The sequence below is a fragment of the Hyalella azteca genome, unplaced genomic scaffold (assembly GCF_000764305.2).
Source record: "Hyalella azteca isolate HAZT.00-mixed unplaced genomic scaffold, Hazt_2.0.2 contig8353, whole genome shotgun sequence".
Classification (NCBI taxonomy): Eukaryota; Metazoa; Arthropoda; class Malacostraca; order Amphipoda; family Hyalellidae; genus Hyalella; species Hyalella azteca.
This window is the reverse complement of record NW_025938450.1, coordinates 1-144,179: the sequence shown is the minus strand read 5'-3', so window position 1 is coordinate 144,179 and position 144,179 is coordinate 1. Positions and strand designations below refer to the sequence as shown.

The 144,179-nt window shown below is 37.7% G+C and overlaps 5 protein-coding genes across 6 annotated transcripts; 2 read left to right on the top strand and 3 right to left on the bottom strand.

The window, feature by feature from the left end:
* Positions 1-287: 287 nt before the first annotated feature.
* On the top strand, positions 288-5,050 carry LOC108682434 (39S ribosomal protein L10, mitochondrial). Its single transcript, XM_018171594.2, has 5 exons — positions 288-675; positions 1,017-1,181; positions 1,708-1,809; positions 3,716-3,904; positions 4,643-5,050. Exons 1-5 carry the CDS (start codon positions 328-330, stop codon positions 4,724-4,726), a joined length of 888 nt encoding a protein of 295 aa, XP_018027083.1. The 5' UTR covers positions 288-327; the 3' UTR covers positions 4,727-5,050.
* LOC108682433 lies at positions 4,966-42,081 on the bottom strand. Of its 2 annotated transcripts, none has more exons than XM_018171592.2 (7): positions 41,728-42,081; positions 17,000-17,055; positions 9,016-9,171; positions 8,605-8,690; positions 8,133-8,313; positions 7,667-7,744; positions 4,966-7,435 (listed from the first exon to the last, which is right to left on the bottom strand). In XM_018171592.2, exons 2-7 carry the CDS (start codon positions 17,045-17,047, stop codon positions 6,209-6,211), a joined length of 1,776 nt encoding a protein of 591 aa, XP_018027081.1. In that variant the 5' UTR covers positions 17,048-17,055; positions 41,728-42,081; the 3' UTR covers positions 4,966-6,208. The 2 variants fall into 2 exon arrangements, with proteins under 2 accessions (XP_018027081.1, XP_018027082.1); XM_018171593.2 differs by lacking the exon at positions 41,728-42,081 and adding an exon at positions 29,635-29,912.
* A 29,051-nt stretch (positions 42,082-71,132) lies between these two features.
* LOC108682432 (cubilin) lies at positions 71,133-81,674 on the top strand. The gene is made up of 13 exons (XM_018171591.2): positions 71,133-71,536; positions 72,899-72,974; positions 73,792-73,898; positions 74,622-74,718; positions 75,226-75,387; positions 76,364-76,520; positions 76,833-76,954; positions 77,293-77,407; positions 78,507-78,607; positions 79,107-79,241; positions 79,549-79,691; positions 80,341-80,473; positions 81,392-81,674. The coding sequence occupies exons 1-13, from the start codon at positions 71,462-71,464 to the stop codon at positions 81,520-81,522; spliced, it is 1,554 nt and encodes a 517-aa protein (XP_018027080.1). The 5' UTR covers positions 71,133-71,461; the 3' UTR covers positions 81,523-81,674.
* Positions 81,675-97,845: 16,171 nt separating this feature from the next.
* On the bottom strand, positions 97,846-119,037 carry LOC108682435 (ionotropic receptor 25a). Its single transcript, XM_018171595.2, has 23 exons — positions 119,005-119,037; positions 118,305-118,403; positions 114,195-114,320; positions 113,380-113,569; positions 111,519-111,661; positions 111,167-111,276; positions 109,132-109,251; positions 108,537-108,718; positions 108,115-108,229; positions 107,607-107,690; positions 107,185-107,304; positions 106,734-106,870; positions 106,318-106,408; positions 105,649-105,765; positions 105,366-105,448; positions 104,054-104,192; positions 103,561-103,675; positions 103,146-103,281; positions 102,346-102,545; positions 102,041-102,173; positions 101,557-101,684; positions 100,879-101,041; positions 97,846-98,875 (listed from the first exon to the last, which is right to left on the bottom strand). Exons 2-23 carry the CDS (start codon positions 118,384-118,386, stop codon positions 98,824-98,826), a joined length of 2,766 nt encoding a protein of 921 aa, XP_018027084.1. The 5' UTR covers positions 118,387-118,403; positions 119,005-119,037; the 3' UTR covers positions 97,846-98,823.
* Positions 119,038-123,813: 4,776 nt separating this feature from the next.
* Positions 123,814-144,079, bottom strand: LOC108682436 (ionotropic receptor 93a; the record flags this gene model as incomplete). Its single annotated transcript, XM_018171596.2, is given in 17 exon segments — positions 123,814-125,087; positions 127,528-127,596; positions 128,124-128,281; positions 129,369-129,447; positions 129,771-129,948; positions 133,888-133,986; positions 134,218-134,339; positions 134,886-135,048; positions 135,547-135,702; positions 137,023-137,116; positions 137,393-137,499; positions 140,755-140,875; positions 141,359-141,438; positions 141,931-142,005; positions 142,765-142,857; positions 143,242-143,409; positions 143,974-144,079. Coding segments are annotated over 17 exon segments (2,095 nt in total), but the record flags the coding sequence as incomplete, so codon positions are not given.
* Between the last annotated feature and the right edge of the window lie 100 nt (positions 144,080-144,179).

The following is a 144,179-nucleotide window of genomic DNA, read 5'->3' as shown; positions in this document are numbered from 1 at the left end:
AAAACAAACAGGAAGCTGTGATGGATCTCTATGTGAAGCGATTTCAAGTGACCATATATGGTAACTTGCCCGTGAAAGGATTAATACACCGTTTGATTGTATAATTTTTAAACAAAATACCTATACATAAATTATTTAAATTTTTAAATAATTTGTTATATAAATGTCAAAGGTTAGGTAAACATGACATTTACATTACATGGCAATGTTTGGTACATTGTAGTGACTAGTGTGCATTTTTGGGATTTAATCTATTAATCCATTTATTAATTATTTTTAAATTTCAGGTCTGAAAAGGTTCTACAAATTTTATAACTGGTGCTGACAATGTTGCAGTCTAAGCTTAGATTATCAAATATTTTTAGGAGCAGCAGCCTTTTGCTTGAGAGATGGTATCACTGTGCTTCATTTCAATCTACCAATGCATCATCTCTGCCAATTTTAGAAAAAGTATACAGTTTTCAAAATCAGTTTCATCTTGACCTTAATACACCTATGGTTCAGTCTGTGAGGTGGAGACGTCCACTTGGCATAAAGAGAGCAAAAATTCCTCATAAAGCAAGAGCTCTGGCTATTGAGTTAACGTATGAAAAATACAATTATCCACTAGCTGGTTTACCTGCATCGGAAACTTGTATCAATGCTGTTAAGGCCAAATATGTTAAAAAGGAGGAGGTGAGTGTAATCCTTTGCTTCAATTTTTATTGTTACAGAATGTTTAATTTTGTAGTATACTGTAACCTTCTTGAAATAATGATGTATCTATACCTAGTTTACCTATCTACTCATAGCTGAAGTTGCCACGGTCGATTTGAGTACATTTTATCAAAATTCAGGACTTCAGGTACAAATGGCAATAAATCTGCTAAATTTATTTGAAAAATTATTAGTATAAAAAATTTATTTAATTGTTGCCAACAAAGATTGACCTATAATAAATTAATGAAGTTTGTGGGTTGAAAACTGCTGTTATTTATGTTTGTTTAGTTATTGTTAGATCTTTTATCATTTTCCAGGATAATCCTTTTGAAAAAATTTTGGCTCGTGAGTTTTTGGAGGAGGTGAAAGCTGGTCAGATGTTTGTTGTGGGTCACATGCATCCGTGCACTGCTGAGGAACTTTTCGAGCAGCGAGTCTTGCTGCACAGGAATAACATGAAGTATCTCTTCCACAATGAAAATGTAAGTTATGTCTGCTGCCCAGGTACAATATAATTTGTAATTATAAATTTTAGTAATATTGATGATAAGTTTCAACAGAAACTTATTATTATATAGTTACAAGAAATATTAACTAGAAAACTGTGTTCCTCATAACTTTTTTTCTTGTGACAAAATAGATGCTAGAAATTCTATTTTTACATACTATTGATGGTAGAACAAAATGAATAATTTTAATGAACAAATTTGCAGTTACTTAAGTTCCTTGAATAATGACAACAATAATTCCTAGGAAGTATTTCACTATTCATGGCAAATTTTCCCTTTAGGATTAAAGGAATTCAAATAATTTGTCCTGCATGGATGTTTGGAATGCCTGGTTTTGTCGTTAGTGTTGATCTTAGGTACAAAAATTTTGGTCTTCCTCTTCATTTCTGATGAGTAAAAACATTTTTCAGCTGAATTCCATCAAATAGGCTTTTTCATATACTGTATTTTGTGAAGTTGAAGAAATTTTCATTGTTTAATTTCCTGTTCATTTTCTCAGATTGCTAAATTGGCCTTCACAGGAACAAAGTATGAGAGCTTGCTGCACCTGTATGTGATGTTCAGCATCAACATTGTCTGCTATGATAAAGACTTCAGCAAGGTATGTGTCAAATCATGTTGCCCATCAATCCATGTTTGTCCATCATTGATATAGATGCTGCCAACAAGCGGACAAGGTGAAATTCTTTTTCTATCTCAAGTTGGTACTTATTTCTCTGTAAGCTAAGAGTTGTATGTTGAAATAGTTTCTTCCAATTTAAAAATTATATTTCTTTCCTTTATGTTGAATATAATATTTTACACAGTTAAAATTTTATTCCTTCATTCAAGTTCATAATTATTTTCACTTTTCACAAAATATTTCGATATCATTGAAAATTTGCACTAATGACTTTGTTTAAAAAAGTTTCTCTTACTTAAAATTCTAAAATTTAGATTGCAAACTATTCTTTGGAGCAACAAATATTGCCAAAAAAATTCATTACCTAATAATCAAAATTTTAAATTCAGTATATAAGGTTTTACACTGTAAAATATGTTATTTTTGTTCCATTTAAATTACAAACCTGAGACACATAACCAGGGTTGGCAATGATTAAATCAAAATGATTAAATCATGTGATTAAATCACATGATTTTTTTTATAAAAAATCATGATTTTTCCGATTTATTTGATTTTTTTGATTTTTTCATATATTTAAAAATATTGAGTGGCAGTCTTTAATTTATATTGAGGTATTGTTATTCATGGTATAGTATAAATGTACTATGAATGACAAATTGGTATATAAACTTGTTGCCTTTAGTTTGTATTAGGTCCCAATAAATGGAATGTTTTTGGTACAGAGGCATCAAGAGTACAATACGTTGTACGTAGCTAGCAGCTTAGCTAATTCTTATAAGGCTATAAGTAGTCTTTAAAGCTATTTGACTATTTGTTATATATTGATTACAATATACAATTTAAATGTGTTAGCTAGCTTACACAGGGTGCGGCAGTTGTGCACTGTGCTATCAGCTACCTATCTGTTATGTGACTCTTCAATGTTTAGAAGATCTGCATTCCTGAAGTGTTTTTGTATATTGAAGCCAGTTAAATGGTCAATATTTAGCTCCATTACCTTGCTCCATATAAACTTTACAAAGCTAATGAATAGACTTATCAATAATTGTTTACCCAAAAATCCCTAAGTGGTAAACAAAACCTTGGCCTGTTGGCCATTATTGAAGGCAATAAGTGCCCTTTTTAGCCATCCATTATGATCCACATAGGTACTGTTATTGTCAGTAGGCTAATTTCAACATAAAAAACAACACTTCAAAAAGACAAAAAAGGTGAAAAAATTAAAAAAAATCAAAAATCAAAGATTTTTTTGATTTTTTCATGATTTTTTTGATTTATTTGATTTTTTTGATTTTTTCACCTTTTTTGTCTTCAAATCAAATCAAAAATCAATGATTTTTTTTATTTTTTCATGATTTTTTTTATTTATTTGATTTTTTTAAAAAAATAAAAAAAATCGCCAACCCTGCACATAACAGTTTCAGAAATACAAGTTGTTTATTCAAGTATCTTCATATTTGCGCAGGCCTGCAATATTTTCAACGTATTATCTTAGGAATGTGCACTGATATGCAAATGAATGTTACTATTCCAATTCTTCCATACATTTTGTGATACTGAAAAAGCTGAAGATTAGGCATAATAGATGCTTGACCATTCATATAGTGTTGAAATAACTATATATAGGTAGGAACTGTGTTCTTATAAAACTAGTTTGTTCGATCATTAACGTCAGTTTTTTTTACTTCAGAATTATATCACATTGTTGTTGCAGTTGTTGACCTGGCAGCAATGTGATAATGCATATCAATAATTAATTCTAAAATTCATCAATCCAAGAATCTAAGGCGTTGTTGACAGTTGAGCAAAGGCTGCATCCAAGTATCTGTAATCTAAGCGTCATTTCGGTGCCATTATTCTAAATTTACCTTCTACTGGGCAGTTGTTGAAGCTGGAGCGCCAACTGCCCTTTTTAACGATACTGGGAGTGGTGGTAGAGGATCGGATCCTCTCTGTGGCAGACCTGAAACGAGCCGCCGAGCTCCCGTCCCTGCCGCTTATGCATGCAACCCTGCTTCAGACCCTGACTTCTCAGCAGCAGACTCTGACCCGTCAGCTCAACGCCCAGCAGGTACAGCGCTCACTTGATTTACAGACAATCTTTGCAGCTGATTGCCATAACAATCAGCTAATTCAACAGATTGGGCCTAAATTAAAGTGATCATTTATGTCTCAAATCCTGCTTGGATGACTTGAGGAATAGGAAATATATAACCAAAGGTTATTTCTCTGTAAATTGTCAATTTCATGTTATTGGTAGCTAAAAAAGCAGGTTTTTGCAAAACTCTGTATATTCTGTATCATTTGCACTTGCATTTGCGTATATGCAACATATCATGTTGCACGTGCGAAACACTTTGATTCCTCTGAGTATGATTTAATACTGTCAATTTAATCGATGCATTTGTACGTTTTTAAATGCCGTTTCCGTCTGTCGGCAGACTGAGCTTCCGGTTATTGTATTGGGTTCTCTTGTGCAGTTTAACTTGTTCAATTTATATACTTTAGCCTAGAACGTTTCTTTTTTTTAGTTGTAAACGGACAACACGGTTGTCTTGATCATGTCTCAAACTTACGCACGCAATAATTCAGTTGTCATTGAAGTATTCATGAGGTCGTGTTGATTTTAGTTGGAGTATATTAATTTCTTGTTCGTACTTTCACTTAACTCGGCAAATGTTTTACATTAAAATATTCTGCATTTGCCTAAACATTAATTACATACATCGTTTCTCAAGTCATTGAAGGAGTGTGTTTATCCCGGATTGTGCAGAATGATTTATTCTATTAACTATGATTCCCTCCACAGACGGAGCTTGCAGGCGCACTGCAGAGATATTCAGAGATGTCTCATGCCGAAACAGCCTCATCAACTCCCCCGTCTGAGAGCTAAAAAGATTCAAAGCGCCTTGTACATTTTGTAAATAATTGAAAAATTAGTTACAAATATTCCATTAGATTTTCCAAAATTTGACGTTCCTGTTTCTCTCAGCTTGTTGACCGATAAATTATTTTCTTAGCTTGTTAACAATCGTCTTGGAATTCAGCCGGTGAAATAAGTTTTTTCTACATAGCAGAAGTTATTATCTCTTCAGCATGTCTTAGGTGTGGGAGGTCAAGGATACGAGCCCAAAAAAATGATTTTGTAATTCATTCATTTCAATAGATTTACAAATAAATACCTCTGGACTGAACGATATCTGATCTCTTATTTACACGTTAACCAGAGAGTTTTCGCCTTTCATCAACGCCAGCTGGGTGTGGTCAGTGTCGGCTTACTTATGAATGACATCTGGAAAATCTTGCGTAAATAGGACAGAAATTTCTTGTAAGTGAGAAGAGACTTTCATAATAATTCTATGCTAATCTCAATTAAGAGAATTCGATCGACTAAATTTCATATAAAGTTGTCATAAGATGAAGTTTGGTACTTTAACAAAATTTAGAAAATCCAAAAGCAACGAGCTGACGCATGTGTCGCATCAACTATACCTTCACGTTTCAGTTGGGGAAAGTTTTCATTGCCATGGAGACAGGTTCGCCACGGTTAAAAATATAACTTTTTACTAAGATTGGCCTCGAATAAAAATGCAACAGTCGTGCAACAGATATGGTAGTCACATTATATCTTAGAACTGCTAATAGAAAAGGGCTTTAACATTACGATAACAGCGGCAACAAGGTTATTCGTAGAGAACGGGCCCTCATCAATGACTTAAACCTAAGCAATAAATAGAATACAACGTTTATTAGAGAGAAGCAAGATATTAGAGGATGACATGAGGATGATTTGCAATGCCTATATTCAGGTTAGTGAGATGAGTTAATGAAAAGGAAAAGTTAGTTTCGCTTTAGTTTAGCCTTCTGCGGCTCTAGGGTCATACCTGTGGTATAGAAACATATTTAACTTTAACTGAGCTCAATATTTGTTCCTCAACGTGACATAAAAAAGCAAAGACGCTTGTAATAGTTGATTTGGTTTAGCTGCATTTGAAGGCGCTCATAGGGCCTCTGGGAGCTGTTTCTCAGCTCCTGAGTTGAGGGAAGCTTAACGACAATGACGACTCACGTTCGCAAACTTATAAACGACGGAAATAATGCTTCTTTATTACTGGTCCAAAAATAGATGCATATTCATCTCAAACGTCAAAATACAACTCTCGTAGCTATTACACTAATTCGGTTTGGGAATACTTATCTTCGGATCAATTTGCACTCTACTACATGGGCTCTATTTCCGATTCACTATTTGAATACATAGTGTAAAATCATTACAATTCATTGCGCGAGGCAGTGGACGGCTTTATTCCCATTCTCAAGAATAATTTTCTGTGAATTGAAATTAAACTTAAAGATACATCAAACGCTTACGTACTCATTTAGCTGCAGAACTTTTTACATATTCGGGAGATTCGAAACCAGGCATAAAAGCTGGTGCGGCTGCCGAGTTCTTATAGTTGAACGCACGGACCCTAGTATACAAGAAACAAGCTACTAAGCACGCGACCGTGAGCACGAGCAGCAACATGATCAGACCAGCAGCGAAGCCTGCTGTCGACATACAGATGTTGGAGGGGTCGGCGTGTAGCTCGGAGACCACTACAGTTTCGTTGGCAGAATTCAAGTTGAAGGCGACGTCGCCTGGTGCAACAACTTGGATGACGCGTTCCGTGCTCACGTCAGTCATCTCCTGAGCGGCTCGCTTGTAGATCCTTACAACGGCTGATCTTCGGTGTCTGACGTTTCCAGAATCATCAACTACAGCTTCGGTTACGACATTCTCATCGTCGTTGAAGTTAACAGATCTAGGTCGTCCAGCAAAGGAACTGTCAAGTCCTTGCCTGTTAACGCCAGGATACGCTCTGCTCGGCTGAGGAATGGCCTTGGGGTCAGGTTTGAGTTCAGTGTTGACAAGTACAGGGCGCGGTGTTTCGTCGGCAGCGGGTCCTCTGTTAGGTTCTGGCTTATGCAGGTCAAGTGCTTTGCTGCCTGGAGTCCTAGGATCAGGCAAAGCTGCAGACTGATGTTCAGAACCAGAAGCGTAGTCTCCAAAACCAGAGTCGCCACCAAAGTGTCCTCCGAACCCTCCACCACCTGATGAAAATCCGTGTCCTCCAACACCAGCTCCTGCGAATCCAGGACCACCGATGCCAGGGGCTGCGTATCCTGGTCCGGCGATACCTCCACCACACTGCGGCTCAGGACACTTGTAACGACACACTTGGATCACGCACTGGAAGTGAACATTCATCGAGTCTGGGAACTTGAAGGCCTGGAAATATGCGTACGACACTACGGAGGCAGACGAGCCAAAGTCCTTTATCTTTTGGAACCTTCCCATAATTTTAGGTCTTGTTACACAGCCGAGATCATCAACGAGTTGGATTGGTGCACGTTTTCCGTCGTGCGCCACGCAGTTGCGGACCATCATGTCGAACTTGTTCTCATCGTCCTTGATAGCGAGCACCATGGTCATGGTCTGACCGATCTTGACGATACCTGAAACTTCTGACGCCCAAGGGCCTTTGCCGACCTGGATCTGCATCCAGCATTGCAGGTTATCTCCAAGGAAGTTGGCGGTCACAGCATTCAGCATGTCAACCTGCAAGTTAGTTAACAATAAGCACTATTGATTTATTTTCAAAATTATTAGTAATTAGTAAACATTTCTTACATTAAACAAATACACTTTACTTCTGGATTAAGCGATTTATACCCAATTTAAACAAAGTTATGTTTGTCTCAACGGTGTTGTCAACATAAACTACAAAAGTTTATCGCTCGAATGATGTCCGGATCCCTAGTGTAGGTTGAGAGAGCATCTGTTACTAACCTGGAATGGCCTGAATGTGACGGATTTTTCGTAATAGTCGTACCAGGTACATCTCAGCTTGCGGGCAGCATCCCAAACCTGGAAATGAGGATTGCACTAATTTTAACTTTTTCCGTGTCATCATGGTGGAGTGGCTATGACTACCATCTTCACCATACGAGACAATGACCGTTTCCTATGAACTTGTTGTCATTGGTCCTTCTAAGACTTCTAGGTCATGATATGATATCATATAATTGATTTTTTTTGGCTTGTGCCATTAATGAATAAACACTGAAAATATTTACTTCTGATGAGAAGACGATACGAATGAAAGAGTAAAAGTTTCATCAATAAGTCAAAAGATGTAATGAAAAATAGGTTAATGTTTTTATAAAACACTTAATATACAAAAAATTCTATGAGGCCGGCAAGCCTCGTTGTCACACAAAAACACTGGAAAGTGTCGGGTTGTTCAGAGTCTCACCTCCTGGACGAGCGGATCGTACTGGATGATGACGGTGTTCTCTATGAAGGTACCAGAGGGCGTGGGCTGGCCGTAGTTGCCGTCGCTGGATGAGCTGCTCATGCCGCAGCTGTTCAGGTAGATGTCGAACTGCGCGTGCAGCGTGCCCGAGCCTGGGCGCAGGTGTACGCAGCTCGCGTCACTGCAGCGGGTAATGAAGTCAACGTTAGTTTACGCGCGGTGACACGGTGGCCACGGAAGACGAAAAATTAGAATCGAACAATTTAATTACTTCGTGTGCCAGCTCGCTGCACAAACATTTTGGTTATTGGATGACCATCTCGTCCGTTTCAAGAAATTTGTGGCTATTTAAAACAGGGCAGCGGTAGGTGAGAAAAGTTTAAACGTCCCATATTAGTTTAGCAAATAAGACTAGGAAGGAGGTTACGTCGATGGGTGTCTCTCAAAGCCGAATGCGCCATCGCAGCCTCACCTGAAGTATCCTTTACTGAAGATCATGCCGTGGAAGGGACGATCGAACTCGACTGAGACTCTCATGTAGGTCTTGTCGCATTGCACCTGCAAATAATTTCAATGTCAGTTGATAGTTCGAGTTGCATTATCTCGGCCGAAATTGATCATGTTCCCAGATAGGATATTTCACAAAAGCACATATAAAAATTTTTATTTTAAGTCATTAACATATTATTAAAACGACGTTAAAAATCACTCAATTAAGTTACTAATTCTGTGTTCGTGACTTAAAGCCAGCACAAAAACGATTGGGTTCTCATTTACCTGTCATACATTAAAAGTAAAAATATTCATCAATAAAAAATTAAGTTGAGTTCATCCAAAACGGAATCAAACGATATTTAGTAGCATGATAAAAGAATCTGTTCACCTGCAGATTAGTTATGCTTGGCATGTCAGGCTGTGCCAAAGGCCAGTTATCTGACGCGGCAGATATCAAGTTTGGTCCAAAATCCGCACCGCTCCTGTGTTCCGCAGGCAGGGAAGCGCTGTCCACGGCATGGTTGTCTTCCTCGAACTGCTGAGCCTGAGAACCAAAAGAAAATGGGTTTAAGGAGTTGAAGAGACGTACGAGTATGTACTAATGGGAATGTGCGAGCGATATCTGTTAAAATTGGTGAAGCAACAGAGAAATAAAAATCGCCTTCAAGGCATTGGTTTTTATTTTAAGGTTTCAGAGCTAATTCCATCCTAATGGGCTTCAAGTAACGTACTTGTCAGAATATACCTGTATGTAAACAAATATTCCTCTATGTGAAAGAGAGTACACTGACAACTGTCTGCTGCGTTCAAAACTAAACCACAGTGGTGAATACTACTTATATATTGTCACGTAAATGACTTACTTCAGCCTAATTTGATATAAGAAAACTAATTCCTTATTAAAAAAGACGATTATGATCGATATTATAGTAGATTATTCGATTATATTATTAGATTATTTTTGAAATGTGAAAATATTATTTTGAAATGTGAAAAGGGCACATGAATCAAATCCATACGAATATGCAGTAAACCGAAAAAAACTGCCAAGAGAAACTAAAAGGATATTAAGGCTCTTATTTAATGAGAGTGCAAGAGAAAGCCAGACGTCACATTCAGACGAGCTGCACCACTTGCATCGATGTTGTGATAAGCCTCCATCACGAGACTTAGAATATAGACTGCAATTCGCAGTGTTTTCTCTCATTGTCTTTGTCGGGGATGAAACTCGATGGGCTGGGCGAGAGTCGACGCGCTATGAACAAGCGTCTTATAGAACAAAGCTCCTCGTGTTCCATCGTATTAAAGTAGAAACTGCCGAGCTCTAAATGAAATTGTAAGTGACGAATTTCATAGTTATTATACAAATAAGCCAATTAATCAGTTCTAAAGAATTTTACCAGCTGATGAACTCAAGTTTTTAGTTGAATATCGAACGTCATACCAATGCAAAGGGCCAGTTTTGATTGCTGTGTTAGTAGCATTACGCAATAGGTAGCAGCAAAAGATAAAGAATTTCGGATTTACTGAGACTGGTTTTTGAAAAATGTTACGGGTTACACCATGCATCACTGCTGACAGTCGTCATTCAAACTTTTCTGGTTTTCAAAAATTAAAATCACAAACGGCAATTGCGATAAAAACTAACTTATTACCTTAAATGAAAACTCAACTGTTGCTTTAAAAGTGAAGGATGTTGGTGAAACCCAAATGCAACGCAAATATTCAGTTCCTTCGATAAACATGATTTCAGAAAGTCTGCGTCGCGGTTCAGATGTTTTCCTTTGTGAATAACTTTCCCACAAAGCAAAGAAAAAAGTAGTTATGGCTACGCTGCTCTCAAGAGTAATCAATTGCCTTTGGCTAAGAAGAAAGTAAGTGAAAGAATCCTCTTGGGAAAGAACGAGTCTTGGAAAGATTTCTTAAGTGCTCCGCGTTGTTCAGTTCGAGAGCAGCGCTCCTGGCTGTTTTTCTCTTGAGTTTCGATGGCCATGAAAGCCGTCGCAATTGCTCTCTTCCCGCGTGTGCTAACTAGAATAAATGATCATCATGTGTTAATCCGCAAATGGAAACTTAATACTGAGAATGATTTTATATTATGAACTTGATAACTTGATATCATAAACTTTATTTTTATACTTAAATTGTCAGCAGCTTCTATGATTTTGTTCATTACGATTAGGGGAAAAAGAATCTAGATTGTAATCAAAAACGAATCATCAAATTTTAGTTCCTCAGAAATTAACAGACCAAGTGTTGAAATTCAAAATATTTAACTATTTATTGCAGGGAAACTATTCACTACTACACTAGGAAGCTAGCTTGAGTTTCCACACCTGAAAAATTTGCGAAGTATTGACGGAAAATTGGAACATATTTTAAGCCCCTGTCCAATATATTTCAGTATATAACTTCTCCACCCCAAATATTGGTAAAAATATACACAAGGTTTATAAAGAGAGAGAGAGAGAGAGAAAGTTGCTACTTATACCAACAACTAACTTCTATAACTTATGCTTACACTAACAATAAAATTGGGCGATTTGAACTCAATGGGCTCGACATAAAAATACTAAATTACGCACGGCTCCCTATATCCTTCTAATCACCAATTCACTGCAAAAAAGACAATGAAAATCATGTTTGAATGGAATTTCAAGAGTTTCTCAAATTACTTAAATTTTCTTTAGAGCTTCAACTTTGATAAGGTGATATCGGTGAAAAACTGGCACAATACTGAAAGCACAAATAAAATTCTTATTTGAAAGATTCAAAAGAAATCGGTGTTTTTTTACTGAAGCGAGTATACAGCGTAGAAAACAGCTAAAAATGTCGATGCCAGTAATCGTGACTATAAATCGTACGTTTGTTTTGGGCGTCACGAGTGCATCCTTCTATTTCATTCTGAGGCTCCGGTTCATTATTTATTATAATACAAGTTCTTACAGAATGTCATTGGTCTTAAAATCAAGCTTATCGTAGAGAATATAATAAAAATGCACGTACGACCGTTCGTAACGGCTTTACAAGCATAAACGCACGACCGTTCGCAACGAAAGACGTTCCAAGCACCCAGGCACAGCGTGTGTTCGTGTATATAGGAGCAATGCGTGCGTAGTTTGTCCCAGGAGTGTTTAGTAGTTAAGACCATTACAAGACGAACACTTGTCATTCTAATAACGCTGACCCACATATCCCCTAGTGGCTCAGCTGGAGAGAGTGTCGGGAGAAATTCTTTAAATTAATTGTACGTCTCCTATCGGACTGGAGACGTCTCACTGTAGACTTGGAGACGTTTCCCGGATTCTAGGCGCGGATAGAAAAGTGTTCCTAATTACTATACACTTGATACCAAGTTTACTCAACAAGTTTGAAAATCGAAATGGTAAGCGTAAATTTCTCGTCATTCTCCATACCTGTAATGACACGTGAACTAATAAGAACTCAAAGGCTTTGCCGCGCTGTACAAAGACTCCACTATAATTAAGTGTTATCACTCGAAACAAACCCTTAACGGTTGGCATTCAATCCTTTAAATGAAATTTGATTGCTAATAAGGTCACTATACTTTTAGATTAACCGGTTAGAGAATCTAGTCACTTGAAATATGTTCTACATAATTTAACTTTAATTCCAATGATTTTAAACATAAGGCTTGATTTTAATGTCATCTGACTATAGATAATAATAGCGTAACTATTAAACTAAAAATTAATTAGAAACCCCATTTTGCCCTTTGCTTTTCGGAATTATTAATATAGCTTTCAAAAACTATAAATTAGTTTCATCCATTAAGTAACTTCGATGAACTGATAGCCGCGATATTTCAATTGATAGATTATTATTAAGAAGTCAAAAACTCGGGCGTTTTTAATTAATAATTCCATACTATTTCCACAAAGCAGATACGGCTCATGGTAATATTACGCAGGCAAAATTCATTATACATTTACCAAAATATTTTGAATTTTGAATAAATGACCAAAACTAAATACAGCATTTGCCGACTGGTGTACTGGCAGCAAAAGAAAGTTTAATCTGTTACATGCACAAATTGACTTGAAGAGATATTAAACTTATAAAATCATTAGGCAAGCCCAGAAGATGTGTGCACGGGTGACGTACAAGTCACGGTCGGGCGGCGCGCTGTTGTCAGTGAAAGGAGGAAGAGAATAAACGCCACCGACGCTCACCTGGCGTTCAGCACATCATCAGTCTGGAGTCTATAAAAAATATTCCTTATTTCTATCCATCCACATAAAAGAACCAGGTTACAGTCGATACGAATGCAAGAAAAATCCCAGTCCCATCGAGCATAAAACTCTGTTCTGCGAAAGCTGTGCACTGCGGGAGATTTTTCAGAACTTTGTTCGCTTGGTTGCTCCTACGATCAGTGGATTGTTTGGCGCGACTTGATCGAGCGATCACAAGATGCTCCACTTACGATAGAAACATCTCGTCTTAATTACCGACAAGCGCAACCTAAAAAGAGATACTTGTACGAAGCCTTCAGGAATAGTGATATCACTCTGGCACAGTTACGGCCATACTACGACGAATATTGCTGATGGCTTCGCAAGTTCCGAGAGATTATGCTATATTTTGATGGGATAAAATATCACGATATCACTTTTCTTATTCAATGCACTACTAGACTGGAGGTGAGCCGGTAATTCTGAATCGATGAGCCTTGCTTCAAGATTGCATTTACATGCGGAAAAAAAGGATGCATGTAGAATTTTCACCTACTGGATTACAATTTCTTAGCCGCAAGTTCTTATTTCTGGTTCTCGTGTCCTTAAAAATTACAAATTTTACCCTTGACTTCTGAGCGTTTCCCCTTAAAATTTTGTTAATATCCCGCCCGATACAAATCGTATAACGAACGTCCGCGGTTTAATAGCTCCTCTGTACAATTAATCATTGTCTGGAAACTCAATATATTACGAGTAATGAACGGCTAATTCTTGAAAATACATGGCGATTCAATAAAAAAAATCAGGGGAAAATTAAGGCAATTAATGCATTCATTATTCCAATGTTAGAGCACCGTATAATGGCTACGATGTCTGCCACTCAGATGGACAGATGATATTTTCAAGACAATAAGTCACATTTCCTCCATTATGATGTAGCAAATGTATAAACTACTACATTATCAACCCTTAGGTATTGAAAAACGGAGCGCATTAATCGGATAATTGACACAAATTACAATCAAAGATACAAAGCAAGCAATCGCGTTTCAATGCATTGCCTTGCAGCAGTGTAATTTGGATTAGAATGCATCAAAATCTTCAAGTGCTATTGTTTGAGGCAGAGATTTGGTGAGAAACATGGTGCTGAATATGAGCAACAGCTAATATCTTGTCTAAAATCTTCATCTTCGTTAAATTTGCAAGATGGCGCATAATGAAGAGGGACCCGTTAAGGCCGTTACCGAAGAGTTTGCTCGAGCAGTCACTCCGGTAGAAATGGATCATTGGTGCAACGGTGAACACCAACGGACAGTCGCGCGAATGTCAACATGTTGCAGACCAACTAATGATATTCAGAATCTTAGTTGGGAATTAGGAAGAGGAGTTACTTATGTAGGGTAATACTGTTGTATGAAGTTTTGACCACCAAGTTGTATTAGTTTATTTATAAATTCAAACCTTGAAATAAAGAAAGTCTCTTGCGTTCCTTTTGCGGGAATTCGGTTGCCACGCATTTAAATTATTTTTTTTTATCTTCTATGATATTCAACAGAATGAATTAAATCGATGCTTTATCACGTCAATATCGCTGAGCTCTGCACAAATTGAATAGAAATATAATTGTTGAATGTCATTTCTTTCCTAGGACGAAGTTTTAAAATATTCCCCCAGATTATTGTTCCATGATCTTTTCCAAACGTAATCAGAAATATCAATACAAAATGAAATTCGGATAATGTATTTTCGAACTAATTGATGATAGCGGATGAACTAATGGTGACCGCAAGATTATTGATACAGAAATCAGTAAGTGTAGAATAAAATAGGTCAGCTAACATAGAAATAGATCCTAACGACGTCCTATATTGTGTCAGCTGACGACTCCCGCCGCGTCCGAAACATTATGCATTCATTTCCTACACGACTTAGGATTCATTAGGAGACAAAAACGTGCGTCATTACAACTGAGAACAAAAATTGAAGCGTGCAGTGGAAATTACATTCAGCAACTATAGTTGCTAAGTTGCTAGACAAAAATCACCACCATGGAATGGCAGATAGCTACAGTAACACTGAGACTTTTTCATGAACTAAAAGCGAGCCAAAAATTTAATTTTTGGACAGTAAAGTAAATGATCCATTAAGTTTGATTGTTTTGATTTATAGATTAATTTAAAGCCCGAAAAACCATGGTAAAGAATAATAAGAACTTTAAAAATTTTTTATAATGGGGAAAACTTTTAAATTTTGCAAAAGAGCTTTTGAACACGAAAAATATTTCAATTATTTATCTATCTCTATTACAGAATATTCTTCCACTTTAACGAAAATATAAGTAGACTTTAAACCAAGGGAGACATACAAGCGAGTCGAAATAGAAGAGAGGCATCGCTATCAAGAAAGAAAATAATAATTATGCCAAACCGAGCCTTACAAAATCTCAAATTTCGAATCTCATCGACACCGTGTTAGCAACAGAAAGATTTAATGAATATGACAACTTTAAAATTAAGATTGTTATTATGTTGAACTACTTCTTTAATGCCAAAAAATTCAGCGTGTACAGCAAGCGATGTTGCAAGCAAGGTTGAATTATTAACATAATTTTGAAGCTACAGGGTAACTGTGGTGAGCGCGCGCTAACTGTACACGCGCCATATGCGACATGGCGGCGATATTGGCCACGGCAGATGCCGCTCCCGCGTGCGACAGCCAGCGTGACTTGCTCTTCTAGCATCAGCTTCTTGCAAGGGAATACTGCAGTTTGAGGCAATAGTGAGGAGAATTTTAACTGCAATGCCTAAGATACGTGTCCAACAAATGTGCACTGGTCCACTTACGACCTATGCCATATGTAAATCTATTAAGATGCGAGCCATTAAGTAGAAGGGCTATTCTAGCTCGATTCTCTATCGTTATTCTAACAATTAATTCCATCTTCTTATTTTTTTTATTCAACGTTATTGCTTCATTTCATATTTACTTGATTGTGTTGCTTAATATTTGTGCAGATTTCTAGTCATAAATATATCCTCGTTGGTCATGAAAATGAGAACCTCAAATAATTAGGTTAATCCTGCAAGCCGAAAAGAAACACAAGTCCGACAGCCGGCCAGCAAAGAAACAATCCTGGAGTTGCCAAATGGCAATGGTGAGACGAATGTTTAATTTGAAATTCGTCGAGCATAACAGTGGGTACGGTAGCGTTGCTAGTCGGCGTTGAAAAATAAACGCTGAAGATATAATGTGCTTTAGTTGAATAAATTGGGTTCCAGTTATTTTAGGTACGGTATGTTAAATTTACCAACAACTTTGAGTTTCAAGTTGATTCACCGGGATGGCATAAGAGAGAGAGCTTACATAATGTGTTCCATGAATATCACATATGACATGTTACGACAAAATTAGTTCATGAAATATTTTCAACAAATTTTTTACGAATGGGGTCTGGATGGGAGTTTGAAAAAACGATTTAGCGTGTTTAAGAAGTGATAAAAGAGGCGGAGAATTTTGTTTTAGCTTTCGGATAATGAAAACGAAAAGGTAAGGTGCATGATACATACTATTACTGAGATAATTTATATAGCGTGGTGTGTGAATTTCAGTTTAAAGCCAGTCAGTTACAATATTTGTACAAGGATATGGTCATTCTAAATAACGCTGGACGACAAAACCCTCGATTTTCTGTAAATTATACGCGTAAAATAATAATATTGACAAGATTAAGAGAAAATTATAATACTTTGTAACGAATGTACATTATTAAGGCACTTTCGTCACTTGAACCTGAATTCTTTCAAATTAATTGTCTCAGACTAATAAAAATCGAACTTTCAATTATCAGAAATGGATTGATTATTCAACAACCATGTGTAGGAGCTAAAGCAGCCCATTGCCTTGAGTACAACAAGAAGCCCGTTGATTACGAGCCTTGTTAACATAATACCAACCGAGTCCAGCTCAATGATATGATATTAACTCAGCATGGTCAATCAGGTAAGCTGGCATCGTCGGCCTTGTGGAATTAATCTATCATCGTCGGCATTGTGGGAAATCACTCGCGGCATTGAGGGATTAATGTTAATGGGAGACATTAGCGACAGAATAAAAATTAATACAGATATCACTATATGCCTAATGCTAGTAGTGTATGCTTTTTTTCTGTATACTCACCGATACAGCAGCCACGAACAATGCGATGAGCGCCAACTTTAGTCTCATTGTGCAATCTGGAAGAAAAAATACAGAGTCATTAATATGTAGTAATAAACGACACACAAAACAAAATTGAAATTACGAGACATTGCAAAATTAGAATCAGATTTGATAATATAGTTTATGGATGAATTAGTACTATTAAAATATTTTAGTACTGACAAAAACGCATAAATACACAAAAAGAGCATTTCAAATGAACGTAACCCTTATCTCCAACTATTCGATATTTCGTTGAAAGGAATAAGTTATTAAGTCAACTTAGAAAGTCATATAACTTCCAGTCAAGCATTCCAGGCAAAACTGAGTTAAAAATCAATAAACAAGCTCCGATCGACGGCATTTCTAAGTAAATGGAAGTAAACGAAACGAGGGGTTTTATTCATTAAATGAAGTCAATACTCTACATGAAAAGAGATAAGATAAATTTCAGGCAAACATTCTTTTACAGTGAAATATGGAAGTGTGCATGACCGCTGAAGTAACACAGGTTCATCGTTCGCGTTTACCGTGCATCTTTATCTATACTCTAGTACAGGGGTCTCCAAACTTTTTTTACCAAGGGCCAAGATCAAGCTTACTGAAACTTTCGCGGGCCGAAGATGTTCGTGGGCGGAGAGGAGGGCAGCACAAATTACGAATAAAATGCGATAGTCAAAATTTGCGCACGAATGACTATTTTATTCAGCACTTCGTCTTACAGAACAACAGTACACTATTTTTCATCGCTTATTCTTCGCATAATCTTAAATCCTTATCATTAATTGGCGTGAAAAGCACGGTTCCTAAATACAGAGGGGACATAATAATTATGGCTATAATTATTAGAGTGTAATCTTAAAAAAATATTCAACGTGAAACAGCATTAATGCGAGGCATTGTTTCTTTTCATACAAAATCCCATTGAGTTCAGGATCAAAATTACCGATCCTATCATCAAAATTGATTGTAAATGTTCGTCGGATAAGGCTGCCCTGTAGCTAGACTTGACATACTTCATATTAGCAAAGGCTTGTAGATGAACATTTTCATCGCTTGGCGGACACTCGTAAAGGTCGATCAGTTTACCTTCTATGAATCTGTCCTTCTACGCGTCATTAGCTTGCAGATCAATTACTTCCCATTGAAGTTCAGATGGCAAATCTTCAATGGAACAATCAAATGCATTTTGGAAAATTTTTAATTGCTGCAGATGCGTGACGTTCTTGGAATTGCTATTTCAGATTGCAAATAATGCTTTCTGCAAGTCTTCTTGCGAATGAAGATTGAGTTTCATAATTTGATTGAGTTTGATTTGATTGAGTCATAATGTCTCCGAGTGTTACACTCTTTCAGCTCTGCAATACTATCGTTGCATATTAACCATAATGCTATGTTGTCAACGTATCAGAATCGATAAAAAAGTAGTATGCACTCTTCTTTTCCTTGATTCACGGCATTCAGTGTCCACATTTCTCTTCTTTCCTGGTCCCGACATTATCACCTGAAACACTTCCAAACTTGGGTTCACACTGGCAAGCAGACCAGGACGATAATGTTCTCCTCAATCAAAGGGTCTTGGGTGGTTCATGGTAACATTTGTAAATATTTATCAAATTTTAGAGACACCAGTCACGCATTTTTACTGTTTTTTAGTTCATGCTTAACCAGAAATAAACGCCACGCTCGATTTTTGGACACATTATGTTGAAATACGAGATATCCTCGGCGGGCCGGATGGAACCTAGCCGAGGGCCGGATCCGGCCCGCGGGCCGTAGTTTGGAGACCCCTGCTCTAGTATCTGTCCACAACCAATGGCGCCATGCAGTCTTTCGAAAGCCTCGGCACTAGCATTCAATCAAATTTCAAATAATTCACAAATTTTCAAGGAATTGCGAGAAAAGATATATTTACGGAAGTAAGGATACTGAAATGCGTACGTGATGCATAACAATTCAATGTTATCGTGCAATGAGTTCATGGCGGGAATGGCAATTGACAAATCCGACGGAGCAAGCAATTTTGCAGTCGTGATGAGGTAGCTTTACGAACACTACAATTTAGAACTAAGTCCTACTGTCACTTAATATCTATAAAAATATAAATAGCATATATAAAATAATACCAGCGTATCTAAGTCTTGCAAGATGACCGCACATCTGCGCAATGGCACCAACAGACGTGCCCTACTGACGCCGCTGTAATAACGGTGTTGGCTGGAAAGAAAATGTGACGCGGATAAATTCAGTACGACGTATGTTGCGTCGACACTAGCTTCCAGCGATGGACCTGGTCGACAAAATGCTATTAATGGCCATTGAAGACGCTCACAAAACACACCGCTCAAACGAAAAATATTAAGGAGAACAAGAGTTAGTGCAACAATGATTATTTTGATGATTTAGAGCCACGAATTTCGTTTGAAATTAATAGTTGACCGAAATATTGTTCATGTTCTGATGCATCACGGCGACTCTATGACAAAATAATCAGTCTACCCACCGTTAACCGACGGCTTTTTATGGAAAAATATGCAAGAAAACTCAAATTTCAAATCTATGGTGTTCCATAGATCTAAAAGTCAATTTCCCATTGTCCCATTAGTACAAATGAAAAGAAATGCGAAGGCTGATGATCTTAGACTTTAGTTTTCTGGTCTGATTTAATGTGAACGAAATTCAAAATGTCAGAGAAAATGCCAAGAAATTAAATCAGTAATCACTGATTACACAGGGACGTCAGTAAATAATCAAGCCAAAATTGAATGCTGAAGCTCCCGCAAGAAGACATTCAGTTTGTCACTTACGAGTTAGAAAATCAAGCGTCAAATAAAGACGGAAATACGAACAGGAAACACCCAAAGAAAGCGGATGACAACCAAGCGATGGTGCTTCTTGTTAAAAGAGGATGAGGTAATTGTATTGTAATAATTCAAGTCTCCTTGTCACAACACGCAAATTAATGCAACAACGGAAGTGCATCAAAAGGTAAGGATGAAAAAATCGAAGCTTACTTTGATTGTGTGGTGTACGCTGAAAGGTACCGATATGAGGAAAAATAGACGGCACATATGGAAAAGTTTAAATTGAATTAAATGCAATTGCAATTTAGTTCAACAATCCCGTAACCATTAACGAATTGCGCTGCACCGATCATAGAGAAGATTTAACATGACTTTGGTCCCAAGTGAAATATAAGCAATGTATAGAATTGTAAATGCTTTACAAAAAGCATTTAGAACCCTTTTATTTCTTAGGAACAGCAAATAAAATGGAGGGATGAGCACACAGTAAATGAAGATTGATATGTAGAACGCAATAAAGTAATTCATACTGCCCGAGAGGGCGTTCCATCCGTCTCACTTGGAAACAAGGAATCACTGAGAAAGCGTGTCTGCAGAGAACAAATGTCAGAATGGCTGGAAAATAACGGTTGCGAACTGAATCGCACACTGCGCTGCGTGCGATCATGTCAGATTACGATGTGCATAACATAAGAACATTCAGCCTGCACATTCGTTGTCAGGCGCATGCCAGCTCGTGAAAAGTGCGGTGAAAGTCACGAGGCGGGAGCTACGTAGATATTAGATGGCCACCGCCCCACAGTATGCGAGTGTTTAGATAAAAACTTCGTTTCTCATGCTAGAATGATCAGCAACTCAATAAATACACTCTAGATATTCCAAGACGGAGGTCAGGGAAAGTGTGCGTTGAAGTGAAACAAATGACGATTATCATCGAGCAAAATATTCCAAATGCTCCAGTCATTTCGTGGAGTCGTGTTTTTCAGCTTAGAGAATCCACGGGGGATATGAGAAGCGTGCAAGATGATACTTCCGTTACCAGATAAAACCCTTTTTGTGGGCTGAAAGTGAAACTGTGATTCCACATGCGCAGAGGGTGATTATTTTCTTTGAACCAAGTAGCTCAGAATTTTTGCTGAGCAGCATTGCTGTTATTTTAGCGATAAAAAGTTATGAAAGAATGTTTGCTCGTCCATGAACGGAAGTTCTTCGATTGTCGTAATGTTAAAGATAGGATGCGATTAAAATGCAGCGTCACACATTGAAACGAATGAAGGAGTGCTCAGCTAATTCATATTTCTTGAAATACTGGTCACACAATTTCTCGGGAAAGCGAGTTGATTCCTCAAGGCATGTTAAGTAAAATGCAAAGTCATCATTGCAGACGAAGCGCCAAGTCTTTCAGCTTTCTCATCGTTCTTCAAATTATAATTCCTTTGAGACTCTTATTGAGTGGGCAAGCTATTTCCGAGGAAGTGGTGTAAATACAAGTATTTTTTCTTTCCATGTGCAGAATGATCAGTTCTTCTCGAAATCTACGTGAGAAAATCTCTCGCTACGTTGTAATGTAGCCGGCAATAATGCAAATTTCAATAAGAAAAATGGACGAGTAGTAAAACTTTCAATTCAATGAAAACTCGTATGGCAGGATTGTGGGGCACTGTTTCAGTTCAAGCATTTTTAGTGTAGAAGATGAAGATATTAATACTGCCTGAATAAAAATATTCTACAAAAACATTCCCTGAATGGAAGTGGAAAAACGTGTAGAAGTGTGGGGAATACTTTAGAAAATATTAGTATATATAAATTTCCCGAAAATCATTTTATGATGAGCTGCGCGCGTTTGTGAATCCTACTTCATTATAAAAACATAAAATTATTTTCCAGCTGGCCGTGGTTCATTTGGCGGCCACGGATTATCTGACAATTATCAGGAAAGTTCTATGGTTGTTTATAGCTTTTCTGTGACAAGGCTGATAGATGGCGGCTTGGTTCCATTGCTTCAGTGAGTAGCTTAGCCCGTGAAAAACTCCATATAAGGAATATGCGTGAGAGCAGCGAATGCGTGTAGCTGATGGAAAACTTCTCTATAGCAGTTATGAGAGTGAGCGCTAGGTCGTTGGTGTAGAGAAAGCAGCTTGGCATTTAATTTATACGACCCAAACTCGTGAGGCTCAAATGTCCAAAATATAGCCTGGCCTTATTGAGGATCCGTGTTTACACTAGTGACCAAGTGGAGAAAGTGCCAAGAAAACCCAAGAAAGTTTCACATCCACTCATCTCATTAAAAATATTTTGCTGGAACTTAAAGGAAGTTGAAAGAAAGCACATGACATGACGTTCATCGGCATGTGTCAATAAATCAAGTTAATTAGATTTGATTCCATGTACAACTAGCATGGAAAAGAATCATACATTTCCTCTCGATGAAAATGAAACGACAACAAAGAAATTTAACAACGCATTTGAAATGAAACGGCAACAAAGATAAATTGAAAATACCTATACTCCGTGTGAAAATCTGATAGATATGCCTTGTTTGTCAGGGGTATACTACGCTGCAGAGGAAAACTGGTCTTCCAAGAAAAGTAAAAAAAAACTTATTGTGTCACAACCGGAGCATGACAAATAACTATGAATTTTTAGAAAGTCAGCCAAAATTTTAGAAAGTAGAAGCGGTGTGTTTGTTATTTGTCATCAGGGATACGGTCTATATTCATTCAGATCAAATTCTGCAAAAGGTGTAAAATAACGTATAATAGTCCTCTAAATTCTTAAATCTTCAGCAAAAAACATCCAGTAGGTCAAGATCGGAGAGAGTCGGATACACGGAAAGTTTGCTTAGAAGACGCCAAGTTTTTACCAGTTTTCTCGGTCTAGTTATCTATTTAGGAACCAGGATAGCACGTTCTAGAAAGTGTCCGATCGCGTGCCCCCCTTGGCCAAACTGGTTAGACGTCCTTCATTTTGTCAGTTTGCAAGGCTTTCTTACGACTAGCGATGTTAAATACTTCTAATGAGAAGGAACTCGCCTATAATCGCATTCATCAATAAAAGTTGAATTATGCCAGTACGAAGACAAAATCATAAACCTTCTTTAAAAAATGGCATTAACAATGAAGTAAGTGGCTTGAGAGAAAAATTGATGTCATGCAAACCTTCGTGAAAAAATAACCCCCGAAACCGGCAATAGTTTCTTCTAATTCAAACGTTGATCAATTACAAAGTACTTCTTTTAAATACGTCATAGTCTAAATTTCATAACGGAGCAGCTACATTGACAGCGGAGAAAAACTCTACTAAAAGTAGCATTCTCAACTAAGCGTGTATATAAGGTATTATTTTGATGCTAAAAATCACTAGAGCATGGGCCTCCTCTATGAGCTATTAAACCATTGTCTCCAGTTATAATCCCAGTTATAATCATCAAGTGGCCAAAACAAACGGGTACTTAGTGAAGTTATTTACTATCTTGATCTACTTCGAGACCTCATCATTTACATGCGACCCGATTCAAGCTTATATGAAGACCTGAAAACCGCATTCCGCAAGAGCACAAATAAACGGCGGAGTCTCGGTCACGTGAAATGGCTGTTGCAATTACTTGCACGCAGGTAACTTGTCCTCGTGACCAGCACTGCATGCGATCAGTCCTAATGATGCGCGTTATACACGCCCTCAATGGCAGGCCATTACAGAGATATTTCAGCAGTGACCGCACTGTTATAGTCACCCATTCCAAAATGACGACAGCAAAATGCTGTTGACTGACGCACGCTTGTCAAGGCGCTTCTGCTTGGTCGGCGAGCGTCCAAAACTTTTGAGTTCAATGGGTCAGTAAGACAGGATGTTCCAGTGGAGGCACGTGATGACGCAATGACCCAACTCACAGTACTGCTCGATGTGCATAATCCAGCGCGCTGGTTGTGTTCATATCGCAATTGTTTCATCGTAGTTGCTGAAGCAGTCGAGTCACGTGTGTACTGCAGAACTACTCGTGCACAATCGTGCGCCTCAAGCTCGGCAAATTGTGTGTTACTGTCAAATGACCGTTCCACATTGATTTGCTCTCATTGAAAGAAGACGCTCGATGTGAAATGAGAACGTCAGCAGAGTAAGGTTATCGACTGGAAAGTTTTAGCGGAATCAGAAGATAATTACGCAATAAAAGGAGAAACAAAATAATAATCATCGGAGTAGGTGTTACTTGCTGAATGAGAAGTCATCGATTCATCAGAGAGTATTATTTATTTCACGTAATCTTAGCGTTAACGCATTTTCTTTTCAGTCTTACGATACGGATCTTGCCGACTGACACCTTAAGTAAAAGCTGCCTGTACCAACCCAATAGTTCCCGATCGGCACCAAACAAGTTCATATCGAGAGAGCGCACGGAGAACAAACAGAAAAGCAAACGCTGCAAGCATATGAATGATCCGTATACGCCTCTGAGTGGCTATAAGGAAACCATAAACAGCTGCTCTGGCTTTCACTGCTCTGATTAACTGCCTCTGGAAAGTCGCGCAATACTTACACGGACATCCTGAGTACAGAAGCCAGAAGTCTATACAATTTGTTCCCACGCAGGACAAATGCTCGCACGCAGGGCAAGATAGTCTCCAGTCACGAATGCTCAGATTCGAGATATCTATTCATCAGACAGCGATAGATACAATTATGATTGCATTCTATCGTCGAACGCCGTTCTATCTTTAAATGTTGATGATAGGTCTACTTTAAAAAAATTCTCTTGAAAGCAGATAGATACAGTATGAGAAAATGCAAGAAAAAATCATAATCAGATGAAGTACATAACCTAGTCTTGTTCGTTCTCGTCTTCACAACAAAACTGTTGGATGATTGCTCGAATTGAACCATTATTGCTGGGATAAAAGTTCATTAATATCTGTAGAATTGAGATACGGTACTGTACATTGTATATATCAAACCAAGTAAGTGAACTCTAAACTGGGTTAGAAGCATATGACAACAATAAGTTAGACACCGAGTCTTGAAATACGTCAGGAGGTTATGCCATAAATCAACGATGAACTTGCAAATTGAAACCATACTATACCATTTTTGGCGCACTCGAGATTACAATTTCAAAGGTGATGCTACTTTTTAATTACCATAAGACGTCGCTGTCACAGAAGATGAATATTGATACTAACGGGAAGTGATGATTGGCAAATAAAATTTTCAACTTGATTTACAATTGATGGGTTAGGTCGCACGTAATGGATTCGACCGAAATGCATCCGTCATCCGTCACTAAAATTAAATTCACAAGTAGGGGTTCCGGCTCAGTATTTTCATCTCCGACTGCGAAGATGAGCTTGGCCCCGAAAACTTTCTAATGACATCTTGAAACGCTCTTCTGAATTACGACGGTTTCGTTAGAGTCGCTGTCAAATTAAAGAGAAAATGATGAGCGATGGCTCATTTTAGAAAAAAATTGAGCATAACTTCTCCATGAAGTTTTATTGTTCTGGTTACCGAACGTGAAATTTTCTGGATTATAATTTACAGCCTTCGTGAGGGTAAACATATTAATTTAAAATAACGATTCGACAGAGGCTTGGAAGCATGCAGGCACATTTGTTTTAAAATTATTTGAAAAATAAAAGTACGAATTTTGGTAGAATTAAGTTGCACTTATTATTATAGATTTTGGCTCCATGTTACAACGTTTTACAATAAATAATTACTGAAAGATGCAAGTCCTTCCAATATTTAATAACCTAAAAATTTGTCTGGCCCTGACAATATAATTGGAATTTCGATGTATAAATCTTTGAATTGAGATCAACTTCTAATGATTAGCAACATCATACAACATTTCAACACAAATCCGGAAATAATGTGACATAATTTATATGGTGAAAATGAAACATTTGTGATTCAATTGTTGCACATAATGATAAGTTTCGATATTTCTGAGTGATTGGTAGCAGCTTATTTGCATGTCACTCGGAATGTGGCCATTATTAACTTACACGTGACACCGAAAGCGACCATGAATTGTTAATTATTACATAAAATTCGCATGCAACAGATTTAAAACAAAGTTTCCTCAAATAAGTTGAAATATCAGTTTGCTAGCAAATGCATTTCTTGTATGGATTCAGAGATTCATTATTCAAACATGCAAATTTCGCTCATTTCTGTCGCTCTTTTATTTCATCGTGGTGCAGACTTTCATGTTCAAGGCCCAGACAGCACTGCGATCCGCTACTATGGACGGTTCTATTGGTGGCACGCACACGCAGGGGCCTGTCACGAATATCGTTTATACACTCGCAGGAACAACACGCATCCCCTGATACCATCCTCCAGCCAGTTATTGAACGGATATGATCATAACTCTTCCCGCCGTGATGTCAACAACCTGCGATTTGAAGTGGAAATAGAAGTATGCTTGTGAGATACTATGATACATTTCGTAAATATTACGCAGTTTAATAGACTGAAATGTACAGCCGTAAAGAAATGAAAGATGTGTCAAAATTGCCGAAGGCAATTGCATGGCGCGAGCAAATGGAGTTTATGAGAGATATGAAATGGAATCAAATGCTGCGAAGACGATGGAAGATAAATTAGCTAGGAGTACAATTTATTAAGAAGTAAATTAAAGTAGTGAATTTTCCCTCTTGCTGCACATTCACTTTGAAGTAAACGCTAAATTCGATATTTTTATGGCGCTGTTGCTTAGAAAATCACCATAAATAACGGTGCAATTTTGGGTTCATTGATATAGTTTGGAACATGATATTCCACGTATGAAAAAAAAGAAACATTGTTAATTAAGTTCGTATTCGTCGTACTTTGGATAGCGGTGAACTGAATGTTTCACACTAGGCAGCTTTCTGCGGACATAAGGCAGCTTTCTGCGGTTGTTGACCTGAGTTAGGAGCATTTGAGTTCAATATGGCAGTTTGTCCAAGCGCATCGGCCCAGGCGTTCGTAATAGCAGCACATCACGACAACGTTGACCCTCATAAAGTGGGTCACATCGTACGTAGGAAACTTCGTACGAAGGAAATACGGACGCCTGAAACGCGGGTCAAGCCTTCGCTGGCCACGGACATCGCATCGTTCAAACAGTGACGTGCTACCAAGCAGTCACTCGAAACCGCGTCTTTCCCTCAGAAAATGTAGAATAACAACATTAAAAGCTCATCATTGAAGATTTTCGCGATGATCTGAAATTTGTTTACTTAAAATTTAACACGAATTCGAAGACTTGAATGACATGCTCAACGAAAACAATTTATGTTCCGGTTTTAGGTGAATTAATACCTCAATAATTGGAGATCGGAATTATGAATCACAGACTTTGGTTATTGCCATTGCCTCGGAACATTATAGAAACTATCTTCGTAGCAAAAAGAACTTAGAACTCATGATTAGTGTTATTATAACAAATTATTTCTGTATCACAATATGCGACCTTAGCTCACATGAATGAAATGAGAGTTGAAAGAACTAGTATATTATTAATCGGACACCGACATCTGCAGTTTTTTTAGTGAATCGTCATTGAGGAATTTAAGAAATATGATCAATTCAAAGAAGGTGGGAATCAATGGAACAAGGAGTTGGCACTTAGGTCTTCTGTAGCCATCTTCCACATTCGCAAGAAAGGGACTGAGTTGTCAACAGGCATAATAATCGAGCAAATAAAAAAAGCACGAGTGGAATTCAACAAATGCAGTAGGTATAAATTAATAAACGAAATTTTATGTATTGACAAATAAAAAAAAAAGAATCAGTCAAAATTATAGGTTGCATTTCATTCGTTAAAATGAAGAAGTATTGCCTGGAAAAGTACATTGGAACGAGAAAGTTAACCAGAAAAATCATGTAGGGAACCACAAGAGCACACCGCACGCGGTAACCTACTGCAACATGGCTCCTGTGGGTCAGCCCGACACTGGACAGCGAAAACAGCGGCACTGTGCAACACCTAATGTTCACCGCGTTCATCTAATTTGTTGCCTGCCATTTGGCGAGAAATTACTACTGAACTATGCTTTCTGCACGGGGTTCTCAATACTCGAGAAAATCTTAAATCCCGCTCACACACGCCCAAAATTTTGACTTTTCCGTGTAATCGGTCAACGTATCGACCTGTTGCTGAGGAAAACGACTCTCAGCAATTATTAATGGATTTTTAAGAATACATTTTTCTTTTTTTCAGACCACCTTATTTGATTGCAATGGTAGAAACAATGAAAAGCTGGAGGATGATTAGTTACACAGGTAATTGTTAAGAATCCAAAACATAGAACGTACGCAACTGTGCTCATTTGCTGAGAAACATATAGGTACTATACTGGAATTAATTTACCACCACCAAACCCACCATCATTTTAACACACTGCCATCAAGCACATTACCAAACACATTACCATCCCCTAATCGCACACAATTTATCCTCCACACACAACCATCCCGACACGCACACACAACCATCCACCACACGCCCACACAACCATCCACCGCACGCGCACACAACCATCCACCACACGCACACACAACCATCCACCACACGCACACACAACCATCCACCACACGCGCACACAACTATCCACCACACGCACACACAACCATCCTGTCTCATCGTAACTAGAACACTAATTCTGCACAGGTAGTGGCGTCTCATCGTAACTAGAACACTAATTCTGCATGGGCAGTGGCGTCTTATCGTAACTAGAACAGTAATTCTGCACGGGCAGTGCCGTATATTTAATCGTAACTATAACATTGATGCTGCACTGGCAGTGTCTTCTTCAGCGCTCGGCCCTCTCTTGGAAGTTCTCTGTTCTCGGCCCTCGCTTGGAAGTTGATGGAACACCCAGTAGAGCAGAAGAAAAAGTACGCCTGTTGGGGTATGATTCATACCCCAACGGAAGTATGATCACTCGAGAAATGGTGCATTTGCGGTGCTATTTATCTTCAATTATGTGGACTCTGTGAACTATCACATAAGTATTACAGCAACCATCTCGTCGTAACGTTATGAGGGCGAGAGGTTAGGTGTGTACGATCGTAACGATCGCTGGAGACTGGAGAGGAATGCAATGCAGCTGTTTTGGTCGTTATTAGAATGTTTGCATTGCTGTAGATAGCATATTATGCTTAAATTAATATAACTTCTATAAAACTATACCGTAAATTTCTGTAACATTCAAGTGTGATAAACAGCCGGCCGAATTCTGAAGCGTCGGCGGTTAGTCACTAACTACGTATACCGAATAATTTTCATTTAATAAGAAGTTTGATCGAGCGAGTGGAAAAGACGTAAATCACGTTAGGCGCCATAAAAATCTTGAAATTTTCTATCATCCTTTTAAACTGACCCTAATATTTTCGATCGGTTTACCTACAAACAGATCGACTAGGGTCGAGTGATATTAAGATCATAAGATGTTGGTATCACGCCCAGAGCATTCATCTTTCTTCATAGGTTGCAAACTTGCAATACGAATCAGTTTTAAATGGACAGCTTCATTGATATGTGAAAGAATCGAGTATGCTTGTTAACGCTTGTTAACTTTACGCAACGTGATTACACTCAAGTCTGAAGAAACCATCAGTATAAAAGTAGAATAATAAACTAGAGTGCTTGTGCTACGTAGGCCTACCAAATTTGTATATACGCTTCATCTATTTTGAGATAACTACACGAACGGATAGCATAATAGGTAGTAGCATTGGTCTGTGGATAGCAAAACATATAGGCAGTTTAATTTTCCTGAGAATATTTTGTGTTACGGAAGTATTAGTCGCTATAGAATGAATTACCTGATTGAGTCAATGATTTGAGTGACGGTGAATAGTTTTGGAAGTGACTCCACGATGCTGAGGAATATTCGGTTCTAATGTGAGAACTGCTATTTGCAATGAACTTGTACCAATAATTTAGCAGTGATTCCCAAAAGTTCTGTTCACCATGTTATTCCCCTAAACTTCTTCTCGCCTCTCAGTCTCACTAACTACCACGATTGCAGCACGTTCTGGGACCACGTGTACAGCCCTAATCTACCACTGAACCAACGCACACGACGGCCGGCGCAAGACTGGTCACTGGAACTGGATGGTGGATTGTTCAGTCGGATTGGCGCTGAAGCACTCCGCACTGGACGACAGGACGAGTCAAAATTTAGAAATGTCACCATCAGATGCACTTGGCGAGACCATCAATGCTTGTTAACGTACATCATGGACCACCGGAGGAGTCTGAATTATTCTATAGGGAATCGAAATAATTGTACTTTTTAATGGTTACAATTGATTTTCTGGTGAAAACCGGATTAATTATCACGTTAAGCGTTGAATCAACAGATACCGAAGGGTACTACTCTGCCCTTCTTTGTTAAAATTTATAACTAATTAACTCATTAATGTTTATACGCTTATCGTTTGTCTCGTGTTAGGAGGCAAAGTCGACTCTCGTTAGCTCTATCTTAAACACTATTGCTTTAACCTTACCGGAGTGAAGACCTCATGCTCAAACAGTATTATTACTTATGTTAACTCTTGCTTATCTGTTACTTAATTTGAGTTTGTGCGAGTGTGTTTTCATTTTATTTTGTTCCATTTAAATGCATGTTAGAACTTCTGTGTTTCGCTCGTTGAAGATCTTGCTTAACTGGCTTTACGCCAGTGCTTAGAACCCGTAGGGGTTATTGGCTCCTTGGAGCTTCGGTGTTAACCGATTATGTCACATGCCTTAGTGCTGTGAATTAACTTGCATGCTTGCATGCGCTTAACTCCTTTAAGTACGAGCGAACACTCCTATTACTGTTTTCACTATTTTCTTCCTAATAGTTCTCTACATGAGAACTCTTGTCTAGGGTTCCTCAACGGAAACAAATAGGTTTGTCATTTTGATTATTTGAAACTGTTATCATTATTCTGAATTTATATTATTCTTGAATCATACTGAAATCCATTGCAGTATAACTTTGATTCCATTAATTTTAGGCTTAAGTTGGTTTTCTGTCTTATTCAGATAAGAATCAACCCAACCTCCTCTACTTGGTCTTCAACTCAGCCGTTTCTTATTTTTGAACTGAACTTCTTGCTTATACGTTCTGTTGCCACCGGCAATATATGGTGAGAATTGGAGAGAGAGACATATTCACCTGAAACAGTGACTCATTCAATTGGAATTAATTATTATGTTCTACACTTTTAACGTTCGAACTTGTGCTTATATGTGCGTACGTATTCTACTACAGTGTACGAGTTCCTCGTCGCGCTGCGTGCTTCTCGTTTAATTCCTTCTGGCTTCGTTCTGCGAACCAATTCTCTTTGCGGAACCACAATAAAAGTTACAACGCTTTCTTTGTTCTTTGATTTCCAATTGTTCCAAAATTCAATATATTTAAGAAGTTCACATTAACCCTTTGAATGTCGATGTTCCATTTCTCCAACTCCTCAAGGTTAGGTACTGTACTGGTGTCGAATTATTCGCGAAAATGATCATTGCCTATAACAGACCTCTACTATGATCTCATAGAGTCAACATACGTTAAGCCAAAACCCGGAAAATTAAATACCGATTGAATACTTGTAGAAACGTTATCACATGGCTCAAAAATAAGCAAATTTAATATAAATTCCGCAGATAAGAAACGTAATTTTAATCGTTAGTGCAGATTACATGCATTCAATTAACTTCACTCTATTATATCAGGCCCCCAAATAAAAAATAAGCATTTTTCATATATTATCATCAATTTGCAAAATAAAATCTAGAGTTGAAATATTATCTATTCGAACGTTTTGACACCAGCCAACCTGAACAGCAAAGTCGCTCAACACGAAAATTTATTCGTTCCTCTGGCACCTATGGAGCTTTGGCACCTACAATGGACTCAAGTCCCAGTGTTGCTGACGATTATAATGTAGATCGGTCCCTTGTTTTTATTACATTGTCTACGCGACTTTCCCTTCTAGAGGCTGTCGCCTGGTAAAATTGCTGTTCGCTAATCTATGTACAGCGCTTCGCCGACACGCTCTCTGAACGCGATCTTGGCAGTGGCAGACCCACCTCATCAGGTCGTGGCATCCATATCGTCCTGCGATGCCAACGGACTAATTTCGACTCAATTTTCTATTTGACATTCAACTAGATCTTGCCTATGGGGCACGAGAGACCGCATCTTACAAACTCATGACCATTGAGGCCTGATAGAGCGTATCTGAGTAGTTTTTGAGGGACATGAGAGACCGCATCTTACAAACTCTTGACCATTGGGGCATTTTATAGACCGTATCTTGGTAGTTTTTGAAGTACATGACAGACTGTATCTTACAAACACTTGAACATTGGGGCTTGATAGACCGTATCTTAATAGTTTTTGAGAGACTTGACAGACCTCATCTTACAAGATTTTGACCGAGGTGTATGGCCGCATCTTGAAAACTCGTGATCTGATCGCGGAGCATGACAGATAATTAACATATCTACACACTTCACTGCACATTTAATAATAAACCTGAATATGTTTTGAATTCGATAGTATTAGCTTTGATGGTGCGGCCATTTATGTAGGTGTACTGAGGTAGTAGGACTAGAGAGCGTGCGAAAAAAATTGTATTGCGATCAAATATTGCTGTTTAATTTTAAGTAAATTCTACCTTACAACCTTCGGAACGTTGATTCGAATGTTGTTTAAAAGCAGAAACAGATTCAAATTTATAACGACGGGTTAATGGGCGTGATTTAAATAAAAAAAGACAAGTAACAATGAGAGGCGAAGGAATGCTGTTCTTTTTAGCGCATTTTCTCATTTATGGATAAAAATATAACTCAGTACTCACTGCAGTAAGTGACAGAGAGCGCATTTTCTCGTCGACAAAAACTTGAAATCACGGACGGACAGACAGACAGACAGACAGACGGACGGACGGACATGGCGAGCGCCGAGCACAATAGCGCCTTTTTTTCATAAATGAGAAAATGCGCTGAAAAGGCGCTATTATGCTCGTCATGTCCTTCCGTCCATGACTTCACGGACGGACGGACGGACGAGAAAATGTACTCTCTGTCACTCACTGCAGTGAGTACTGATCTAATTTTTTACATCTAACATTGCATCGATACCAAGTTCTCGCTCACGGAAAACCTCATTCAATATAGGGAAGTGCACGCCAAAATATCAAGTCATTCATTTACCAAACTTCAGTCACGATCAATAAGACTTCTAAATTATGTGCATAAATAATGTTGCAATTTCGCACATAGAACATGGCACTAACAATATGAAGTAACCCAGAAAATTTGCTGTTGGCAAAAAGCATGAAGGCGCAGAGCCCCAGTTTTGGGCGAGAAAGTGCAAGACTATAAGTCCGGTAGGTAAGCTTGAGGGTCTACTTAGTGACTCCGCGGCGTCATGCTGCCCAAGTTTTTGAACACTCAAAATCCGGGTCCGCAATTGGAAAGTTGCTGGCATTGGAAACGTTAGCGTTGAACGTTGGTTTACGTCGATTTTTTCAGATATTTTAGCAATGTAATGAAAATAAATTAGAATTTGAGTATTACGAAGCAGTTATAGACGAATTTCGCACATAGAGTTTGGTAAATTGCATTACAGGGTGAGTTTTAACCATTGTTATTTGAGTTTTACTTACCACAGCAACCCAAAGCTCATTACTTTAAATTTATTTGTTCATAATTGTGGAATAATCTAATAATAAAAACCAATTGCCGAAAAATTTGAAAAGGTTATTATAATGATGATTTCGTAATAATGAAATCAGAAGCAAAATGAAAAAACGTCAAGGATTATATTTTCATTAATGCAAATGAATTGGTGCGATCTTCTTGAAATTGAATGTTCCACAACCCAATGTAATGCAAAAGAAATTATAGACACTTCTTACAATCCAGGAAGTTTTGAGAATTATCGAAAATTTAGTTGATCAATTGAAAATTTAGTTGATCAGCAGAAAATTGTTCCCTGTAAAAATGCATACCACAAGTTTGATGTAAAGGATGCGCGGAAAAATATTTAAATCCGAGGCATGTTCAAAATAGATGGTGGCATCGTTAATTATGCATCAGAAGAAGTTAAAGTTGACACTCAGTGAGGTCATTACATATTTTACGCAATTAAGTATTTGGTCCAATAAAAAATTGCCCAGTGAAGCCCCAGTGAAAGAACGTGGTATTCCATTCGTAAAACTACATAAAAACAAACCAATATCCTCAAATCTTTGAGTACACGCCAACAATGGGCTGTACAACAATTGCAAATTTCCTCACGAATGAGCACGCACATTACATGAAAACGTTACACGACAACCGCAGTTTAGCATGAGCGAACAAATTGCTAGGCTCGTTGGTGCTACGCTACAACTTCCGACGCGGCTTAGGCTGCCGCGGTATGTGTGTCAGTTGCGAGTAATGGCCCCTGCTATGCGGGCTCAGCAAACAGCTTTAGCATTGATATTGTGCAAGCGTTCATGGATAACGATGATAATAATGGGAGAAGATATAATTTAGATAATGTGTAAACATTCATGACTAGTGATGAAAATTATAGGAATGGCTGCAGCATCGATATACTGCACAAACGTGCGTTGCTAATGAGAATTATGTGAACAGTTACGGCATTGATACTGTGCAAAGGTTCATGGCAAATGAGAGAGTATCCCCGAGATCCTGTAGTGCTGGATTTTTTCATGTGAAGTATATCAACGAATGATTTGTAAATAAAAAAATATATCCCGTTTAATGGGGGCTAAGGCGTTTCAATACGTGCGTTTGCGGTTATAAATGTACGTTACCAATATATGTAGGGAAAATTTATTGAATAAAATTCATTGTAATTATGAAAAGTTTTTTTTTTAACATAGTTTAAACAAAAATTACCTTGTTGAAGAATTTTAAACTGGAAAAAAAGTTAATGTTGATCAAAAACAATGGTGCACATGAAGCATGGATCTGTCCAAAAAACAAGAGAGATAAAAAAGTAGCAGAAGCGAACCTAAATGAACGTAGGAATGTATTTTTTTATATAGTAAAACCGTATATAGTAGAGTATAGTATATACAGTAGTACCTTATTTAATTGTATCATTCATCTTTCATCGAAATTCTTTGCGACAACTCAGGTCCGATCATCATACCGCTTCAACAAGCAATGGGGTTGAAGAAAATATATAAAATTGCAATTATTCGCTTATGAATTAGTCTTCATAGACAAACTTTGTTTTCTAGCTGCGGAATAACGACTACGATTGGCATTCATTTTTTTTTCATTACCAATCCACACATCCACACATGCGATAATTATAATAAAACATCTGTAGATTCTATCTGAAACACTTGTACTTCTTATCACAATTAGAAGTTCCGGTAAAATTAACGAGTACACATTTTTATATAGACGAGTTTGATGTTATTCAGTAATGCGGTTTGAGTTGCGTGTTATTTATTAAATTAGTGAAGATTTTCGAGTTAAGGTGGTGGCGTCGTACAAACACTGGTCGCAGTATGGCTGCAGCCGGCCTCTACGTATATAGATACCGCGGCATCCGCATATATGGGTCAGTGGCTCAGCCGACAATGCGGAACTGCTTCCACAAGCCGGCGAACGAAAAACAACTTAGCAAGTGCGAGTAAAGCTTTAGCTTACTTGCAGGCTGAGGGCGGCCACTGCATCGCTATTTCAGCCACAGACTTTCTCATCGATCAAACTTAGTGCGGGATTTCGATGCGGCAAACGCGTGGAATGGAGAAAATTGTAAATAAAGCCATTAAAGTTGAGGTAGAGCTAGATACATTAAGATAAAAGTAGTGATTTACTCCCAATCTTTGTATAAAAATAAAAATAATTTTAAATTATTTCTTGGCATCATGGTCGACGAATTTTGAGTGTCGGGATTGATGGAGTCTAAACAAACTAATATTTGTTGAGCATTTCTCCAGCTTCGACAAAGAACATGCGGACGTAGGAACATGGCATATTAATGAATGGACGTGGAGCGTGCGTGATGGATGAACATGGTGCATCAGAAATTGCAGAGATATATGATGGAATTATAAGAGAGTAATGTAGAAAAAATACACCTCAATTAACATTGTAACACGCAAAAAGTATGATACGTATTTATATAATCATTATACCAAGTGTTCACGTAGAATCCAAACTCCTAGAATATATAGTCTATAATCTGATCAGAAACAGGATATATCTTCAATAATTAGGCTACAAGCTCTCGGTTAGTGTAAGAGTTTCGAATTATTTTCCCGCTTCACCCGGGCTAAAGTCGCGAGTCAAGAAAGGTTCTCCAGCTGAAGATTTCACGCTCCTTAAATAGCACTTACTCAGCGTGCACCAGTTGATCCTCAACTTCATCAACTCTCTACCACTGCAAGTCTTGGTGAGACTAAACTCAAACGAAACCAACTGCCCAAAATTTGATGTACGAAACGAAACGCATTTACCGGTACTGCCAAGACGCGGGGGAGCTAACATGCCCGGCGGTTGCTGGGCAAGAGAAAGTTGTGGCGCGCAGGGCAAAGGCCGAAGGAGCGGAGGCGACAAGGGCGCGCGGTCAGACTGCGGGCTTGTGTTGAGAGCTTGAAAGCCGAGCGCTCCAGCAAGTTTTAGAAACTCTCCCCCGCAGAGATGAATAGAACGACGACGATGATAGAAAAAATAATGAAATGTTGAAAAAGAATGAAATATATACACATGAATATGAGAAGATGGATTCTTAATTTATAATCCTGCAAGCGCATGAATGATAAGTTAACTTTTAGGGTGAGTAAAATCAATTTCACGTATTCATTATGAATTTTCCAAAAGAAAACAGTTCACAATTTCATACTCCCACTTTGGGTTTCATACCACTAAACAGTCGTACGTTATACGCAGAATGAATCAGATTCTACGTTCATTGCAAGGTGATGAGTTTAAATGTTCAAGTATATATAGCTTTATCATCCGACGTTCATACGACAGCGGCGCATTAAGCCACATATATGTATCTTTGAATCGTTTGGCCATCAAATTATCGACTAAAAGAGACCATTATTGAATTAGTAATTCTTGCAAAAAATACAAGACGAGCAGAAAACGACTGCTAAAATTTTCAAGAAAATTTACCTGTGACGTAATGCACTCCTCTTTGAATTGATGCAGTGGCCATATAAGCACTTTCCTATTGGAATAACGGCTTTTTAATCCATAAAAAATGAGAGTGGGAATATCCATTGCTTTTTTTATGAAAATAAACAAACACGTGCACCAAATCATGACTTATAGTACGCTTGTTAAAAGTATCCAAGTGAGCGACCGAACTCGTAGCGGCCCTCAGTAAGCGTCGCTTTCATTCGGTGCATAAAAATGGGGTAAAGTTATTAGACCTATTTCAGCTCAAATTTCATAATCAGATAAAAGGAAGTTTGAGAAATCGTATTTGAAACACATACAAGTTTTATGTGCTGCGTCAAAATTTTACGCGACTATTTTTAAATTGCACAGGTAACACAACAAGATGAAAATGTATCACTATAAATGCCCAAATAACCTGTCACAATCATCTTGAAATGAAGAGAAACGAGGATATCGACGACATCAGATTCCTAGACCAAATGATAATAGTGTTGATGGCGTTCATAGACAGGGCCAGGATGGCGGAGCTATAATGCCGGGCAGGTCGCCCTGAAATTACGGGCACAAAAGATGGGGTTCGTGACAGGCATGCAGCCTTGCGTGAACCCTGCCCTCTGTAGGGAAAGTTGCGGCTGCTCCAAATAAAAGAAAAGTAAGCCTTGCGACTCCTATTGACATGGAAAAGTTTTGTTCTACAACCGGGGACCTTGTGGAAAATGAACATGACGGGAGAATGTTACCAGTAAGCCACTTACTTGTAGCATGTTACTGGTAAGCCACTTACTTACTGGTAAACCTTAATAAACGGTTTACACTAATGCGGTCTTACTGAGGGAACTGTTGATAAACATTGTAGAAACTGCATGTTTCTCGTGAATATCTTTTCTTGCGTTATTATCTTAGGCCTAGTATCTTATTATATATCATGACAGAATACGTGTGAAATTACACAGATATAATAAATATATCTATTTTGTCAATCAAAGTTTTTCCGTGAACATAAAATTTCACACAATATATTATTATGTTTTTTTATCGTTTTTGATCATTATAAGATGATTATTTAAGCGTCATATGATATTTATTTCTCATATTAAAAATGTTTGCTTACAGGGAGAATCAACAGCAACAGCAGCAGGGGTCGCAAATACAGATCCATAGAAACTATCGCCACTCAACTATCAATGCGAGCACCAACTATTAGAACAAAATAACACCATATTTTACAACAAATAGCTGTTGAAACCTCCAGCGAGACACAACACTAGCACAACATGAGCAGCAGCAGTTCTTACCGGCTATAGAGAGCGTTTCTCCTGTCGGGGAGTCGGACATTTCTTAGCAGCGCCTTTCTTACGACATTTTTTCTAGTTGCGTTGGTGGCCTCATTAAAACTAATGCGTCCATGTGATCTATTTCCTGCTGGTGAGAATTAAAAGAAGATACTCGTCTCCTGTCGGGAAAGTTTCAAATAAAATCATGAGCACCTATATTGATGTTGAATTATTTTGAGCAAACTTAATAGCAAAGTTTTACTGAACGACTTTAATATTGACTAGAAATTTTGCTTTTAACAGTGATTTAAATTTAGATTATACAATTATTGATCCAAAAAAGTACATTCTGCTAAAATAATACAGACGAATTTAATTGCCGGTAATCAGTATTTTCCAGCAATGCTTAGTTTGCAGTATGAGATCCAGGTGGAAACTTATCTACAATAAGACTTTAAAAGAAAACGCACTCCATAAATTACCTTGTTGCTACATTGAATTAGATTGATTTCAAAACCGTAACTTAGTCTCCCTCGTCGTATATTCCTTTGCACGAGTAGCCTGAAATATTTCCTCCCTCTTCTCGGCGGCAAAAGAAAGTTTCTTCTTGTCGTCATCTAAGCGTTAGTAGAACACTCATCAATTACCGCCAATTGGCCATTTTCTCCTAGTGCTGTCAATTTGTACGCATATCACAACTAACCCACGGCGCTAACAACCTATAGAGTGGTGAAGTAAACCTGAGTGTGTGTGGCGTCTGTGTCTGCAGTGTACATGACTGATGCAACTTGCAATTGACATTTGAACATAAGATTGAAGTGTAATATTTTGGCATTGATGATCCTGATTATTTTGATGCTGACGATTAATCATGTTCACACATAATTTCTAGCATAACGTAGTAAAAACACTGCTCAAGGTTTGCGGCGGCTTTGCAGCAGAATCGTGCATTTTAAATCGATTAAAATAAATAAGACTAAAGCATTGTGCATGATGAGACCTCGAAATAAATTTTATGCAGCACGACGCAACTGGAAGCCTTAATATAACCTAAATGCTTGGAAAATTGCGCAATTTTGCACAATTGGTTGGTAGTAGAAAAACTAATCAGTATGCCTGCCAAGCATCCCGGAAGCATTTGAATAAAGAATCTCATGTTGGAGGTCCTGACCAACAAACCAAACACATCGAGTTTTTGTTGACAATTTTTGAGGTTTCGAGGCCTTCAGACATGAACAAGTTTTTATTAGCGATCTTCTCGACCTGAATTACCGAGAAAAAACTGGAAGATTCCTGGAAAATTTTTTTCGATATTAATTAATTTTATTGTGTAAAGAAAACAAGGATGACTCCTAGGTAAAATTCAAAATTAAATTCAGACAAATAAAGAAAGCATACAGCCGGTGTAAAGAACCTCTATATTAATTTAGAGTGCAATTAAGCTTCCAAAATAAACATTTAAACGATAATATTAAGAAAAGGGCTATTGTATTCCTTTAACCGGGAACTATTTTTTGACCTGCTAGTTTTTCATATGAAATATGTACAATACCGCCGTCAACGACACTCGGCAGATACTGCACTCAACTCGCCTCTCTTCAATAAGAACAGCACAAGACAAGTCAGCCCTATGGTTTATTGGGTTTGATTTTCTCATAATAAGTGCGATAGTTTCGATATCGGATAGGTATGTAAATCGTTTATACGGAAGGCCGGTGACACATGTGCCACGGCAACTTAAGCGGCATTCAAGTTTCGCCATTAAAAGTAAAAAATGTATAATTTATTTCACCAAAAGTGAAATATTCTCGATGTGATTATTCATTGCAAATCATATTATTATTGTAACGAAGGATGCATATATAGTTTCTGTGCGATCACAGAATTGATGCATGCATCCTTATTTATATGTTATTGAACTAATTTATTTTTTTCGATTTTCAAACTTTTTACAAATTCTAAATCAAAATTCAGTTTTTGCAAATGACATTTTTCGACCTGCTAAAATTTTGTTATTACGTTACAAGTCCTGATTTTACGATCACAATGTTGAAAACTGAATTTCAAATATACTGAGCGTATAGTGAAATGTGGCTATCAAAAGGCCTGTCGAAGCATTCGTTTCACTGGAGCAGCTGAGCACCACCAATTGATATGACGAGCGGAACGCAGCGTTCGTCCGACCGACTTTCTACACGACAACAGACTTCTGATGACGATGAACTCCTTGGCTCCTAACAGGAACTTGAACCCACGCGTACAGGCAAACGTTAAAGTTCTCTACAGCACAAATGAAACTTTCTACAATAGGAGAGTTTTATGAAACATTTTTGCAGTTTGAAAAAGTAACGTGTTGACGCCTGTGCGAAATAACGAGAAATTCTACGGAATTTCGTTCAATAATGGAAATAAACAAATCGCTGTTCCTAGAAATTTGAGTAATGTATTATTATTTCTTTGATACATTCCATTTAAACCTAGTTAAGATTGTTTTGTGACATTAATAAGGAAAGCGAGTCTTTTTGCGGAGGTCAGGATAAAGCGTATATCTCACCTCAACAGGCAATGAATTCGTCATTTTTCCAGCCAAGCATGCAGTTTGCAAATCAACAATATTTTCAGTACGATTTTTATGATATTTCCAATACTATATTTCAGATATTATATTTTCAGTTTAGTAAATAACTTCACGCACCCTAATTAACGAAGATTATATATATTTAATTAAACGCATCGAGGTTGAAGCATTGGCCGCGCATTTTCGAATTCAGTGCGCAGGAAGCCATGGATGAGCATATGTTGTTAAATTAAAAACTATTTTATGTTCATCTTCAGCAAATGCTTGCCTTCTGGGTTAGCTGATAAAACTAGAATTAAATTTTTACCATCAAACACCTATGAAGCATGTCGAAAATATTATAGTATTACATTAGGTTTATTGTCTTACAATAAATCAGAATCAATAATTGGATTCTTCATGAAAAAGAAGATGGAAGTCACAAATTCAAATAATCAAGTCAGAAATAAAAAGTTCGAATATGTTTTTAAAAAATGTTTCACGCATAAAATTTTTTCATGACTCCTACATACGGTCATACCCCCAGTTAAGTTAAGATTTACGTGCCTGCAGCTGACTTGACATGAAAGAAAACTAAAGACTTCGTGCACTTGCTCAACTGTCTTATTTTCGATGTGACAATTAGTGATAGTTTTATTTTATGCTTCCTGCAGCGTTTCATGCGTCCATGTCAAAGTCCGCATAAAAAACTTTGACGCTATTTACTCCTATCGAGTTGGTTATTATAACTCAAATTTATGTGGCTATTTAATGGACTGGAGTCGCCTGCTTTCATATCGATGTTCGTTAATTGGAATGCGTGTAAAATCACATATCATATTTGAGCACATGAATGATCATATAAGTATATCCAAGGTGTTATTGGCTGGAAGGATTTTTAACATAAAATCACACTTAGCATTAGCTCTTACCTTGTGTTTTGTGGTGACTTCTCAAGACGTACTTCAAAGGGCACTTTCGTATGCTTCACAAAAAAAAGTATGAAAATCGGGGGCTTACAATTCCTTATCAAAATTCGTATCCCAAAGCTCACTCAGTATTCTATTCAATTGATCACAATGTCCGTTTCTGAAAACAACGGAAGAGTAATAGCCGTGATATTACTTCAGGCAAGTGCATTGGTGGGTCGCACGTGTCTCTAAACAAACATCCCCACGTTTATCTCTGTATTAGGAGCAGCAAGAATATCGCCACGTGAGGGTGAGAACTTTCTCTCTCATGCGGCCTGTGGAGGCTCCGCTTACGTACGCACTCGACCAAGTTTCGCTTCGAACTGAACGGCCGAGTCCACCGTCGAGGGTTTAATACCTCCGCCACTTTCTTAGCCAGGATGTTGCACCTTCTTGGGTGCACCGAAGGAATTCAGTCCTGAGGCGAGGATCCTCCCAGGTGAAAGGATAAAACTTCTTCTTACGGGCACGACCTTCCGGTTCATGTCACTTTCAGGTGCATTGAAAGGATCCTTCCGGATGTCAGAATTAGATAACAGCCTTTCATTGTCACCACGAGACTGATACAGAGAGATAACAAATGTTTAAACAAATGAACTATGAGAATAATGATCTAACTCCGCTCTAATACTACGTATAATGAAGAAGCGCTATTCCATGCAGTGCAAGTTTTCTACATTGAATTAGGCTGTAACCATCAATGTTGAGCAATGATATTAATTGATATTCTGAACTTCACGATTCTGCCTGCGAATCGTTCCTTCATTAAGTTAACCGGTCGCTTTCTCTGAAATTAACAAAATTTCAGGGAAAACGATTATCTGTCAGTTCCAAAAGGAACTGATATACCGTTATGTAAGTATAAACAAAAAGGAACCATTATGTAAGCAGTGGCAATATTACGCGGTGCTCAATGAAGTGGTTTTGAATTTAATAGAACGAATTCTTAATATAAAATATACGTACATAGAACACAAGATGCATGTTTAGCATCCTGAACAAACTGAAGTTATAGTGGTGTGCAGCTCTAATGAAAACCATCAGCACACTATGAATGGCTGCATGCATAGATTCATTCCTGATTTGCTATAGTGTTTCATCTTCGATATCCATCGCCTCAGCAGCCGGAGCTCTCCGGTGGGCGGCAAGGCTGCCTGCCGTACAAGGACGCGTGGCTGAGGAGGCCCCCCAGCCGGAACTGGAAGCGGCGCGCGTAACCCAAAATTTAGCAGAGGCTTGCTCCATTTCGCCGCAATGGATTCACACATCATTGGTACTGGTTAAAAGATTGAAAAACATTAATGCAGATTTCCATACTTATCATGCGGACCTGCCGAATAATTGCCATTATAAACATATCTATTTCTATTTCATCGTAGATGTATCTCTGGATCCGACTTGATGAAAAGGTTTCGTGCACAAAAAGAACTGCGTGGGAAATTCATATATTTACTACCTGAAATACTTGGATAATATCTGTCACACATGCATTACCACAGCGAAAAATTCTTCATTGCAAATAACAGCAAAACTTTGGTCTCGCGATTTAAGTACTACTATAGGAAAATTCAAGCTGGGAGCGTAAAACCCTTGTTTTATGAAAACGTTAATGTTTATTTTGTGTTCTTGATAAGATAATAATGAATTAGACCCGATATCCGGCTTTATAGATGATTCCCAAGTAAGCGGAACCTGCTTCCCAAGTAAGCGAAACCTGCATCACAGGCCATCAAAGGCCGCAAAAATTATCAATATTTTGCATATATAAAAACATTCAATTCCGCATCCAGTTATATCTCCCCACCACTAGCTCGTCCAATCTTTTTTTCTGAGCAATTGACGAGAGTAATCGAACTGTGCGATAATGCATGTGGTAAATTATAATTAGATGGATCCAGCAGCTTTTTTGTTAGAAGCCAATTCTTTCTTATCCAGTGTAGCCTGTAGCGTTAATTTTGTAGCCATTGCATTGGCCGACTGATTGAAATTGTGAATATTAGCCACAGGAAAAACACCTGGTCTCTGCATGCAAGGCTCAGTAAACGCAATGACCGTAAGCCACGAAAACCTCAAGTCCGATTGCCGGATTAGCATGCACGGCCAATGCAGGTTGTCCAATATCAGTCATTTACCTAAACTCTGGCTGAATAATTCAGTATACAAACCACGCAGAAAAGTACACAAACAGTATCCAATATCTCATTTAATAAATTATTTATAACATATTTGAAGCGACATTTTGTTAGGATATACATTGAGCGATTGGGAACGTTAAAAATTGTACTAGTACTCGTTACTTTTTTTCAAATACATAATAAGTTCTTTTCAAATGCAGAGAAAAGAGGGGCTATAGATGGGCAAAATTTAATTCGTATTTTATTTAATTTAACTTTATAATTAAAAAATCCTGTTAAGTTTTTTTTCCAATATGCATCATTCAAAAAGAAAATATTGGAATGATTGATCATCGGTAGCGAGGCCGTCCAAAAAATGTTCAGTCAGTGTAATGATGTTGCCGGAATGAAAGAGCGATGTTAAATGATGACATGTTGCGTCTGGAAATGAAAATAATAGATTATGTATTTACATATAATTTCACAGAATATGGTCATGAAAAATTCATGGTCTTTATACAGAAAAGTAATACTTGAATTAACAATGGTGCAACCATGGTGCGTATATGACTCAAATAAGTCCAGACTTGCACCATATAAATGTGATATGAATCGTAGCTACATGACGTCACAGTATCGCTATGGTAGGTCATTGGTCGCCGCTGCGAGCCATGGACGAGCGCTGCCTGACTTTCTCTCTCAGTGCCGCAGCTGCTCCTGTTGCTGCTGCTAGCACCGCGCTGACTGTGATGACACTCCCTACTGCTGCTGTGGCTGCTGCTGCTGTGACTACTGCTGCTGCTGTGGCTGCTGCTGCTGCTGTGGCTGCTGTTGTTGCTGCTGCTGCTGTGGCTGCTGCTGCTCTGGCTGCTGCTGCTGCTGTTGCTTCTGTTGCTGCTGTGGCTGCTGTAGCTGCTGCTGCTGCTGTGACTACTGCTGCTGCTGTAGCTGCTGTTGTTGCTGCTGCTGCTGTGGCTGCTGNAATTATAAAATATTCTGGTAACAATTAACGACATTGCAAGGACCACTCGTGCCAGGATGCTTCACGTCCGCATGCATTGCGCGTAAGGCAGGCAGGCTTGCATCGCTTACATCGCACCCTGTCTCTTATACACATCTAGATGTGTATAAGAGACAGGTTGTGGCCACTGCTGCTGCTGTGGCTACTGCTGTGGCTACTGCTGCTGCTGTGGCTGCTGCTGCTGTGGCTGCTGTTGTGGCTACTGCTGCTGCTGTGGCTGCTGTTGTGGCTGCTGCTGCTGTGGCTACTGCTGCGGCTACTGCTGTGGCAACTGTTTCTGCTGCAGATATTGCCTGCTTCTGCGGATTCAACATGCTGCATTTTACTGCGTGCATAGAAATGTCATTTGCGCAGCGAACTGTTGGGTGTTATTAAAAAATTATTCAATGAGGCCAGCTGATGACATCTCTCATGATCTGCTGACCACAATAAATGTTTTTGTCTGAAAACTTCTTCCTTCATGCTACAACAACTTCGATTTAAATTTGCAGCATTAGAAAATTATTGATGCCCCGTCCAGGCCCGCAAATAACCATCCCGTGTATAAGACCCAATGAATATTTTTAAAATTAGAAGTTTTTATTCTAACACCGAGAAGAAAATTACAAAATTTCTCTGTAGTTTGGACTGGAACGACATTTTACCAGTTGGTTCTCATAAGGGTAGAAGTTTAGAACTTGACCGTGTGCTCCATACACGCAACTCTCAAGTCGCCGATCGCATATCGAACAACATAAATTCGAAAATGCAGAGCAAGATGCACTTTTAACCGGGATCGAAAAGTTTTATTCAGTTTAATTTCTAAGGTTAATGACAGGGAAATTGAAGATTATCAAAACTCAGAGACGCGACTGTTCTCCAATGGTTTAACCAAAACTTTGATAATTGCGAATCGATGCTATCGAAGTGCTGATTACTTACGAGCAAAGATGAGATAAATAGCTGCACCCATTCTTTTGATCGTGAAACATAAATAGACTATTTTATGGATTTGATCGGCGATTGGCGTTCCCTGGTGTGTTTGGGAAGAAAGACAGAAGAATGGCAGTGGCTTGAATTATTTTCAACTTTACGCAATTAAGAGTTAAAGAAACGACGGAACACATGATGTGAAGAGAAATTATTTATATACGTGATTTCACGAAACAAATTTAGTACACGCATGAAATAAAATTAATAATTAAAGATTATCTTATCAAGTATGTACCACAATAACATGAGACTATTACTCTACCCGTTTACGTTTAACCTCCGTGTGAAAACCAAACCAGTTTCGCATCGAAAGTTAATGCGGTTATTTATCTACAGCGCGCTGGTGGGAGCTTTCCCGAGTTTTTACAAAACGGGTTCTTGTGCGTCCTTCTCTGCTGGTGAAAAGAGATGTTCACTTTCTCGTACGCATTATAATTAAGCATGCCACAGGTGAGCATTGGCTGCAAGTGTTGAATGCATTCGTGGCCAGGGTGCAGATGTGCAGAGTGTGCTATACTATACTGCACTTCTCGTACACTGCGTTCGTGGCCAGGGTGCAGATGTGCAGAGCGTGTTATACTGTACTGCACTTCTCGTACACTGCGTCCGTGGCCAGGGTGCAGATGTGCAGAGTGTGCTATACTATACTGCACTTCTCGTACACTGCGTTCGTGGCCAGGGTGCAGATGTGCAGAGTTATACACATCTAGATGTGTATAAGAGACAGGCACTTCTCGTACACTGCGTCCGTGGCCAGGGTGCAGATGTGCAGAGTGTGCTATACTATACTGCACTTCTCGTACACTGCGTTCGTGGCCAGGGTGCAGATGTGCAGAGCGTGCTATACTATACTGCACTTCTCGTACACTGCGTTCATGGCCAGGGTGCAGATGTGCAGAACGTGCTATACTATACTGCACTTCTCGTACACTGCGTTCGTGGCCAGGGTGCTTGAGCTGTGCGTGCGAACGCAGTGTTCCTAATTTGATTGTGTTCTATTAAATTTTATATATAATGGTTATAACGCGTTCAATTAGGAATAATTCTTCATTTACCACTCTGTTTTCAGGGTGTAAACTGTTTTTCAAAGCTGCTAATGTTAGATGGGAACCCCAACTTGCAATCGACCAAAGTCGCGACCTTGCATAGAACTTCCAGAGATGTTATATCAAGCTTTCTGATCTGGAGTAGCATTCTTCTAGAGCAAAAATTCTATTGAACATACCATTCTATCCCTGTAGGGGATGAATGCAGTAATTTACAAGTCATTTCAAATTACTAGATATGTAATAAGCGGAGGGAAAGATGCCATAGAACAATTAGATTCTACACTGAATGCACTACATAATGAAGCTTATTGACCGTTGACAATAAAATTCTAAAAATATCCAGAAGTCAATGATTAGAATCTTATTAGAGTTCGTTTTTTTTCAAGCAAAATTTGATCTAAGGCTATGATGCACTCTAATTTATTTTTCATAACATTTTATCATTTTCCTAAATCATAACACTTCCAACATTTTCGCAAGTGCATGCTCGCTGTATAGAACATGCATCAATAACTTTAAATTTCCAAAATTACCATTTACAAAAATTCTTTTGATGTTGCAGAGAAGTGATAACATTTAAAATTATTTCATGGAAGCTACTTGGTGTTCAGAGACTATCATCAAACCAAATAATTATAAAATATTCTGGTAACAATTAACGACATTGCAAGGACCACTCGTGCCAGGATGCTTCACGTCCGCATGCATTGCGCGTAAGGCAGGCAGGCTTGCATCGCTTACATCGCACCCCTGGGCTGCTCAGTGCTCACCCGCACTCAGCTTTCACCGCATCTTGCTTGCAACGCACCCTAAGACGACGGCTTGACCCACATAACCACAATAACTTACTCGGCTTCGACGCACCCATCTAAGTTTTACATGGAGGTAATTTAATATGGGTATCATTTGTATAATTTAATCGCTAATTCGAAAAGAATTTACGAGAAAGAAAATGCCGAGTAATGTTCGAAAGGGATTCAAACATTAGGACATCGCGGCTATAGAATCGCTCTACCTCTCAATTGAAAGGTCTTTCTTCGCTCAGATTATACATTTTAAACTTGAATTTATTCCTTGTGTGTTTCATCTGAATTCGATTAAACCATGTATATAATCAAGTTAAAAAGTTATTGCCTAAGTGATGTTTTTGAATTGTTCCTGAGGTTGATAAAAAGATATAGTAATTTCTCTCACTTTATTGCGACTGAAACTATGTCAAACGAGTTAAAGATTCTATTCGTGAGAATTTTTTCGACTTGCACGTAATGTTGACCCATAAGTCAAAATTGTCTTTTTCTTAGTCATAAAGATATTATTCGTGCCAAGATCTATGTTCTCTTTTATTATTCGGATTGCTCATCAGCGTACGTCAGAATGACGTAACGCAAATGAAATATCACATTTACATCAGATAAGCCAAACACCAGGGCAGGATTTATCCACATAGAAATCTGTTTCCCCATCCGCCTCATTCAGAAGTGCGCATTGACGCCAAACAGAGCGGGCACCGATGGCACAGAATAATCTTATAGGATTTCAGGTTCATTTTCTGGTGCTTCAAAATTCAGGATCATAGGAATCATTTCATATTTTTAAACGAAAACCATAATTACATAAACGACGCTTAGTGTTGTTACTCGCTCGAAATTGTGAATCGATAGATTTTACGTTTCTTCTTCTTTGATATCCAATTCAAATTTGTTCGTTCTCTGATCATAATTTTTATATTGGAAGCTTCTGAACTGATGATGGAGATGGTTCCTGAAACGTTTTCATTAAAAATGTGATAAATTTATTTGTTTATTGTTTTATTACTAATAATTAATTAATTGTGTTCAAAAGTAAATGATGAACATATACATAAATTTGAATTAAAGCATGAATGTTAATCATTTGTTTTAATAGTCAAGGTGTCAAGGCAGCAGGATTTGTAGTCAGGAGTTCAAAAGGCCAGGGCATCACTCAACGTCACTCAAATTACAATCGCCGACGTTACGTTATACAAGCCTGCTAGGCTACCTCCGATATACGTCTTCCTAGGATTTTACATTACCTACACTCTACATGACCGTCATTCTAAATGACCGTCAGGATTCTTATTTGGTCATTTCCAATGAAATAAATGAAGAAACTTGTGTTTTCTTTTTTTAAATGCAAACAGGTTAGCCAGTTACTCAAAAAATTTTTGAGTGCCCTCATCAGGATTCCCGTCATTCTTGTTGTCCATAAGCCCCTTAATAATAATAAAACTAATTAAATAAAGAACTGTCTTACATGGAACAATTTTGCGTCTTTTAAATTAAATTTATAAATACCTATTTAAATAAAATTTCAGTTTTATACAATCCTTTCTTTCACAGCTTTGCAATGACTAACTATTTTCCAAGTCGGAATAATTTTTAATTCAGGTCCAGGCAATACCCCGACACCATAAGGTTTGCTGATATGTGGCTGAACATATTTCGCAAGTGCACGGTCGCTATTGAACATGTATCAATAGTTTTTAATCTCCGAATTTACCATTTCGATTGATGTTGCAGAGAGGTGATGACATAAAAAAGTATAGGTACTTAATTACGGTGCCACATTTCTAAACACACTGATCAACAAACACAAAATCAAATTTTTATAAATCTTGATAAGATTATGTAACTTTTAGAAGTTGGATAATGTATTCGTTATCTACAGCATAGACAGTGCAAAGAAGTGTTCGAGAATTTTAGCAATCATTAGAGAATGTAAGTTATTCGAGAGGTCATCTGTGATTTTGCATTATAAAACGGCCGGATTAAAGCTCAATCCGTACTACAACAATTAAAAAATGGCTGACTATAAAGAAGCAATAATCGAAATGATTACATGGTGACTATTTAAAATAAAAAAGCCATGTTAATCTGATTAATGAACCTGCACCCTACATACCAAGTGAAACAGCCACTTAGCGGCACAAAGCGCTAACTTCGATGAACGTCGCTACTGTACGACATCAATGAAGACATGCACAACAATTTGTAATGCACAACAAGCCATGTTAAGCCATGTTAAGCCATGTTAAGCCATGTTACGCCATGTTAAGCCATGTTAAGCCATGTTAAGCCATGTTAAGCCATGTTAAGCCATGTTACGCCATGTTAAGCCATGTTAAGCCATGTTAAGCCATGTTAAGCCATGGTACATTTATTGGTACATTTATAATGTTAATAATATGGTAGTTAATATTGTACATTTATTTGGCCTCACTATCGGCTAATTGTTTGTTCTTAGTTATTTCAATTTCATAATGCATCAACAAATGATATAAAATGACAAACTTTAAAACGTGTCATGTGAACATTCATCTGAATTGTTTTAAAAATAAATCTTATTTGTGACGAATTATTCAGCTACGATGTGTTTTGTAGCGCAAGGGCGTTACAAAGCTCATAATTATGCAGCTTTCTTCCCCAATTTGCCGGCCAGAGGAGAAATCAAATGATGAGGTCATCGATATGAGCACGAGCAGCAGCAGTGGAGGAGCTTTTTTCTGTGCTTGGTGTTGGCCCACGGCACTAACCTGGTCTTTGTTCTAATTTGTGTTAGACATCTAAGACATAAATGCAAAACCACCTTTTTTCATGCTGATGATCTAGATGTTCTAGAACCGTCCACAATTATAATGAAAGTCAATAGCACCATGCATTGACCGCCTATGTAGATCATTTGTTGGCAAAAAAACAATTGAATTTGGAGATGTATTTTCAAAGTACCAAACTTGCAAGAATTAAAAATTTCCTACTAAAGAGGATATTTTTCATAAATAAAGCAAGTGCAAGGTGACAAACTCCTTCATACGTCAAGAGAGTCTCATTCGCATTCGTTGACACAGATTCCTAGCAGCCGATTGTTTTTTATTGGAGTTTTATATCAGAGGCGCCTTATGGAGAAATTATAGCTGCGGCTGCGTGAATGGCAAGCCTTGCGGTCACAAGTGGAAATTTTAAATGGAATTTCTTTCATTGTTTCAAATAAGAATCTTTGTAGCTATAAGTAGGTGCCTTTCACCATGCACTTTTTCCGCATTGTCTTCATGCTTATATAGGCTTCGAGATTGCTAATGAATGACAAGTTGAATTGGAACGAAAGACCTGCACACGGTTTGTATGCAACGCTGATCGATCAGACCACAGCATGATAATACAAGATAATTGTTATTTTTGCGAGACAAAATGATTACAAAAAATCTAGACTTGGCTCTAGTGATGCTTGTAGCAGCCCTGAAAGCAAACCCTTCCATTTTCGATTAGATCGAACTACAAAGACTTACACTTACAAATGAAGCTTTCTAGCTTAACTGGTCTTGGAAAGGATTTGAATTTATAAAATTGTACTAAGTTTACATTTCATCATAATTTTCATGAACCCATGTCATACGTTAATGATTAAAGTATTCTTTTATTTAAAATAAGTGAAATGAAATAAGTATCATCGTCTCGCCACTGCATTCTTATTATAAAATTTCTTAATAATGACAATTTTTTTATGTTCCACGTACAGCTGCTCCAGTTTTTATATAATTTGTGAGAAAATGCAAACATGGAAATTTTTCGATTATTAGGCAGGACTTGATAATGGGGCTACGCGGCAGCGCTGTAAAGCATATAATAAACCTGACAGTACGAGTACTATACGCCTAATTGAGGCTGTGTTACACTCAACTCTCGACCGTGGCAATGTGGCACACGACACGCAACTGAGTAATGTGGCACCCGACACTCAAGAGAAAAATGTGGCACACGACACTCAATCGAGCAATTGGCACAAAATAATCCTTCAAGATATTGAATAGCTAATACGAATGATTGGGAAGTAAAATCGACATTTCTTGTGACATCTTCATGTGGTTAGTGTTAAATAAAATGAATTAATTTCAAGCGGAAAATTCGAGCAGTGCCTCACAACCATGGTTTGTAGTATCAAATAAATATTTGTTCTGAACAGGAACTTTCTGCGAGTTTTGCGCCACAAGCCGATGTTAAATTTAATAAAAAAATACAACATTGATAACTTGGTAACAGTTTATTGCATGCGTATAATGCCCAACTGTTAGAATTAATTTCGAAATTTTCATTCAATTCTTATTGATTCTGTATGAATTATATCACAAAATATGGGAAGTTATTGATTTAATTGGTACATTGCGAAAATTTTTATTAAAAATACAACTAGTAACAAGTCTTATAGTTTAATGCATGATTAGGGAAAACTGAAGATCCCCTTCACTAATTGAAATGTAAAGTAAAAATTTTACACAATTCAAAATATTGGCAGCGAATAAAGAATAATGGTTGGCGGCCGGCGGCGTATAAACCGGCCAATCTTTGACATTTCTACGTATCACTATTTTTTGCAGGTATGGTTAGGTCTCATAAGTCAACTTATAGAAATTAATCGGCGACATAGTTCAATTTTAAGCGGCAGCTGACAACAAAAATGCCGCTCAGACTCTTTTGCAAAGTTTTCCCGAAGAGATCAACTCAGAGGAGATGAGGAGCATGTATTCAGCAGAGACTGCAGGGTGCAACAGAGACTGGAGGTGCAACAGAGACTGCAGGGTGCAACAGAGACTGGAGGTGCAACAGAGACTGAGGGTGCGAGACCAGCAGCGGTGGCAGTATGAGGGCTGGTCACGGCCGCGTGCAAGCGGGCCTCACGCGGAAACGCAGTTGCTGCATGCGAGTGCCGGGGAAACTTTCTATTTCTAACTAAAATCTGCGATTATCATCTATACACCATGTAAATAAAAATTATCAGGCGTTTGACACAATTGTTTTGTTTGAAGTATGATGGTGTAATTTTTCGAACATAATATTATTCTTACGTCTCTGTTTTATAATAATTCACACTATTTATACATGACATGTTTCACTTCACGTTTTTCTGTTGTAATTTCCAGCGCAATTACAAAACATGTACACGAAGGACGGAACTGGCCCACACCTGTACAACGGAACCAAATGCAGGTGGAGGGGCGGGCAAATAAATTAAATAAATATTTATTCATAAAGATAACAAACACGGGAGCTGCGGGCAAAGTCAGGTAATCAAGGGAGAAGAAGAAAAAATATAACTCAGTAATAACTGCAGTGAGTGACAGAGAGAGCATTTTCTCGTCGACGAAAACGTGAAGTCACGGACGGACAGACAGACGGACGAATGGACATGGCAAGCACAATAGCGCTTTTTTTCCATAAATGAGAAAATGCACTAAAACAGAAATTATTAATCATTTTACAAATAAATTGGCATTTCTCACAAAGTAACATCCAGTCAAGATCTCGAATACTGTCGATATTTGGTTCTCAAGTTACATACTGCACAATCAATAAATCCATGCATAGAAAATAAGTAACAAGGAAAATAATCCAAACTCAATATATACAAGATGGAACAATTTTGCCACAATTTTGGACAATAACAAGTCTATAATGAAGTAGTACTATGGGCGTACGTGCTTACGCGAAACTGGAACAAAAAAACGTACCATGTGTGAGAAGCGCTCGATGTTAGCATTAACCATAGCATTGTTAGCATTAATCATAATATTCTGCCTGATCAAGAATGTGGAACAATGCAACGATTATTTAAGAAACCACGACAATGAGCTGAAAGCAGACCGGGAATGCGTAGCGATGCTCGGAGGTAAGATCGTTCACTGATAGCGATCGTTGCCGTGCAGTTTGCTGAAACAAAAGCAGTGCATGACTAGCTTTGTTCTCTGGCTCTTTGTGTTTTACATACCCTAAAATAATTGTCATGCATGCATCAGGTGAGGGAAATAGTCAACTTAAAAGAGGAATTTGATCGAAAGCTGAATAAAATTGTACATAAATACCACATTAAATAAAATTGCTCAAATTATACAGTATCTGATTACTAAATCATTCTGTGAATGTGCCCCTCACTTAAAAAGCTGCGTGCGTCATATTAAAATATATGAGAAAGATTTAGTGCCATAATCTAGCAATTCCGGAAAAATTATAATTCCGGACAATCCCACAAATTCTACTCTCTATCAACCGATATATTAATGCTAAATGCTATTCATATCTTAAAGCCAGGTAATTGACATAAGTTACTGTCATTAGTCGAAGGGTTATCCGCACATGAAGCCACTTTTTTTAATATTCACAATACTCAGTAACACATTTGTTTAATGCGCATGCGCCAGAGGAGGAACCGGAGAAATTAGCAAGATGATATCGAAGCAACGAGGCAATAATTGCGGAACTGAAGAGCTTGAGTCACAGTCTGATTGCTTACCGGACACTCGAAGATGCGGTCGAGTTAAACCTTCTTATTTTCTAGCGGGTAATTAACGACACAGTCAAGGCTGCCGCACACGGCAACCGCCACCATCACTTCAGAGTGTCATGTGATGTGGACATGTAGGTAGGAAAATGGTGAGAAAAAAACATAAGTCCATTAAAAAGGACGAGAAAGTGCATTGCCAATAGCGAGCGCACTGGTGGGAAAAACATACAGCCAGTGCGGAAGAATCGGAAGTAAAGTAGAGAAGATCGCGGAAAAGTCGATAAAGGGGAGAGGGCTAAAGAAGAAGAAAGGCTGTGTGGAAAAAATAAAAACATGTAGCAATGGGGTAACGTGATGGATGAATTCATTTTAAAATTTGCACAAGCTATCGAATAAATAAATAAAAAATTGTCATTACATGATGTTAACAAGGTACAGTATTTGTGAAAATAATGCATAAGCCATTTGATTATTAACAAAAATTCTGATTCAATTAATCAAGTAAGTGAACGAAGATGAATCCTTGCTCTGCGAAATCGAGGCCTGTGATGCACATTGTCAACTAAACAATTCTCGCAAGTGCCCTCAGTTCTGCACGAGATTCAATTATGATAGGAATATAATACACCACCGGTGTAGTTATTAGAAGATTGCTGGACTCATCATGAGGAGAGTGTACGGAGAGTGCCGGTTACGGATCACTATATGTACGCAAGGCCACATATTGATCTGAATGCATAAACACGCGACGCAAGCGCATTGTACTCGTACGTATATACTTTCTCATGATACACTCTGCATGCGGATCCCCGGTCCAACTTCCCTCGGTTTCTCTTTCGCTTATCCGCAGAGAGCGAAACCAAAAAAGGCGTTTGAGATAAGATGAAGAAGGTATTGGGAAAGCTTTAATGAGTTTGCGTTTCACTGGTACGAGATCGAGTTGCGTAGGCAAGCGAACGTAAGAAATAGACAACGAACGAGACAAGGTCAAGCGTGCGTGCACAAATGGGATCTTATTTGAAACGAAATTTGTAATTAGTTGTTAAAAGCTTTCTAATTTTAGTTATTGGAATTGGATTAGTTCCGCAAAAAAATAATTCAACGGCGTAAAAACTTGCTACTTGTTCGGTATTTCTACCTCTCGAATTATAGATGGCGATCGCATCGGCTAATCGCTAAGACAATCTGAATTTTTTGCGTTTTTTAGTGTATGTATTTATATAATTATATAGACTGAACTATATTTCAAATATGCTTGGATTAATTTGACATTAAATTAAAAAAAGTTAAAATGTTTATACGAGTATATCATGTGGATGCTGCCGTATATGATATTTTATTATACAGTTATTAATAAATAACATACACCAGACTTGATTTTAGACATCATTTGACCGAATTTCAAAAGCGCCTTAACTCGATGCCTGCATCAAGACCCCACAACTCGCAGAGATCTCCACCATATTTCAGTTCATCCATCAGGACTTGTTTCCTTGATATTCGCTTTAAGGGAAAGCGACTGCGGCTCTCATTGTGTGGATGTCGAGGCAGGTTTTCTCTCGCTTGTTTCAATGCCAGCGCAATAAGAGAGCGATAAGAAAAGCGCAATTATTACGCACTCATTATGAGTCCATCTTCAGGGCTGAGCTGTGAGGCCAAGGCGTGCAGTGAAAGTACTCCTTGGTATTAATGAAAGTCGGAATGCAACAAAAAATAATTTATGCTTCATTTTTATTGGGCACGAGTCAATTCCATCATTTCATGTATATAACGCCTGCGTGCTACATTAATTTATATGGAGGAGTAATAATCTAAAAATGTCTACTGAATATCGACCCTGCATAATGTGCTCTTTTGAATGGTCTCGACCTGCATCGACATAGGGCTATTGGATACTATTTATTGTGAAATCAACGTGTTTAGTTCGCTCTCTTTTATTTTAAAATTTATTCCTATAAATGAGATACGGAAACTGAAGCAGAAATGCAATGAGTGATTAAACATATTGGAGGAAATTATCAATCGTAAAATAATAGTGAAAAAGAACAGAAAAATGGTTCAAAAAGTTATTGTAGAATAAACTCGTTGTCTAACGATGACGAAGCAATCAAAAAGTTATTATTATAACCCTCTCTGTGAGAGCGAATCGGACTGCCGCACACAAACGTATTATAGCGGAGCAATAATATGATTTTATTAATTCTAAACAGGTTCTTCTTCATATTTTCCTGAATCCAGATCATAATTGATACTGGAATAAGCAATTTAACTTCTGCACAATTAACATATTTTAATAGCACGTTTTTTTAATCGCTCTGCAAATAATTAAGAACAGATGACGGTCTCTGGTTCAACGCAACATTTGTGACCAATAAAAAAAATGAGACACTGGGAGACACTGGGAAAAAAAGAAGATAATGGGAGATACTGGAAAAAAGGAGACACTACTATTGACAAGCCCAACCTTTCAGCGTGGAGTGTTCAGATGGTGTGCCAATAATTACTGAATTTAATTCAGAAAAACTACGCAATTGCAGATTAAATGAAAAATAATTCATTGCTAATGTTACCGCTGGCGAAATTACCTTAAAGTTACCGCTTAACGTTACATTTGCTACCTAAACGTTACAGCTTGTCAATGTAATAATTCCTAAATATATTTTCAACCATAAAACTGGTTCTACTTAACTAGTAACACGATTATTCACAACAGCTGATTTCCTTAACAATGCGCCACAATGTTTGAAGAAAAGAGATTGAAGAAATGTTCACTTCGGGCAACCTTTTTAAGTCGAATAGAAAAAATAACGTTATGTTGATTAGGATGCATTTTCAAAGCCCATTGATAAAATTTTACAACTGTAATTGAAAATAGTTATTCCAAATAATATAACAACAATTAATGATAATTAATTAAGAAATAATAATATTTTTTATTATGATGAATTTATCGGTATTATTATTTATCATGTATCAATATTTATTATTTATGAATTAATGATAAGCTTTGCCAAATAGGTGTTTTAGAACACAACAACTCGCTTAGCTAATTTAAAATCATGACAACTTTGGCTACGTCACAGACTTGATCGTTCTACGAGACTTGATCCCAGAGCTTTTACCTTTCACACGAGGCGCCATATGTTGATCTGATCCGCTCGAAAGCTAGTTATGCTTAGAAAAAAACTAAAAAAAGGGACGGAAAGCAAAACTAAGAAAAAAGAGTGGAAAGGAAAGTTCTTTGAGCGACTCGCGCTCGTACGTGTTTCGTCGCACGCCTGCCATTGAACGCAATTTTTATGCAAATTTTCCGCTGTGAACACATCGGTCACGCACAGCATCGGAGTCCAGGGTGTGGAAATACCCAGTGAAATCCTGCGGGACCATAAGCGACCAGACAGTGTCTTGAAAACACAATATGTTGATGCATGGGGTCCAATACAATTTTCGTGAAATTCTTAATGGAAATTTACAAGTAAAAGTATTACATTTTCACTATAGTAACGCGACACAAAGGTTATCAATACGCCATCTGGTCAATGGATACGCAGTAGGCCTTACCCACAATATAATGAGCCTTAGGAAAGTCCGCTCTCGTCGAACTATAATAACAGACGAAAGCTCTAGCTAGTGATGTCTTATAATAGTAGAGAAATCAAGTAAAACAACGCAGTTTACATGCATATTGGAGTCCGAGGTGTTTCTGACAAATAATGCACGATACTATTAAAGTCGTATTAATTTTTAATAGTTACATAAACAATAAATGAAGGTGGTCGTCTCGAATCAATTTCGGTTCTAGCCGCTAGATCGAAGAAGTGACCACATCGAATCGAATCAAATCAGACCAACAACAAAAAGAAAATTTTTTGCGTTTAGCCTGAACATGATTGAAACTTTTTCCTGCCCATTTAGCCCATATATATGCGTGAAACTCATTCCTGCATGGAGCCTGTATAATTGCGTGAAACTCGCTACTGAGTGTATATAGCCTATACCTACGGGGAGTGCATCACTGTGTGTAGCCTATGCCTGCGTGACGACGGATGCAAACAAAGATAATGCATGACGTGCATCAGCGAAGGCAGCTATTTATTGCCAGCGCTACTGCAACATTGCCGTCACGCTAACCGGCCAACTGGATTTCTGCAATGCACCTGCAATAATTCTGATAGCGAGATGTTGCGTAAGTAAAATTGCCGCGCACTTTTTGCGAATACGGCTAAAGGAAATGTGCTCAATAGTGAATGATTAATGAATGAATTGTTTAATGAGGTTTGAATTGTTCATGGGTTTACCTGTATGGTGCGAGAATCTAGAAGATTAGTAATAGCAGGAAGATAATGAGTTTCATCATCATATTTTTTGTTAAGATTAATGATCAAAATTGCTCTTTGCCAAGCACTAGGGTGTTAATAACTAAGATATCAAGACACATAACTAAGAAAGACGTTTTGCTCGGGGAAACGATGAAAGTCGGGCAAATTTAATTTGTTAATATTAAATGCCAACTTGTATATATTTGAAGCTGCAAAATTTCAACAGGAAATTAAACTAGTAGAGGAACTTTTTATCTATTTTTAGAGCATAAAAACTCACCATCAAATAAAAGTTGTAGATCATTACTGAAAGTGCATCAATGTCTCCGTAATTACAAGGACGCTAGGTTGCAATGATCGTTGACACCAGATTTTACTACAGAGCGGTTCGTTGCTGCTGACCAGTATATGCATCCAGTACCTATATGCTAGGCATATACTGGATAAACATTTTTCTCGATCTAAAGTAAGTCTTTTGCCTAATGTATCAAGAAGAAATGTTTAACATGTACTGCAATGTGAATGACTGAATGGAATCTTTATAGAACGTGAGGTGTTGACACCGATTTGGTTTCTCGAAACAGAGAGCTTTGTTGGATTAAGTAAAAAAATTAGCAATAATAAGGTCCCGCGAGGAATTAAATATTTTGAATTCATTTCCTACAAAAACCATAGGTTTTAGGATCGCTTGTCTCTTTTAAGCAAATTGCAACATTGAATGCTGAGTTTGGCACTTGGATCCCTCCCTAACGAGGACAGTTTAACTCTATGTTCAGTATTTGAATCTATTCTATAATGAGACAGTGTGATGCTGCGTTCTAAACGACGTGTGATGCTGCTGCTGTCTAAACGACGCAGCAAGAATGAATGTAATCGTCCGATGTTCTAATGCAATACAATATAAAGAGAAAAAGCGAAAGTTAGAAGATAATTCTTTCACTTTCAAACTGCAGTCGATCGTTTGAGCGCCGAAATAAAGTCAAGACGCGAGAACAGAAGTGCTTGCATGGACCACAATGCAGACTGACAGTCAACTGAGGAATGCAAGCGGTCTCAACGTTGTGTTGGCGATGTGTAAATCGTTCTAATCAAGTTTAAATCACTACTTGAATTGAATTTATTATTAAAGTGCAAATTATGTACATTGAGACTTTTATTCTTAAAGGAAGGTATGCCATCCAAAGAAAGACTTTTCTTGAAGCCTTACGTAAATGGATTGCCAAGACCTCTTGAAGCAGATTGCGAAAAGGAAACATATTTTCGCGTATGCATTTATCATCCATAGTATATACATTTAATTCAAGTCAGTAAAAGATGGAATTAAATGCTGCGTTGTGAGAAGGTTTGGAGATACAGACGTGAGCGAAATGGAAGAGACGAACGCAGACACCTGACGCACGAAAGAGAAAGTAAGTCCCGGATGTGGGAGAGTGGGAGCGCCAGAGGGAGGTGAGAGGGATGGGGAGAGTGGGATCTGTGAGAGGAAGAAAGGGAGGCAGGGATGGAAGGGGGGGGGCGAAGTGAAGGTTAGAGAAGTAAAAGTGAAAGAAAAACGCGAGACAGAGACTTTGTTCTCATTGATGACAACAATGAGCGAATGTTTGAATAATAATAAATGAGTGGTCGAATAATTAATAAATGTTCATTAAACAAATATAAATTAACAATAACTTCATAACCTCGGGTTTAGGTCAGCAAATAAAAACATCGTTAGCTACTTGATAACATAGTTAAATTACTTTGTTAATAAATAATTTTTCGTTACGATCGAACGTGCGGTAACAATATAATTGGAGTAATAGAAGTGAAGAACTGCTTGGAAGCGCAGGTCATTGGCCAAGCTTAGAAGAAGAAATAAAAGAAAACACACCTAAAACTATAATTCAATATTATATCTCAACTTACCACTGAGCCCAGAGACGATTGGGAAGCACACTTAATAATATCAAACAAAACTAAAAATTAGGCTATTTTCGAATTAAATAAAGAAACTTTACCCTAAAGCGGCGAAGAAATGCTACCACGCATCGCCGGCTCGCAGCTCCGACGCGCGTGATGCACCACGTAACCGGACGCAGGGGTTACACCCAAGGAGGAGACCTTCAATGAGGCGGGATTCCCTGGTTTTGTCCCGGCAGTAATTTAAGCGGAAGAAAGTGAAGTTGGTGTACATATGTAACCCTTAACACAAAGCAGCGTCTATGTCACTGGGTTGAAGGTCGCTAATTTGAATCATTTACTTGAATATAAGTGGACTTCTACTCGCGGTCAAAATTTGTGAGTAAAGTGGACTCGATAAGCGGTCTGCAGATTAGAAGCTATATTCGCTTGTAATACTTTCTAATGCGTGTCATAAGCAATGTACTTAATGAAGCAAGTAAAACTCGCTTTCATTCCGAATAATAAGTCCATATAATAGGTTAGAGCTGGTTCACCGCCGATCATATTCATTGGTAAATCAATAAAAAATTCGGGTAATTCGCATAATAATGGTAAATTACATTGCACAATATGAAAATTGGAAAATAATTTAGTGGATTCAATTTTGCAAATGTTGGATGACTGGCATTCTGGACCTATTGAAATAATTAAAGTTTCTGCCTATTTTTACAATTAATGGAGAAAAAAAACAGCGAAAAAGCGTGTGATTAAAAACTTTAAGTGGATATGAAAATTTGATTCGAAAAAATTGGCTCCCGTTGTAGAATTCTAAGAAACACAGGCCACCGAATGAAAGAATTGCACGTAAATCAAAATTATTTTCTTTCGTGTAAATTTTAGGATGATCGGTGGCATCGAATGCATTCATAAAAAAACAATAATAATACAACTAATTGCGTGGCGTCACAAGACAATCTTATCGTTTATTTAAACCCAAGAAAACCGAAACGATCAAGAACTCTTTCAAGACATTTCAGTTTTTTCACCGTGCAATTGCCGTGAAATGATCATCGAAGCATTTAATCTTATATTTAATATTTTCATTCGAGCCAAGCTACGATTTCGTGTAAAAGGAAAATTCGATTAAGTGCGGCCTTTACTCTAAAGACTAAATTGAAGTTAAATAAAACAATTTTTCAAGTAAAAGTTCAAGTAGAATATTCTTGGGAATCTAAGCAGGAAATAAATTAAAGTGAAATGATTAGCAGACTTGGAAGAGAATATAAATTCTTAGGGGGAAATAAAGGGAAGCGACAACGAAAAAAAAGTAAGAGCATTGTGAATGAGTGAGGATAAAGCACTTATATAGTGGCTGCTAAAACGAGCCGGCATAACGTGCTAGTGATTATCTAAGGCTCATACTATTGCGTGATGAAACTTGATAACTCAGCTATCTTAAAAATCCCAGTAGTCTGACACGGCTGAGAACATCCTGGCTCAAGAATTCGCAAGGTCAGCGAGAGCAAGCATAGGGTGAGAAGATATTGAGTTTAGGAAGACACGAACGCCAAATTTATTACTGTCTTTACCTCTTCTCGTGTACACTGGAATGTTTGAGAGGCAAGCAATCTCGAGCCAAGATAAGCTGGCTTGGAGACTGGACACGATTGCCGAAATTTTAAGCCACCCATTACCGTCAATAGTGGTTTAACATATGACATGATTGGTATATATGTAATAAATAATTCTCATTAATCGTAGTCGATCTCATTCAATAATTATTACACAGTCAGTAGTTCCATATCATAGTTACCGTGCAGGTGCATGGGCGGTGTTTGCTTGTGCTTGCGTTCAATAGTGAGAGAGGCGAGGTCTGGCCTTCAGCCCGCATTCGAGTCTGCACTGATGAAACACAGTCTAGCTATTACTATTAACTCAGTCCTGTTTCAGATTGAAACACAAATATTTTTCATACAAATTTAATAAATTATATCGTTTCTAGATTGCTTTCACTGAAAATATATCCACGACCTGGATTACTCAAAATTAAATACGTTGAATTGAAAATTATTTAATTAAAGTTAAAAGTTAGATTTAATTAATAAATTTAGTTTCCACTCTATTAATAGAGTGGATTCGATTTTGAAATTAAATCGAGGTAATGACTGTAAATTTTTAAACTACGATCAAGTTAGGTCAGATTATGTTAGGCTCGGATAAATGAGGTTAGGCTACGATAGCTCCGGTTAGACTGGGTAAGTTCCAGTTTAACTAGAAGTAATACGTAATTCTGATTCATAATTTTTTCTGATTTACGGATTAGAAATCAACAAAAATTTGGCTTCTTGTCAGGTATTTCGACGACTTCAGAACGCGCATCACAGGGCGAAACTTGTGACTCTTCCCTACCACTAGCGACACGTCGCCCAAGTCCATTAAAGTACCGGTGATACTAGCACTGCAATTCAATTTTTTTTAGTTACATTCAACACATTTCATTGCGCTATTGTTGATGCTGTAGGTACTAAACATATTTGCTATTTAATACAAATAATATATTTAGTTTATAACTTACCATTTCTAACTCAATGGTTACACATACATTGATTTTATGGTGATAATTTCGAGTTGAAGAAACATCTAATAGCAGGAATATATTTTCATGTTAATAATAAAAACCAATTTTGGTATTTAATCTATATTCTTTAGGTTGTTTGGCGATAAACTTCATGAGGTCGACAGCAATTCATGAACGAAACAGTGGCAGACACCAAGCATTTTTCAATACAGCTCAGTTTCTGAAATCTCTTGAATTGGATTAAAGGCCAATAACTGACCCCCACATCCGGTAGGGGGCGCAGCAATTGACTGAGATGGCAGTGAAAGTAAGAGGCGGCCGAGGCTGCATGTAGCGTCTTGCCCGTCCCAGCGCGCACATCCGGGAGTGCACGGGCTGCTGGACCGGCGTCCGGAGAAAGGTTCTTGTGCTGACCCACATAACAAAGCCCTCACCTTGATCAAGGCAGGCTCAAACACCGGGCTGCAATACCAAATCCCTAAAAATTCATTTGTAGAAACTAAAATTCGAAGGCAGGTATACTCATCATGACAGCTTTACTTATTCCAGTAAAATGAGACTTTAGACGCACTTGTTGTCATACAACAAGTTTAATTATTAAATTATGAAATACATTTAATTACGAAATTACGTCCACGGGTTCTATATAGAAAGAAGTTATAGGGGATATAAAAATCGAGAACCAATTTATACCAATTTATACTTCATTGGTTATTTGAGCGATAACTCAAAGAATTTGCCATTGCATGGGATTTCTGGAACTAAAAGAAAGAAAAGAAATGTATAAATGAACAGTGAACCCTTAACTGGAAATTCAGGTCACGCAATTTCGCATTAGGTTCATAGTTATGATCTGTCTTTCGCAAAGTCATAAAATTGGAGCTACATTTTTTGAGCTAGCACACAAACTGAGTTAGCTAACTTGCTTCAAGAGTCGACACGATTCAACATTCAATTATTTCCTCGCCTTTTTTAAATAATCTTTAAAGAGACGCAGCAATGAAAGCTTGAAATTAATTAAGTTATACTAGTAAGAAGCTAACCGTTCTTGGGCGTATTCATTCTCGAAAGTTGTGTTTACTTCGGTTTTACAGAAATAAATTCTGTTCTAATTAACTACGTGGATGCGTTTTTGTATAAGCAGCTAATGTGTCGCAAGCTAATGAGATGCAGGCAAAAATGAGTCAGCATTGAATATCAGAATAATTACGGCAAATATCGGAAAACATCGTAGATAATCGAAGAAAAAAATGCACTTTTTAAAAAATTTGCAAAGTCTTATTTAAAATAATAAAGACAATATGAGAAAATTGTATTGTACTTACTATAATAAGTATACTTGAACCCACAAACGCATAAAGATACTCAAAATAGAAAAGTAACACATTCTAAGCAGGAATAAATTCCGCAAAATGTGTTTATAAAGAAAGCGAGATAAATTTTCAAGCTTTGCCGCCAAGACTAGCTTCATACATTAGTGGATGTGTTGTAAGAACATGGCAGAAGGAGCCATGCAGCCACGGTTACTACAACAATGCCTGTACACTGACTTCGCCATTGTCAGTTTATAAGATCATTCAGTTTCCATGCTTTTTCCATGGGCGTATTCTGGTGCGCCGACCGATAAAACGCGGGTGTATGGAAAGCGGTGCACTTGTGCAGTGATGCGGTATGCAACCAACACTGCACGTAATGAACACTAAGCTGTGTGCAGAGAGTTTCTCCCATTCATAATAAATTTAATCATCCTTGAGCGTGACATCATTAACTGCAATCTTTATCACTATCTCAGGGTTATATAATCAAGGGAAGGGGAGGCCATGTGATTTGTCGCTGTCTTACGCGATGAGCCGCTACGACGCAGGCAAGCGAGATCCAACAAGAATATCGATGGAATTCGTGAAGCTTGGTAATGTATAAATTAATTAAACTGAACAAATTAGGTAATAACGTGAAACCAACGCTAGAAGTTAAGAGCAGAGAGCGAAACTGTAAATGTTGAAAGATGAAAAAAATATACCATTTGGTCCGAAGGCAGATTTGGGAGCAGCAGGGAGAGCTTGCAGCGATCTGTGGGAGTTAACTGGGAACTGGGAACCAGAAAGTATTTATTAACACGTTTTTCTTTACTCAACTTCGCGTTTGTTTGTTTGTTTGTTGTTAACATTGACAACGAAAATTAGCCCACTTCTGATTGCTCTAGAGATCTGAAATTCGGCATGCAGGCTATTTTCGCCTAACAATTTCATATACAATCATAAAAACTAGCAATTAGAGACCTAAATTAGCTTAATTGAGTAAAGTATATATATATATATAGTACAGTGATTCCCAAAGTGGGCGATATCGCCCCCCTAGGGGCGGTGGAAAGATTTTGGGGGGCGATAAGGAAGAAGAGGTCGGTCGGGGGGCGATAGGGGGGCGATATGGGGGGCGGCTGTCCAAAGTCAATGTCAGAAGTTCGAACGTTTGTTAGACGATTTGTACACAACACGTGCAGCACATGACTCCCAGCGATGGTTTTTTCTGTTTTTTTTTAACCTAGCTCTCCTGGGTTTACGTCTCGGACAAATTAACGGCCGGACTCGAGGCCGGTCTCACGGCCAATTTTCAAATTCAATGATCAAGGAATATCTCTCAAACTAATGAACTTAACTCGATGAAACTTGGTACACGTATTCATTAGGACCTAACGGTAATGTTTTGCTCNACGGGAGCAGCAGGGAGCGTTATTGACGAGTGGGAGTAACGGGAGCAGCAGGGAGCGTTATTGACGAGTGGGAGTAACGGGAGCAGCAGGGAGCGTTATTGACGAGTGGGAGTAACGGGAGCAGCAGGGAGCGTTATTGACGAGTGGGAGTAACGGGAGCAGCAGGGAGCGTTATTGACGAGTGGGAGTAACGGGAGCAGCAGGGAGCGTTATTGACGAGTGGGAGTAACGGGAGCAGCAGGGAGCGTTATTGACGAGTGGGAGTAACGGGAGCAGCAGGGAGCGTTATTGACGAGTGGGAGTAACGGGAGCAACAGGGAGCGTTATTGACGAGTGGGAGTAACGGGAGCAACAGGGAGCGTTATTGACGAGTGGGAGTAACGGGAGCAGCAGGGAGCGCTCCCGGATACGCACCCGGAGCCTCGCTCACTTTCACTTCAGGGCGGAGACGCGCGGCGCAGGGAAGGACGGCAGACGACGAGTGCCTGTACGTCGGCATCTGGCGCTTATGCGTACATGTCTTATGCGTGTCAATCTGGTGCTTACTTATCTGATGATTCATATTTTATATGTATACTTCTGATGTATATACTTCAGATGCATACACATTTGTTCGGTGTACTTCTGTCGCGTAAACATCTGATGTGTATGTACAAGTGTAATATCTGACGCGTGTACAACTATAATATGCTAGTTACACATTCACAACTCCAAGCATTCAGTTCCACAGGCTGCGAGAACCCATTGTATATGCTGTATTCCAAGTTCTTTAGTGAGCGTTCTTTGTTTTTAAGTTTAATTCATTCTTTCTCTTATTGGTAAGTGAAATTGACACACTGTTTCACACAATTGTTGGGGCTATTAAATGCTATATTTTACCGAGTATTTCTATCCATTGGATAAGCTTCGAAAAACTAAAATAGCGTCGCAATAATTTTTTATATTCTATCGAAAAGTTGTTTTCTCGTGGATCACAAATTAAGTTATTTTTTCTCCGAAGAACTTGTTTGTCTTGACTCAGAAAAGTCTGTTTTTCAAAGAAACGCCACTATTTAGAAAAAACCGAAATCAAAATTCCACAACTCGCGCGGAATCACCGTGCAGTAAATAAAGAGTAGGAAGAAATCATGCTCATTCATTTGTTTTAGCTTTTATTTATTATTAAATTTATAAATGAAAGGGTAACCGAAGCCGGAATCACTTTTCGTGCAAGTTTCGAATAAAAATAAGTAATCGTTTGGAGGTGTCCCTTTTTGAATTAATTTAATTCAGATTCGAAAAAATATGAAAAAAATTATTTGACTTGCGCAGCAAATTTGGTGAAGCTTAGGTTCTGCTAGCTTCATATATGTGCCTTCAATTTCTATGATATATAAAAAACTTTTGAACTGAAAGATCATGAATCCCACTGATATAGACTGTGATTAAAAAAGTTACAGAATACTAATCACTAAACAGAAATAAACGATCTGTTCACACTCTAACTTTGGTGTATTAAATTGGATTCGTCAAATGATACTTTTTATCGTAGTTTTAAAGTCGAATCACAATTGAGAGTAAATAATAGTTGCTGAATCAAGGACAATTGGAGGTCAGAAATCATTCGATCCACCTTTAAAACGCTTCAAGTATGCCAATTTTATTTTCGAAGACACACTGTATTCCCAACCCATTATTTACACGAATAATTTTACTGATACTTTACATAAATTTTCCACTCCAGGCAGCCAAAAGAACCGCTGCCAGCGCACGCACGAGAATCTAACGAGTGGAACAATAAAGTAACGCTGCAGCGATGCAACTTTTGGGAAGATTTAATACCGCCATTCAGTGTTTCAGGCAACACCCGGAAGAGGTTCCAATCGCAGATCTGGAGAGAATGTGAGTGATAAAAGTAAACTGGCCTTGAGTGACGTGATGCATGGTTGCATGCTTTGTCAGCAATTAAAAAAAAATAAAAACCACAAGATTGTCGAGCAGGCTTAGAAAGTTCACAGAATTGCATTTTCGTTCGAGAAAGAAATATTTCAAGTTTAAGGAACTCGATAAACAATCACTATTTCTTTGTCTGATAATTTCTCGTCAGAATCATGCATGAGTTCTACTGCTTGTTTTTCATTTACTAACAATTATTTATTTTATGAAGTAATTATAGTGTGACATTTATGAAGTAATTAAAGAAAACTCTAGTACATGAAATAGGAAGCTAGCTAAAATATATGAATGGATGTTTTTTATGTATTACTTATATTATGACAGTAAAGAGTAAAATGTAATTATATTCTAATTACCTTTAATGTAAACGTTACGATTCAAGGTTTGCCTACAGAAAACAGAAGAGATTTCTGAAAAATTCTTTGATCCTCTCATCAAATTCTTAAACAATAAATAACCACCACATTTATTTCCCCAATAATACAATAATCACTTTCTCTACGTGGCGTTGATGATCATATCAAAGGTTAACTAAAATCAAACTTTCACTGTAGTCGCAGGTGATCAAGTCTTGAGGGAAAGGGAGAGTTGGGAGCGACAGTTCATCGCCGGCTTCAAATACTCGAGATTTCAGCGCGGAAGCGCGTTGAATTTTATGATAACCTTTGTGCTCGTAAAGGCGTCACATTCTATTCTTTGTCGTCGCCATTATGTTCAAACGGAAACATAATTTTTAAAAACACCTTAAAATAGATATTCATATCTATATAAACGGACAACTTTTTAACAACTTTTCCAACACAGTTCATTACATTGGCGTTTTTTAAATGAAAAGTATATAAAGGAAAACATAGTAATCTGTTTTCAATTTCAGTCCTAGACGTGAAGAGTTGTGAATTTATTTCTCTGATGTCTTTTCTGGCTGATATTTTTGAAGCGGAAAATTTCGTACAAAATTGGGCGAATTTTTTGGGCGAATAAAAATATGCATGCTCGTCAATATAGCAAAGCCTAACAATAAATGAATTATTTTTATTGATTCAACATGTAAAAGCTCCCAACATCATACGAGTATGAATGACAATCAGTCTTTCTACACAAACAGTGTTCTATTTAAATATTTCCCAAAAATATAATACCAGGAACAATGTGAAAAAAACTGTAATTCATTACCACACAAGACATTATATCGACAGACCAGCTTACAGCTTCTTGAGGTATCAAAGGCCATGGAGAAATCTCATCGAGCGATATCAAGAGAGTATTCGTCGTATATTAATAGTATATTAATAGAGTATTCGTCAAATTTCAACAACGGCTATAGAGAGTGAGGGATGGACGAGAAAGCCTCACGAGCGGGAGAAGAGAAGTTATAAAGAAGTTTGGTTTTTGGGAAAATCGAGGCTCTTGCCAGACTTGTGCGGAAATTAAAGAAGGACATTTAAGGCTTAATGCGATGACTGTTCGTTGAAATTTGTGCTGCAGGTGAGGATCCCGGTTAAAAATTTTTATTAACATACTCTAACAATAAATCTAAATAACAATGAATAGCATATGAAACTGAACATTAAATTGTATTGCCCTCAGAACGTGGTGAATTTAACATTATTTTAGATTAAAATCAAAAAGTTAAAATTTTGATAAGAGCTGCCCACTTAGAAACTAAAACGGAAGCTGTATAAGCGCAATAAATGGTCTGTTAAAAAAATGTCGATTTCAAACAGGTTTGCCCGAAAACAATAGACAACAATTAAATCCATTAGAAACTACTTTACTTTCCTATGCTTGACTAAGAAATATTTTGCTATAGTATTGAAGGCTCAATTGATGCTACTTCATTGGAAGGAAACAAATGCTACGTCAATAACGAGCACTGAGGTCGTTTTGATCTCGATTCTGATCGCCAATAATTGATGAGACGAACAACAAATTCTAAAGATTACGTTATACCATTTTATTCTCAGGATTTAAAATTTATCCTCATAATAATTTGAATGCATGAATATGAGAGCTGAGGTTTGCGCGAAAGAAGACCGACTCTCGGAAGTCCTTTGATTCCATATTAACTTTCCAAGTCCATTGTGAAGCTGATTGCAGATAACGCCAGTGAAAGTTTAGGTTTCCGAAATGATCGGCCATTTGATAACAACCACGCATTTGGCTGAGGGAGCGTAGCAGTTAACAGGAGCTGTATGTTTTATCGGAAGAAATTGCTCTTTCATAGATGCAGCGATCACGAACTTGGTAGGTTTTGATTTATCCGGCCAAATGCACACCGGCAAAACTGCCCGTAATTTTACTTATATATTGCAGGGTTAGAAGCAAACTCGTGGTACGTCATAATACTTACGATTTATGTGATGGTTTTTAGAAACTTCTGATCATGTGCGAGTACGAGTCATGAAGGACAAACAGGTAACTTGGGAGTTAAAGTGTTATAACCATGAGATACGACAGGATTATTCATGCAAACATGTTTGGCTTGCCCAGTGAAGGAACTTAATTTTGTGATATAGACTTTTAACATGTAAGGCTTGAAATATAGATTTTCAAATTAGGTTTTCAAGCAATAAATGTAAATTCTCGATCCCTAAGTATAAACGAGCGAATTTTTATTTCGATGACATTAAAAAAGGTTACAAAGAAGAAGTGCAATACTTTCTTGCCGTTTGAAAAACTTTATATTCTTAGAATGTTGATATTCTGCAGGTAAAAATACTGGCTGAGTGATCATAGGTACCTCATGCTCTGCTTTTTTTGCCGTGCACTGTATCAAGAAGACTCTGATTTATCGTTACATCAGCGAGAAGGACGATGCAGTCACCCGTCTCTTATACGTTCTCTTTGTAGCGAGGAGACTGCGGTAGCTGTTCAATGAGGAGTGAGCGGTGCAGCTTTGCGAAATATATTTACGACGTTCGTGATTGATTTATAATGACAAAAAGGCAGGAACAGAAAATAGGAAAAAAGAGATGTGTACCATAATGCAAAAACATACTTTGTCCGATGTATAATGAATCTATTAAGATTACGAGGCACAAGTGTTTTTGAATGAATCACTTATTTTGAAGCTTAAAGCCAAGATCGACGCATGCGGCCAAACTTTTTCTAACAAAAGATTGATGTCTCTCAGTAAAAAATCTTGATAACTTACGTTCACGGCAAGTGTAGTATATAAGTACATGCTATGCATGTAAACTCCTTCATTCCAGCACCCTCTAAGGTTTAGACCAGGCCAGGTAGCGAAGCAATTTGTTCTAAAATTAAATATGATTAGAATCAGAAGGAACATTAATTATTTATCGTTATTAATTAGAAATAGGGTTAATATAACTTGGGCATCAACAAATGAACAAACGTAAAAAGTATAAAGTTTAATTGGTTTCATGAGAGACCATAATTTAATTCATATATCCTCAAAACTTTCCGGTTTTCAATTTTTCTTCGTTATCCTAACATGAACAGGAATATGATATATTATAAGCAGAGTTTTTATATGTGACTTATCGTGTCAAAGTAATATTCAATGGGTGAGGTTTCTTGTTTACTATCACAATTATTTCATTGAAAAATTGGTTGTTGCATTGTTTAAGTTCATTTTCTTCGGATTTAAAGGTCAATATTCCAGCATGTTTGTTACCTCATGAACTTTGATTAGTTTGGACGACTTTAGAAAGTGAAGGGTTAAAAACTGAAAAGAAAACTGGCGCTGTTAGATCATACTTCTAGCGCCGCCACCTGTAGCGCACGTCATCGCTACACACCAGCGTGATCATCATCAGTCACGCCGCTCGCGTATTGCAGATCTGCAGCCTCCATTGCAGCGATGACCTACAGAAAGACATATTCTTACTTCCTGACGCACTCACTCTTTTTCTATGTCATGCGCCACACTGTTGAGGTATGTTCATGGATTAAAATTTCTCATATGTATGGCACAACTTATAGTGTTTAAGAAAAAGATTCGTTCCTTGTGTTTTCAAGCTTCATAAAGATGTTTAATGTAAACAATAAAAAAAAATTTGCGCGTCAAAATCTAAATCATGAAATTTCATGAAAATTTTTAATATAAGAACAGCATCTTCTGTCGAAAGGGCACTTCGGAGCACCTTCTTATTAGCCGAGATTTTCCCTCTCAAGCAGTCTGTCCCTGTTGCTGTTACAACAGCCAATAGCGGGATAGGACATTGAAGGCATGATAAAGCAATAAGTGTCGGAAAATTATAATTTTAAAATTGTTATATGAATTGCTTTGGATTTCATGATCCGTGAAATATAATAAAATACTCGTACTATCGGTACCTTGTCATTGAAATTGCAATAAAGTTGGAGTAGCAACAGAATTAGCTCGATTTAGAATGTTCCTGTATATATTGAAGCCGTCAATCTGAGATTTATTTAATATTATTTTATCGCAAACATTTCGTCATCAACCTGCATGGATTGAGGCACATATAAGAATAAAGAAGTAACAGCCGTCATATGATGATGTAACTGCGGGGACTTGATGCTAACTACAGTATGTGAGGACAAAGTGAAGAAAACAATGGAGAGGGAACAGCAGTTGAGGGCCATAGCTTACTTAAGAACAATGCGCGCTATAAGAGACAGAGACGCGAGAACAGATATTTTAAAACAATGTAAGTCATGACACGGCGATGAATAGCAAGTAATGCATATAAATTAATAGCGGTAAGATGTTATTAATAATTTACATTTTTGTATCGAAAGTTCCAAACAGCACAATGGGAGAAAGGACTAAATCGTCACTATAATTTGTGCAACTTTGACCAAAGGTCGTTTTTAATCTTTTCTTCAAGTTTAAAATATTGGATATCCACTAATAAATATTTCTATGCATGTTGTTGCTACATTGTTTCGTCTTTGGCAGAAATGCTCTTTAAGCAGTTACTAGACATTGTTTCTTAATTTCAAAACAGATATCAACGACCAGTATTTGAACATCTTGAAATTACCTAAACGGCCGATAATGAATCAATAGAGTTATAAATTGGGTGAAATTTGATTGAAATGAAATATATTAGTATTCTTGTTCCTTGAATTATTGTCAAGTCACTGATGAGATTTTTGGAATATTAAAAAACTTAATGGAAAGCAATCGCACAATTTAGTAGAGCCTGGCAATGAAGTGAAATTTCAGTTATATAACTGCATTCAGTGAGCAAGTTCAACAAAACTTTATTTTATAACGAAGATTTCTGAACAATATCCTAATCAAGTCTCCATTTGTTCAATATCCAAGGCTGGAGAATCCATTGGTGCTCCGAAGGACGCAGATCCGTCAAATTTAACCTCAAGTTATTCCCTGCCATACTCAGGTAACGTCAAGCTCAAAATGATCTATAATTTGAATGATTCAGAGACTCGCATTTTTTCAAATACAAATAAGTTCGATTAGCAGAAGTGAGTACAAACTAGCAAACAGAAAGCGCGACAAAAAATTACATTTGAGTCTTTCCAACAACTGAATAGCTGTGGTAAACTTATTTCTCTTAAAATCTCGGACGAAAATCTAATGTAAAATTCAGGTGTGATTAATTTAGAGGCCCAGGAACTCGTGAAATTTTCTCGTGATAAACCATAAAAGGATGTCAAAATTTCAGCAGCAATTAGCATCGATTAGCCATGTTAATTTATGTTTTGTAATGAGTTTTCTCACGTATTTTGTCCTTCAGCTAATCAAATGATTAGAAAACACAATTTCATTTAAACTTACATTCCGCATTTTTTCAACTGTATACGTTTGTGAATTTATTCTTTATGTGAATGAAGAATAGAGAATAAAGAACAAAGAATTGCCTAGCAGGAAGATTGTGATTGTTTTAAAAAATGTCAATAAGTGCGCGAATGTCTCCAGCTAGTAGACATGAGCGTGATTTTGAATGTTTAAGGGTGTGGATGAGTGCGAAAATGTTTTCATGGAATGTGAAGGAGCGCGTGCATTTTTCAATTGATATAAGCGAACAGGACTAAAGTGAGGACTGAGTGTGTAAATGTTTTCAATGAGTTTCGATGAATTGGAGAATGGATATTTTTAGAGAATGTGAGAGCACGAATGCTCCCTCGTAAACTTAGAGCGATAAGGTAAAATAATAAATAATAGCGATCTTTAGCCAGTCTCCCTCACCCCGCCAGAGTGCGGAGGCGAGCTATCAGTGGCCGAGGACTCGTCTGGGACGCTCGCCTCGCCAGGCTACCCCGAGCAGTACACGCATGGGCTGCTCTGCGTCTGGACAATCAAGGTTTATTTGTGGCAATATTCCTATATGAGTATGTACTGCATAATAGGTATTCCTATATGAGTACTAAATAATATTCCTTTTGTTTTAGTATTGAATTCGTTAATAATATTAGTACGTGAGCTGACGGAGCCTCGCACAGCAACATTATTGCCTAACAACAGGCCAGCGTCATGAAAGTTGAATGTAAGGTTGATTAATGATATTCATTTTAGGAAATAAATGTCATAACCACATAATAAAGCAACGTTTATCAATAATTTTTAAACGAACGAAATGCCAGATTTTCAATCAGGCATTTCATTAGTAAAAATTATACTCACTTGACGTTTTTTTAAAAGCATTTAAATTAATTATTTAGGGAACTAACGTTTTCACGAGCTCAAGATGAACATCGATGTCTCGAAAGAGCTTTAAATTGTGTAAATATTAAAATATTATTAAAATAACTTTACTAATTTGCTACAAAAATATCTGATAAAATTAACTTCTGTACGTTCTGCTATTATTGCGAGTATTTATTTTACAACTTTCGTTGCAACCACACGAAAAATTTCCGATCAGCAAGCTATGAAAATAAGCTATTAACTACTTGTGTATCGACTAATACGCGACTCCTGCTCAGGCTTTTCTGTTATGGAATATTCTCTAAATCCTTGAGAAAAAAACAGGCAACTTTCGAAAACTAATCAGTAGGAAAATGTTTGATTTATTACTTGATAACAGGCCCCGGCTGGCATGAGAGCGAGGATCTACATCGAAGATTTGGACCTCACAAGCACACCGACCTGCGAGCAGGACTACCTGCTCGTGGACGTGCGAGGTGATATCCAGATGGTCCCTGAACTCTGAGATTCGGACAGAATTGAACAACGTATCTAAATTAATTCTCAGCAAACACTGCCGTCTTACGAAAAAATTATGTCTTCGTCTGAGATATGATGAATTTGTTATTAATTTTTTTAACACATAATAATTTTTCATTTGTAGTAATGTTTTCATGATATTAGTTTTTTTAAACTTATGAATGACATCAGGCAGCAAACAGATAACTATTATCGACAATTTTCCCCGAGATTCTAGCCAATAATAAGAAAGTAGGATTTAATATAAAAGAACGATAGTTAACAAAATTAGGGATTATTAACAAAATGATTGATTAATAAAAAATTAATGATTTTTAACAAAATTAATCATTAAAAAACTAAAAATTTAATTAACAAACACACAGGCGATAACGTGTAATATTTTAATTACAAAGCGATTTAAATAAAAAACATGACAATCCTATTGAATTGCTGTGGTATCCATGACTAAAATTTCTCTGTAGGGAAGAACTCGAGCAGCAACGACGTTGAGCGTCTCTGTGGAGACGTAGAAGACGTGCCGAGAGAGTACGTTAGCGACGACAACGTTATGGTACTGACGCTACGAACGTCGCAGGCTGGCGAGACGTGCAGAGGCTTCAAAGTGACGTACGACGCTCAACACGGTCAGAGAATTGCATCCTCTTAAGTTGGTAGATATACCATGCAGTATTTATACGTAAATTTTTCTTTGAATTGGCAATCTTTCTTCACCTGCAAATATTCTCAAAAATCGACCGCTGAAATCATATAATTTTCAATGTATTCATGTTTATGTATTAAGCCAATACAATTCAATGCCTTTCTGAGCAAATTACCATCTCCGCTTAAATTTGTAGTTGCTTGATTTAATACTGAAATTGAACAATTTTTCAATTAAATGTTTGAATTATCATCTAACACGACGAACTTGTTTTAAACTTTTGGCTTTATAACAAATCATAGGATCTTTGACAAATATACGAGGTTAAGACGTTGATAAGTGTTCTCTAATAATATTGAATATTCAGAGAGACATCAGTTGATGCATATATTGCTACGCAGTATGGGAAATTACTGTGCATTATTTAGCTCAGATAAAAAATAATAGATGAAAAAAAATTCAGGCGATTCTTGTTTGTGGGAGAAAAAACTTTTTACTATTTATTACTCATCAAAAAGGTTCAATTTATATTTAATTAACGAGTCCATTATGCAAGTCGGATACGAATTTATAACATGGAGACATTGTGGCCAGAACTCAACTTTTATTTTGGCATTGGCTTAAACATTCCATCTTCAGTGAACTCCAATACACGGGCCTGTAAGCCAGCATCGGCAGCTAGATATCCCTTGTTTGAAATGGTCCCGTTATTAGTTACAGATGTTCTTTTATTGTATCACATTACAAAATCTCATGTCACATGACACGAATCAGTGATCCGCGAGTCGACCTGGCCCCGGTAACTCATCACATGGCCCACTATAATGATGAGTCACATGACATGAATGAACATGCGACGCGTAAGTCGACATAGGCTGGATAACTTGTCACGTGATTGACAAGTCCAACGTATCCGTAACACCCGCACCCCTGGTAACGTGTCATGTATCCCGGTGCAGTGGTGGTCGGGTGTGGGGAGTCGGTATCTCGACGTCAGTTTGTTATAGAGAGTCCTGGGTATCCAGGATACCTGGCTAATGAATCCCTGGAGTGTCATCTCACCGTCACCCACGCTTGTGACTCATCGGAACCTTCCTCTGAAGTGTGTCAGCTCAGGTAACGACACATAGTATGGTGCTCAGATATCATAAAGATATAAAAATAAAATTTTAATATAAATTCGGCACTCAGCTAGAACGCTAACTGTACACAAGGGTTATTTCGTTTCCTGGAGTACCAATGTAAACGAACTCAATCGCCTTGCATCTCGGGACAATTTTGACATGATTCGAATAGCGACAATCACGAATAATTTTAACTGAGTAGTAACTTAGTAACTATCCAAATGATGAGATGATGAGAAAACATGGTAAAAATCCGGACACAAATCGTAAAGTTTGATTAAATTCTTTACCTCCTCCTGGGAAGGTTGGACTTCGAGAGCCTGACGCTGCAGCCACCTGAGCTTGGGGAGTGCAGGCTGGACAAACTCCACGTGCAGGGGCAAAGCTTCACACCGCCTCTGTGTGGGGTCAATTCTGGACAACATCGTGAGTAACTGCCCCATTGATCCAAGCAAACTATCACTTCACTAGCTTAATTTTAAAGGGATTTCTTGACATAACTAACCCTTGATAAATTTTATAAATTTTAGGTGACAGTTTCTGAATCAATAACGCATTTAATAACCTAAGTCTGCTTAATTCTATTAAAACACTTTACTTTGCTTACATTTACGCACACATATTGCTCGAATGATTTCAACTATATTCGAAAACACAACGATACGTACGCAATGAGTTAATGACATTCCCCCGCTGTTTACTTCTAAGTTTTATTTGAATTAGTTTGAATTTAACTGTTTTCAAAGTTAGCGGGTTTCCTTCAGTTTACGTGGACGTCTCTGGCCGATCGAGCACCGAAATCCTGTTGATGACGGCGCCGCTACTGCCGCGCCCCGTGGGACGCAGGCGTGACAACATTACCGGGGCGGACATCGGAGTGTAATGCTTTATTCCCATTAAAAATTAAAATTTACAGTTGAATGCTGGGAAAAATTTACGCTCATATTAAAAAATTATTGTGTTCAGTCGTTTTTACGAAATTTCTTATATTTTTTTAATATCGAATCAATGTGCTGAACCTTTGCAATATATGATTGCCGTGCTTTATCATATTGTATAGGCTTACATATTAATGACGAAAAAGCAATTAGCTTCTAGCGTGCGTTCTTTCGCACAAATATATTTTGTAAAAAGAATAAAAGATGAATAATTCCGCAATTAATATAAAAAATACATACGATTAAATAAATCTTGCATTCAACGCTTTATATTGGCCTGGGGAAGATGAATCTTCTTTCACGAGCTGCGAGTGTAATAATATACCATTAAATGCATAATAATATTACATGGTGTCGGCGTTCAAAATTAGACTACGTGTGACCTGTCCCTAACTCAAGACATCGCAGAAGTGTTCAATTTTGGCTATTGAACACTATTGAACACTATTTGAAAGTGTTTTACCGGCCGTATAATAAATATATTTTTACTTAACAGCAGAACTAATTTAAAAATTTGAACAATACTGTTTGTTCAAGAATACAATTTTACCATCCGACATGATCGTCAAGAGCCGTTGGTTTTATAATTGAATCCCACGATACAAATCCTGATGCCCTTAAACAATTTCGACGAGAATTTTTACAGCTTGCTGCTGGTTTCGATCTCACAACTCGTAGCTCTAATTCCGTTGATCGTAACCACTCGACATCCTTGAGATGATGGTTTCAATTCTCAAGATGTACAACAGTACAAGAACATGTCTCCTAGATATTTCATAATTCCTAAACTGCCTTAATTAATGATCACGCAAATTTGCGTTGTATTTTTTGAACATATGTTAGAAGTAGTTAAATAAGCCTCCGAAATCATGTTCTGAATAAATAATAATAAAGCCTGGCAATATAGCTTATATAGCGAGAAATTTTTACAAAATGAAATAAAGAGAGTTGTTTATACAGTGTCTTATGTTTGGCATTCACCCAGTATTTTGGATACATGATCGATGTATTGTTTGTTAATGTAGGGATATTGTTTTCAGAGATCGGTGGGAGTACGAGGTTGAAAATAATCGTCAGTGGAGAATCCGAGTGGCTCAAATTCCCTGCTCGTGTGAAGCAGTTACTCCTGGAAAGCCAAGAGGTAACAAAGAAAACATGTTCATCGGTAAGAAATAAGGGGAAGCTCTTATTTTCGCTCTACCTAGTGCGTAAATGTGTAATATTAACGCGTACGAAAAATCGCACTGAATAGTGCTCAATGTTTTTGTTCGTGTTCCACCATACTGACATGCGGTTCCTGGTAGCTTACCTTTATCTGGATAAAGTTAAGTTGCCGTTAATCTTCGGTCTACGGTATGTTTTACCGCGCATGGGACGAACTATCAAAACTCGAAGCACACATAACGGATAAGTACACGTAACTGTCGATTTCTTGTTCGTGATTGGTGGATTCCGCTTGAAAAGCCGCCAGTGATTGGCTGATGAAGTAACAATTTTATTATTTTGATAGTACAAATGTGTTTGAGTTCTTCCCTACAATATTCTAATATCTCTTAACCAGATGAACCGTCTGACTGTCAGTGGTCGAAAAAATCAAATTTTCCTGATAAACGACATATTCGTGGTCTTGATCGTTGCAGCACCAGACGGATGTTCCCAATACTACACGCAAGTGACTGACGTTGTGCGCAGTTTCAACTTTGACGGGAAAAAGCGCGACCTGGAGCCATGTTGGAACGGCACTGAAGAGGAGTGTGGACGACAAGTGTGGACAGGTGATTCAGACAAGATAACTGGATGCTTCACGTTTATTTATAATATATTTATAAATTAGAGATATTATAAGTTTAGCGGAATTCTTGTGAAAATAATTAGGAATAAAATCGTTGAGCGTCATTTTGGAACTTCTTCCTAAGTAATTAGCATGCTGTGTGATTTTTTTTTTTGTATCTCATATTATTTTTCTTCAATATTGAAAGCTACTTTAGAGATAATTTGCATACTGATAATTGCTTGAGATGAAGGTATATAAGTAAGTATGAATGATGCAGTGACATGCCTTCATAAAGTTGTCATTAACAGGTCACTTGAACCACGTGCACCACACGATTTGCATCGCACGCCAGCCTGGCTACTGTGGTGTGATGTACGCGCCTACCGACGCTGATGCCTTTCTCATGACCGGACACGCCCACGCCGCCGCTGGCTTCAATCGAAAAAATCTGGTGCGTGTTGCCAGGCTTTGCATGTAGGCATATTATAGAAAAATAAATATTCACTGGCATTACTATAATTGGGAGCGCAGCCGTGCACCACCAATTTTGTGCATCAATAAGCCCTGAATCGAACGCCTTGGATCTCTCCGGACATCCACCAATCAGCCGTGAACCACTCGGCTTTGTCTTCCTCCGGCCTCGCATAGAACCTGCCGTGCACCACCAGGCCGCGGATCGAATCTGACTCCGAGCATCGTTAAATTACGTAATTTTATGTTGACCGTATCTGAGGTTAGGTTTCAGATAGCATAGTTCTGTTCCAAAATTTACCGTCCTTCGACAAGTGGCCGTCCGACCGAGGGCTGGTTCGACCCACGGCCTAAATACGGACGGCTTGAAGTGTTGAAGGCTACGTTCCGGAAGGCAGGAATCATGATGATCCATTACATCCAGGGCAGTGGTGGTCTTCGGCAGGCGACCCACTATAATGGTTGAATGTCATTATAATTGAATGAAGTGAGCTTTCAATGCGATGAGACTTCATTTTTTGTAAAGCAAGCTCTATTTTAAAGTTTCCAGGAAAGGTAAAAAGAACTAACTTATAATTATTATCATTGATTTAATATGAAGATAAAATTAAACGAGCTTTTTCCTACAGTATGGATCATCACAATGTCAAAGCGACTACGTTGTCATTCCCAAAGGCCGGACTCCCGGCGACGAAGACTCGTGTCCACATGACAGGTTTTGCGGACTGCAGTTCGGCAATCGGCTTCTAGGACCGGTAGTCAGTAAGTGCTGTCCAACAGAATATTTCCCTATACAGTCAATCAGAATCTGGATTAGTTATGCAAAATTTCAAGCTCCTGAAAATACATTATAATCTTCATATAAAAATTGAGTATTTGATTCGACTCGATTAACTATTCCGTAATCGGCAAAGTCAAAATCATTGCACATCCATGTATTATATTGATTTTGACGAAAAAAAAAAGAAAAGAACCATGTCATTATGCTAGATTTATACATATTTATGAGAATTAATGTAGTCTCGATTATTTCAATTTATGTCGCTTCAAGTGTCCCCAAAAGGTCAAATAACGTATTATTTGTGAGAAAACGATTAGATGGCGCAAGCCTTGTAACGAATCGGAGACGTTGAAATTAAAGCACTGTTGACAAAAAGCTATTAAAAAGCGTTAACCAAAGTAATTACAAATTTGGTTTTCAAACTATGAAATTAATATACCTAGCATTGCCTCTTTACAATGAGAGCCTGATAGGCGAAGTCAATTCAGCGGACATCCTGTTGTGGATTGCGTCGGCGCGGCGTCCGGCACCAGGCTGATGTATTGTGGAAGGCTTCGAAATTATGATTATTTGGCTGCCTTGAACAACATCTTGAGCAACAAATTGATTCAAACTTACTAATTGATCGCCAACACAATGCTAACAACAATTTCTTCGTCATAATACAGTATAATAACGTAATATAGTGTTGTCCGCGCTGCCATGATAATCCTGTCCGGTTCTAGCATCGCAGATTTTTCACAGCTAGCTATGGATCTTAAGCCCACAACTTGCTGCTCGTATCATATTGATCTGAATCACTGGGTCACCTTGCCAAGTATTGTCATTGTCATTGAATATAACTTAATAGCGTTTGTAAAGTTATTATTCTAGTTTTAAATAACACAAATGATTTTCAGGTTACTCGCTGCCATTTATGTTGACTGTACACACGGACGAAGACGAGTTCAGCCACAGCGTGGACACCAACAACCGAGGCTTCGAGTTGCGCTACACGCAGCTGCCTTGTGCCGGCCCTAACATGGGTTGAACATCGCCAGTATCCGTACAAACACAAACCTCCTCAACCATTATCGACCATAAATCTGTTTGGAAAAATGCATTATATCAGTACTAATTGGCTTTATATATGAATTAACTCGATATATGTCTTTGATTAACTCATGTAGTGCGCAGTACAGCATATACAACGATATCACGTCTTCATGCTTACGAACCGCATGAGTTGTTTGAAGTTATAATGTACTGGAATTCACGAGTTTCATTTTCGAATAAATTATCATTTTCTTCTATATTGGCAGTTTACGTCGTTTTATCTTTTGCCATTTGTCATTAACTCTCAGATGATCCTCACAGGAGGTTCGTCAGTTAAGCTGTAGGTTTTTTAATGCGTTTCTTTGCAATTATCTGAACAACTGTTATATTGTATTGACAAATCTTTATTCACTTCTTATTCACTTCTCTTTATTAAGAAAATAATTGATTAGGCTTGTAGGAAAAGATTCGAGAGTTTATGTTGACAAGGAACTGAAATTTTCTAGGCATATTGAAACACAAGTTACTAAATCCAATAAACTGCCAGGACTGATAAGACGCTCATACAAGTACTTATTTGCAGAAGCGATGAAGCTGTTGTTTGTCGCTGTCGTACGTACTGGCCCTAAAGTTTAGAAACGCAGTGTGTCCAGATACATGCGAAAGACAAAAATTTAGTAGAGTGTTCCAAGACGTGCAACAATGATAATTTCAGGCTTGAAGCGCAAGTCTTATGAATAGATATTAGAGATTATAAAGCTTCCAAGTATCCGTCATCGCTGTCTGCGCGGTGACCTTATTGAAGTATACAAGTTTAATCATGGTTTATACAAGGTCCTAGAATTTGTATTAAGGACCCACATTAGGGGCCGAGGTAATAAGCTAAAAAACTGGGGTGCAATTCACCCATGCGACAAAATTTTTTCTCGCTTCTAGTCACCGATTTGTGGAACATCCTCCTTGATGATATTGTTAACGCTCCGAGTATGAGCACGTTCACGAATAAGCTAGACATTGCGATGAGAAGCATATGTTCAGTCTATTAATGCCTAGCACTACACGGAACTAGTAAAAGTCCATTGATTATTTAAAACCAACTTCTGTTGACAAAATCTGGTCAAAATGCCACTTTTCAGATCTTTCAATGAGTCACGGAATGTACAAAAATCGGCGAATAACTTAGTTTAATTTAAGTGATTATATAAGATAACCAATATAATTGGTTGTTACATAATCTTAGCGCTAACATGATCTTTTCGCGTATCAAAATGCAGTTGTTCTCAGGCCGTCTGTATAGTATCCAGAAATTTAACCTGACCCGGGCTGAAAGCCGCCGATCATTTAGAGGAGACAATCTGATACGGCAAACAATAGATCGCAAAATGACGAAGGACAATACTAGCTTGCGAGGCAAACAACTTGAAGCGAATGCAACAATATATCACTTAATTTCGTGACATTAAAAATGGCGTTCGTGGAAATTACGGAAGCGGGATTTGAAGGCGCGTTGTACTTTCTTCCGTACGATATAACTTTTATGACCTTATTTCCACATTCGTCGATGCTGTGAGTAACATTCACCAACTTGGGCATCGAAACAAACGCGTCTACGTAGAACTAAAACAACCAACGAAGACTGTTTGAGCTCAACAGCGGAAGTTGATTCGTGACGATCACAGGAAAATGACTATCACAGGGCCTAGCAGGAAAAAGAGCTCTTTATAGTCATTAAATGCTCTCACGTGAACTCACTTTGTCACTAATATAGCTTCATGGCAATACTGTATTTCAATTATATTTAGGCATTATTAATATTAAATCGAGACTAATTAGATATGAAGGTAAGCATTGCTAGTCCAGGCACCCAATCATCTTTACCGTCCAGCGCTAACACTCACTGGTCAGTTCAACTGTAAAATTTGCACGCCTTTACCTGAATGAGTGAATGATTTAGGATTATCTGTTGTTTTAAAAACTAAGTAACTTTTGTACGAGTTAATTCATGATCTTTTTGGAAACCCGAGGGAAACCTGCACACGAGATATTTCGCGTGCAGGTTTCTTCAATGAAATTTTTCTCTCATAAATTGATCGATGATCTAAAATTGGTTGCTCAAGTTTGCAATGTTACTAAAAAGTCGTATACATGAGAAAAAATTTACAAATTCATAAACATGCAACGACATTAGCATATAAATTCTAGCTGATTGAAAGCGTCCATTTCGTCAGAAAATCCTTCAACGTCGCAAAATGTATATTCTTCTTTGAGGCAGCTTTCTCTCTCCATCGAATATAGCAATTATTTTTTTGCAACCTTGGCCTTGTTTCCCCCTTATCCTTAATCAGTCACATCGATAATGTAAAGAAACTCCAGGGCCAAGACTCCTCGTTGGTGCGATACAGTCAGTGTCAAGGTGTTCCAGCCGTAGGTATCTCACATTAGTTGACCTCGGTTGCTGATGCATTGTTTCATTGGGATATTAGATCGGTGCTCTTCCCTGCACCGCTTATTGTGAGGTTCCCTGCATGCAGACAACGCTTATTGTGTGACCCAAACGGAAGCACCTGTGATATCCGCTTCTGCGGGATCCTGTCTCTTCAGTGGTGTCCGCGACTTCAGACCGATTGGTGGGGATCATCCTCGCAAAAACTCATGTGACATAAATATCAAATAAAGAAACTTGACGATGCAATAAAGATTGTAGAAGATGATTTAAACAAACGGGCAACGTGAACTTCAAAAACAAAGGAACATGACCGCATAATATCAGAAAAAGAGAAAAATAAATTTATTCTCTGAATACATTACATGAAAAAATTTAATAGTGCAACGTTTGAAGATATTTTGAGACAACGTGTATTTGCAACTGCAGTCGTGCCAGTCAGCCAGTGATTGAGTTATTCTATCTTACATTGACTCGAACATTTTACTAAACCGACGTAATCTACATTCTAACCAATGTTTTACAATAGCTTAAATTCATAAATTCATCAATATTTACGAAACAAACTACTACAGAATGTATATATTTTTCGTATTTATTGCGTTGCTGTGCTCTCTCAACGCCCGCGGTTCTGGTATCACATACAAGCCTCTCGGGACCATCAAGATCGAAGTTCCTGGCGAGACTTTAATCAATCGTCTGCTTCTGCTGTCCTTGCGGGATGACAACGCAGACGCTCGTCATTCCAAGGTGACATTTTCGAAAGGTCAATCGGCAGAACTGACAGATGGAATTATAAAAAATGCATTAATCGTAGAATCAGTCAAAAGTGAGCCTACTGAAAACATCGGTATTGATGATGTTAACGAAGGACCAAAATTATTGACGACTCTGCTAAGAGATTCGAAACTACCTGAAACCACCGTTTTAGAAGTGCCTAAACATCTGCCATCATTAAGAGATGCTATGCTGCCAATAGTTAAGGAAACTATTTGGCCGATGCAATTGAACGATAATACTAGTAGAATTTCTAACGATATTCTTCTGGCCATGATGTCAAACGGCGATAGTGGGCGAAGTAATCAACTCGATAATATAAATGCCAGCGCTCTGTCCAGCAAACACAGCATCGAGTCAATCCAATCTCTTCTGAGACTTTGGAATAATTTAAAATTCTCAGCAACTGGAAGCCAAAATAATTCATTAAAGATTGATTTGAAGGCATTAATGTCTAACCTTAGTAACGCTGGAGCAATCAATCTTCTTTTGAAGAATATCGAAAATGCAGTTTCCGCAGTTCCGAGTTTTCAAAATAGTGGCACGAAGGAAAATTTCCCGATCACCACGTTGCGTCCCATAGGAATACCGCTACCGCTGCCTACAGTCAAACCTCCAGCACCTCTCCAGGCGTTAACCGAGGAAACCACAACCGGAGCAATCAATCATCTTCTGGATGATATTGAAACTGCAGTTACCACGGTTCCGAGTTTTCAAGATAGTGGCCGGAAGGAAAGTTTTCTGACCACTACGTTGCGTTCCATAGGAGTACCGCTACCACTGCCTACAGTCAAACCTCCAGCACCGCTCCAGGCGTCAACCGAGGAAACCACAACATCATCCTCAGAGGCAACTTCTAGAAATAACTCAATACCAATATTTTCCGTCGGAGTTCCTCTTCCATCTCAAATTGACTCCAAGACAAATGTCACTTCTTCAAATGGATCAATTGAATCGTCTACCAAAATTGTATCGTCCAAGCCCTCAAAAGAAATTTTGACAGACAGTATTTTCAGCGTACCACTTCCGTTGGATGAACTAGCACCTCTTCTTCAGGCAGCTTCGCCACTAGTAACTTCTATCAATCAACTTAATATCGGTGTCCCTTTACCTTTACACACTGCCACCCCCTTTCTACCAACGCCACCGACAAGCAGAGAGACATTGGGACAAACATCTATTCCAGCGCCTAGCGACACGAAAGTATCTATTGATGAAATTACTGCATCGAATCCTTCTAGAGTAACAGTATCAGGAAAGCCACGAATTACAGCAAGCTTGGTCACATCGGCTGCAAACTTTCGAAGTGCAGTGATTTCTGTAGGCGTGCCTTTGCCTACTCTAAATACAAGCCATTCTATGCACCCACTACAAGTGAATCCAAGGGAACCAACAACAGTTATTTTTTCACCTAAGGCCTTCGAGTATTCTATAATATTTCCTCCTGAAGACGAGCCTAGTCCGTTTCTATCACGAGTTTCACCTGTCACAAATTTAATAAGCAGATTTTCATCTACGCAGTCAGGTGATGACGACTCAGATGCTATGCTTTCCGAACATCTCCCTAAGTTCGCTACGGTTTTTGCGACTGATAAGTCTACTTCTAATGAGCGAGCCAGAAACATTGTACTTGATTCTGATGATGATGATTCGCATGAAAATACTGTGTTTATTGCTGATATTGTAACAGATGCGACACCACAAATAAAAATTTTGTCAGACGATTCCTCACTTGAATTTCAATCCGCGGTAAATTTGTCTGATGTATCTCCTGAAATAAAAGCAGCGATTATTGGTGGCATTAGTGACGAAATTAAGGCTTTGTCAACCGAAGACATTTTGGATGACTTGTTTCCAGACCACATCCTACACAAAAGTAAAATACTTGAAACAACTGCCAGTAAGATTTCCGAAGAAACGCTTCTAGATTCGAGTGAGGTGCTCGTGATTAAACAAATAGACAGCAGTGGGACAAACCAATCGTCGGATTCAGTAGGGTTTCATAGCTCTTTGATTTCTTCGGACAACTTTGAACAGGAAGAAAACGACAGTCATGCTAGAGCTCTGAATATCTTAACGAAGCTCATTGCAGACAAGCCACGAGATGATTTATTCAAATCCAATGGTGCAAACAATCGCCAAAATATTGAGAGCTCATTGAGGTTTTATCTCCAAAATGGTACTCTGTACCCGTTCCTTGAGAACGATAGCCTGCGATTAAGATCGCAGTTTAATGATGGTAAGTTAGGAATACCATTGCCAATATTGTCTGATGAGCCCTCATTGCCTATTAACGTCGAAGAGGGCACAATTGAAGTCGATTTAACATCGAATGCAGACTCTCGTATCCCCAACATCCCGGCTCTTCAAGAGTTTCTGGCTTGGTCAAATTCAACACAACCGAATTCATCTTTTATCTCAGAAAATTTTACAGGACTTGCGCGCAAATTCCTTAATCTGTCGGGCACCATGGTTTCTCCGGAAATTAATCAACTAGCCCGATTGTCACAAACTGCAATGGAAGCAATTATTTTTTCAAGAGAAGGTAACCGCCAATTCGTTTTCAATTTCCCGTCTACAAGAAAATGCCCTGCGGGACAGTTTCCAGGCCCGAGAAAGACATGTCGACCAATTTTTGAAATTTCGCCGAGTTCGAATGAAGTTGGAGGACGAAAACCTAATAACGCCAATCAAACGAAAGAGGCTATAAGGCATCAAACTTCAAATCAGCGAAATAATACAAATCATTCAATATCACCTCCAACATCAGACATGAACTCCGATTTGCTGAGTACAACCGTTAAGGATAAACTAGCTAGTGACGTACTAGTCCTTCAAGATGAAAAATTTAATAATGCTAGAGAAGGATTTGGAATGACTCTCTCGCAGAAGCTGACTGCATTACCAGCTGTTGGAGTGCCACTGCCGACTTTTAAAAAACAACAAGTTGCTTCATCTCAGCTTACAAGTGAACTTTTTGTACCCAACTTTGGGCCATCAATTTTGGAAACTGCTTTAAGAAGCAATCCCGCGAACAGACCTGAATTTTTTGAGCAATCCCAAGTACGTTTTAACGAAAATGGCATTCATTCGATTAGAGTCGAGCTGCCAAACGACCAAATAGAAGGCTCTCGCCGAAACATCTCTCTCACCATCGTGGAATCTAGAGACGACAGCCATGAAGATGTTTTGGAACTCACTAGCTCCGAAAGATCGAAACCGACTTTTTTACCCGTAGTAACTACAAATTCAGCCGGACAAATCCCCTCTGGTTCAATAACTGCCCAATTACGCCATGCATTTGATACTACAGTTCCAGGTAGAGTAACATCCATCGAAAATACAGCTGAATTCATAAATAAAGCTTTTGCATCGTCAAACAAGCAAGATTCTAGTGACCAAATTTTGAATACATCAGAATTTGGTGTCACAAGCCCAATTTTGGACGTTCTTAATAAGTTCATAATCAAAGATGATGGTAGCGCCGAGCTGACTCGAGATCCATCAGCAAGTAGGGAAGATTTTGCGCGTCTTTTTAGAACTCGTCCTATAGCCGCATTCAAACATCCTATTCTTCCAATTCATGAACATTCTACAGCATTGCATGAAGTCGGAGCCGATGATTTTTTAACAAGAGGGATTGAAAATCCTGCCATGTTTGGTGCAGAAGGCGGTCAGGAAGGACCGCCGCATTTGGAAATAAAGCCCACCATATCAAACGAAGGTTTGAGAGCTGGCAGTGACGAAAACAATGATTTATTTTCAAATGGCGTAAGAGGGGTTCCTAACAAGAGAATACAGACGCTCAAGCCCGAAAAACATACAAGACTATTGAACATGAAAGATGATTTTGTTCGAGATCCCATTTCCAAACAAAAGCCGCTTTCGCTAGCATATGGTATTCCAATTGTCACCTCTCCTCAACAAGGTAAATCAATAGACGATATCATGGAAGTCAAGTCATCCTATTCAGAAATCAGCCCACAGCAACCTTACAGGTCTAAAGGCTCGAGGTATGGTACTACTCCCTCTCGTAGAAGTAAAAGCATTACGAATGCAAGAGGCCATATTGTCGGCTCTCATGATATCCATCAAATGAAGCCAAGAAATTACCCGTTTTCAAATGTTGAAGATGATAGTGCTATTACGAACAGTGTTCAACAACTTGATTCTACGATACATCCTCGATTCGCGGTACATCAATCTATCTCGACTGTGCAGCCGTCCACCTTCAACCGATCTCCTCAAGAAAACAATAGAGAAACTTCAAATGTTGGCATAGGTGATTCAAGAGGGCCCCACACTCACGATTTCACAGAAGCTTTGTCGGCATCTCGTTCTTTAGCGAAATCTATTGATAAAGAACATTCACAATCCAACGCAGTACCGAAGGACGTATCTTCCAACCCAGCGACCAGGTCGAAGTTGAAGTCGTTCCGGCCTTCCCCTCAACTGTTCAGTGACGGCACGGTTGGCGTGTGGAGAAGTAATACGCCAAGAAGGAGCCAAAACTCGCGCGTCGCTCGCAAGACCGAAGAAAATCTTTCGTTGTGGCAGTGGGCGAATCAGCCATGAATTAATTTGAGCCCCGCCAAGTGTTCTTTCAGTTTTGTAATGCACGTACATATTGTTTTGTTAGCTTAGAGCACACGAATGTTTGTAGACAGAAACAAATGTATTTCACTCTTCCGCGACATTGAACACACTTCCAATCAGTTTGTTGTTCAGCAGACATTGATGCATAAATATATTCTCTATATAAGGTAGAAACGATTTGAACGTAATTAATCATTACATAAACTTTGGCCTCTTCAATCGCGTACCATTAAGGTCTCGTAACATTACAAATATATATTTATGAAATAAATGGCATGTGTCTGGATTCCTCGACTGATATCAGCTATTCGAACTAATAACCGAGCTGACGAATCAGTGCGCGGGATTTCGAAATCTCTGAAGGTTGCATTTATTCCCAAAAGCAGAGTTCAAAATATGTTTAATGTTCAATACATCATGAATAAATAAGTTTTACAGAAGCAATCATGCATAACTAAGTTTAATGCAACTTCGAACAATAAATTATCAAAAATTAAAATCAGATGTTTTAAATTACCAATCCTGTTGATAGATAACTTACTGAAGGTAAGGAATGCCACGTTAAAGCCAAACTCAAACCAGATGCAAATATTAAGTAATCTGTGGACGAAATTTAAAAAAAGATAAATTGTAAAATATTTAAATTTAATTCAATACAATTTTGACTTAATGATCATTGAAGTTATCGTATGATTACATTTGAATGACGAATCAAGAATGTTAGGAGCGATTCAATTGAGAAGTTACATTCCTTACTACATAAAGATGCTAGCAAGGTTAACTGAGATCGGTAAGTCAACGGTAAATGAGCTCCGGGAAACTTCGAAACGTAACTAAAGAAAAGGCAAAGGCGCCATGTAAAAGTTTTAATTCCTTTAACTAAAGAAATAGCGAGAAAACATGAAAGGAACAGATAATTCAGAAAATATATGTACATTGAGTTTCAGTTTAATTAATATGAATGCGGTCCAATTAATTCAATAAATGTTGAGTGTAATTTGATAGATTTTTCATTTTGCTCCACGATATTAAAATATCTTGATCCCTGCAAGGATCAATTTACTTCTTTTTCCAAGCAGAGATAAAATGAAACTTGACTTCATTTAGTTGTTTGCCATAGTGAAAACTTGAATCGCAGCTAGGATCATCTAGGCGAGGGATTTTTCATCGATCGTGTGCACCTGACATGAATAATAACAGTGAAGCATAAAGGCTGGCAGTGATATTATATAATGATCTTCGTCATTAGAGCATCTCTTCTTCGGTCGAGCCCCTTGCTTACGGTTAAAATTTGTTAAGCATCTAGCTCGTTTGATTGCGTTTTGTGGCGTAATTTTTGTTATTTGGTCTGCGCGTGCGTAGTGTCCACTGCTGCTACAGCGACGATTGCAACGACGCAGGTCTTCAGACACAACCTCACAACACTCAACTCTATACCTCACTCACTCGCCCAGGTTGTTTTATTAAACACATACACACACACTAAACACATTAGCCACACAGAGAAGCTGTAAAACCGAACTGGCCCTTTTGTGCTGAAATTGTGCTTGGTAGAGATATCGATGGTTTATATTGTCCTAATCACTTCATAAGTTCAATCATGTATGTTATGTAATATGTTCAGATTTGAAATATATGTTCAGATTTGAAATGCCTAGCTCCTTATCGAACCCGGTGGAAGTCTAGTAGCTACTTCAAAGTATCGCCAGTCATGAAAAGATCCGGTCAAATGACACGAGTTTAGATCTATGAACAAAACACGAAAAGGAAAAGAATCGGCGACAGACCATATCAGGCCTACATTTCAGCGCCGACATCATTATGTTATGTTATGTTATGTAAAACAAGAACGGCTTGACGATTGCTTTGTAGCTTCACTAACAATGGCTTCTGCATACATGATACAGTCACAGGAGTCGTGTTGCGGTCAATGCTAAGACGCGACCAAATTATTCCAAAAAATATGATTAAAAATTTATCCTTTTATGACAAACTAATTTTTCTCGTGAATCTGTTACCGTATTTGAAGGCTGTGTTTGGCCCCATCTTTAATATATACCGCTGCAACGGGTCACGCGACATGACTCAATAATAGTCATCACCACGATCGAGCAAAAGAGTTTGAATGCGCTGTGCTTGTGCACCATTTCTGGCACGGTAAACAGGAAGCTTCTCGTATGTGTTCTAACCGCAACCTCATAGTTATGAGGCCAGTATTATAATATTGTCATTTTGTTAATTAAAATGTAGATGCTATCTAACAGAATGAAATTTATCGCGCTTTTTATCGCTGTCTCCTTCCTGAGGTGGCAAGGCCTAGTGGATTCAAGCCTGCGGTCAACCAATAGAACGACTCTTTAGCCTGAATACTTGTGAGATATTGAAACTTATTAGCGCTGGCGAGACGATCCCAGAGGTCGTGATAAGAGTAAGTGAATTCACTGCGATGGTTTAGCCCGGCAGAGTGTGTGGGACAAGAACCGGAGTATGAGAAAATAATCGAAAAGGCACGAGGGGAGAAGTCGCCAGTGTAACACAACAGCAAGCCACGGGGCGACTGCTACTCCCCGAGAACTCCGTCATCAGAAGTAACAGCAGATGACGAGAAATTTGATGACGAAAACGATAATTTAACAAAGAAAATAAAAATGTAAATTTCAGCGCGATATAGCAGGGTTTAAATTTATTAATAGATTATTTTGTGATTTGTTACTCTGAGATTTCGAAAGTTTTTTGTTCAGATGAGAGCTTTGGTATGACATCCTGATCGGTCAAGGAAGCTATGATAATAAAGCGTTGATAATAGATGAGCGACTAAATGTTATTGTATTGAATACAGCTTTGAGAGAAGTTGAAGATTGAGGGTAGTTCACAGCCGTTCATTAATTGAAGACAGGATGCGGCCTTTGAGCACATGAATTCCAGAGACGACTTAGCGTGGGTATGAGAGTTTGTGTATACACCGAGGCACGAAAATATGGTTTTATTATACGAAAATATTTGTACAGTCTAGTACATTAATTAAGGCAATTTCAGCACATGATGCATATCAGGGGATGCGCCTATAGGAACCTGCAGTGATATGTGAGCTCCGGATTTAGTGTCGAAGAAAAGAGCGACGTCGGGCGGCTGCCAGGCCAACTGTGTAGTGTATGGTATATTGGTATAAACTATAAAGCAACCGACGACCAAGTACGGCTGAGCAGTGGAGATCGAGCAACCAAGTTCGGTTGCGTAAAGAAGAGCAACGCAGTTCGGTTGCAAGGAAGAACTTAACCATGTGCCCCAACTCCCAACCATACCATTCACATGGGATCGCCCTGCGCATCAACGTCTACTAGTAAAATATTAAGTTAGTGATGTGAAGGGATAGATGTTCAAGTTTAAATTTGACATTTTTGTTATTTCTTCTGTACTAGTTATTGTGTGAACTTTAGGTTGTGCATTTTTCCCAGTATAAATTCAAATATTATCAGTGTTTCATTCCAACTATCTTTTCGTTCTATTACTGCCGTGATCCTATCATAAGAGAACATTACAAGTTACTCAGGATAGCTTTTGACGCCAAAATTAAGCTCCAAAATACTAGTACACCTAAATAAATGTAATATAAAAGAAAAGACGTTTTTTGTCAGCTACATGTGTTATGAATGTGGTAATGGAACGTGAAAAATAGGAATATTTCATATGACGGAATAATACTTGGCAAGGATTTTATGATCACGAATGATTAGAAGTAATAAATTACGGAGGTTGGAAGAAGCGATGAAAATGCCCGCGGTCTTCCCTGCGCTGAGAATTAATTGAGATAGTAAGACAGGTGACTTCAATAAGGTATCTTATCTATACCTTACCATTAATTTAGATAAAGATACCGGCGACTTTAACATGTTACATAGCTTATCATTCATTAAGATAATGATTCAAATGACTTTAAAATCATATTTAGCTTTTCATTCATTATAAGATAATGGTGCAGGCAGCTTTAATATGGTATCTAGCTTATCACTCATTACATAAAGAGACAGTCGACTTTAACATGATATCAAGCTTATCATTCATTACGATAAAGATGCAGTCGACTTAAACATGGTATCTAGCTTATCATTCGTTACGATAAAGATACAGTCTACTTTAACATGGTATCTAGCTTATCACTCATTAAGATAGAGAGAGATGCAGGCGACTTTCACCTGGTATCTAGCTTATCATTCATTAAGATAAAGATACAGTCGACTTTAATATGGTATCTAGCTTATCACTCATTAAGATAGAGAGAGATGCAGGCGACTTTCACCTGGTATCTAGCTTATCATTCATTAAGATAAAGATACAGTCGACTTTAATAATGGTATCTAGCTTATCACTCATTAAGATAATGAGAGATGCAGGCGATTTTAACCTGGCATGTAGCTTATCATTCATTGAAATAAAGATACAGGTGACTTAAACATGGTATCTAGCTTATCATTCATTAAGATAATGATACAAATGACTTTAACATGGTTATATTAGGTTTAAGCGACTTAAGCCATAAGGCAAGATTCTTTGGGGTTTGGAGAGTTGAGCATTCAATCCTCTTAAAATTAAACATTTATCGACTTGTTTGATTGAATGAACTAGCAAAAAACTCTAAAGTGTCGATTGAGGAGCATTGAAATTGCAGACGCTTTGAATTAATGAACAGCGAGGCATTTAAATCGACAAAGAAAAAAATAAACCTCAAATAAAAGAATCTGTAGCTGACTGAGAGAACGCGAAAATTTAAACTCTTGGAGAACAGACACGAGAATTTGTATTTACTGAGATTTTTGTGGAACACCGAGGAAATTTTCAATTGCCTGGCGACATCAATTGCTAAATGAAAAAGTGGCCGTTCCGTTGATTCGTCGGTATAAAATGCCTCAAAAATCACTTTATAAATTTGTTTCTTACTGCAATGCGATTTCGTGAAAGGTACTATTATAAGGATCGAGGCGCGGTCGTTCATGGGCTTTGTTCACAGGAATTTGGGCTTTGTATCGCTCCTATCTCGGTTTCGTGCTGGGCGAACCTCTCGAAGCATCACGTACACGGTCCTTGCCCACCACAGCTCGTTGCTTGGTCACCCGCTGAGCCTTGATGTGCAGGATGTTTTATCCAGTTTCTAGGCTATTGAAATTGACGCTTGGATGGGCAAATCCCGCACGGGGATCATGTCCGTATGTGGGTTATGGCTCGCGTCACGCCTGTGAAATCTGGCTCTGGCTGCCAACTCGTGGAAGTGGTGTTAGCCATTCGGTGACAAAGTTGCTATTGACCAGACACATAAAGCTCCCAACCCGCCCGTCATACTGGTCTGATTGATGATGTCCTGGCGACCATCGGTCACGTCTCGAAGCACGGGCCAAGGAGTATATATAGTATGTGTGCAATCCCACAAAACCCGAGCATCCCACAAAATCCGAGGGCGAATTGAAAGCAAATGTCGAAAATAGTATAGTTTTAAGTTTAAGTTTGTCGTTAAATGTTAAGTTTAAGGTTGCATAGAGTTCTATTAATAACCTAAGCTAGAACTAGACTTAAAACTATAATTTTCGTTCTATAATGCATTTCAGTACGAAGTTACATTGAAACTACATAATTGCCTGACACCACCTTAGCGATTTTGAGGTATTAGAGGCTTGCGGTTTCTGGATTCCCTTTGAATGGAACCAAACTTCCAAGCCAATCGACTAACTATCCGCAGGCTTCTCTAGCACCTCATTCCGTGACCAGTTCCTCCTGCGGCTGTCGATTTATCAGTATCCCAGGACGCTATGACCGGAGTTACGGTACTGCTTCTTCGTCGCACGTGATGGGAGCCATGAGGTGCTAAGATCTCCACGTCCGCATGTTCTCCTGAGCCCCAGCTGGACCACTTACCTGCTTCAGCCGACTGCACCAGCTTCAGTCTTTTATGAGACGTAAGTCTTCGGTACCACTTAGTCGTGCGGGTGTGTGCCAGACAGTTTCAGAGACTGACATAGGATCTGACCTCAAACTAAAATAAAGGTGTTGCCAATATTTAATTTAAATAATTATACAATAGATATTAAATTTTAATAATTACACCTTAATGGATATTTAATGGATAATAGGAGAAATTTAATATATTGCATGCTGGCATGCCATTTCTTTGTTAATTGATAAATGGGCTGTGCCCTTAATATTACTAAATGATAGTTGACCTAAAACTATATTAGTACAAAATTGATGAATTAATAAGTTAATAGATGTATTTAATATATATGGAGAAATTAAATAGATGATGAATTTTATAAATATAATAGATCTATATACAAATACTGTTACCATTAATGATATTTATGATTTTAAATTTATTTCCATATTTTTTGTGGCAGCACTGAACGAAAATGCTGGGGGCAAATGGCTGCAGATCTGGCACGTCGCTTTGGTGGGGAACTTCCTTGACCCTATCCGTTCTCGCAGCCCGGCCAATCTTCATATGCCTATGCAATAATATACGTTGCAATTAACTTGATTAATAAAGAAAAGAAAAATTTAGGAAACTTAACTTTGTTTCACTGCCATCTCTAGCCCCCATGCGCTTAGTTTTCGTTAGCAAAGGTGTGGTGGCGCGTTGCTGCGCCGTCAGACATGTCATGTCAAAGTGGTTGCTAGTACCGAGCTGATCCTGCTTTCCTATGCTTGGGACAGGCGCACGTTCCGGGCTCACGATTGTTTGATTCGGCAGGATTCTCCTTCACGGGAGTTGCGGGCTGGACGGTGAGCACCGCGGAGCACATATGCTATGACCCGAAACATAGTAAACTATGCCTGGCGAGGGTGAAGCCCCAGGAAACTGGGGTGGAGGCCCGTAGCCGTTGTGACGTGCAAATCCATGGCATCACTTCAGCATAGGGCGCAAAAGACCAATCGAACCATGCAGTAGCTGGTTCCACCCGAAGTTTCTCTCAGGATAACTGATCTGCTGCAAGTTACTAGCTCTGGTGGGCGGTTTGCTCACAGAACCACCTCACCCTTTTGCTCACATGTGCAAATGAATGGCGATAGGCTGGTGACAATTTCGAATGGTAAATTATTAGAGTTAATGGGCTGTGGTCTCGTTCGGGCTCTCACGGGCTCGTTTAAACCACGCACGACGGGGCGGGGATGCAAAACACCTCACACTTTTCTCAAACTTTAAATGTTCGAGTGCCATGGCATAGTCGTGCTGAGTGCACCAGTTCGAACCTCTTTCCGTCTGAGCCGGGTGCGCGCTACACCGGACGCCAGTCCATGATTCTCACTGGTACACCCAATTGGTAATTGTGAAGGGCGGTGTATACAAAGAGTAGGGACTGAGTCTCAGGATCCTTGGGTGGCTCTAGAGTAAGATATTCTCAGTACTTGGTCGCATGTATGATGCTGAGCACACTTCGTTAATGGATACCTTGTTTTCGATTGCGGATTTTCAAATATTTTTGAAGTGGCCGTGAAATGGTCGGATATGAGTTAGTAAAGCAATTTGTCTGTTGGATATAACGCCAGTCGCATGCGTATTATGTATGGTAGAAGTTTCATAATTTGTTTTCTATATGTGCTTGAGTTCTACAAACTGAACTTACGATTAGTTTACCATGAACGTAGTCTTTGCAAGCATCGTCGTCATTTTAAATACATTTGCTTTGTATTTTTTTTAATTTATCTTCCTTTTTAATTGATTTTGGGATCGTCAATTTGATTATTTCTTACATTACAACTAAAACTGTGAGAACTTTTAAATAATGCCGTGAAACAAAACTGAGAGCCTTAGATAGAAACATATCTATAAATGGTTGATTTCACCACTGAAAACGTTTCAATTTAGCTTCAAAATCGAGTTTATACTGTTACTGTTTTATCACTAAAATCGAGTGATGAAAGTCTAATTTACTATCATTTAATCACATTTATCAAAATTTTACCTCTCATCAGAATAGTATTAGTTCCATGAAAGGTTCCAACAAAGGTTACGGTCTGCACATAGCGCTGTAGGTGTTCCATAATTAGAGTGATTGACAAAAACCTTCCATATAAGACTACAACTTAAATCAGTATTTCAATAAGATATCTTGATATTAATATCCAACTTTAAATAATTTACGATTGTGAGTCCCATTTTAGTCTCTACCATGATTTGAAGGCTGTTCTAACACCGCAGTTCACTGGATTGCCAGCTTTTATTTCAAACCTTTTTCACTCAGACGGATAATCACTGATGGCCTAAAAACTAGTAATTTCTCCTGTAAGAAAAATATTTAGATAATGAAGATGGGACATTCATTCATTTATTTTCTCACGTATTCACATTGACTTACGTGGGAGGATAAAAAAATTCATCATAAAAATAACGAATATAATAGTTTGATAAATATTGACAATCTTTCCAATTATTTTTCTAGTGTAGCCTTGACTTTTATAGAGGTGAACATCAATTAAAAATAATTAATAATAATGAGTGGTCATACAATTCAAATAATTATATTAATTGCTAGAATAGAGCAAGCTTGTGAAACATTTATTTCATCTCACAAATTGAGTCTTTTCATTTAGGTACGAGTACGTCTAAAGAGCTTATAATTATTCCATGACTATGAAATCAAACTGAAAGCCTGCAGTAAATACACAAATATTTGCATTTCATTTTGTTATTATTGATGCCAGCTATGCACTAGGCTACCCAAGTAGTGCCGGAGAAATGAAAAATATATAAACTAATGAAAGGATCTGAGACAATCAAGCTTCTTCTTCCCTCTACCAATAATATTTCATATCAATTAGCAAATAATATGCATTACCAATAGTTACGACACCACAGTCAGCAAATCGTCCAGATTTTCTTAACGCCTCATCGGTCATGACATAGTCTTTGCTATAATTCTAATGCTACAGTCGCATGGCCTAGTGTGCACGGATATTTATTTCCTCTAATGCTGCCATTAAATTTTTCGTCATCATAGAAGTAACAAAAAGGTGCAAACTTCATTAGATCAATAACTAAACAGCTAATCTAATCATAAAATCATTTAATTCTACTGAAGATTACTTTGGTTGATCTACAGTGAGAAAATAAATCAAATTATGCACATGATGATCTCAATATATCGGATGAGTCTTGCTTTTTCTTCGAGTGAAGGCGACCATGCACAGTTAAAACTTGAAGCAGTGTTTGAGACGGGCAGAAGCCGCTCAAGGCAGGCTAGAATCAGTGGGGTAGCAGGCATTTGGTAGGCATGTCTCTTTATGAGGCTTATATATGTACTCATAATATGAGATTCATGCTGCGAATCAGCCGCTTCTGGCAAGGGCGTTTTAAATCCAGTTTCAAATCTGCTGGGATGCCGATTTTCTCCTAAACCTGCTTAATTTGTTGCTTCAATCGGCGCAGACTTCTGCTCCGAATCCAAACTGGGTGCCAAGTCACCTTTTGAATGTCGTTCAACGCAACCGAAGTCATCACCATGCATTATCAACAGGATGCATGTCTCCATGCAATCTTTTGTTGTCCCTGACATAGAGAAAAATTTTAAGGTTAAAAAGCACATTTCCTGTTTCCTTAAAAAAATACCCATACAAAATTTCGACATTATTGAAGGTACTGTGAATTATTGCAGAATTGTATTCTACATTTATAGTTTACTCGACTTTATGGTGATCAAGACTATTGATATAAATGGCATGATTGATTAATTGATTCAAATATATTCTGAACAATGTCAGTTGTTATAAGGCAAGGACAATTAAAATTATTTTATTATTCATTTGAGATAATAGTATTAGTTCATCGGTTATAAACCTAATACTCAAAGCAGAAAGTTATCGTGTTGCTATTTCTTCAATATTCGCATCAAATCAGCTGTCGATAATGATGCACAATTTCAGTAAATGTTACTTAATTGTTAATTATTAGGTTAAATTTTAGTAACATTAAATTAATTTTAATATACGAATTTAGGATAAGTAAAACTTAACAGTAGAAAACTTCAACTAACTAATAAACAACCAACCACAAATGTTTGACAATCTAGTGCTGAACAAACAGCTTAACTCGATTCACTATTGTAGACCATCAAATTACAGCGATAATAAACGTAAATTTCAAACGTATCTAAATTATTGATATAGACATTGCTGATCATTTTTGAACTATAAACTTCACACAATAATTTGGAAATGAGATGACTTAAATTGTGTGTGCAGATGGTCGTAATATCGATGATAGTAATAATATTAGGACAGGTCTTAGTGTTTTTCATATCTGAAATCAAACATCTTAATTTTTCAGGTAACAGGATCATGTGCTAGATGCATTCAGTTTGCTACGAACAACCTCCTTTTGCTACGAACAAATTGAACCTACGTGTATCTTAGCCCCCTTAGCGACCAATTTTCATAGCGTATGACGAAACACCGCGTTGCATTCATACAACGTTATTCATCGAAAGAAAAAATTTACAAGTTACATATTGCGACCTGCCCACTGCCTGAAATTAAGGCTGATATATTTCTTCAATTGGACGAATGTGCTTTTTACATAAATATAAAACGCCATTCATGAAAGGCAAAAGATATTTACAGCTGGACACCAAAGGGATAAGATAGTCAGGGTCATTAAAGTATGCAGTGTCATGTTTCAGGGGCATTCAGTTTACTACAAACAAACTAGCATGAACATTTTTAAGGTTGTCATTGCATTAAGTACGCAGTTGATAGCAAGAGAATACAGTTAATAAATAGTTATGTGGAAATCAAATATATCCTCACTATTAACATGTTACAAACGCATGTTACAAATTTGTGCAATCAATTTAGGCCTAAAATTGCAATGCTTTCAACATCACATAGAATAAAATTAAACAGAAATTTAGAGAAACTCACGAAAATTTCACATAGGAGCTCGTTAACTGTGAGGAAATTAAATATTAGTTCCCAATAACTCTGAGTGAATGAATTCACGTCAGATAAAGATTCATCAGAACCAAAAATTATGCCATCAGTATTACAAATCTTCAATATTTTAGTATACAGAAATCTACTGCCATAAATAACACATATACAACAAATTCCGGAAGTAAATGGCAGGCTTGCGAATAATTTATTTCTTTCTTTCTTTACACTAATAGGAGAGGAGAGAGAACCTTTTTATTCTAAGCTTATTCTTTTCTTTTTTTCAGAGCTGAACTCGCTTATAGGACACCACTTTTTTACTTGTACTACTCTCGCACCATATTTTTCTCTCCAAATTATAATGTAAACTTCCAGCCTGTTAATTGGTAATATTGTATAGCGATGAACTTCTGTGCCTCGTAACTCTTCTTCTGCGTTAATTATCCCAACAAATAATACGTATGCACTAGGATTGTTCATTATTTATTTGATGCATTATTTTTTGTCGATTTTATTAATTGTTGTTGATGCTGATTTTCTCGAAGTCTACGCTGCTTCCATGCGCTCTAAATAATTTGGATGCTTCGACGTTATTACTCAGCAAGAAGAACGTACTTCACTCACTTGCTGAAATTGTTGCTGGGCTTTTCGGCAAATTGCCGCACCGCCACCACCCTGGTGGAGTCAGCCACGGTTGCCCCCTTACGATGCCTGTACCACCAATACTCGAAGGCAAGCGTGATGCACGCCAGACCAATGCCAACGAAAATTACGATGAACACACCACCTGCCGCGTGGAAATATCTCTTAGCGATTGAATATTCACTGCAAGCGTGGTAAAGGCATGCCGCTAAAATAATGTTCTAAATGTAGTTCTAATTCTTTGGGAAAAATTAAAACCGAATTCGACACTTGAATCATACAACTTTTCAGTTTGTATGGTTCATAAATTCTATCCATCAGCACGGAGCAACTAAAAATTTCTTCTACGCAATCACGAATGGAGAAATGAACAGCTTAGTGTAATCTACTTTAAAACACCTGGTTGCTTTAAAAAAATCAGTTTGTTATAATAAATTTACATTATTAGTTTGAGAGTTAGATAAAACCCTTCAGTTTAAAATTCTTGTTCAACAAACTAATAACGTTGATTTGATCAAATGATGTCAAAGAATAAGTATATTTGCGGTGACAGTCCCCAAAATGGTAATATGGTGTGTTTCTAAAATATGTTTAGGAAATACTCATGAGCAGCTTGAGAACCGAAATAAATAATTTTCAGTCACCCATTGCAGATCTTACCAATGTTTTCGATGCTGATACCGTCGCTTTGGTCGTTCTCGGCCTCACAGGACTTCTTCTCGGGATTTTGATTCCACCATCGTTCCTTCAGCGTCTCCAGCTTGCGCTGGTTCAGCAACTTCAGAATGCTGAAAGAACGTCACGAATGTATTTCCATCGGCAGGAGGATATCAACTTTTTTATTTATAAGCTTTGCCACTGGTAAAATAATAGTTTGAATCATATATAACTTCTGACTGTATTGTATTCAAAAGGTTGATACAGAATACTCTGACACCAATTCACAATTTTACTTAATGCATTCCATTTCGCATTATTTCCTAAAATGATATAATTTATAACTTTACATTGACAAATTGCCATTACATTCCCATTGCTAAATCATCATGGTGATATCACCGCATTTGTTTTAAAAGGTTACTGGCTCGTTTGTACTGCAGGCCACATCCGCCATCAAATAATATTATTAATGAGAACAACGTACGCATCGTTGAACTGGTCCTTGAGCGGCGAGCCTTGCTGCACGGCGATGGCGTAAGGCTTACGCGAGAACTCCTCGCCCACGATCTGCAGGTCGCAGTTGGTCAGCACCAGATACCTGATGTCCGTCGCATCACCTTCATAACAAATGAAATGTCTTAACAAATCACATCACACGAATTAGGTAACTCATAAATTGATTTTTAAAAATTACAATTTGAATATATAGCTTTTACCTCATATTCTTCGTCCAGTTAGAAGAATTCTCTTTATTCATAACTCATTCTTATACCATGATTAATTGTTTACCCAGGTACGCAAATCCCTCCGAGGTAGACTTGGATGCCCTGACTCTGGCGAGGGCGCTGGCAAAGTCCGTGGGCAGTCCGGCCTCCTGCATGCTCTGCCACATCTTGGTGTACTTGTCGCTGACTGGGTAGTCCCACACGGCTAGTTTGGCGCGCTCCACGTTACTCATCGAGTCGTTCAGTGACATATCCTTCCAGATCCTATTGGGGATAATATTGATATTGATATTGAACTAATGAATTTCAAAGACAGGGACATTTGATAAAGAGTAATTTTACTTTTTGATATTACTGAAAGCCAGGCGATGTATTACATGCAAAATAATTGCTGAGGGAAATATAACCCAACTGATTCAAATAATTTTTGTTATGCATATAGAAAGAGGATAGATTTTTAATCATCAATGGTAAATGTGATCAAAAACTTTCAGAAAAAGTTTCCGTGCTGTGTATAACGAGGCTCTTCAATAGTTAATTATATCTTATAGGTTTTTACAGTTGATTTCATAAGAGCATTTTCTGCATTTAACTGCGAGAGAAAACTAGAACATATTCATCTAGGTAAGCTATTTCATTAACAATAAAAAATATTTACCTTCTGCTAAATTAATAATATTCGGAATCTAGATAAAGTTTCCCGGAATGATTTTATCACGCATATTTTGAGTATGAGCTGTCACACAAAACCTTGACCATACATTATCGAAATTTCGCTAAAATCATTAACTCTATATTCATCAGCAAAATCCTTCATAGATATTCACGTGACACAGTTTCCTATTTAAAAAGCAAGTAACTAACTCGTAGAATTTCTTCTCGATGTACTCCATACGCTGGAAGTACGTCATGGTCGAGGTGCCGTTCATGGGCGCGTACTGCACTTTGTACTGGTTGGCCAGGTCGTCGAGCGACTCGATGGGCGTGTCCAAACGGGAGACTGCGGCGTCACAAAAAAATCATAAATTCTTATAAAAACTTGATAGCTTTAATACCCGTGATTTTAAACTCCATATTAAGCGATATATTCTTCACAGTTAGGATCTATCAATGCATGACCACAATGTGATATTGAGTGAATTCTGTACTTTTGCCGAATGAATTTCCTGCGATATATATATATTATTAGTATTTAATATAAAAAAGACTCATAAGATTTGTCAAATCCCTACAATAATACATATCCAATGATGAATATCGTGAGATATATTGACGAGACCTGTGAGGAAGGCAGCCAAGTTGGCGGTGTACGAGGCGATGATGATGAAGCCGAACAGCCACCAAGTGGCCGCCACCAACCGACCCGACAAGTTCTTGGGGGCTTCACCACCTCCCTGGTTCACGAATCACTCATTAGTTGCAAATTTTCTGCATTAACTTGGATAATATAAAATATTAATAACCTAAAACATACTTATGTACGAGTATTAGCCAAATACTTTTATCTTTCCCTGCCGTCCTGTTGATATATTATCTTATATTTACATGATTTCAAGCAGTTCATGTCAACATTCATGAACTGAACCAAGGTTACAATTTAGACGAGACATGGATTGTAATTCACTTATTCTTTTTCAATCGATTCTAAATTTCTATCCATATCTGCGAAATTATATAGAGCTTGATTGCTTTAAAAAGTTTTTCAGTATTTTTCTCCACATTAGATGATACACTTTCAATCTTTTGACAGAAATAACGTGAAAGGAATTCACCTGAGGAGTGAGTGAGCACATGCAGAACCATAGGCACTCCTTGAAGCTGAACTCTCTTTTCTCGTCGTCATCGATGTATTTTTCTCTGTTGTTCTGGTAGCTGTACGGGCTAAACCTATCGAATATGTACAGCAGCACACTGTGGATAGAATAAAAATATACGAATAGGTTCCATCGAGAAGCTGCGGCACCCTTAGAACTGAACAAAATTAACGGTGGAGGTTCATTGAACAGCAACACCTTCATTGAACACCAACAGAAGAATACTGAACAATCATGATTCATCGAACAAAAGCTCACTGCGGCATTGCAGCAATTGACGGTTTTGTTTCGTCAAACAGATGCTCGCCGAATCCAAATTCTTTAATTAATGTAACGCTCATGTTCCGTCAAACAGAACACCGTATACACACAAAGCTCAATATATCTGTTATGTGGGAATGGGAACGCTTAGGTATACGCAACACGCTGAATGGTGTGTGTATATATGACACAAATTCTTGCGTCTCATATACAATATGTGACCCAAAGTTTTAACCCTTATTTTGTTGCCTCCTTTTGGTAGCAGAAAAGTTGGGTACATATTTCCTTCAATACCATTTTACCTCTTTCTAAGAAATTTTTTAATAAACTTTGAGTTATCTAAAATTTATTGATCTTTTTAGTTATTTTTATTGAGAAATGCGTACTAATACTTTAGATCGGTAACTATAACTATAATACTTTAAATCGGTAACTCTTGCGATCATCCAGAGTACAATTATCGTTAACACGTTGACAACGATTGCTTCATCTTGTACTATTATTTCATTTTTAGTACAGTTTTTAAACAGTTTTGCCAGACGGTCATTTTTTCCGGACAAATTCCGTGATTTAGGTTTTCTCAATTGCGTTGGCCGGCTAAAATTTATGGTAGGCGTGCTTCCTAATTAAATTTTAAATACTGCAAAAAGAAAATAAATAGAATTTTTATATCAGAAGCTACCAATTAACTAGTATATATTGAGTTATCGGCCTTATTTTGGCCTTTTTAGCGCATTTTCTCATTTATGGAAAAAATGCACTATTGTGCTCGCCATGTCCGTCCGTCCGTCTGTCTGTCTGTCCGTCCGTCTGTCCATGATCTCAAGTTTTCGTCGACGAGAAAATGCGCTCTCTGTCACTCACTGCAGTGAGTACTGAGTTATATTTTTTGCTCTCGGATTTGGCCGATTTTAGGCAACCTTAATTATGTATCACTACGTTCTGGGGAAATACATTTAGTGGTACGCATATGTACCACTTCGTAGTCAACGTGTTAAATCAAGTTCACCTCGTGAAGGCATAGGCGACCAGGATGCAGCCCCACACCTCTGGCTCCAGCACCGTCAGGAAACGGAACAGCGACGTTGGAGTCTACGAGAATTCATCGAAGAAAATACATTTAAATAATTTTAATGAATAAACACATAAGCGCAATATATACTTTATTGAATTTCAACGTGTTTGCATATGTAAAGATGAAAAGGGTATTCAGTTTCTTGCTTTGAAATTAACACGGATATTTTTAGCTTTATTAAGAAGTAAAATGCTTTTCATCAATGGTCGCAACTCGCCTTTGGTTTGAGCATGAGGATCGTAATGCCGACCAGGTCGTAGTACGGTACGGTGAAGTCGACGACGTTCTCGCGTTCCGCCATCACTGACAGCGGCGCCAGCGCAATCTCCGCTCGCTTTCGTAAAGCATTAATCTATTAACTTTTGTCACACTGCATAATTTTACAACGTTAGAATTGTAATGAGTGTTGGTACAATTACAACGCTATAATCGTATCTATACAGTCCAAGATGGGTTGAGTATACATCCGACCTTTGGGATGCATTAAATGTTTCTTCATAATTTTCACTACTAATAAAGACCAGGGTCTTTATTGTTCTCCCAGCTCAGCTGCAAGGTGTGCGTTTTACTAACAAAGTGATTAGGAAATCTTTACATAACTCGCATGAAACACAATCTCGATGTATACCGTCTTTGTTCCATTAGAGTAAAAAAAAAATATTTTTCAAGGTATAGAATATTTTATGATATGGAATTTTTTTCTAAGGTATGGAATATGTAATATTTTTCGCTCTCAAAATTCTTTGAAAGCGAAAGTAAAAAGTTACTTGACAAAGTTGCTATTATAATCAATCATCCTGAAATATATTAAGTGACATGAATGTCATGCTATTCGTACAACTTAAACTGCGCTATAAGTCTATTCCACGATGCAGCGTTTACCCACCTTATCAATAAGCTCCTTGATCATGCCATTCCATTCCTCCTTGTCATTCATGGTGCCAAACAACCCATCAGGAGCCTCTGAAATTTCATATCTGCAGAAACCAATGAGAACTCGAATTGAAGTTACCTTTGTTTACCTTTGTTTGGCCCTCAGTATCACAACTATTTCAGAATCAGTTACTCATTGTCACTTGTTACCCACAGAACAACATGTTATTTATTAATCATTGACAATTTCAACAGTACGCAACTCTTGATTGCAAATAGGGCTAAAAGACGAATGATTCAGTAGCTTAAGTTTCACGCATACGGAATTATTGAACATCAACCGACAATTATTTCGCTTCGATTTTACAATATTTGAGCTTGATTTGATGAACATGATCACAAATAAGTGAAGACTCTCGAACGACTCACTCGAAGTTGACAATCTTGCGGATCTCGTCGATGAGGTCGATGCAGTAGCCGTAGAATTCAACTTTTCCGTTGCTGTTGATACGCTTCATGATGAACGGGGGCTGCTCGACGGTCGTCACGCGATACACAGTGATGGCCTGGCATGTATGTTCCAATGCATGACTTAGATATTAAAAGTTATTCATTCAAAAAAAGACGAGATACTTGTTGAGGAAACATTCCTCTGAAGTTCACTTTTTTGATAGTTTTGGCCGATCCATTTGTGACGGTTGTAAATCTATATAACATGAATATGGATATTTTGATATAACCGAAGACCATTTTGATATAATCAAGAATTTCTTATTGATTATTTTTTGTGCCGATTCCTTCGAAAAACTTTCTTAGCCATAATTTCTAATCCGAAACTGTTAAGCCTTAATCTTATAGTCACGTAAGAACAAAACTTCACCTGATGCGAGGCGAGGCTCTTGCTGAGCTCGAACCTCACTCCGTCCCTGACACCGACCTCGAGCTGGCCCATGGACGTCTCGCCCGCTACCTTGTCTATCTTACCCTTCAGAATCTCCACCTGCGGGTTAAAATAACAGTAATTTTAATCTAGTTAATGATTTGAGCCCGAATAAAAGTAAAATTAATTTGATACGTTAAAATTTTAAGGGAAATCTCTTCATGGATCGCGTCTAATTAATCGTTTTTTCGCCCGTACCCAAAATTTAATAGCCGATAAATTATTGAATACTACGTCAAATCTGAACTTCAATAAAGTGTTCTTCCAAAGCTTATAAAAAAGATGCTTCGTCTTTGTGACGAAGATCTTATGTCAATCACTAATGAATAATGAGGCTTCGGCTTATCAAGTAAATACTCCACCTTGATAATGGACATCTTGTAAGGTATGTAGCTCTTTCCGTTGCCATTCCAAACGATAGGATCAGAAGTTTCTTCAATCTTCACCTGCCATAAAATTTGAATGTAATTGTTAACTCTTTGCCTACGGATACAATAATGGTCGTCAATGATATTCGTACATAAAGGCCTGGGCCCGATCAGTCCCGGCATGTCACAAACATTGAAAATTGGCACATTCATTTGTCATTATTCATTCATTTAAAATTGTATAATTACTCATAATTTGACGTACATGATGAACATTCAAACTTTCACGTATTTGCGATATTTTTACAATATATTTCCAACTCGATGACTCATCAATTTCATAAGGGAATCGGAACAATTTGGCACGATTCATCTTGATCATTGTCGGTTGAATTATTGGAATTTCTAGTAGATTATTCTTTAACTGTCCAGTGAATAAATAAAATTAATTAATTTTTTATTGAAATTTTAAAATAAATTAATTAATAAATTGATTACTCACAGCCTTCAGTGCGGCCCTGAGGTTGAAATCATCTCTGGTGGGCGGTTTTCTCTCGTCAAAGTCGGCACACTTCACAAAGGCGAAGCTAGCAAACTTCCCGTTCTTCACCATCTGACTACGGACCACCAAGCCATCACAAAACAAATTGTAAACACGGAATTTTTTACACATATGGCAGTCTCCGGACTTGGAGAAGAGGAAATTCTATGAATTAAATAAACTTCAACTCTATGTTTTCGAATAGTGTCAAAGTTTTCATTCTATAATCTCTTATAACATCATGTGGATTAACGGCTTGAAAAGTGTTTTCTTTTTATTAATCAACTTATGATTCAATTCATAACTGCTTTCGATTCTTACTTAAAAATTATTTAATTGAGAATTAAAATGTACAGACAAAAGCATTGCATAATTTCACTTACGCAATTGCCTTAATTCCGCGGACTGCAAAATCGAAATAAAAGGCTGCATCAACAGCTGGCTTAGCAGTCAACCCATAATCCTTCTTGAGCTTCTCAACCCTGGCCATGATGGCAGCATCCATGATTGGTTGCATCACAACCACAGTGCTGTTGTCACACCCGCACCCGATGCTGCCCTCTTCCTGCAACCAAGTTACGCAAATTGGGCTGTTACAATATACAATAATATGTTGCTGTAATAATTTGAAAGAAGAAATGTGATATCTATTAATTATTATAATATTTTCATTTAATTATTATTTTTGATGTTGGTCTTATTAAGATTGAGTTAAAATTTTGCGAAAGATCACTTCGAACAGTATTCTCAAGAAAAAAGTTAATCGTATGAGGCTAACCTCCCTTAAGATCACAATTTCCCAACATTATCCATCCAGACTCTTATCTGACCCAATATCCATTAATAATTCGTTTGAATTATTAATGGATATTAATTAGTTTTAATTTTTTATCTAAAGCGATTCACAAATATTCATCCTAAAGACCAAAACCTGGTCTCCAACCCAAGGCAATAGTTACGGTTAACTGGTTAACGGACCTTGGTGACGGCGTACCAGGAATACTTCTTGCCGAAGAGCTGCATTGCGTTGGCTGCCTCGAGGACCTTCCTGATGGTGTCCTGGCTACCGACCACGAAGTAGTAAACCAGCAGCGCCTCCTGCAGACAATGCAGGCACTCAAACTATAATACTCACTAGCGATATCATAACTAGATGGATCAGTCACTCAAACATGCACTTAAGCACACGCTCAAAAATTTGCATCAAGTATTCTCGCAAACAACCTCAATTACACGCAAGCAAATTAAATCCCACTCTTAGAGAAAAAATCTTATTTCAAACTCTGACTCAAAAGCACAAACGCGCAAATGGCAAACAAGAAAACGTAAACCCGCTTGACCTGGGATTGAATCAATCCTCCAACAACGATTAGAATAAGTATTAAAATCACTTGGCTGCTTAAGTCGCAAATTTACCAGGAATTTAAAAGTAAAGAAAATAGCCAAAAATTTCACCATTTCTTATAAGAGAAAACGTTTCGGAGTCCAGCTCCATCGTCAGTTCAAAACCTAGAACACAGGTACAAACAATTAGTAACCTAAAATTCACATTCAAACAATTCACCTAAACTTGAGGACATTAGAACTAAAATCGAAGATAACAGAAATAAAAATGAGATGACATGTAGAGAAAGTACTATCTATTTACAATTTGTAGAGGATAGGAACTGAATGCAGCATTTAAACTGGGTTTCTGTTTGAAAATATATAATGATTCTAAAATTCGTAGGTCAGAAACCCGGTTGTGGAGGCTAAAACTCTAAAATCACTATTGGACACCGGGACGTTGCACTGCTCGGCATGAATACGTACGGCTGAATGAGGGGATGCGCAAGTATGTTATAGAAGTTATAGAACCGGGAACATGCTTGCGCATCCCCCTCATTCAGCCGTGCGTATTCATGCCGAGCAGTGCAATAGTGATTTTAGAGTTTTAGCCTCCACAACCGGTGTTTCTGACCTACGAATTTTAGAATCATTATTTTTTTCAAACAGAAACCCAGTTTAAATGCTGCATTCAGTTCCTATCCTCTACAAATTGTAAATAGATAGTACTTTCTCTACATGTCATCTCATTTTTATTTCTGTTATCTTCGATTTTAGTTTTAATGTCCTCAAGTTTAGGTGAATTGTTTGAATGTGAATTTTAGGTTACTAATTGTTTGTACCTGTGTTCTAGGTTTTGAACTGACGATGGAGCTGGATTCCGAAACGTTTTCTCTTATAAGAAATGGTGAAAGTTTTGGCTATTTTCTTTACTTTTAAATTCCTGGTAAATTTGCGATTAGAATAAATAAAAATAATCCAATCCATTAATCAATTGCCCATCGGGATCCGCATTTAGCCCCGGATTGCTCATCTGCCTCATTGGATGTTGTTTTTGTAATTGCCCACCCTGGTAGTGGCGACTAGGGAGGGGGGGGGGTGGTGGTAGGTCAGTTTTTCCGGGCACTTGGTGCCACTGGTAGTTCCACGACCATCACTGGCTCGCTGACCCGTCAGAGCCATTTGGTTGCATTACACAACACCCTGGACAAGCCAGGTACTCATTTATCAACCAGAGTTGCATGAATGGCTGAGTTGACCATGAGCTGAGCGTCCCGGAAGAACTTGTCCTCAGTGGGACTCGAACCCGGGAGCTGGGTGCGAGAGACAGAATCTCTCACCACTGCACCACCGCAGCCTAGTTGGATCACCTCTTCCCCCTCAAGATCGTTCATATGCTCTCCCATCTCTTTGAGCCCCTAATATCGCCCATGGACCTCGGAATCTCTCGCTTCTCCTCTATGGGTCCTCATCTTCATTTTTGTTGTTCGGGCTCAAACAACGTATCGGGATCGCTCCCTTGCAACCCAACATTGCCCATCTGTGTCCGGTATCATTCGCTGCCCTCGTGATTGTCCATCTGACCCCGGGATCACCTCTAGGGACCACCATCATCAGAGCGATTCGGGACCTCCCAACGTCCCCGGGAACACTTAAGTCCCCAAAACCACTCTCTTGAACCGCCCACCTTGAGCCGCGTCAGTTGGGCCCGTAATGCCGCGTCGGTGTCGGCGGCGCGAGTGATGATGTGGCGACAAGGGAGGTTCTCAAGCAGCGACTTGTACTTGTGGTCCATCACTGCACGGTACAACAGGTAATGTGCTTTCAACATTAGTACTACGTGCTCATTTTTCGAAATCTTCTTCCTAATTTAAACGTGAAAATTCTATTTATAAACCAATCGTATAAAGCATGCAACATCATGTGTGAGACGCAAAAATTAAATTTTTTCAATTTTTTTATCTCAAATCCGCAACTTATGACTATAGAAATTTTTGCTAACTACATTAAAATATTGTATTATTGAACAATGCAGAGACCAAAAGTGTCGTCGTATATGACAGCAGCGTTGGTGATGTTCTGGGTGTTGACCATGTCTCTGACCGCCTGCACCAACACGTCTGCGGGCGGCAGCAGCTGCACCAGGTACTGGTCCTGGGACGCCGTCAGGTCCCGCCACTCCCTGCCCATCAATACGGCTTTATTATAATACTTTTTCTTATTAAAGAATCGTAAGACAAATCTTAAAGAGAGGAATTATAAGAAACAAAGTGGGTACAAAAACTTATGAATTTTATGCTTAATGTCGATACGGACATCTCGTCAAGCATCTGAAAGTGACAAACTATTCAATGTAGCGAAGATAAATTTGAACTTTAGAGATATTGCAACAATGTGTCATTATTTATAATAGGTTTTGTAATAATGATATGCAGGGGTTGAACAAAATAACAAAATAAGTGACACTCCAGACATTTTGATATCGAAACTTATAAACATGTTGTAAACAATGAAAACGTGACATGTTTTTATTAATTATTGTTGCAGCTAATTGATATTTTATCGTTGAACAGATATTTTTCGTAAATTTTTGTGTTTATAACCTAACCTATAACCTATAAATGGCAAACCTCTCTGACCTTCAAATAGGCCAAATTGTTAGTTCCTGTATGGCAGGTGCTAATATGACAGAAACTTCCCGAATGCTTGACGTTTCTAAAGGTATTGTCTCAAAAGTAATGACTGTTTTTGAAAGAGAAGAAAAATTTCCGCAGCAAAGTACAGGTTTGGCCAAAAGTCGAAATTGTCTGGGAAAGACCGTCGGTCCCTAAATCGAATTGTGAGTCACAATCGAAAGACCACAGATGTTAAAATTACAGCAAACCGCAATGGACACCTACAGAAACCAGTTTCCATAAAGACTCTGCCGTGAGCTGCACAGATCTGCATTCCATGGAAGAGCTGCAATTAGAAAAACCTCTGGTTTGAAATGCACATGCTTCAAAGCGTCTAGGGTGGTGTAAAAACCTCCAGAATTGGTCCCTTTTGCTGTGGAAAAAATTTTACTTTCTATGACGAATCATCGTTTGCCTTATTTCTAACCTCTGGCTAAGTTTACGTTTGGAGACAACCAAAAGAGTCATTTGATCCAAACTGCCTCCGCCTAACCGTAAAACATTGCGGGGGATCTGTGATGATCTAGGGTGCTTTTTCTTAAGAATCCGACGGACCAATGATTTCTCTTCAAGAAAAGAATCAACAGCCGTGACCATTTATGAATTTTGGAGGACCAAGTTCATCCAATAGTTCAAGCACTGTTTCTGGAGGGGAATGCCATCTTTCAAGATTATTATTATTATTATTATTATTATTATTATTATTATTATTATTATTATTATTTTACTATTATTATTATTATTATTATTATTTTTATTATTATTATTATTATTTATTATTTACGATGCCCCGATCCAGGCAGCTGGAATTGTTAAAAAATGTCAAGAGGAACATTCTAATGAAGTTGAGCATCTCCTTTGGCCACTACAATCACAAGACCAGAATATTATCGAGCATTTGCGGTCGATTTTACAGATGCAAGATGCAAGATTCCCGCCGCCATCGTCTTTAAAAGAACTGGAGGGAATTTTAACTGAAGAATAGGTTAAAATTCCTTTTGAAATAATTCCCAATTTGTATGAATCAATACCTCGGAGAATTGAGGCTGTAATTGCCGCAAAAGATGGACTTTCACCATACTAAATATATTTTGTGGATTTCTCTGGTGTTTCTCTTATTTTGTCTAACCCCTGTATTGTATGGGAAAATGTAATAAAAATCACAATAAAAATAATAATAATTATAACATTAATCACTGCATGAGTTTTGGGATCACTGCCACACCTGAGGTCGCCTTGTTGGCCGAAGGAGGCGCTGAAGGTGGGCAGGGCGAGGGCTTTAGTGAAGGTCTTGACAGTGTCTCTTATGATGCCCGTCCTCGTCGCGTCCAGGATGAGGTGAGGTGGGGCCGAGGCGTCCACCGCCGCGTCGAACACGTCACACGTTGCGTTAACCGTCGACTCGATGTTGTCTCCTATATTTATAACATTGAAGAACGTCAAATTACATTCATAAATATATACTATTCGTCATATGCATAAATACTGATGACAGACTCTGCTTATTTTTTGAACAGTCTTACTTTAAAAATTGTAATGTCAAAATTTAGAGAAAAAAATTCGACCCTATGCAGGTTTCAACTGTAGCTCTTCCGTCATCTCGGCTCGGCCAATTCCTCCACACGACCAACATTGGGATGACGCATTGCTTTTGTTCCCGTTACAATGTCATGACACAACATAGCCTATTTGAAAATGTACACGTTGCACTTTACAAGCTCGATTGAAGACAAAAGAATACATTTAACACTTTTCTAGTTTGTATTCCAGTTAGTCCAAAGGTAGATAAAAATTTTTGCGGCCATTGACAAAACGGTCTGTTTTTTAAAAATCTTAAATAAGATATTTTGAACAGCACGTTATATCTTGTCTGCACACAATAATTGTTTAGGACTTGTTTGTTGATTATTGTAATCACTCAACATCAGATGACAAGGGGTACCTACTACACATGATTATCATTGGAGGCTTATCTTCTACGATTGCAATAATGATGATATATGATGATACCCTCAGTTGGGTTAGCAATTGGTAACTTACCCTCTACGATTGGCTTGTAGTAGTGATGCTCAACAGTGATGCCCTCAGTTGGGTTAGCAGCAAAATATTTCAGTGCCGCCATGATGCCGGACTCTGCAGCCGTGTTCGTGGATTCATAAAGTGACACTGCACGTATAACGCAAGCATCCATTAGGTGATTGAAATTTGTACAGCGAAAAATACATTCGTTAATGTCATTTACTATTGAAAACATTCGAAAGAGTCAGTATATCCTGAGTCCTTTAAAACGAGCAGAAAATTTAATCCTGTTATGACTTATAATTATGAAAACCTCAGCAAGAAATCTTTTTGCAATGGATGACTTATGGTGCGTGGCCCGTCCATTGATCCAAGACCATCAATAGAAAAAAAACTTGATTCTCGAATGATCCCAAACAACCAGGTATTTTGATTTATTCTTATTTATCAATCACCTTACTTTTTCTGCACGAAGAAGTGTACGAAAAAGTCCTCTAATAGTACACTTTCATGTAAGTTATTCATGTGTTGAACGTCACGAAACTAAGTGTAATATGCAAAGTGTCCAGGCTCTGCGTTTATAATGCAATAGTCGACCTCACTTGATCGATGCAAAATAAAAACAGTTCATAAGGAGCCGCGGCTTTTCGCCCAATCGCACTCGACATTTTTGTTGTGATTGCGTGAATATAACAGCCCGCAGCACTGCTTCAACAGCTCTGTAAATTGTATGAGTATTTAGCTTAGATATTTACGATAAATTTCGCACTTTTTATCGGCTCGCATTATTATAGCTCGTGACTCTATAGGGCTCTGAATTTTTTATCTATTTTTTATTCACGAATTATTGGAAATTTCACTGTTTGACGGCCAATTACATGAAAATCAAAAGATTTTTGTTCGCTGGAACTCTCGATTGAAATTTTTATGCAGTTAGATTACGACCATTTCTTTAATGTCACAGAATTCTACCATATTATATGTACGCTTCTATTTTGCTGGCAGCTGCGTATAGGTCAAGCTTGTGTTCTTCAAAAAATCCAAAGGATCTATGATTTTAAACAGAGCCAAGGGTCTGCTTCGTGATACAGATGTGTAGGTCTGCGTCACAATACAGAGCCAAGGGTCTGCTTCGTGATACAGATGTGTAGGTCTGCGTCACAATACAGAGCCAAGGTTCTGCTTCGTGATACAGATGTGTAGGTCTGCGTCACAATACAGAGCCAAGGTTCTGCGTATCAATACAGAACTTAGGGTCTTCGACACAATACAGAGTAAGGGTCTGCATCGCGATACAGAGTCAAGGGTCTAGGCAGCGCTGTTTCTGTGTGACTGCAAGAGAAGATCGATGGCGCTGTGTGGTCAGTGAATAATACATGGATGATATGCATTACAGTGTCTTATAATTACCAACGAACGAATGCTATCTAGTAATAATAGTTATAAATAATAAAACATTAAATTATTAAGCAAAACTCATTATTGAAGCTCGTAAAGTATAAATAATTTTCTACACTGTGTATATTCAAGTATTATACATGTATATTAGTGCAATATTTATAATAAAAATCTTGCTACCATACTAATAGTCTTGGTATCTTACTAGTTATAAATCTTACTATAATACCTTTTAAATTTTTTGCTCTTAAAAAAATTTCTTCTAATGGACTGTCATGGTACTATAAAATTAGGCTCTGACCTTGAATAAATTTTAATATGTTTCCGACTTCTTACTTATCGTTAAATTACGCCCAATTAATTTATAGCCTATATTTTAGAGTCACGTTAACATTCAAATCCGAGACTCGCTATTAAATTCTGATATCGAAAATTGAGTCAATCCAATTTTATTCCATGATTCCTTTACCCTGTGTGAATAATGTGATGCAGTCAGGGATGAAAATGCTCCATCTTTTTCAATACGACAATGAAGCAGAAATAATTCTTTCAGAAATTGTTTATTATTCGAAAATTTTAGTTATCAATTTAGTTTAGACTGCCCTCATTACCAAAATTATGAATATTCCCTCATTTTATTTGGGACGCACAGCTTGGCCGTTGCAAGGACCTACAGACGCGGCAGCGGATCGATCTTCTTCAATAAGCAACGCAGCCCCGCGGCTCAATGCTGGTCCTCGGACACGTTGTAAAGGCCACATAAGGTTAACATGTAGAAACCATGTAAAGTAATAACACGGAAATGAATAGAGGTATTCTTTTTTTTCGTCCTACCATTAATAATGAGATGATACTGTTACCATTCTTGATCACCTGGCGCTCTCGTGTCTTTATGAGTGACGGAAATGAGGCTCGGGTAATTATGAGTGGGCAAATCAGGCCTTGTGAGAAGGACTTTATGTGGAAAAACTCAAATAAGGGCCACCTGCATTCTTTTTTAATTATTTGGGCAAATGATTTTTTGGCCTCTTTGGTTATGAAAACTCAGGCACCTATGTGCTTGGGCAAATTAGGTACCGATGAGTGAGGGCAAATCATGTACCTTTGTGCGAAGGCAAATCAAGTAGCTTTGAGTGAAGGCAAATCAAGTTCCTTTGAGTGAAGGAAAATCAAGTTCCTTTGAGTCACGGAAAATCAAGTTCCTTTGAGTGAAGGTGTAATGTGTGAAGTTACGCGCGTGAAAGGTGGGAAGAACACGGCAACACGGAACCAACATAATGAACATGAAACAAGAACGAAGGCTTACGAAAAACGACTTCTAAAACGTGCTTCTTATTAGCGGCTAGTTATTAAGAATACAGGAAACTTTGTATGCTACAGAAGGCAAATCAAGTTCCTTTGAGTGAAAGAAAATCAAGTTCCTTTGAGTGAAGGAAAATCAAGTTCCTTTGAGTGAAGGCAACTCAAGTTTGAGTGAAAGTTATATTCGCACGTACAGCTATTGCTCGATCAATACGTTGCTACGTCGCAATGTAGCAACATGTAGTACTAACGCTATCATCGGCAATAGCTCTACACGTAGGACTTGAATTTCAAAGGAGAAAGGCAAGGTAGGAAGTAATGCCTAAGTAACTGAATTGTTTAATCGGTGACTCGAATAAAAGATTCCATTATGCACTATAATTATGATGCATGATTTGTCAGCACCTGAAATCAACATATCAGTAGGACAAGCTAAAATATTCTGAATAATTGACAGTTGAACAGATCTAGGGCGACGTGTGTTCCCGTGATCTAGAGCGAGGACTGTAAAACTGATCTAGGTCGAAGACTGTTTCAGCGATCTAGGGGCGAAGTCTGAATTAGTGATCTAGGTCAAAGACTGTTACAGCGATTTAGGGCGAAGTCTATTTTAGCGATCTAAGGCGAGGACTGTTTCAGTGACCTAGGGCGGCCACTTTTAGTGATCTAGTGCGAGGACTGTTTCAGCGATCTAGGGCGAAGTCAGTTTTAATGATCCAGGGCGAAGACTTCCCGTGATCTAGGGCAAAGATTGTTTCAGCGATCTAGGGAGAGGACTTTGTATCCAATCTAGGACAAGTAATTTTTGAAAGATATTTGACAAGGGCGGCTCAAAAAAATAACAAAGAATTTCAAAATAATTTCAGGAGTAAGCCTATAAAGTTATATGGATATAACTGTATTTCCACAGGATCCAGTTATATCTATCCAGAATTTTCTGGTTTTCGATTTAACCAAAAGCGTAGAAGCAGCGATGCAATATGCAATCAATGCCTGCCCGGTAGTTCACATTGAAATGTCTAATATCCATTCCAGCAACGTGCTTCCCGGAAGTTATAAGAAACTATAAAGGAGTTCTATCATAATCCTAAAATCTCCATTTATATCTCACGCTAATGTTTAATTCTAAAAAACCTTATTTAAATTTCTATGCTGAAACTCGATCTTTTCATATTATAATTACGACTCATAATGATACGACTCTTATTCATAAGAAACGTGTCCAAATCCAATGACAGAATTTCGCAAATGAGAGATATACGATATATACAAGTCATTAGCAACCTGCGTTCATGTTAAGTCAGGTCGCTTAGTCGTGAAATTTCATCCAAAAAATAAATATTACTGGTATTTTTGTTACTATCGTATACAAATTATGTGGGGAAATTAAATTTACGATGCAAATAATGATTAATTATCATCGGTACTCACTGATGTTGACTTTAGTTTGGGCGCTGGCGGGCGCCGCGAGCGCCAGCATCGTCAGCGCTGCTACGAGCTGCCGTCCCGTCATCGTCCCTCAGTCGAAGCCTGCATCGCAAAGCATGTTTTATACATCTTATTTCACACCGCTAGAGTTAACTTAAAATTTTTCATAAAATTATGTCTTTGGTTTCCAAAATGCAGTTGTAGGCTGAATATTACAAATTGTCGTGATATTTTTTGTAGGCTGTACGTAATTTTTTTCTTTACTGATAGAAGGAATTAATTCCCTTCAAGAACTTTATAAGCGTGAGATTGTCAGAAAATGAATTAATAGTATTTTGAATCACTTCCTATAAGCAATGAAGTCCGTTTCTTCCTAAGTAGAAAAACAGTTGCAGTAATTTTTATTCTCGATTACAATAATGGATCTAGATTCGAAATATTTTGCATGAATCGTAATTTTCCTGAACGATTGAACATTTTTTCATCGGCTTACTGAAGTCTATTTCATGAATCATATTCAAGCTTGATAATTAAATGTTGCGCCCAATATCCGTAGACTTTAGCAATGGACTGCATATCCCTCAACTACACTATCATTCACTGTTTTATCTTAATATATTATTCGCAGTCAATTAAAAATTAGAGCATTTTAATTGCATAAATTTATGGTTAGATTTAAGAAACACGAGAAAAAGGAACTCACCTCGGCACACACGCGTGCTTCTCCGACAAAAACTGATGCGTGACTGAATTGTTCGAGACTCCGCACTATTGCCGCGCTCCTATTGGTGGGACGGTAGCTGAAGGTCGCAAAATCAACCAATCACAACAAAGGCAGTTTTTTGGCAGGGATGAACGCCCCCTTGTGCCCCCGATGGCTAAAAGATCATAAAATATCAGAGCCATACCTGTGGCGGGGTCGCTTTTCAAAAATTGGCCATTCGTAGGCTTCTCATCCGTTAATTTTTACCTTTACCGATTAATATCGTTCAAACTTGAATATCTTCTTTATTTTCAGCCCGAGTAGTGATAATATTTGGTTACAATTACATCTTAAAAGTAAAAGGATTTTGCTCTACGGATTCGGTGTGTAAAATTATTTTTTAAAGTATTTTTAACAAAAAATTCTCTACATTTTTGCTCAGACCTTATGAAACATCGATTTGTTCATCTAAAGAACATAAGTCACAATACGTTTTCAATGTGTGCGCTGCCGGAAAATTACATTACGTAATGAAACATTTTTTAAGTTAACCGTAGCGCTCTTCGTTGAGATTACTCGCAATACACATCATTGACCGTGAACCGGCGAACTAATCAGTTCTCTCTCATTCATCATAATTGAACCCAAGCTCTATTTCCTGATTGTTTATATCAAGGTAAAATTTATTGTCTTAAAACTAAAGTTCTCATTCCTCTTCATTTCGTTCGAATTATCATTCCCTAGCACTTAACTAGAGTTTTAATTCGTTTCTCTTTAACTTTAATTCCTCGTCTTTAAACTTAAGTTTCAGCGTCTGCGTGTGGGGTGTGGGTGATGAGGTGTCTGTGTGTGGGGTGTGGGGTGATGAGGTGTCTGCGTGTGGGGTGTGGGGTGATGAGGTGTCTGCGTGTGGGGTGTGGGGTGATGAGGTGTCTGCGTGTGGGGTGTGGGGTGACAAGGCTGAACTAAATCGTCTAATGCCAGGAGGTGTGATGAAAATCCCAACCTTTACCAATGACATTTCTTCGCTCCAAGCTTGAATTCTGCGTTAAAAATCCACTGGAGCGATGTCAGGAAATGCCACCGGCTCAATGCTGCATGTCATCGACATATTGTTCTATAAGTTTAATCAGGATTACCGTACGTGTTTTAAACAATCTATGTAGTGTGAAATTTTCATTTATATCTCACAATAATGTCCCTGCTGAATTTTTATGTAAATATTGCATGCTTTGTACTTTTAATGTTTTTTATTCGTTCAGCGAATTTAGGTTATTTCTGCCAAAAATGAAACGTTTTGATATAGCCACGTTGCCACATGCGACCTTCACTAAAATTTTAACACCCGATAATTACTTTTTTCTATCCCAAATGACGCACACATTTCTAATTAAACGAGTGGTGTTAATTGGATCGTGTGTTGACCGGCAAGAAACATTAATGTTATTAATTAGTTATTGAAACATTCTCTTAGCGTTTGAACGTTCCAACTATACGATCACAAATCCAATCTTTTAATTTTTCAGAAATTTCAATTTAAAAGTGGCAAATTTCAAAGGTTTGAGAAAGATTTTCTGTCGCTGTTATTTAAAAATGTGGATAATATGTTTATTGGTCGTTACATATTTAACAATCTCTGATCCGTTAGTACATATTGAATTACCGACCTTCTCATTTGGACCAATCAGAACACAGAATATATAATGTTTCTCACCAATCACGGCGAGAATAATTGAGAAGATCCAAATCCCAATGCAAAGGTCAAGCTCACAGCCTCTGCTACTGAAATATCTGAACAGCATTCACAAATTTTCTGTCTCTTATTTTTCTAAATACTCTCTTCCGTGAAACTGACAGTCTTGTGTCTAACTAACGGATCTCGTATCGCATTTATGATTCTCTCTGGTCAATTTTCAAAGCTCAGCAGGACGATGATAGAGTAATTGTTGTTAAATAATTTCGAATATAGCTGTTAAATAATAACGAATTATTGAAGGGATTCACATATTTTCACCTTTATATGATGAAGGATCAAAAGCCTTTCTTACACGCATTTGTCCACAGTTGCGCCGGTGTTCTGATACCCTTTGAATGATAATCTGAATGTCAACCATGAATGCCCTTAGAACAACACCACCAGTCACGAGCACAGTTGTTTTCTGAAGGCATCTGGCAAAATTAAGTGTACTTATATTTTGTTAGGTGCATTTAAATTCACTTAGGCCTTAAATGTGCATATAAATAAAACATTTTAAAGCGCAATGTTTCTCATTTCTGTTATTATCATTAATTAATACTTCCGCTGACAGTCGCATCTATTTTGTCTAATTTAAAATTGTCTATTAAACTAAATAATTTCTGATGAGGGTAAGTGTTAAGCGCTCAAGACGTGCCTTCTTCTTCACCTTCAACACGTCACCACCACCGAAATTGTCTATGCTGCAGTATTGCTCACTCTGAAGTAAGAAGCACTCTGTGTAAAATTAGTTATAGAAAGAAAATTTTCCCGACAGTAAAGACAAAGTATAAATAAAAATGACGTCTTAATTGTCTTACGGGGCACCATTTGTGCGCTCAAGGAAGTATGGGAGATTCGTCAAAGTAGCGATGCAATTCTTGCCATTGTATGGGCCGTCGAATTTGGCCCGGCAAAAATGGCTTATCTGTGCTACGCGCAGAAACGTGTCACAATTCTGACAACATTACCCATTCACCCATTCATGATTCTGAGGAGTGTACGGGTAAAATGCTGCACCTGAGTACGTGTCAAAAATGGGAAAGGAAAGAGACTTGCAATAATATTTGTATTTGGAGATTATTAGGATGCACGATAGATATTGATTTGAACAATGATATAACTAACGATATTTCTCTTAACCTACGTCTTGATTATATAGCGTGTCTTACCTACAGGTATTTATGTCCAAGTGTTAATAATATTGAATTTAGAGTTAAGTTTGTTTATATTTCTCTTCAAAACGAATAAATTTACCCTGAGATCTTTTCAAAGCATTTGAGCATCGAAATCTAGTACGATGAAGCCAATTTTTCTACGAAAAGTATCTATGAAAATATAAATGAATTTATTGCACTTCAATTTGAACTCTCGTTTAGAGTGTACGTGACAAAATTACATATTATTTAAATCACAATTCTTCCACTAAACCTTCACAATTCAAACCACTAAACTAGACATCTATTGAATTTACAGAAACAGCAGATATACTTCTCAACGAATTCTGCCTCAACAAGTACTATCACAAGTACACCTTTGTAGCTCTCTTAAATGTACTCCGAGCGTAAGCTTTATAGTAAAGTTAGACGTGTAGTTATTATTTATGTATCTTTAGATAGTACTATTGAGTATACGAGTGCATCAACTGGCCTTGAATAGATGCGTTAGCCTTCATGATAGGCGAACAGTAAACAGTAGAGCTGCCGTTACTGAAGAATTAAATGCATGATTGGGCCGCTGATGACGCACAAAAATGGCCCGTTAACATTGAAAATTTCACGTCCATATACGAGTATATATGAAAACATGAGTGCATCGTGAGAACAATTTTCCGAGCACACATGTTGCATTATTGTACATATAAATTTTATTACTATTTGAGAGTTGTGCGTAGAAACGTGTAAACTAGAAGTTTTTAGCGCATTTTCTCATTTATGAAAAAATTCACTATTGTGCTCGCCATGTCCGTCTGTCCGTCCGTCCGTCTGTCTGTCCGTCTGTCTGTCCGTCCGTGACTTCACATTTTCGTCGACGAGAAAATGCGCTCTCCGTCACTCACTGCAATGAGTACTGAGTTATATTTTTAAGTTCTGTACCTTCGTGAGTTGTCCTAATAACCTAAAACCAAATTTATAGTATAAAAATTGAAAGGAAAGTTCGTTTGAATAATACAGGGTGCGGCGTGGGAACTTACTCTTTTAAAAAAATCACAAAGTAAAAAGTATTAAAGATAGCGTTTTAATTCTTTCTTTTTTACAAAGAGCTACATTTAAAGTTTCGTTGGGTTTACTTACAAGTTTAATTCTTGAATATTACATCTTGTAGGTGACCTCCATGCTGTTCAATACATTTTGTCAGACGAGTATATTGCGCATGGCGCCACCTTCCTAGGACTAATGGCCGCCACGTGGCGCGCAATTCAAATAAGTAAGTTCCCGCGCCGCACCCTGTACATGAAGCAAATCAATTTATTTCATATGTGATCACATCTATTAAATATTTACATTGTTAGCAAGAGTTATGAGCAAGAGTCAGGGTATTTTCGCTATACATCAATGTTTTCTCAGTGATACCGAATGAAAAAAAAAACTGTTGCAGCCATGACACTTCATTTATTATTCAACAGTCAATATCAAGTGGGATTCCTGTATCAGTCATCTATCAGAACGTGGAAATATTTGCAGATAGAATTATAAATGAGTTTCATTTAATTGAATGTGGTTCACTTCTGGCAAATGTATATAGAGTAAAGTGTTGTTATGTGCTGTTGGTATGGTCAAAATAAGTGCACAATATTGTTGAGCAAACTTTTCTCCTTAACATTAACAATTAGTACAGCCTATATAATTTGCAGCTAATTTTAAAGCCGTTTTCAGAACAATTTATTGGACCTTATGGCTTCTCAGTGAACAGGAACTCTCACTTCAGTCTGATATAAATACAGGATGTTTCAGAATTAAGTAACCCTTTTAATTTGTTAATAAATAAAAAACTAAGAACGTTATGAAGTTGAAACTTGTTTTATTTAAAAGATCGTTCTTAGTTTTTTATTTATTAACAAATTAAAAGGGTTACTTAATTCTGAAACACCCTGTATAAGGATGCATCATACTCTTGTTGTCGCGTTGTCATCCTCACCGTATTGACATAACAACCAAATGACAACATTCTTAGCTACTGTACTTTCAAAGCGGGACTAACGTCTAATTACTCTTATTATGGTGGACAAAATTATGAATAAAACAGCTATACACTCAATCTACGAATACAACAGTGTCAACAAGAGAAACTACGAAGACTTATTACATAGAAACTGAATAGTGATGTTACTTTTTGAGTAATGTTATCAAGGCAAGTTTGAAAAACGAAATCCAAAACTGATAATAAAACCTTAGCCAACACAGCAACTACTTAAATTTAAAGTAGCAAAGTGATAGTGGATATTTAAACATTCTACGATTATCATCGGGTTACTTATTTGAGTGCGTTAAAACACGTATATAAGCGGAAAGTTTATAGGTACGCTTTCCATGAGATTCCAGTACATGAGCAAGTGTTGTGAGGTATAAATATGTAAATAAAAATTTTTTCATGAAAGAAGATCATAAAAATCTATGATCTATAGTATAATTATTGCCATTACTTTGACCGCAGATGATAGCAAATGAAGAATATTCGTATCTAAACTAAACTAAAGTATCGAAGCACTATGCATTACTGAAATTCAATGATAAAAAAATTAAAACAAAACGTCGTTGAAAAGTCTTTGAGCTGAGCATAAATTATTCACTACTCTCAAGTCCAGGAATTGTTTATGGGCAACTTTAGTTATTATTAATAGACGGCTTCTAATTAGGCACGTTCGGCTCCAGCAAGGACATTTCTTGTGGTGATCCATCTGTCGAGTATCTATACCGGAAAGTGCAATTTTCATTAATAATTAATCTGTGATTCGCTTCAAACTGTCCTGCATCTGGTTACAGAGACGTTGAACACGACGACCGCACCAATTGCTACCAACCCATCTGGTAATTGACGGTTGAGCAATGTTAATTACGTTTTCACTACGCAGAAAAAAAAGTCAAAAAACGTTAAATAAACGTTATTCCAACATTAGATGCCTAACTGCGGTGATCGTAGTAGCGCATCAGATGTTGTGGCGGTACATAACTTATCGAAGATCGCCCTTGTTGATCGCCGTGGTTCAGGCCATTATCTATATTATACCAGTTGTTTCTCTTAACATTTCCGTCGTACCTGTTGTCATCATTATTGATGCTGAAGTTTTTGTTGACATTGCTGTTAGTTCTGTTGGTTGTAACGGTACTGTTGATACTGCCACCTTTACCTGCTCAGGCGTCGACATTAAAGTAATGGCTGCATTTTCTTTGTAACATAAATCTCAGGTGTTATCAAGCTGTTAATTGTGATAGTTTACATGTCAATTACGCAAATCTCATTTCCAAGAAAACAAATTGCAATTCCACACACATATCTAATGCAGTTAAAACACTAATGTGCATATATTGAAATACAAAAAAAAAACATTTTAAAATACACACTGCAAGAACAATCCAAATGTGAATATTCTAAAAAATAAAAAGAACCCTCATTGATTTTTTGAGAGCTCTTTCGTTGAGTACTGAGTGAACCTCTAAAATACAGAGCTTTGTGAAGCTATACCGCTATGCAAAGCTCTTTCATTCAGTTTTTTTTTATTTTGTGGGAAATTTTGACTAGAGCTTCTTCATGCAATGGCGATTAACTAAATTTCATTCAGTGCTGATTAAAACTCTCTGATTAAGTGCTGATTGAAATACTGTCATTCAGTGCTGATGGAGGCACACTCAGAGCTGAGTGAAGCCCTTTACTTCATTGTTGAATGAAGCTTCTTCACTCAGATCTGAGAGTTCCTTGTTAGTCGTGGTGGTAGAGTACACACTGTAATAAATATGTCAGACTCGCAAGTAAACAAGCTACTGAACCACACCAGCTGCGTGGCTTGAATGCGTTGAAGTGTAAACTGCACCTTACTAGATTCGTGGACGCGTCGGGATTTGTTCGATCTTGAAATCGATTGAATATTAACGAATAAACGCAAGGTTAATATGTTTTAGTTATCGAAATAAAATTTTAACAGCTCATCCCAAGACAAATATTAGTATACTATCAATAATTGCAAAACCTCGGTGGCACGTAATTCACGTGCAAGCTTCAACGACTTAGACTTAATCTTGCCTCATCAAAGTCTGCGAATTTTGCCGGTGCATAAAAAATGCGCTTCAAAAGTTGTCAATATTCTTTAAATCATGCACACTCTACGTTCGGTGATTTCTCCGCGCAGTTCATATGAACTTAAACGCAATGGGAGGAATTATTCAATGTGCCCCAGGATCCATGCCGTGCTCTCTTCCAAGCTTTGAATAATTCTTTACCATACAGCGCGCCCCCTGTGGTGCCGTGGACAAGCTTCGATATCTCACCGTATTGACAAACTCGATCAGTTCACGCGCACTGCTGTACGATTGAACTACATAGCATCGTGATGGTTATCATCCTCCATGTATTGACAAACTCGATCAGTTCACGCGCGCTGCTGTACGATTGAACTACATAGCATCGTGATGGTTATCATCCTCACCGTATTGACAAACTCGATCAGTTCACGCGCATTGCTGTACACTAGAAGTACATGGCGTGATGGCATATTACACAAGACATGTCACAAAGGAAAGAAACTATTTTTGAACTGTCATGTTTGAAAACTGTCATATTATATAATCAATATGCATGATTTATTATGCAAATAAAATATTGTCGATATTATGGAAAAATCGATCGCATTATTCATAATATTGTCCAGTGAAGCAGTAAATAGCGATCATGTAACGTAGCTGGGCAATCGAGGCTTTGACAACTATTGGGTTAGGACTTTCGTGATATCCTGTTTACCCAAATATATATGTATCTATGAATATATATCTCAAACAGTTGAGCAGTTATAATAAAGGTCATATATGATGCAATCTGTGTATTGCTATAACTATTTGATTAAGTGGTCACAGTATCATTCGAACTTTCAATATTGGAGCTTTCTGTGAGTACTCCAAAACCTGAAAATATTTAGTTTGATAGAAAGTAGTACTTCGGACAAATTAATTTCGCAATTGAATGCGCAAATGTGTCCGAAAAATATTATGCATACTGTGTGAGATACAATCAACTGAGTTAATGAACTCACTGATGTTTGGAATCAAGTAAATTGTCAGCAATAGTGACGCATATATGGACGCAAAAAGCTTTAGACTGACAAGAGCTATTAGTAGGAATTCATGCAGAACGGTAGGAAATTTCAGGAGACCAGGAGCTCATGTTTACCAATCGACCTCGAAATTTTTGTAATGAAAAAATAATTCGTGTTTTAATTTTAAGACGGAAAACACAGTCCACAAAAGCTTCAGAAGCCTAATCCAGGTGCAGGTTAATTGTTGCGCATCGATATTGTTTAACTTGCATGGGACATTCAATAGGAAATTTTTAAAGTCGTTTCACAATGAAAATATTTTATAAATTACATTGAGGAAAATCGGTATTGATATCTTACCACTTAAAAGCTTATATAAGACTATTAAAGCTGATCATGCAGTCGCACGTGCATGGAAAAGCCGAAAAATTCCAAAACTTTGAAACATAATCGATATAAATATATATATTGCTATGTGAATTGCATGGCAGAAGAGATCAATTAGCGATGGGCTTGACCATCGTGTCGGTGCTAGAGGAAGTACCTGACAAGTTAGGCTTAGCGCAGCGCCACACAAACTCTGCGATGATGAAGACGAGCGCTAGCAGGAAGCCTGGTGAGGAATGCGATGCAAGTTATTAACGAATAGTAGTATGTCCGTTACATAACATCCTGGTGCATTCAAAACATGAAGTTATCTGAGAAGTATAGGGGAAATATTCCTACGAGTAACCGGAAATACGAGAGTTGTTCCACACAAACCTATGACCTTGAGGAAACAGGGCTACGAGTAAGCAGGGATTTTCTTCCATTATAACACATACTATATAATGTAACTATATAACTATTATAACACACTAGACACAATATATATAACGGGGAAAATTAAGTTATCAGACCAATATTTCCATACGAGTACATTAAATTACGAAAGTAGTTCAATATTAGCTGTCGAATTGCAGAAACAGGTGAGCGCGGAATTTTCATATTACAAGAAATTACATTACAACACATTAGGTTATTCGGGGAGTATTTTGTAAAATATTTCATACGAGTGCGTAATAATAATATAGTCTTTCAACATAAGCCGTTTAATTTCTGTAAACTCAGCAACAAATGAACGCGTCCAGCTGTGCATACCGAGGCCGAGGAGAACGAAGGATCCCTGCATGTCGGCGAGCGACACGGTACGCATGCCGTCGCCATCACCGTACGCCGAGGCAGAGCAGCGGTCCTTCTTGGGCCAGTGATCCTGCATCCACTTCTGCACCAGCCCTCCCTTGAGCATCAGCTTGATCCTGAGCATGGCATGAGGTCAGGGACAGTACTATTAAAACTAGCTTAAGTACACGTGGCGGCCTAAGTACACGTAGCGCCTTTATATCCACATAGCGGCCTAAGTATAGTGTGTAGTTCCGAGTATGAATGCGTTCAAGAACAGACTAGACAAGGCCATACAGGAGCATATGTTTAGTCTTGAAATGCCTAGTACCCTACGGAACAATTGAAAGTCTAGAAAGTCAAACCTACCGTCCGTTGAAAAGATTTGATCAAAAAGCCAGTCTGCGAACTAGTCAAGAAAAGATCTGTGAACTAGTCGAGAAAAGTACAAAAATCGGCGACAGGCCCATCCAGGCCTATTCTTACGCCGAAGATAATATACTGTACAATACTAAGGGCACGTAGTGGCCAAAGTGCGCATAGCGGTCTAAGTACACGCAGCGGCCAAATACACATAGCGGCCTAAGTACACGTAGCAGCTTACTTTTTGTACATGATTGATCAGTTGAGCTTAAAAAGTATTCAGTGATTGGCTGCTGGAGTTATAAAGTCGTAGAATTCTCTTGATTATGCTCAAGTGATAATGGAATTACATACCATAAAGTAGAAGGAAATTATTAGTATTTTTACACGCATTTTGTTCATGTAAAGTAGTTTAAAGTTTAAAGTAGTTTAGTTATAATTCTATTCCATTAGACGTCGCTCCTGAATGAAAAAGTTATATCTCACACATAAAATCCATGATTTGCACTGGAATTTTAAGGTCATGCGATGCAAATATTTAAAATACTTTGAAAATTAACACAAACTATATGAATTCCTAAAATTTTAAAGATGTGTTTGAAGATTTCACGTGAAGTGCTGTGAAGAATACAGTAACTGCAGGCCATCAGATTAAATCTTGTTATTAAATGGGGATTTACTAATGATCTCGTGGGATACCAGGAATCAGTTGAGCAATAATAATGATTGAGACGAAATCGATCAGATAATAGCTTAGATAAAAATCGACCGAGTGTGAACTCAGTCAGTCAGTATAAACACCATGACAACATCCGTAGAATGGGAGGAAGCCTAACGGTTGGAGTCGAATTAAAGACTTACTCTTCGTCGAATTTCCAGACATAAGGACTGCCTTTAGGCATGGCCATGGCCACGTGTTCCGAGTAGAATTCTTCCCGACCTGCGCTCAATAGATAAGAAGAAAGTCATTCACCAACATAAAATTTGTTCCCACGTTCAAAATTTCATGAATACTGGATTTGATATTTTTAATAATTGTAAGCAGAATTCCTGAAATAAAGTTACGATGGATTTCTCCTTGTATCAAGTAAAACACGCAAGTATCGTATAATAACACGACATGATCAATTACCTGAACTTCAAATTGCCACGTTTGTAGAGCATTTGAATAGATACATGTATGCTTAACAAAGTTGAAGGTTTGCCCGACCATTCAATTATAATACCGTCAGGTGAGAGCTAAGCGAAACCTAAAGTGCGTACCAAGCGAAAAGTCGCAGCTGTCCGTGCGCAGAAATTCTTCCTTCATGATGACCAGCAAGTTAACCTTCCACTGGATGTAGGCGTAGTCGGTATATCGGATCCTGTCTAAGAGGATTTGGTCCTCACGATCGTGGATTGTCGCCAGATCCCCGATCTCCTTGAACTTGCCTTCTGCCCCCTGTGCAACGAAGTATATCCACTTTTCTTAATATAGTAACTTTTATTAGACTACAACTAACAATTATTCTTTATAAAATACAAATGATCACTAATAAAGATAATTTTACCAAAAAATAAACATAGCAAGTAAACTAGATAATTTAACCATGGCTGACCAGAGTTAATGCTAGTATGCATGTATTTTTATCATTAGATTTCATTCCAAACCAATTTTGTCAATACCAACTTTCACTTCATAAAAACTTTCGTTCATCTAAATATCCTTTAATAAGTCTATTTAAATATCTTCTGATAATATAATAACCAAGCTTCAATCAATTAAGTTTAAAGCTTCTTCGCATTACCGTTAATTTTCATATTGCGATTCAGCAATCACGTCGATACAACTTGTTTGCTGCAAAAAACTATTTACAACAGTGCATCAACTCACCGCTAGCTACGAAAGCGGGAATTCTACACATCTATCGCACCAAATTGAGCGTTGTTCCATGGATGAATATTTCTAAAAGCTGGCAGTTCTCGCTATAAGAATGTATATTTTATTTAGTACACCTTCACTTAATTCACTGTAAAAATTACTAATGCTTGACCTATGAATTTTCTCGTATCACACTTACGAATGTTGTGCTCTCAAGCGTAACGAGGCGGGGAGCCTAGAGAGTTTATTCGGAGACTATGACTGAAGTCATGTTCGGTGAAGATGACAAAAATATGTGTTGTGATATCTCTACTGATTTTAATATGTCAGATACAAGACGCTTCTGGCATCCACCGCCGCAAGCAACGGTCCAAGTGTGCGATGTGGGATGAAAACTGTGAAGAAGTCCAAACAAATAGAAACCCGCCCAAGTCAACAAGAATACATTAGAGTACCAGTAGAAAGAAATATAGGACCCCGCTAGGTGAGAAGCTCCACTCCCGCAGAGAATGCCGGGGACAAATTAAACGCTCTCCGTAACGTCGACAACCAAAAGAGAACAATAAATTGGATCAGGTCAGTAATGGAGTTGAAAATTAATATTTTTCCGATATCCCAACTGATGCAGGCTGGGAGAAAGTGTCTTCTGTCATAAAAGGTATCAAAAATGCTGGTCGAACCTGTGAAAATTACGCAGATCTGGAGGAATGTAATAAGTCCTACAACAATGACATGGAACGCAAAGAAACTAGAAGTGTTGAGCAAGATAAAGATCATAATGGTCTAAAAAGTCTCCGTAGACCCTTCCTTAAACACAGCGGAAGCAGATCCTAGAAAAAAAGGCTTGGGGGTGCGAGAAATTTGTACAAAACCCGTGGGCAGTCAGAAGACGAAACCGGCCATAAGAAGGGGACGTCGCTAGAGGATGCAAAACATTCCTAGTCGAAGATTTAACAAGGCTTCTAGCAGAGCACCACTGAAACTTCAGAAAATATAACCATCGATGAAACCGAGAAAGAATTTCGCCCCTATCAGAAAACTAAGCTCATTGACTATGGAGATGGAGCTTCAAGACATGCGCTAATTTCTGGTGGGATGGAGCATGCTTAAAAACAAGATCTCAGTTCTAGAGTGCAAACGCAAATTTCAAAAAATAATCACAATTCTGATGGGAAAGGCCTAGTTTAAAGAATTGAACATGGCTCAGTTGGGCACCGGCATGCATTGAGACGCAAAAAAAGTCCCAGCTAGACCAGCATTACTCATGAGCAAGCGTAAGGCCAAGATATGAAGGTCTCTGCTCTGGAGGGCGAGCGCAGCCCCAGTGAGCTCAAACTTAAGTTGAAAACGAATCAGTGTTCGGGTGGAAAGGGCTACAGTAAGAATCATGAGCACAGCTCCAATAGCAAGGGCTCAACTATTTTTAATTCGAATCCACGTAAAAGAAAAATTACATCAAAACATCATACAGAAAAATACTCAGCTTTATGGACGGTGGCAAGAGAGACAAATAAAATACGGAAAGGGTTATTTGAGTTTCAAAAAGATCTGTTGAAAGAGTTCAAGAAGAAAAGCATTGAGCTAGCAGCGCGGTACGTTCAAGAATACCGGAACTAGACACAAATTTTGTTCACGCACTTATTGGGCGAGGAAAAGGAGTTGTACTCGCAGCAAGGAAGCGTGTTCAAGACAGGTTTGAAGAACACTATTGAAAGCTTCCGTCATTCGCTGCAGAACTTTGATGGCAAGTTGACCAATACTACATAACGGTCATACAACTCCCTTAATGGGGACTGAAAGTGTACAGTAATTGGACTAGACTGTGTACAACGAGCAATTACTTGATTTTGAATTGAACATCAACGATTCTCAATTATATTAACTGTGATATCCAACAGTAAACGATACTAAATTATTCATTGACGATGCTAAATCATTTGAGCTACGATGCTGAATACTCAAAAATAAGTAATTATAAGTAATTCTCAGTTATTTGATCTACGATACCTAACTATACATAATTATTTCAGCAGCGATACTAAACACTCAACTATATTGAATTATTCATCAACGATACTGAATTATTCGAGGGCCTTGTCATGAGGAACAACATGTCGACCTCTGTCATGTTTGGCCGTAGCTGTCGGCAGACGAGCAGGATGGCTGATGTAGATACCGTATAGAGGAATAAAATATCATTTCTGCGCGTAACATCAACGAGTAATTATAAGATCTTTGTACTTTGCTATGGTTTTTTTCGTGTTTACTTTTAGCTAAGGCGATATTCCAGGGTACGGCGATTCAATATCGAGCGATGGAAAAAATTACCTATTCGAATTATTATCAATGACCATGCAAATAATTAGGGATCAGTTAACCTTCAAGCAATTGTTAGCACTGACCATTTGGATTTCCTTGAGAATTGTATTTTGACCATAATAATAATTAAATTCAACCTCTTTAATAACGCTGATGACTTTGTCTCGAAATATTCTTGATGACTTTTTCTCGTAATTTAAGACTATTGTACAAAGATATACTGATTTGCTGTATAAAAATCATTATTATTTACCTGATATTTTCTAACCTATAACCTAAATTTTATATGACGTACTGATGCCACAAAGGCATGCCATTCCCCAGCATGGAGAAATTCAAAGGGCGAACATGTTTTTTTAAGACGTGATCTTTGGTTTAAGGGCAAGCAAAATGCCACATCATTCATTATCTAAGCAAAATTACAGTATCAGTAAGTTTTAAGCATAAAATAATAAATAGGGCAAGATGGTATTCCCATGAAGGTGCTATTTACTTATTTTTCTTGCATAGTATGCAGCTCTGAACTAAAATAGCTTAACAGAAAGTGAAATTTAATATTTGATTAAACCTTATGCAATTTTTTATGAAATATTATCTTTTATATTAAATTAATGTGTTTTTTACTAATACCACAGACCGGTGAGTGCTTATGATGAGATCTGGAACCATCATTATAAATTGCAGGATACTCAGCGTTTTCAAACCAAATTTAGGGTGTATTAATTTTATTCAGGATTTTTTTGGTCTAAATATCACACATATCAACACTTCCATTGGGCATTTTATTTGCATTGGTGTCGTCTAGTATCAAGGAGAGACAAACTTCCTCGCGTAAAGCATTTCTTCTGCTGTAAATAGTCTGACAGCTTATTTAATTCATTTTTTCAAGAGTTTGGCATAGGTGGCTAAGATTCGCCGCACGTTCTTAGAGTAAACCATCCCAAATTTAGAATAATCAGCGCAAAAATGCTTTAGATTAAGCCTTTTTCTAACTACCTATCGTATTTTCTGTCTTAACACATTTTTATTCATAACTTTAAATAAGGTTTTGCGTTAGGAGTAATAATTTTTCATAGAAAACCTTGCATATAACACCTAATATGTGCAACTTACAATCAAGCATAGCTATATAATGCATATAATTTCATATAATATAATCATACGATTAGTACATACATATAAGTAATCAGTGTAGCCCACCTTGAAGTAATCCTGCAATGCACCACCTCCAACGTAGCCCCAGGACATGGAGTATCTCGCTGCCAGTAAGTCATCCAACGTCTGGACTGCGTTCTCAAGCTAATAAAAATATACAACCGCACCAATTAAATATTAGCAGTAAAAATACAACAACGTAATTAATCCTCAACAACACTCGGCCATACTACCAATGAATAAACACAGAAGGGCACAACAACATCATCGATAATTCCAGAAAAGCAGTAAGGCGGAAGCTGCGTCTATATTATACTTCGACGTAATCAAGACCTCAGTTAATGAATGAGGGGAGAATGAATCTTGCTTGAGTACCTTGGGAAATGTGAGGAAAGCGACGAGGTTGCCAGAGTACGTCGTGACGATGATGATCACAAACACCCACCAGAATCCCAGGGCTACACGAGCCGAGTGACACATCGGCATCCTGTCTCCACCTGCATCCCAATATATTGTAACTTAATTATATTAATGCTTTGGTGCCTGAGAAATTGAGGTATAAAAGTTAAGAAGATTTATATCGATGAATTAGGAGGCAAATGAAAAATTTATTCATGATATTTATAAATTGCATACATTCTTTTTAAGGAACTAATTTTTTCCTGAAGAATTTGAAAAACAGAAGAAAAAAACTTAGATATAATATTCCCCTAATGAAACATTTACCTACAAATTTAATTAACAACTTTATATACGATGGAATAAAATATATTTCATTTTACATTAATTTCTCAGATAGTTAATTAATCTAATTGTCGGAATATTTAAAAATATCGCGAATTATACTCGTAACAATGTAAAATGTTGTTAACGAATTTGCATACTCATCGAATAACTAATGAGCAAATAGAATTGACTTGACAGTTTCTAAATATAGCAACATAATTCATTCACTTAAATTTGGTATTTAAATTAATTTATCTAAATTTAAATTAAATTTAAGGTAATGATGAATAATTAAATCGACATGTCAGGTAATTGACCTTGCTGCAGGACGGACGCGAAGATATACCAGGAACAGTCCTGTAATGTGAACAGCCCCCGGCCGCGGTGCAGATCATAGTACGCGTAGAACGGGGAGTGGCTGTTCACCAGGTGCAGGATAGGCCCCATCAACAATGTTGCAATGGCGATCAAGATCCACGTCTGACAGTCAATAGATACAAATACAATCTCGTAACTCAAAGTTTAAACAATACGTATTTTGCTATGAAATAATTAGACTCTTGAAATTATGCAGTTGACTGTGACGTCAGCTGATCTGTAAAGCGTGACTTGAAATCCCAAAATATCATAGCATGTTAGAGCCTGAATGCCTAATTTGCGATAGCAAAATGCTGAACTATGGGACAATTTCATTAATAGTGACTTAGTGCGATATGGAAAAACTATCAATTAAAGAAATTAAGTTGTCATGCATAGTGCCAACGCGCCTTGCTTGACCATGAGTATAACCTAAATTGCTATGAAAAATCTGAATTTACAATGAAAAAATTTTCTGCCACTGACCCACTGACATGGCATTTGGTTACAATATTGAACAAAACTCCTATTGTCTATCGGCTCTGAAATGGCCTCCTGAACATGAAGAATCCTTCTAATCTTAAATATTATTGGAGTGCAGGTCACAGGAATAATACTCACATCAGATGTAAAAGGCTCAACGAAGAGTAGAACCCTTGAGAGTTCCTTGGGCCTGGCGATCATGTAGGTGTACGGCTGCTTGTCTATCACGGTCGTGAAGTCGACGACTTGCTTTCTTAAGTTAGTGACTGTGAAGGCACCGCATCCCACCAGCACCTTCGTGGTTACAGGGTTTTCTCATTACATTTTAGTAATGATTTTTAATTAGCAATTGATAATAATTGCGGAGAAATAGTATCACTTTCTCGATTTTTTTTCTTCTACCACTAAACATAACACTCCGCATGAGAATGTTCTCTTCACATTTTCCGCGTTTCCACAACATTTCCATGACTCCTGAAACTCTCGACATTTCCCTATCACCCAAAAGCCTCCCTCGGCGATTTGAGGTAAGATAGGACTGTATTTAAAGAAAAATAACTCTGGTTAATATATCCTCATTAGCATCTATGTTCAAGAAGATTTGCGTTTAAGAATTAAGCAGGAATGCCACAGCGAGTTATAATCTTTTTAATACGTAATATCGCCCCTAAAAAAGGACCGGATCACTCTCCTATTTCATATATGATAGACGGGATCATTGCATATAGTGCATACATTTAATTAACACTGTCAACAAAAAAATATAGTTTGACTTATAAAAAATAAAGGAAATTTTTAAATGAACCGATACTTCGTCGACCTTATATAAAAGAACAAATTCTGCCATCTAATGCTAATATTCAACGTTAAATATATTCGAATTCTCACGTTTTTATTATCAATTTCAGAGAAGATAAACGAGCAACAATACTCAAAATGTACCTGTAACAGGTAGGATTGAGAACACGTCCTTGCGTAATGCCTAACTTCTCTTACTGAAGAACATCTTCTCGCACATATGAGATCAGACCAATTTATTTTACCCCTATAGACCGATACATTCCCCAACCATTAAATGTACAATCCTCGTGTACAATCACCTTATTGATTTTTACTTTGAATCGACTCGTTCATTTTCCGTACATTCTACATTCTTCACGCTCTCAAAGACCTCTCCGAATCCGCATACTTCACATGCCTCACTCTCCTCATAGCCAGTCTCACTTCTCAGGCTTAGGATATCCATCGTTTCCCACACGAGCCTAATTACTTCAAATACTTCGCACATACCATCAGCCGCTCCTCACTCCACACACACTCAACATCACTCACACCTCCATGCCGTCACCCGCTCCTCATGGCCTGCCTCACTCCACACTCACTCAACATCACTCACTCCCCCATGCCGTCACCCGCTCTAATGGCCTGCCTCACTCCACACCCACTCAACATCACTCACTCCCCCATGCCGTCACCCGCTCCTCATGCCCTGCCTCACTCCACACACACTCAACATCACTCACACGGTCACACCCCCATGCCATCACCCGCTCCTCATGGCCTGCCTCACTCCAGACACACACTTAATATCACAAATAATCCCCACTCCATCACCTCCTTCCTCGTGATCTGTCCCATCATGCCGTTGTAGCGTCCGTTTTCCAGCACTCCAAACTTGTTGATTTCTGGCGGCGGGATCACCTCGTATCTGGCGTCATAATAATTCCAATAACTAATTATAAGCTTATTAATCAACATAAATGAAAAGAAAATATCTTCGTCATCGGGTGCAGCATGGCTACTAAAGCTACCGGTAAGTTTGTGGAAACAAACGTCGCTTGTGAATATTTTACTGTAACTGCTCGTATATTTTTTCACTGTGATCTTTTGTATTGCAAATAAAACTGTTTAACTGTCGAATGTGAATCAAGTCTAATTAGATTCTTCTGTTAAGACTACTAAATTATTTTCCAATGCAACTCACGTGAAATTGAGTCTTCGTCCGATTTCATTCAAGATGTCGAACATGAGTCCAGTGTAGCCCACAATCGTGTTGTTCTTGTCTCTCACAAATTTGTGCCACGGAGGATTCTGGCATGGCGAATATAATCGTATATAGTTAGAATTATAGTCGATAATAATAGGAATATGATCACATATCTAGTGCTATATAAATAAAAAATTAACCAAGCGTTGCTCTGATAATAGTGGTTAACCTAAATAGGTTAACCTGATGCGGCCGGTTGACATGGGCTTACGGCGAGGTTCAGTGAGATAAGTTTTAGGTTAGCCCCTTTAGTAGATAAACTCTTTCTTAATAGGGAAACTTGGTTCTCGATTTTCTACTTAGGTTGCATAAATTATTTAGTTTAAAATTTCGTGTAATAAATTGACAGTATTGAAAAGTTTCAAATCACTGAATTTATCATCTTTCAGTTATCCGCCACTATCAAATTTATTTAGTTATCAGTTATCGCCACTATCAGTGACATTGTGATCTCACAGCGCAAATTCACTATCGACTCTATTTTCCAATATAAATACTAAACAGTTTACGCTCATAGCAATAAAACCAGGCATTACTAACTTTGGTAACAAAATTAGTATCAAGTCGATCATGTTGCACAATCACTCAGTGAAAAGTTTAGGTACTTATTAAGCCTTCTTTGTTCAATTCACGTCTCTAAACTGCAAGTAATTTACGCTAAATATCCAGTTTTAATTTGCCATATGAGCTTAATATTAATACATGAGCTATTTATTATTTTATTATTATGACGATATGAAGAATGAAATGATCACGAATCATGATTCTTAATCATGTCAGGTTTCTTACAATATAGGCAACTATTACCAAGTGTTTTTAGTAAAATACATAATTAATAACTTGAAACGTGAATGTGAATGCCAGGAATTATTGAACCATAACAAGCTCGTAAATTACAGGCAACAAAAGAAGTTTGACGCCCAACGGCCAATAGTTCACGCTTCATCCCTGTGATAAACTTCATCAACTCATCACTTATTATTATACTTGCTAGCAACGCCGAAGAAATACGCAATGAGGCTGTCATGCCGCTGGCTGCTCCTATTATTGTCTCTATATTGTTTATATATACATAAATATGCATGGTTTTAAATTTTAAATGAGTTGGCCTACATCGTATAACATACAATAAATACATTTGAAAAGTGGCATTGCTACTGCAAACGGAAGCAATATCTATACCCATCAAAATTTATAAATTGTTATAAAGCAATATCTATACCCATCAAGTGGAAAAGTCAAATAAATTATTTCCATAACAAAATTTGTAAAAAGAATCACTCAATACTATACATATTGCTAAAAGACGAAATTTTGAAGAACAGAATTAACCTATAAAAATTAGTTTTGACAACACGTGAAAACATTCACAGGATTATTAGACTTTAACTGCACTGCCACAATAAATGGCCTACGGTTTACCAGGCCGAGCTATAACGTGAAGCTCGGTCACGGTGTAATCTCGATCGACCGTCGAACGCAGCTCAGGCGTGCAGCAAATTCGGTGAAGCTCTAAAAGATTTATTAGATGAATAATTCAAGCACACTGAAGCTCCGTCTCCGCAATTTCAGCACTCGGAAGGACTCCCAACGGTTGTAAGTGCATATTTTTTTGAGTAACAAATGTTCAAACAATAATTTATTAAATCTAAGATTTTAATGCCTAGGAGGAGCTGGAGTTACGCAGCTTATTACTTGCCGGGAGAAATTTGAAGGTAATAGTTCAGCATACCAACCGTCAACATCAAATTTATTCTCTTCCATACAAAACTACATTGAAATATCAAAGTTTTTACTTCACTATAACTAACTTACTGTTACATTAAACAACTTACAAGAATATTTTTCGAGCTATATATATGAAATATCTTGAATATAATTCTATGTCAATTAATTTTCTATCTCTCAATCAAATAAGTACCACGAAAATTTTGACAAACGACGGGCGGCTGATATATATTCTCACATGACCAAGCCTTCCTTTTAATACTCAATGCGCATTCACAAAAACGCGATCATTATCAGCACGTGATTTTGAATAAGGGATTCGAACTTCAGCCAAACACAAAAACTCCTTTGCCTACAGTTCTGGACCAATTTTAGCGTTAAAAATGTATTTGCATTGGTCTTGCATGAAGACAGGTGCATTACAGCGTTGAATAATGGATCTTTCAGTGACGTCACTTCGTAAATATTTAAAGAATGCGCTTTCAAGCTTCGAATATTCAATCTAAGTTATAAACTAGGGGAAAAAATGCAAGCGATAATTTGAAACCGCACTCTACATCGGGACGATGAATTAAAATCAAATGAGAATACGATTTGCATCAATGCATTTTCACTGACGTTAACTCTATTCTAATTCAAAGTGAAAAAGTTATCCACTGTTTCTGAATTTACGACGTTCGAAATGACTAAGTTAGAATATTGTATCAAGAGCGTATAATTTAGATCGCAACATTTTACGGGTCTTTTGAACTATTTCCTTACTTTCAATTTTTTCTACAATTTAGACACCTCTAATTGACTTCATCGACTAAATTATTATTGATGAATGATTACCGTACCCACTATTCGATTGAATAATTGACAATACATTCATCATTTGATTATTTGGAGGTCAGCCATCAAACCGTCAAGTCATTTAATTGCCGTGTATCGTGGAGTGAATCAATGATTGTCCACTAAATTCCTATCAATGCGCTTACGTCCAGAGAGAATTTCTGTATAGAAGTATAATATATTCTAATTTCTAATAGAAGTATATTAGATACCATTAAAACAATAAGTGTAATTAGTACAATAAGTACGGTATGTACAATAGGTACAATATGTACAATAAATAGAAAATCTTCAATAAGTACAATTAATATTAGATGGCAGGATTTAATTGTTTACACACGTGCGAGCGATGACCAGAGAATTCGTTGATTTATATTATCAGGGAATGGAACTTTTCTTCAGATGACGGTAGATTAAAAGGCAAATTTCAGGAAGTAATTCTTATTTATTAACGACGTTTCGAATGCAACAAACATTCATTTTCAAGTTAGAAAAAGCATTAAACATTGAAATTTTGGTGGAAATAAGTACATAATACTTATTTCCAATAAGTAGATACATAAGTATCTACTTATGTATCTACTTATTTATGTAGTAAATAAGTACAATATGTACAATAAGTGCAATATGTACAATAAGTAGAATATGTTCAATAAATACAATATGTTCAATAATTAAAATATGTACAGTATGTACAATAAGTAGAAATATTCACTAAGTACAGAAGCAGTACTCACGTCAGTAGACGTCACTTTGATGCGTCGCCCCCTAAAGCCGCCCGTGACGTGCGGGAAGAGATCGTCGTACACCGTGACGCCGGTCAGCGGGGTCCAGCGAGCGCTTTTCAGCAGCTCGAATCTATCGAGACTTTGGTCACTAACATCCCATTCGATACTCGGATAATTAATTGTGATTTAGCTCATTAGTTATTATGACATTATTTATGATAAAATCAAAGTTAGATAATTAAATAATAGAAACGGAGCAAGATAATGCAAAGTTTTCATGGCATTATACCAAAACTCTCGGAAGTACAGGTAGCTGCCATTGGCACACGTAGTAGCATAAGCAAACGTAGCGGCCTAAGTAAACGCAGCGACCTAGTAAACGTAGCGGCCTTGGTACATGGTACATGTAGCGGCCTAAGTATACGTAGCGGCCTCAGTACAAATAGCGGCCGAATTACAAGTAGCAAGCGAAGTACACTTAACGGCTGATTTCTCGCCTGTGATTGGTGAATTTAATCTGATAAGCCGTCAGTGATTGGCTGACGGAGTTACGAAGTGATAATTATATTGATATTTATTTATATCAATTTATTACGGCCCCGGTGCCACTCACCGATCAGCGTCCTTAACCTCGACGGCCTGAGCCTCCCAGGAGGTGCAGCGGTGGCAGCGCGACATGCTGGTGAGTGCGTCCTGTAGCAGGCATGTTCGTCTTAAATTAATACGTTGTTTACCTTAATTAGAGCATTCATTTATTATTTGGACTACATCAATTAATTTGTAATTGCAATAATTATTCCTATCCTGCAGGTGGTATATTCACTAGTATAATTATAGCATTCTAATTTTAATCATCTTATTTGCTATCTCCGTGATTGAGTTATTAGGCAATAATACTTCTAGATAGAAAAAAAATACCTTTAAAATACGAACATATAAATATCCTCCAGGTTGTTAATAAATAAGTTGTTACAACTTACATTATTTGTTCAGTGAAAAATATCCTTGCTTTCCTTCTAAATCATTGATGTATACAGATTGAATGAACAAGGGAACAACCTTTAAAAAAAATGCGTTATTTGGCATACATTGTTACGGTTAGGTTAGGTTACGGTTAGGGTTAGTTTATGTTAGGTTAGGTTAGGTTAGGTTAGGTTAGGTTAGGTTAGGAAAATCAATGATTACCTTGATTTTCTTTATAATTGCCTCCGACCGTTGAGCTTTAGTGGGCTTCATCTCAGCCCACTCTTCCTCTGACACCTGCAGCACACCGAGATGAGGAAGCTTGAAATACTGCATTTTAAAAATCTCAAAACCTGTTAAATTTTACGTCATAATATTGTCGTCATTATCATGTTTTAATCTTATAATAATATTTATAATATCACTGTTTTAATTTAATTTCTCAGAACTCATAAGAAATTGCCCTCTGCTGACTAGATTATTCGATGTAGCACATAAAAATTTATAGCTATTTCACTTAGATATTTCAACAATTTTTATTAAATAAATTATGAGCTTGTGGTGCATAAGCCAATAAACGCGTTCAACCTTCGCACAGCAGATCAGCTCGTGTCGCTCATTAACATAAATATTCTTCTGAACTTCCCAAAATAATGAACAAACTCAGCGGCCACTCATTTTATTTTATACATTATATTATTGTATATTCATTCTATTAAACAATGACTATCTTATAGGATCTTGTCGAGTAATTGCAGATTAAGTTTCAGGGGCTTTCGTGTAAAATAATTCATCGGAATTGATGTCTATTATTGATAAAAATTGATATTGATATACGCAGTTTGTTCGCATGCGGAGCGCCATTTTGTGCATTATAAAAATAATGGAAGCAGTGAGTATATATAAGTCATTTGTCCTCATTAATTTACTATGTAATACCTATCAACAATACAATTCTGAGGATATATGTACAATTATTCGCACAATTAATTTCAGTGAGAAATGTACAAATATTTGTCATTAAATGCTGCTTAACTGCCAAGTGTTTAAAAATACCTTGTGGAAAATCTCGAGCGTTTCCTCCAGAGTTACAGATAGTTGAGTGGCGTATTGCTCCACTGCCAGACCCAGAACACATTTGAATTCATCCTGTAATTGTCGTACACACACATCATGTTAATTAATTTACCATACTCAAGTCATTATTCAGGTAAAAATTTCACTATCAAATTTTCCTTCTAATTCAATGTAATTCAATTAAATTCGAATTCAGAGTTATTCAATTGATACAATGTGTCCTTAAGTGGAAGTGGATATTATTGGTTGAGAAGATATTTTTATTCAGCTTAATTCATAGGTGAAGTTTGATCATAGGTGATAAAACATGTGCACATCCCGTAAATTGAAATAACCCACATTCTGTCTGATGTAGCTATTAACTTAGCTTGGTTTGCAACTTGAGACCATTTAGCTGACGTGGATTAGACCATTGAATTTATACCAACCTTGATATGACCTGACATGGTCACCGACCTGACATGGCTGTGTGGGCTGGGCCACTGACGTGTTGTAAAAGAAAGAAAGGTTGTCACCGTCCTCCATGTCTGCCATGTACGGCGACATGTCCTCCGCCATGTCGTTAGAATCCGACACGACAAACAGCCACTCGTTTTTAGAACCCATCAGGCCTACGGTGCGAGCCTTAAACGAACGATTAGTGGTAGAAGCATTTTTTACTACTACTCTAAAGTTACTACTTGACATTTAAACTTATTCAACTATTTACTTTAAACTAAATTTCCTCTTTATAAAGAATTAATAGAACTATTCGAGCTAAATTGTTTTTTATTGCTTCGATTGAAAGGTGTTTCTAACAAATTAGGAGAAAGGCTCTTCGCGAATTCGTTCGAACAAAAAATAATGAAAATAGTGGCATTCGATGATTTCAATGAAGTCTTATTGCTTCAAAATATCAAATTTTACTCGAATGCGCTTGAAAAGTTCATATATAAAATGAGTTTTATTCTTCGATAAATTTCACGATGAATCTAAAAAACTTTCAGAGAAGCCGATCGTACTTGGGGAACAAACACGATTAGAAACTCTGATTGAATAAAGTGACCGCAATATTAATCAGCAACTTGTTCACCATACTATCAAATTCACTAACACTGGGTTAGCTTAGCTCACACAAGGGTACAAAGTGTATCGCTATTTTGACCAAGTCCCACTCATTTCACTGAGTGGCAACATGAGGGCGCTCACGGTAGTCTGTAGGGCGGCGATGCGCGTCTTCGCGACCATAGCGATGAAGGTCTTGAATTTTGGCTCGCCGGGGCGAGGCTTTAGCGACCCCAGCAACTTGCCCGTGCTGAGCGTGCGGCGCGAACGCGTGTTGGCAAGTGAAATTAATATTATGCATGAATTACTTATTAATATAATATAGGTCATTTTAATTAATTATATTATTA

What these genes read in the sequence shown, in the direction of transcription:
- LOC108682434 (XM_018171594.2), top strand. Translation starts at nt 328, where the DNA reads ATGTTGCAGTCTAAGCTTAGATTATCAAATATTTTTAGGAGCAGCAGC. An exon ending in ATGATAAAGACTTCAGCAAG is followed by an intron (nt 1,810 to 3,715) that starts GTATGTGTCAAA and finishes TCTACTGGGCAG; the next exon opens with TTGTTGAAGCTGGAGCGCCA. An exon ending in GTCAGCTCAACGCCCAGCAG is followed by an intron (nt 3,905 to 4,642) that starts GTACAGCGCTCA and finishes TTCCCTCCACAG; the next exon opens with ACGGAGCTTGCAGGCGCACT.
- LOC108682433 (XM_018171592.2), bottom strand. Translation starts at nt 17,047, where the DNA reads ATGAGACTAAAGTTGGCGCTCATCGCATTGTTCGTGGCTGCTGTATCG. An exon ending in TGTTCGTGGCTGCTGTATCG is followed by an intron (nt 9,172 to 16,999) that starts GTGAGTATACAG and finishes TTTGGTTCTCAG; the next exon opens with GCTCAGCAGTTCGAGGAAGA. An exon ending in ACGATCCGCTCGTCCAGGAG is followed by an intron (nt 7,745 to 8,132) that starts GTGAGACTCTGA and finishes CCTCATTTCCAG; the next exon opens with GTTTGGGATGCTGCCCGCAA.
- LOC108682432 (XM_018171591.2), top strand. Translation starts at nt 71,462, where the DNA reads ATGACCTACAGAAAGACATATTCTTACTTCCTGACGCACTCACTCTTT. An exon ending in TCTGCGTCTGGACAATCAAG is followed by an intron (nt 73,899 to 74,621) that starts GTTTATTTGTGG and finishes ACTTGATAACAG; the next exon opens with GCCCCGGCTGGCATGAGAGC. An exon ending in GCTTCTAGGACCGGTAGTCA is followed by an intron (nt 80,474 to 81,391) that starts GTAAGTGCTGTC and finishes AATGATTTTCAG; the next exon opens with GTTACTCGCTGCCATTTATG.
- LOC108682435 (XM_018171595.2), bottom strand. Translation starts at nt 118,386, where the DNA reads ATGACGGGACGGCAGCTCGTAGCAGCGCTGACGATGCTGGCGCTCGCG. An exon ending in ACAAGATGTCCATTATCAAG is followed by an intron (nt 107,305 to 107,606) that starts GTGGAGTATTTA and finishes TTTAACCCGCAG; the next exon opens with GTGGAGATTCTGAAGGGTAA. An exon ending in CCCAGCAACAATTTCAGCAA is followed by an intron (nt 98,876 to 100,878) that starts GTGAGTGAAGTA and finishes TCTCTATGTCAG; the next exon opens with GGACAACAAAAGATTGCATG.